The 121,896-nt window shown below is 41.3% G+C and overlaps 4 protein-coding genes across 5 annotated transcripts; 2 read left to right on the top strand and 2 right to left on the bottom strand.

Annotated features, from left to right (window-relative positions):
• Positions 1-506: 506 nt before the first annotated feature.
• LOC117484206 (charged multivesicular body protein 4b-like) lies at positions 507-2,630 on the top strand. The gene is made up of 5 exons (XM_034132665.1): positions 507-687; positions 1,559-1,655; positions 2,151-2,268; positions 2,357-2,468; positions 2,560-2,630. The coding sequence occupies exons 1-5, from the start codon at positions 507-509 to the stop codon at positions 2,628-2,630; spliced, it is 579 nt and encodes a 192-aa protein (XP_033988556.1).
• A 6,596-nt stretch (positions 2,631-9,226) lies between these two features.
• On the top strand, positions 9,227-25,072 carry cdk10 (cyclin-dependent kinase 10). Its single transcript, XM_034132669.1, has 13 exons — positions 9,227-9,430; positions 11,705-11,777; positions 11,863-11,934; positions 12,193-12,295; positions 13,252-13,333; positions 13,518-13,585; positions 15,567-15,619; positions 16,308-16,377; positions 17,797-17,856; positions 21,516-21,639; positions 21,737-21,876; positions 23,428-23,480; positions 23,567-25,072. Exons 1-13 carry the CDS (start codon positions 9,341-9,343, stop codon positions 23,659-23,661), a joined length of 1,083 nt encoding a protein of 360 aa, XP_033988560.1. The 5' UTR covers positions 9,227-9,340; the 3' UTR covers positions 23,662-25,072.
• On the bottom strand, positions 24,752-40,876 carry vps4a (vacuolar protein sorting 4 homolog A). 2 transcript variants are annotated; one of them, XM_034132667.1, is made up of 11 exons: positions 40,641-40,876; positions 40,002-40,113; positions 39,765-39,909; positions 39,625-39,686; positions 32,247-32,366; positions 31,870-32,026; positions 28,647-28,795; positions 28,431-28,512; positions 27,593-27,812; positions 26,543-26,683; positions 24,752-26,296 (listed from the first exon to the last, which is right to left on the bottom strand). In XM_034132667.1, the coding sequence occupies exons 1-11, from the start codon at positions 40,659-40,661 to the stop codon at positions 26,195-26,197; spliced, it is 1,311 nt and encodes a 436-aa protein (XP_033988558.1). In that variant the 5' UTR covers positions 40,662-40,876; the 3' UTR covers positions 24,752-26,194. The 2 variants fall into 2 exon arrangements, with proteins under 2 accessions (XP_033988558.1, XP_033988559.1); XM_034132668.1 differs by lacking the exons at positions 24,752-26,296; positions 26,543-26,683 and adding an exon at positions 27,222-27,423.
• Positions 40,877-45,835: 4,959 nt separating this feature from the next.
• Positions 45,836-98,340, bottom strand: sntb2 (syntrophin, beta 2). Its single transcript, XM_034132684.1, has 7 exons — positions 97,345-98,340; positions 63,392-63,608; positions 57,695-57,905; positions 53,073-53,215; positions 51,992-52,188; positions 48,317-48,507; positions 45,836-46,597 (listed from the first exon to the last, which is right to left on the bottom strand). The coding sequence occupies exons 1-7, from the start codon at positions 98,072-98,074 to the stop codon at positions 46,505-46,507; spliced, it is 1,782 nt and encodes a 593-aa protein (XP_033988575.1). The 5' UTR covers positions 98,075-98,340; the 3' UTR covers positions 45,836-46,504.
• Positions 98,341-121,896: the final 23,556 nt, after the last annotated feature.

Here is a 121,896-nt window from a genome sequence, read left to right as displayed (position 1 = left end):
GAAATACTCTGATCTACGCATACTTACTGTGAGATGTTTAATTAAAGTTAGTATAGAGAGAGATTAAAATCTTGACTGACAGACTTTTTCATTGGCCAATAAGAAATTAGGAAACTAAAAACCCTTTATAACGGCTTACTAACAATTCTAACAGACGTAATGACTTATTAGAAAGTGAGAGACACAGGATCAGATGGTTGCAGACATTAATCAATTGAGTCGTTACAGAAGTATACCTGACCGCCTTATCTCTGTAACGACTCAATTGATTAAACAAAGACTTAAGTTATAGTGTTTAATGTTATTTATTGTAGAGTAGCCTAAATGATTTGATAATTGCGCGGTCTGGTTGGAATGGTCACTGTCTGCAGAGCGTGCGCGTTTTCTTTTAAAAGTGGTTTCTTGGTAACTGACTGATGCTACTAGCTGCACCATTATTCAGTACAAGGCCAGCTCTGGACCCTGTCAGTTACCTCGGTATCTCAGTCACTACCAACCTCTCAGATATGTCTTTCATCGGGAAGCTGTTGAGTGGAGGAGAGAAGCTGACGAAGCCCTGCCGGCCGGAGGAGACGGAGCCTCTGCCGGACCGAGAGGAGCTGCTGGGGAAGAAAAGGGAGTTTCTGAAGAAGAAGATTGACCAGGAGTTTCTGTTTGCCAAGACCAACAGTAGGAAGAACAGAAGAGGTATCTTAAAATGTGTTGTATATTCTTTGTATATCATTTAATAAACTTTAAACCTAGTCAAGAGAGGTATTGTCAGTTTTTTTCAACATGTAGCTTCAATTATTAAGCTAGCACTCAAGCTAACGTTAACTCTTGCTAACAGAACAAGCTAAGCTAAGTTATTGTTCACAGATGTGTTACATTTTTTTTGGCTATTCAATGTAGCTTACATAAAGAGTTATTCAAATAAAATCACATTATTACATGAATGCAAGACATTTTGACATACACACTGTGGTAAAAAGCACATGGTGAACCATAATTTAACAATTGAGAAACTGTTAATGGGTTTAAAAAAACGACATCAAAGAAATAATCAGCATTTGTTAAATAACATAAGAGTATTGTCATTTAAAAAATGTTTTACGCATACCTAAATGGAACGTGTGAACCTTTAAATCAATGTACTCTAACACACTGATGGAAAAAAGACAAAAGATTTCCAATGGTCAGAAATAAAAGGAAAGTGCTCCATGATTTACATCATTGTGCAAAAAGGTCCAGTACAACAAGAGGGAGATACCACAGTGTAGATAATATGGAAAAAGTCTGACCATGACACAGTTAACTTTACTGTGTTTGTATCTCATCATATCACCCAACATTGAACATGAATTCTATTCCATTTAAATGCACCCGTTCAAGAACTCTGTTATCATGCAAGTGTATCTGTACTTGAGAAAATAATTTGCTCAGCTATCCTTCAAGAAACAGGAGGTCCTGTTTGTGTTTCGACACCTGATAGAAACTATATACATTATATACGTTTTTCGTTTTGCATGTTGAGAACATTCCTGCTCATTTACTGTATCTCTCCATGCGTTCCTTACAGGAGCTCTGCAGGCGCTGAAGAGAAAGAGGTGGTACGAGAAACATCTCAAGAACATCGACTGTGCTGTGAAGGCCATGAGGTCTGCTCATGAACACATGTAAGGCACCAGCACAGCAGCTCATCAGAGTTAAGAAGATCATCATTATGTAATCAGGATTGAATAGCAGGATTAGGTACAATGTTCAAATACATTTTAAAATCAAGAACACTATATAACAGCGAGCGATATTGCCTGAATTTTCTCTTTGGTTTCATTTAGACTAATTTTATTTTTCTAGATTTCAAAAAATTGGGGATTAACAGCAGGATTACAATGTTACAAAAAATGTAGGATATGTATGAATATAAATGTCATTATAGAATAAAAACATTGTTAAGAAGACCTTAAGTAGAAAAAGAAGGAGAACTCGCTAAAAATGTCAGCCTGTGGAGACAGGTTAAAATGTTGAATAATTCAAAGTGAAGTGAATGAACTGTATGTGGATGTTTTTATGACATACCATGAGATTGCATCCGTCTAACAGCAAATATATCATCCTCTTTTTCTTTCAAGCCTAATACAAAGTTAACGATAGAGTGCTGGCTTTTTTAGGGAGATTGTCAACAAGCTGAATGACGTGATGAAGGAAATCACAGAGGAGCACGATCTGACCCAGGACATGACCGAAACCCTCCTCAGTTCTGCCTGCTTTGAAGTGGAATTTGATGAGGTATCCTTTAGTTATTTCATTTTAGTGGGACTGAAGTTAAAACAAGTATTCTTTTATTTAACTGAGCCTATGTGTGTGTCTCCCTCAGGAAGAGCTGCTGGCAGAGCTGCAGAGGCTGGAGAACAGTTTGGATGAGAGTGTCTTTAATAAGGACGCAGCGGAGAGGAGGCTGCCATCCTCTGCATCACCTTCTCAACCTGGTAAAAACATCAATCACAATACACTTTTAGCTTAGATGGTAAAACAGGACGTGTCACACCACAGATCCAACGTGTTTTTTTCTCCCCAAAGCCATGACAGAGGAAGAAGACATTGAAGGAGATTTAGAGCGTCTGAGGTGCTGGGCGAGTGCTCCCTCATAGACACATCGGCCAAAAACACAGGCTGTAGGAGGAAAGGATGGAATAAATAAGCAGAAATGAAAGGATTGTTATGAGAGTTTTGTGAGAGCATTACATGTAAGGCGTAGGCTATTACAAACAATCTAAATCATTTATATTGTAGTGCTATGAGTTCTGTGATAGAGTTTTATAATACAATACTATACATAGTGGACTCGTCCTGTTAATTTGTGGGCCATGGGACATTTGTGACTTCCCTCCAAGTTATAATTTTGGTCCAATCCGTATGGAAATATCCACAGATATAATGTGCAGGTTACTATCCACACCAGAAGGGGGCGGTACATGACCACACACAGGCCGTTTTCACAATGACGTATGGGAACTATAGAGAGTGTGTGTGAAACTGCTCAATGAACTACATCTCTGGTCTCGCACAACAACACACATCACCAAGATGGCCGTCTTGCCAAAAAATCACTATCACCACAATGAAACACGTCCAGAAGAATGTCATGCAAAGCTCCCTGCCTGCCTGCCTTCCTTCGATTCTCCCTGAACGGCCTGATCTTTTTAATGTTCAATGTTAACCATTTGTGCAGATGGCATGAAGTAGAAAAAGATCGCCGATGCTAATGTAGCGTTAGCGTTAGCATGTCTCCCCCGGGGGCATCCGGGCTCAAACGGTGTATTATAGAATGATCACACCGGTGTGACAGTACTCTTCAAAGGGTTCACGAAATATGACTACACTTACTTACTTCATGTTAAGGCTAATACAAATGACAAGGCTAAGGCTGTAATGCTAACTAACGTGCTCACTTACGCGACTCTGGGATTTGTAGTCTTTCTAGTTGCGTATTTTGCATAGTCTTATATTTCAACAGTTTTACGACAAACTGTGACTTTTTTGACATGGAAATTATTTTTTAAGATTGACAAACATCATATGTGTAATTCATGGCACAATTCAAACGGGATCGAAAGATACGTTTTCTCTTCCCCGTACTTTTCGCGTTTAGTTCCGTTAGTACACCTTATGTCGCGTTCACACCAAAAAGAGTACTGAGTGCCTGGAACTTTTACCCCCATTTTTAGTGCCTGCTGAGAGATGGTACTTTCCTGGGGGAAAAAAGTGCCCCAGTTCTGATTGGCTGGGCGAATTGCAAACCACGCCCTGTACAACTCTGAAATGTTTTGTAGAGCCGCCATTTTATTATCCTCGCATTAGCATTATTAGCATTAGCATTCGCCCAGCGCACAAACGCAGAGAGACTACAGTAACTTATGGCAACACAAAAGAAAACATGGGAGCGGTGGAGATGAGGAGGTGTCGGCGTTCTGGCGATTTACTCGGAAGGCTTCAGTAGAAGCTGCTGGGAGTCCCAGCAGCTTCTACTGAAGCCAGTCCCCAACTCCGGGGACTTCCGGCCGGGGACTTCCGGCCGGGGACTCCGGGTGGCAGTATACGCCGTGAAGTTGTTTGCGGCCTGCCAGTAAACCCAAAGCAGAAGAAGACGAAGTGACGTCAGCGGCTCGTTTGCGTAATCTTCCCTCAGGGAACTTATTCCGGTGTGAACGCGATCTGTACTAAGTGCCCTGGGGTAATAAGTGCCGGGGCACTAAGTGCCAGCACTAAGTAGGGCAAAGTACTTGGTGTGAACGCGGCTATTGACTTCAATACATAATTTTTCCGAAATAAGGTCCCATGGGTCAGAAGTAGATGGGTGGGACTTCGCCTCTCTATTGACTTTTTTGCAAAGCAGCTCATCTTCAAATGCCATATGCAATAGTTGAAGTTGAAAAAGGAGCAATTAAATAGGGATTAAAAGTATCTGTAGCAAAAACACATGTAATCGGTTTCTCTTAAAGGCTTAAAGTCACACAAAGCTCCCTAAAGTTGTAGGAGCAACCTCTTGAGCAAAAAAGCTATTAGAGTTCTTGGGGTTTGGACTGAAGAGAAAACTCCATCTAAAGAGAGCAGACAACGATAAACACATACTTTAACAATTGCATCATAACAGTAGATGCAGTAAAGGACATCGCTGATTTTCTCAGATCATGAGAACGGAGCTGCCGTTAACCTGTGGCTGAGGCTGTTAACTGACTCCAGGGCCATTTGCTCAGCACCTGGATGTAGGCCAGGGGTGTCCAAAAATGTTTCACTGAGGGCCACATACAAAAAAATGTACGATGGGCTGGGCCCCTCACTAGAGGTGAGGTATATTGGTTCATAAGTTAGGTTCATAAGTTAGTTTATAAGGTAGCAAACTAAAGCAAATGTAGCTAATTTATGCTTGATACTTGAATATGCTCTAAGGAAAAAAACAGCCTACATCATTGCTCTCCAGAGGGTTTCATTCATTTTGTTAGAAAAAGTGTTCAGCTCATCGCTTATAACAGAAGCCTCAGATTGTTATAATAAGGGGAAATAGGAAGGGTATATTTCAAGCAAATATAGTTATTGGGTTTTTTTTTTTAACAACTAAGACTAACAACTTGTTAGAAAATGTTTTCAACTTTAATTGACAGAATTTATTTGAAAAGTGGACTTATTAACACATGAATACTACTGTGTAATATCTGTTTACTATACACATATATTTAAGAAGTACAATATAAGGTAAGTACAAGTTTCATGTGTGGGCCTTAGATGGCCCCCGGGCTGTAGTTTGGACACCCCTGATGTAGGCAGTTAGAAGCTGGGCGAATCTCTCCACCACCTTAAATCACCTTAAGGAACTTATCAAGGTAATACTGTGTAGGCGTAGGTTGTGACCCATTAAACAGAGAGCTGGTGCCAACACAGCCTGGTTTTATCAGCAGGATATCACACCTCAGGCAGCACTGTACCACTGTTATCACACCTTTAGCAGGGCTTTGACTTGATTAAGGGCATAACATTGTCATTGCAGCTCTTCCCTCATGATGTGTAGACAGAAGCTGTGGTACTATAAACACTCACTCCAAAAGCAGAATGAGCACTAGCTCTAGTCCTTACCATTTACACTTGTGATGCATCATGGCATCATGTAATTCACATTCAAACACTGTTTGTTAGATAGATGTTATACTTAAATCAGTCCCAGTATGGGAATCTTAGAGACATTAAAGCAAGCCTTGAGCTCCTGTTTTCCCCGGCCTTTTTAAATCATATTTTTGCATAGTCTTTGGGAAATATTAGATTTTGCTGCCTCCATCTAGAATGTTTATCCATAAATCTCCAAATGTTGCATGCAGCATCAACACTCAAGACTTATATGCATTTTTTTCAGTTTTTATATGTAGCATGTATTCAACAAATAAATTGTAAATGGTAAATCTAAGTTAAAAGTTTGAGAAATGTAAAATATGTAATGATTTTATCGTTTGCATATTAAAGGAAATAAGCAAATTGGTAAAACTATAATAATAAAATAATTCTCTTGACTCTAAACCTCTTTACCTTGCCAATATACATTATTTATTTTAGTCACAAATTAAATAGAAAATACCATGAACAAGGTCACAAGTTTGTTGGTTTAATTTTCATGTTTCCAATAATTCATACATACTATGCATACAAAATATGAAACCACATCAATTAAGAAGCTGTAGCGATAGGTTCAAGGTTTAATCCTGTATCACGTCTGTACTTAAATACAGGACAGGTCGCACTTTATTTTCTGGAGGTTCCAACAAGTTATCATTTTCACCTAAAATTAATTAATTAATTAATTAATTAATTAATTAAGATAATATTAATTTCAACAAACCCTCAAATTATTGAGTTTTTTCTAATATAGATTATTATAGTTTTTCTGTCAATACTGATACATTTAATATTTTTGGAACGCCTTTAATCTAATTACAATTTATTGTATATTTAGAGTATATATGCTACTGTAGCTCAAAGACAAATGGTTGAATCGAACAAAAGTATATCTAACAAATAAAAACATATTAAATAATATTAAAAAAAAACATTATACAATAATAGATACAAATATATTCATGAGAATTCATAGTAAACTCCTGGAATTGTATGCATTTATGTCCTATGCCATATGTTATATCATATGGTGACCCCTGAACTTCCATCTAGAAGCAACATGTACAGTCATTACATTTCTCATAGCAAGGAAAAAATAGTTTATACCAGTTGGAAAAATAATCTCATTTTCTTTAACCAGGAAATGCTTTTGTGTATTAGTCCGTCAAAAATGCAGTTAGAACATTTATTTTAATACAAATAATACCATAAGTTAATAATGTAAAAATATTCACTGACATAAATTAGCTCTACAGACTTTAGAAATTGTGTGTGCAGACATGAGCGAAACTGTGCAAAGGGTCAAAGTGTTACCTCTAGTGACCCTTTAAATCCAGTATCTCTGCCTGCTTTGAGCGAGCACTCAGGATTAATTAGTCTGTAAACCAGACAGAGCTGGTGACGCTCACAGCAGGGGGGGGGAGAGGCAGGGATGGCGTAGACACCAAGAGAAGATTGTCGAAGGTGTAGCCTCCGACATCGCACAGGCAACTCTGAATGTGCTGGGGAAAGGACATGTAAGGAGTGTAGGACAGTGGACTGAAGCCTGATGGGGTCTGGGACCAGCCAGCAGGAAGAGTCAGGTACGACTAACACACAGTACACACACAGCAGAACATTCTGAGAAAGGATAACAATGTTTTAAAAGGAATTAACATCCATACATTTGAATTTACCTATAATATTATTTTTGTCATTAAGTGCAGGGGACACACACAGGTGCATTTTGCAAGATTTATGTGTATAATGACCTAACACCTTGATAACTTGCGTATTTCTTTCTTCTACTAGCCATAGAGTAAATCAATTCATTATGATAGTTTGTACTATGTCTCAACACTCTCATCTACCAAGGTATAATGTGTTCAGCTGTGTCTGGTGTGGTTGAATATATCAAGATAGCAAGTAGTTGTTAGTTGTTGATCAATATATGCAGGCTTGGAGAGTAACAAATAACATGTAATGGGATTAGGTAATCAGGATACAAAAAATTGGTAACCTTATTCGCTTAAAGTTAGATAAAAAAAGTATAAGATTACTGTAACATTTAAAAAAAAGTGCCTGAATACGCTTAATGAAAGGCAGTTTTCCTACTGTATAGATAAATACTCCTAGCAGAGAACACAGTTTTGGAAACTAATCCTGGTTTCTTTTTTCTATGGTTTCATTGTTCTGTTGTCCTACATAAAACACTTAAAGAGGCCCTTTAATTATTTTAGGCGTTTTCCCTGTCTTGTAGTTTGCCATATAGGTTTTTGTGCATGTAAATGGTCTGCAAAGGCAAAAATCCTTGTGTTTGCACATTATTATTTCTTCCTGTTTTATTTATTTGCATTGCATTTGATATTGAGGTAATCAAAAAAGTAATGGGAAGTAATCGGCTTATATAACGTATGTTGTGATACTTGGATAAGTTAACTGATTCAAAAATGTTTTAAAGGTAACTAGTAATTCTAACGGAATACATTTTGTAAGGGTTCAAGTTCTTTTTATCATCATTTGCATAACAGTTACAGCGATCAGTCGTGGGAAATGACTGTTGTATTTCAGGCTTGCTGCAACAGTGGATTGAACTGAATGTGAACAGAAAGAGAGCAGTAATAAATATATAGTATTTTGTGATTCTTTCACCTGATACCTCTGATTCCACACCCAGTTACAGAGAGCCCCCCCACATCACAGTCCAACACTGAGTCAGAATCAGCTGACTCCTCTCCTCGTCCGCCCGCCATCCTCATCACAGCTCCTTCACGAGAAGACATCCACTGCTCTAAGTCCAATCTGACCATATCTGAAGCCTCCAAAGAGCAGCAGCCTTCTTCCAAGCCCTATGTAGTGGGGAAGAGACACTGAACACACATGAGCTGCCACAGAGGGTAGGATGGGATCAAAGCAAGCAAACACTATGAAACTGTAAGCTGTGGTGGAATCATGTGGTTAATTCATTAATGGACATAATAGCCTACAGCTAAATTAAATGAACAATCTCTCTTCAGTGTCATTTTATCAAGCACATACATATTTATTTTTACTGACTCATACTTTGTGTTTACCTCCTTAAATCTGCACCTTGTTGAGGTTTTTATGGCCATAATCTATGAAATCTATAATAATGCAACTTTATTGGTTATTTAGTTATTTCAGTAGTAATGCTCAGTCTGTGGATCAGTTGTATAAAATAAAATATGTTTTATTGGTTTTAAGAAATAGGAAGAAGCTTGAAAGTGAATGGACTTACAGTACTGCTTCAAGTTTGACTATTTGTTTTAATAAATATGTTTATTTATTTAAGTGAAATACAAAATTGCTTCATGCATTACTCCTATTACTGTTAATGTTTATGCTTTCTATGTGCTCACAGTAGGCTAATTCTAATAACGTAAATAGAAGCCATGGGCAATATATACCATGTTGTTTTGATGACTATGTTGATTACATGTGTGGTACAATCATAATACGTTTACATGTTTATTTGTTATTTTATTACAGTTCTCGAAGATGGAGTCAAAATGGACTTTACAAAAACCGACCATTTGCGGATGATGTGATCACAACACACTGAAACTCCGGGAAAGCACTTAGTTGTCCTGTTGGTAGCCAAAAGCATAACAATATGGCGGCGCCCAACTCGGTGTGCTGCGGACTGTCGAGTTAAAGCCATAAGGGTCTTCTGAGGTTGAAAACAACCTTAAATGAAAGGATGGATAACGTAGGAGAGGACGAACCGGAACCTATAAAGCTCAAGTCTATCAAGACTAATAAAACATTCACAGTGCCTCAAAGTGACAGGGTAAGAGAAGTAGCTCCGCCAGACTCTGTTCAGGACTCTCATAGCGTTATGATTTACTGTTAATTAGCAAGAATACATAACTCATAGATGCCTAATGTACACTTAGCACGATTCATTATGGCCTAGTCTGATAAACGGCTTATATTTGTCACAGGTATCACTACATTTAAACACGGTAATGTGTATTTGTGTGACGCTCAGTATAAATGAATCACAATCTGCATTCAAACTGTATGAAGCTAGTGCAGTAGAGCAGGGGTTCCCAAAGTGGGGGTCGCGAGATGATTACAATTACAAATGTATTATTCACGTGGCCAGTCTCTGGCACTGTTATTTTGGGGGTCGCGGGCTGAAAAGTTTAGGAACCCCTGCAGTAGAGAAACACTACCGTAGCCACCCTGTTACATTCATATTCATACTGTTAATTATAAACCCTGCTTTTATATATTCTTATTTTGATCATGCAGCACATCATGCACTTTTATTCTGGGACAGGATTTTTTTTTGTATTGTGTCATCTTATATTTTTTAATATTCTTATATAATAGTTTTTACCTTTATATGTTTGTTTGTAAATCTAGTTTCTTAATATTTAGGTGTGGAGAGCTGAGCGTAAGAATTGCATTGTACAGTGCAACTGCCTGTTGTATGACAGAACAAATATCTTTAATCTTTAATAAAAAAAAGCAGTGTTGTTGTACTGTACTTTATAATATATAAATATATATATTTATGTATAAGAATTATTTTTACATTATGATACTTTATACTTTTTCTTCTCTACAGTTTGAATGCAAATATTATACTTTTTATTACATGTATTTATTTACACGTTTAGTTACTAGTTACTTTGCAGATTTTGGTAAATAAATTCAACAATTAAAAAATATCTGTTGTTTAAAATGGCCATTTTGCATAAGACATAGTTTTACTTTTGGTACTTATCGTGTATTTATATGCTCATATATTTTCACTTTGACTTATGTACAGTTTTAATGCGGGACTTTTACTTGTAACTGAGTATTTTTAAAGTGCAGCATTGCTACTTTACTTAAAGGTGGGGTAGGTAAGTTTGAGAAACCGGCTCGAGATACACTTTTTGTTATATTCCATGGAATGCTCTTAACATCCCGATAGCAATGAATATCTTAAGTGCTTTGACAAAAAATCCATAAAAAAATGTAATCTGTGGAAGCCGTAGTACTGTAAAAAGCACGACCAATCATTTTAGCCGGCCCGGCTAAAATAACTGGATGGCCTACCTGCCTGTCAGCCTTCCATCTGTGCACAAACTTATCTCATGCCCTCATTGGTCATGTGCGCGTTCGTGTGTGTTGGAGGAGGGGCTCTGTAAGGAAGTGGCAGATTTTTTCCAGCTGTGTGTTTTCAAATTCTAGCGCACTCAAGCTGGTTTCTCCAAAATTACCTACCCCACCTTTAAGAAAATAAGAGTATTTATTCCACCTCACCTTAAAAGCAATAAACAACAGGAAATCTTTATTAGGTTAAGTGGCTGCAAGTGTTCACTCAGAGGAAATGTGACACTATGTAACAAATTAGCTGTTTTTAATGGTGTTTGGCATTATTTCCGTAAAGGTGTGTTGTGATAAACTACCTGCAGTTATGAGTGCACATTGTGGAAAAGGAATTGGTTAGTTGGCGCCTTTGCTATATGTGTCAGTTAACTTTTAAAGTAAAATGCAGGTCTGTGCCTCTGAGCAGCTTAGCTCATTACTGGCTTCAATCTACACATAAGCCTAAATGTTAAAGCTATCTATCTACGTCATTGGGTGATTCCTCCTAAGGTGAGATCTCTTGCTACAAAAAAATCTCTCTTCCTTAACGACCTAGTTCACTTTATTAGAGCAGCAATCACAGTCACTATCATATTTAATGTGCATTGGGCCAAAGTTCCATTAAGGTAATTGCAAATTCTGCTCATCATTTTGGTTCAACTATTATTCATATTCACTTCAGTATTTATGAATACATGAAACTGTCACATCCAGAGGAATAGAGACACTTTCCAGTTACTATCATAAACCACATTTATTCTCCAGGCTTTATCCTGTAGGTCAATCAAATGAATCAATCTAAATGTTGTTCATATAGCCCCATATCACAATTGCACCTATGTTGCAGAGGGCTTTACAGTCTGGTAATAATGTATTCAAAATGTAATGACTGTAAAATCTTTGATTATAGCATGATGCATGAAGTCCACTGATGTGCGGAGAGCCTCTTTACCATCTCTGTCTTTTCACTCTTTTTCAGTTTGGGAGCTGCAGGAGTGTCAGAGAGTTTGAGAAGTTCAATCGCATCGGAGAAGGAACTTACGGCATTGTGTGTAAGTGTTTAATGTTTGAAGAGGAATTAGAAATAGCACTTTATTTACACTTCTCAGTAAATATACTGTTTTCTTCCTTCTGTAGACCGAGCTCGAGACACCAAGTCAGATGAGATTGTGGCTTTGAAGAAGGTCCGTATGGACAAAGAGAAAGATGGTAAGATCAATGCTCTGATTCATATGTCTGTGTTTTAATGCAATAGTTTTGGTGTGTTTTTCTTTGTTCCACATCCTATGTGTTGTTATGCATAGAATGACCTTTTTGTACATGTGGGAACTTTGTCCAGACTTAAAGCATGTAAACAACCTGAACAGGAGCATAACAGGCCTGATTTATTCCTGGTTTCTGTTGTTTGCGTGTTAAAATGACCTGTACGAGTGTTTAAAGCCTCTGGTTTCCTCCTGGTTCTGTCAGGGGTCCCCATCAGCAGCCTCAGAGAGATCACCCTGCTGCTGAGGCTCAGACATCCCAACATAGTGGAGCTGAAAGAAGTGGTTGTTGGCAGTCAACTGGAGAGGTAGTACACATACTCACACCGCCATGGTAGATTTCAAGTTTTACAAGAGAATGTTATACAGCAACAATTAATGCTGATCGTCTCACTGGGCGAAATGTAACTATTCAGCATCTGTCCCAGCCAGTGGTTGCGTTAGACATTTTCGTTGTCCGTCATTTTGACGGACAGGATCGTAACATTTCCGTCATAATCCATTATTACCCGTCACTATATGTTCATGTTTTAATGATGAGACATATTTAATATTTATGTCTAGGTACTAAGCAGCAAATGTTCATTCATTCCTTTTTTTTCTGATTCATACAGAACTTTTAAGGGCATGGAGAAAAAAAAAATGAACAGAGACACCGACCGTGCGGTCACTTTTCATGTCAAAACGAATATGAATGACTTATTTTTCCTTGCCACTTGCTTGTCCCTCTGCTGCTGGCTGAACGTTGTCAGTTTTAGTCTTACTGGCTTGTCCTTCATCCTCCACTGCATCAATCCCTCTTTTTTCACCTCGTTTATCCACACCATCACAATTACTGGGCTTATTAAAAAAGCTTCGGACACTCAGCTGCCGTGACATTTTGCGATTGCTAAAGCCGGTTAAACAACGAGGTAATCGACGAGGTCAAATACAAGACTAGACAATAGCTACTTAATATGCACACACTCGCCACCAACTGGACAGGGGTGTGAATGACTAAATAATAGTTACAGTAGAGTACAGTAGATCGCCCTCAGTCGACCTGGCCACCGCTGGTGGACATTTTGGCGCTGTTCCGAGTTGTGTTCTAATCTGTCAAAATGACGGACTGCTTTCAGAGTTTTCCGTCATTCTTGGAAAAATTACGTCATAGACGGAAAATATTCGGTTAACGCGACCTCTGGTCCCAGCTGTCTTTACCACAGTCATCTCAACCTGTTTTACACACTTTATCCTCCATGTTGTGTAAATGTGTGTGTTTCAGCCTCTTTCTGGTGATGAGTTACTGTGAGCAGGATCTGGCCAGTCTGCTGGAAAACATGCAGACCCCATTCTCTGAGGCTCAGGTAGGACAGATCTAAGGATTTTCTCACATAAATTCAGCATTTTGTAGTTGGTTTGAATTTCTCACTTAGATGCAGATAAATGAATTACAGTGACATTGCCCCCTTTAACTCCTCTCAAGGACCCCTGATTGTATCCAAACATCCTCTTAGTTAGGTCTGTGTTACATCATGTTCTCTTCTCCAGGTGAAGTGTATCGTCCTGCAGCTGCTCAGAGGCTTGGAGTATCTCCACCACAACTTCATCATACACAGGTCAGTCACACGCATTGACTGGAAACACCAACGCTGAGGCTGCAGTTCTTTTTGTACTTTATAGACTTAGGAACAGAAGTAAAAAAACTCTGACCGTCATTTTCTAGAGAGGATTACATAAATCTATCCAACAATAGTATCTGGTCAGCTTGTTGACACACCAAGTTGATGCTAACATTACTTGTTAGTTGTTTTATGCTAGCAAGGGTTGTTCTGCTATAGTCTGACTAGTTAAATAACATTTGTTCAGGTTAACTCAATTGACTTCTTATCTGTGAAACAACTGAACAGTTAATAGCATATATCTATACTGACCTAGATGAAATGATTCAGACACATTTTGACTTCTGGGATAAATATGTTTTGGTGTATTGACAAAAAGATTGTTGAATGTACTTTAGACAGAATTACACATTCAAAGAGTAATGACATCATGTTGTCTGGACTCAGGTCATAGTCTGGTGTAGCAGCAGGATAGACGGATGTTTTAAAGCATTCTTCAGCCTATTATGTTTAAATGAAGTATATCAGGTTGGCCGGTTATCTTCGTACACATTTGGATGTGATACATTTAAAATATTCTTGCTTCAAAAGATCTAAGTCGATGAAGGAAGTGAATACACTGCTGTATCTTTTTACATATCAATTATATAAGAGGAGTCCTTAATGTAGGGGCATCTTTCATAACAAACAGCTAGGTACAGTATGAAGAGATTAATGCTGAGATGCACAAGAAAAGAATGGATGGTTTTAGAGTTCTCAATGACATACATATAAAACTATATATATATAGTGTTATATTTAGGTCTGATTCTCTAGACACTGGAAAAAAGGCTTATAGAAATGTAAAAGCAGATTTACAGTTGATGTTTCGGGTAGGGCTGTGGCAAAAATCATAATCACGATTATTTGGGTCAATAATTGATATCACGATTATTAAATACGATTATTCATTGACTTTGAAAAAATACATTTATTGAACTTTAAAACAAATACAAATAATAATTTGAACAGTATCTTTTTAACTGTTGATTACCCTGAACGTATAATTCAACTGAAAAACCAATACAAAAATAAATAAAATAAATGATACATTTAAATAAATAATATCAAAATAATAAATACCAATAAACAAGATCAACACATATTTTGGAGCGCACTTCCCCAAGCTACTAAACATATATAAATATGATAAATACAAATAAATGAGACCAAAATTAATTAGATCAAAATATGTTCTAGTGCACTGTCACAACCTAGCAAAGCTAAATAATAGTTTTTTTCGATTATGTTGTTTTCATAATTGTGGCAGGCCAAAATCGTAATTGCGATTAAAATACGATTAATTGCACAGCCCTAGTTTCGGGTATACTAATATAATTTTAGGCAAGGACCCATATCTATATTCTGATTTGCAAAGGCAAACCATGTAGACTTTTGACCAGGGAATGCCTTAAGGGCAGAATACCTCCAATTTGGAAAGAATCTAAATAGTGAAAATACATAAAAAAAATGTTACAGCTTTGTGAGTTCATGTGGATAAGCTTGAACAAATCTGACAAAGGTGTGTTTTAACCTGTTCAACCCTGAGCCTGTTTTTCAGGTCTCAGGCTCGAAAATGACATTCCCAGAACAAATGACCATATCTTCCCTTCTAAAAGGGTTAAATTAATAATCTTTGTTCTCAAAGTAATGATAAACCTGTGAGTTGGATGTAAAAAAGTCAGAAATCAATATAGATGTTTATATATATATATATATATATATATATATATATATATATATATATATATATATATATATATATATATATATATATATATATATATATAGATGCCCTGAGACACAGTCTCTGGGGGGACCCCAGTGCTTAAGATTAAACGTTTTTTGCTATATTATAATCTAAAAATGCATGACAAGTGTGGGAGGGGGGGTGAGTGCATTGAGGCGGGCGGATGATCCTCTCTAATCGTGTTTTCAGGGACCTGAAGGTGTCTAATCTGCTGATGACAGACAAAGGCTGCGTTAAGATCGGTGAGTCATCACAATCAGCAGCTGTCACTGTTATCCTGTTATTCCTGTTCTCACTGGCCGTTTCTCAATGTCGAGTATACCTGCTGCAGAGCCACTATTTCAAGTATACTACGTCATCGAGTTGCGCCGAATGCTGGGCATTTAAACATTTAAACAGTCCTTCGGTGCCACTCGATGACGTAGTATACTTGAAATAGTGGCTCTGCAGCAGGTTTACTCGACATTGAAAAACGGCCACTGTGTCCCTACTCCAGCATGACCTTTGACCCCCCATCTCTGTCCCTCTTTCTGTCAAGACTGCTAACTTCAATTTTTCCTGAAATGAATATAGATAAAGCATTATTTATATATCTGCTAATTAAAGAATATTCTCTATTTACAACCTCCTGCAACACAACAAATTAAAAAAATGTTACAAGTCTGCACAGTTGCATCTCGAATGTGAATGGTATTTTTGTAAAGTAAAATATATGAGCCAAAAGCGATTATATATTAGTTTTTTAAAGAATATATGCTGTTGTTCCGGCTCCTCCAATAATATTCATCATTGTTCAATGACTATCTTTGAGTGACAAAAGAAGCAATTTCAATATGTCACCTGGGCTCTGGGAGTTTTTGAGTTGACATTTTAATGGATGAAATTAATTTTCTGACATTTAATCATTGTCTGGATCTGTTTGTCCTGCAGCTGACTTTGGGTTGGCCCGGATGTACGGCATCCCCCAGCAGCCCATGACCCCTCGAGTGGTCACACTGTGGTGAGTCTCACACGTGCTCACCCTAAATAATGCTTTATTTGTAAATAGCAAAGGTAATAATACCACGTTGTAGAAATTCTCTGTTACAAGTTAAAGTCTTGCATTTAAAATGTGACTTAAAAGTACAAGTATTTCCATCAACCTATACTCAAAGTACCAAACTAGAAGTACTCATTGTGAAGACTGGATATTTTTAGAATAATAAATATTAGATCATTGGATTCTAATTAATGATCCATTCACGGAGACAGTTTAACTTTGCAGCTGCTCAAGGCGGAGATAACTTAAAGGGGACCTATCATGCAAAATGCACTTTTGTACGTCTTTTATACATGAATATGTGTCCCCGGTGTTCCAGGGAACTCACCAAGTGTCAGAAAACACAACCCTCTCTATTTTCCTCCATACCCAAATCTCTAAAAAAGGGGCTGCAACGGATCTGATAAAAATTGATCCAGATTTGAACACTTCTATGTCGTCAGTAAAGTGGCGCTACGGCTATTGGGCCAACTCTCCACCTATCAGGGGAATGTGGGGTTGGGCCACGGCCGGCCATTGCCGCTCGAAAGCGCTGGAGACGCTGTAGTACATATGCCAGGCCTGTAAGTGGCGCTGTAGTCTGCCACAAAAGCAGCGAAGAAGACTTCCCGCGTATAGTTACCATGGTTACCCTTCTGTTTATTCTCCGCTGTGGCTTTTTTTCTCCCTCCCCGAGGCAAGCGTTTGCTCCCGCTGCTTTAATTCAATGCAATCCCTCCCCGTCGAGGCAAGCACTGTAATTCTCTCCGGTTAGTCCACCAGCAGATGACAAACACCCACCTCTCCGCCTCTTCCAAGGAACGAAGGGACCGTGCGGCAGAGTTTCAGTTAGGTTTTCTTTCACCGGTCAAGATGTCCGTTAAAGTTGAAATCTTCCGGACAAAATTTGAAAAGTGCCGGTCAAAGGTCTTCTTTGTTATTTATTGAGCTTTAAAACAAATTAATAATGACTCTATATAATAATATAAGAAAAAAACACGGAGGACGGAGATCTCTTTTTCTCCCCCTCTGCCCAGCAGCTGATCTCAAAGCACGCTCCCCTCTCCTGCAGGGGGGCGTGGTCAGCTGCAGCTCATTTGCATTAAAGCTACGTCACAGAATCAGCCCCCTGCAAAAACAGGGCTGGAAAGAGCAAATAGAGCGAAATGAGGCATGGCTAAAATGCAGGATCTGTTTGGTATTTTGAAAAAAAAACAATATTTATATACCTTATATAGGTATGGCCCTACAATATATTGTTCAAATATAGCATGATAGGTCCACTTTAAATTGTGTGCGTGCGTGCGTGCGTGTCTTCTAATCTCCTCCTTTAGTTCCATCACCTTGGGCAATGGCTCAGTCACGGTATGTGTTAATCCCCCCCCCCAAATCTGTCTGCAGGTACAGAGCTCCAGAGCTCCTCCTAGGGACAAAGACCCAGACTACAGCTCTGGATATGTGGTGAGGCTACATTATGAGACACTCATACACACATTCACATCATGCATGACCTCCACATAAGAAGGAAACATTTTTTCAAGGGGGGGGCACTACAGGGGAATCTAGTAAAAAAGATGTAACCAAGACATTTTACCTTGAGACTTTCTTGTTTCATTTTGTTGACATATGTCACATTTTGTTGACATATGTCAAAGGCTTTTACAGAGGGAATTTAAAGGTCACCTATTATGCAAAATCCACTTTTTCATGTCTTTTATACATAAAAGCGGTGTGTGGCGCAGTAGTCTAGTGCGTTGGTGTTCGGATCAGGGGAGCACAGGTTCAAACCCCACTGCAGTCAGCATGTCGTTGTGTCCCTGAGACACTTCACCCCAAATTGCTCCTGTGGGGATTGCCCACAGTATTGAGTATGTAAGTCGCTTTGGATAAAAGCGTCTAACAAGTAATAAACATGTGTCCCCTCTGTGTAAAGAGACTCTGAAAGTTTCAGGAAAAAAGATTCTCTCTTTTTGTCCTGATCCATTTATATAAAAACCTGTCTGAAAATGAGCTGATCAGATTTTGGCCACTTTATGATGTGTGTAACCATTAGCCAATCACCAACCAAGGTAACCCCCCCCCCCCCACCTTATCACCTGAATCTCCTCCTAGAGCACCATAAGCCGCGTTCACACCGGAGTACTTTTCCCCGTACTTTTCGTGTTTAGTTCCGTTAGTACCCCTTATGTCGCGTTCACACCAAAAAGAGCACTTCATCTCGGGAACTTTTACCCCCATTTTTAGTGCCTGCTGAGAGATGGTACTTTCCTGGGGGAAAAAAGTGCCCCAGTTCTGATTGGCTGGGCGAATTGCAAACCATGCCCCGTACAACTCTGAAATGTTTTGTAGAGCCGCCATTTTATTATCCTCGCATTATTAGCATTAGCATTCGCCCAGCGCACAAACGCAGAGAGACTAACTTATGGCAACACAAAACAAAACATGGGAGCGGTGGAGATGAGGAGGTGTCGGCGTTCTGGCGATTTACTCAGAAGGCTTCAGTAGAAGCCAGTCCCCAACTCAGGGGACTTCCGGCCGGGGACTCCGGGTGGCAGTATACGCCGTGAAGTGGTTTGCGGCCTGCCAGTAAACCCAAAGCAGAAGAAGACGAAGTGACGTCAGCGGCTCATTTGCGTAATCTTCCCTCAGGGAACTTATTCCGGTGTGAACGCGATCTGTACTAAGTGCCCTGGGGTGATAAGTGCCGGCACTAAGTACGGCAAACAGGGTGCGTACGGGTGCTGGAAATCCTTGAAAATGCTTGATTTTTTTTTTTCAAGGTTTGAAAAGTGCTTGAATTTTGGGAATGGTGCTTGAATTTGGGATAAAGTGCTTGAAATTGTAAATGCTTTACTTTGCTTTTTAGATGAAAAGAAAATAAAGAAGTCGGAGCGCGCTTAATTGCTTCGCTTTTACATAAAACAGCTCCGCTCCGGCCTTCCCGCGCAATGCGCGTGACCGGCAAGTGTTACGTGTGTGACCTGGGCATTCTGATGAGAGTGATAGATGACAGTATGCCAGGAGGTTGCCGTTTCAACGAGCGTTGGCTAGCAGAAGACAAATACAAGCCATGGCTAAGACGAGGGTCAAGCGAAGCCCAAGAGGAGCCTCCTGCAAAGTGTGCAACAATAACGATGCGAGAGTCTGCGCTGACGAGCCACACACCACACGAAAGGTACGCTGTCGTAGAACATTTTAGATTAGGCTATCGTTGCATGTAAAATACATGACACTTTTCTCTGTGCGCGGCAAAATGGCTTCACTAGTCTGGCAGTATTTTAAGTGTCCGAAAATGACAATAAAATAGCGGTATGCAACGTGTGTGTGAAGCAGAAATCCTGCAGCTCCACCCGCTGTGACGGACCGGTGAGCGGAGCAGAACACACATTAAGAGTTAGACCTAACACACTTAGCTATTTGATCTACCTCTGGAACAAGCTAAACTAGTTATAAATATATTTATTCTTCACTGTCGGGTCACTCATTACTGGATCAGTGAGCTGCATGAGATACTGACAGGCTGTCAGGAGAGAGAGAGAGGGGGAGAGAGGAAAAGAGAGCGCTTCCGCTCATTTCTCCCGTGTTATTATCCAAAGTTAATGTAAACTTGAATAATGTACTTCATTTGAATGTAACAATTATGTTGGTTGTTGTTTGTGGAAGCGCCAGTGAATGAGCCCCATTAACTGAGTTTTAAACATCACTTTAAATGGAAGATCCCCATAGGCCCCGCCCACTCGATCGGATCGGCGATCGGTATCGGCCGATACTGATTCCGGCGATCAGCCCCAAAATTGGCGATCGGAGCATCCCTAATAATTGTATCTGATATGTTTTATAATGATTGATCATTAAAGTGTTATCAAAGCTGGTAAAGTTGCAGCTAGTTTGAATGACTTTGTATACTGCAGGGTAGCTTGTGAATTTACTCCAGGTGGAACTAAAGTCTGATTTAACACTTGATTATATTTCACATCATTCATCCACATCTGTGAAGTAACTAAAGGTATTAAATACATGTAGTGGAGTACACCATGTACCTCTGACTTGTGTTTACTGCCAACCTAAAAGTACCTCAAAAATAGTAATCAATAATGTATTGAAAAGTTATTTGGCTGATTGTTTTATATTGGCTCAGCCAGGTTATATGGGATGCCCAGTCTACGTACAGATGGGTCACTCATTTTGAAATTTTAAACTTAGTTTTGTTTTCTAACATTTTTAATTTTTCATCCTCATGTAGAATGCTATTATGAAACACACATTTGGTTGTTTATAGCATAAAGAAATAATCATTTGAGTGTAAGTATGTAATTTACAACAGCTGTAAGATGCTTGAAAAGTGCTTGAATTTGACTTTGGAAAAGGTGTAAGAACCCTGGGCAAAGTACTTGAGAGGGAGAGAGAGAGAGAGAGAGAGAGAGAGAGAGAGAGAGAGAGAGAGAGAGAGAGAGAGAGAGAGAGAGAGAGAGAGAGAGAGAGAGAGAGAGAGAGAGAGAGAGAGAGAGAGAGAGGAGAGAGAGAGAGAGAGAGAGAGACGAGCTCTCTCTCTCTCGTCTCTCTCTGCTCTACTCTCTCTCTCTCTCTCTCTCTCTCTCTCTCTCTCTCTCTCTCTCTCTTCTCTCTCTCTCTACTCTTCTCTCTCCTCTTCTCTCCTCTCTCTCTCTCTCTCTTCTCTCTCTGCTCGACTCTCTCGCTTCTCTCTCTCTCTCTCCTCTCTCTCTCTCTCTCTCCTCTCTTTACTCTCTAGCTGAGAGACTCTCAAGTACCTGAAAACTGTACTTAAGTATATATTTGATTACTTCACATCTGTACTTTGATCTGTTAGTGTGATAGACACTGAGAAATGTTTCAAATGTTCGTACCTGCCCACAGATTGCGGTGGAATGGGAAATTGAACATGCAAAATAAGTCATTGGCATAAAAACATAGTACTTCACCTCTAGTGTCCTTGTATGTGAGGGGAGAGTTATAATATCATCACCCCGCCACTCTCAGGTTCCTAAGCTTTATCACCAAAAGAGACTTGTCACACTATTCTTACACACAACACCGTAAGGAGCCAATAGGAACCCTCTGTTTGAAATACCTGCTGACACTGAACAGCTGATGTTCTGCAGGGCAGTGGGCTGCATCCTGGCTGAGCTGCTGGCCCACAAACCTCTGCTCCCAGGAGCCTCAGAGATCCAGCAGGTGGACCTGATCGTGCAGCTGCTGGGGACCCCCAACCAGAACATCTGGCCTGTGAGACCCCCGCTCTGAACATCTGCTCATATTGACATATCTGTCAGGTCTGAAGATGTCAAAGGAATATGCTAAATTGTTTGTGTGTGTGTCCCAGGGTTTCTCTCAGCTGCCCCTCATTGGTCAGTACAGTCTGAGGAAGCAGCCGTACAACAACCTGAAGAATAAATTCACCTGGCTGTCTGAAGCCGGACACAGACTGCTCAACCTGCTCTTCATGTACAACCCACAGCGCAGGTACACACACACACACACACACACACACACACACACACACACACACACACACACACTCTTACACATGTGGGGACAGGATAGTCTATTTTATATGTCAGAGTTAAAAATAGAACAGGTGTAAATATATAATCTCAACTAAAATCTGTTGTTAGGGAACATTAAAGAGCAAGAAGACTAGGGCAGGATCCTTATTTCACTTTTACAGCCAAATTGAAAACAAAGGCTAACTCATTTAGAACACTCGTGCGTGAGTTCAGTTCTCAAGCACGTATGTAAATGTACTTTGTACAGCTGCAAATAACCACATTAATGATGCAGTGTGATGCCACTGTTGGGTTTGACAGCAACATGTAGGTCTTCACTTATACAGATGAATGTGCTGGAGGAAACATTTTCACCAAGCCTGCCAACCAGTGAAGTGCACTCATATATACATAATACAATGAAATAAATACTTGCCATACATCAATACTGCCACATTTGCAGAGCTCAGCTGCAAACAATCTGTACATCTTGAACAAAGGGAGAGACAAGCTCAGCCTCCCCTCTGATTGCGCGACCCCTCAGAGACTGAATGCAGTGCGGGCGTAAAGTCGTTCCTGTCACCATCTCTGTCTTTAACCAATGTGATGTTAGTCGACCCCTCTTCACGTCCTGGGCTTCCTGATCCCAATTATTTCACGTATGTGTAAAATATATATAGGGTTGCTGGTTATAAAACTGCCACAGGGGAGGCAGTGACCACATCTGCCTCACTGGGGGGGGGGCTTCAGGGCACACGTAATTAACGCTTGCTCTGCCTGCTAGTGCTGTGGAGCAAACCCCACCTCTCCTTTTTTTTCTCTTTCTTATTTTCTCAAGCAGATTGCATTCCCACATTTTTCACTGGCCTGAAAAAACCCGTCAAAAGTTGTCTTTGGTTCAAACAAACTGTGGGGCTGATTTGAAACACTGTTGACACTCGATCAATAACTCAGCATTTCTCCGCTTCAGAGAGAACAGTTGAGCTCACTGAATACACACATGTTGTCTCTGTCTGCTGACTCATCCTTCCATTGGTGTCACAATGATGCTGAACACAGGTGGTCATTTCTTCTATAGAACTCATTAGAGGATGGCTTCTGTCTTTCCTAATCTGCCCCTGTGGCCCTTATCTACTGTGCTCTAAAGGGCCCATGCAGTATTTCCTGGATATCTGTAGGCTTCAACAATATTCTTATATATATCAGGAATTCAAAGTCAATGTTCATTTTTCTTTGTGTTTGTACAGACAGAGATCGAAATAACGTTTCCAACAATCCCGAATACAAAATACAATTATACAAATATGTATACAAATATGTCAATATCACTCAAAACTGACTAAAATACAAGCTGATTCTTCACAACTACTGTGGGTAGGGTGGGCGGTTCTCTGCAGGATTGTGTGTGTGTGTGTGTGTGTGTCGGTGTGTCTTTTAAAGAATGTAGTTGAATACAATTTTAACTAAGTTAAACAAATTGTGTGACTGAAACATCAATCATGTTTTTATATGTGTGCTCCTGATGCAGAGCTACTGCCAAAGACAGTCTGGAGAGTTCCTACTTCAAAGAGAAGCCTCTACGTGAGTGAAAGATTATGATATGCATCATCAGCTGTTTCCCTTGCCCTCTGACCCCCCCCAACTCATCTCTCTCTACCTCTCTGCAGCCTGTGAGCCCGACCTCATGCCCACCTTCCCCCACCATCGCAACAAGCGGGCCGCCCCCCCAGCAGAGAGCCGCTCCAAACGCAGCAAAGTATGATGGGAGATGGAGTTGATGAGACACTCAGAAATGACCTTGTGCAGGAGGAACATTCTCAGGAACGGATGTTGGTTTCTGTTCACAACGAGTGCATGGAACGTAGATCTGCTCATGGGGAGATGTTACTGCTAATGCAAACAAGTTCAACTATTGGTCATTCATTTTCATCCAGCTGAAGCTGATAAGTCACACTGGCTGCGCTGTGTTCAGTATGATGACACAGAGGTCATCTGAACATGTAAAAAGGCTATGAGGAGCATTATTTTTAGCTATACTTCCTAGTTCTCGCATTGCTGCCAAGGCCTTTGCACAAAAGAAGGGAAAGTAATGAAGACGGAGTTGCCTTGACAACAATGCTGAGGCATTTTGTACTTTGTTTCGAGCATTTGTCACATTTGAGATGTTCTGTTATAACGGTCTCTGCTGTTCTGTGATCAGTTTGGATCTTAACATGAGGATGAGACTGAAAGGCATGACCAGGAAGAAGAAGAGGCTTTAAAGTCTGACGGCCTGGCATTATACACTTTGAGTTAAAGGCAGATTCTTCCAACTCAAAGAAAATTAGTTTTTGGCAACAAAAATGGGATGGAATGAAATGGCAGCTTGGTCTCATGTTTGGTCCTCACAGCCATCTGTTTGTGTGATGACTGTCAAAGTGACCTTTGGGTGAGGGTCATCCCTGAATCTGCTCCCTCATCATAAGTTGTTATAGGGATAGTTTGCGTTAAAAAAAGCTTTTCTGCGAATTAAATGACAAAATGGATATCACTCTGTGTCTACATGCTAAGCTAACGGCCTGCTGGCTGTGGCTTCATATTTACTGAACAGAGGTTATCAATCTTATTTTCTTACTTTAGGCTAAATCAGGGATTTGTTTTCAAATGTCAAAGTAATCCTTTTGGAGCCTCAGCTCGGCTAAACGTACTGTAATAATTAAGCAGGGGCTTCCTTAGCAGAAATCACTGAGAAGCGGTTGACTCCTGGCTGTCTGCAGTCACATTTTTGAGTTTGGTATATTTACAGAGCCTCTAAATGTCTTTAAACTGTCATCTGTAAAACATAATAAAGATGTCGTAACAGCAACTGTGCCTTTTCCTTTGAAGTGTCAGTTTATTGAATGCAGGTTAATCAGTAGTAATGGTCAGCGGCAGGTTAGTTCCCTCACAGGGACGTCCTGACCTCACACTGAAGCAAACAGGAAGTCCCGTCAGTCCGCAGACAGGCCTGTGATCAGCAGAGGTCAGAGAGTACAGACTGACTGGTCCTGCTGTACAGCTAGCTTTCTTTGTCTGAAAGCTGACAACAGGACAAATACTAGCTAAGCTTGTGAAGGAAAGCCCTGAACAGACGGTACTGAAACAATATGGTGATGTCTTGAGTTGAAGCATATTCACCTCCCAAAATAACAGAAATCCTTCACAAGACATAAATAAATACTTAAAATGTAAACATACGGTATCCCTATTCATCAGTCAAGTTGTATAAACAGTGGTCTGTTGAATCATTTATGGTAGAGAAAACTAAATCAAAATGTTAACAGATGTGCTTGGTTGATTCTCTTTAACAGGAAGTGTTCAGCGTACTGAACAATCTGAAACTTAAATAGATGGAAGTCCAAGAGGGAAGTAGTTTGAGCTGCTTTAAAAGAAAAGTGAAGCCGAGGTTCAAACTTCAGTCTTAACCTTAGAAAATGGATTTAGAGAGCTTTCCATCACATCACATGATCTCCATCAGCAGCCCATTAAGCCCTGCTAAAGGCTGTTTAGCACTATCTGCTGAGAAGAACATGTGATACGACCAAATCAACTTCGTTGTGAGATTATTTTCTGAAGAGCTACTGGAGACTTAATAAAAACATATTTTTCAAGTTTTTGGATTGAGGAAATGTAGTGTTTGGCTCTTACTCAAGCACATCTCTACTGCTGTAGATATGAAATATGAACGCCTGCAGACAGCTGCAGAGGGACACTGAGGCAGCTTTTTGATTCACTTCATCAAAATACATTAAGACAAACAAGTTTCATAAAAACAATTAGATGCAGTCACACACTCGCATGCCTGGCAGGAGAACTCTTCTTCAAATGTCAGTCCTTCATTAAAACCCAAAGCAAAGTGCACACAGGCAGAAAAATGTACAGTCCTTCAGAGAGGGACAAACTATCATTCAGATCTGAAGCAGCCTTCCTCACGTCTAAGCACAAAGTTGTAGTGGATACATTGGTGCGGCTGCTTTGTAATGGAACAGTCTGAAATGGGGGGGAAAGAGCTCTATAGTCCAACTACCAAATCACAGCATGGTAAATAATGTAGCAATCTGTCAACTTCCTCCAGGGATTCAGACCTTCTGGAGGATCAACAGGAGGATCACATTTCTTGCCATGTCTTTGTTCCAGTCTTTTATTTTGAAATCCATGAGGAGGTGAACCGAGCGCTGAGTTAGAGGATGAAGCTTGTGGGACGGAACAGCTGATGGGGGGGGGATGAGAGTTGATGGGAGCAGTTTGACTTCTGGGGGGGGTTGGAGCCTTGTCTCTCAGCCCTCCATCCCAAAGTCCTCTGTGAACTTCTGGACCTTCAGCAGGTCTTCAGTGTTGACCGTGGGCCGGGTGGTGGCCAGGGAGCGCAGCATGTCCGACTGAAAGGAGAGGGGACGCAGGACAGTTAGCTTCACGTTGTTTTCCATCAAGCAAGATTATACGACATTAGACATCACACTGTGGAACATTTTGATGAGCGTTGTGTGCAGCTAAGGTAAAGTAGAAAAGAGACTGATCACACTAAAGTAATTGATGAATAACGGGATATTATTGTGCATTATCAAGCTGCTTAAGTGAATACTCGATTCTGATTGGTCAATTTGAACATTCAATATGTATCTCACCATGCAGACTATAGGCTCCAGCAGCTTATGACTAGGCACCTCCATCCAGGTCATCTCTATGGCTGCAGGGTCGCCAGGGGAACAAGGGGTCAAGAGGTCGTCCACCGTCAGCTGGTTGTTGCTTCTGGACGGCCCTCGAACCTGACGAGTCAGAACAGGAAACAGAGATCAGTGTTTAAGGATAATTAGTAACTATAACAGGAAATTGACTGAAATGGCCTCTTTAAAGTGGACGTATTATGCTATATTTGAAAAATATATTGCAGGGCCATACCTATACAAAACATGTCTGGTATTTTAAGCAAAAAACTTCACAAACAGATCACCCATTGTAGCCATGCCTCATACTGCTCATACCCCTCTATTCCAGTCCTGTTCCAAAAAGGCTGATTCTGCTTTAAATGGAACGGCTGCTGCTAGCCACGCCCCTTTGTAGCGTCACGCTCCTAACCACTTCAAGCTTTATTTCTGAAACAGTATGGAGCTCAAACCTTTCTCTCCCGCAGGGTTTACCGCAAGGAAATTACGTTACACATATTCTCTCCAGTACAGTGTTAGCTCTGAGGGTTAGCATGCTTACTAATGTAAACACAGACCATATTACTCCCAAAACACGCATTGTTTCTGATACAGCACATAGCTTGACATGTTCTTTCTTAAGTCTTTACCACTGTGCCATTATATGTATTATATATAACAACTTTACTCTAAGTGCCTCCTGCAGACATCCTGCTGAATACACAGACACACAGCTGCAAGAGGGGATTCAGCTAGACGACTGTATATGGAGACGATAGGTTGGGACGTGTCGCGTGTGCCGGATGTCCCCAATGACGTCATAGGAGCCAAAATTCTGGATCTGCTGGTTTGCACACCTGTTTCTTTTGTGGGTAAGGAGGAAAAGAGAGAGGGTTGTGTTTTCTGACACTTTGTGAGTTCCCTGACACACCGGGGACACATATTTTTGTGTGAAAGACATCAAAAAGTGCATTTTGCATAATAGGTCCCCTTTAAGATTTTTGTTTTCCACTGGCTTCCAGAAGATATCACCTTTTTGAAGTGGGTGGCAGACTGGACCTTCCTGACGGGCTGCATGAGAGCGTCCCTCACGATGATGCTGATGTCAGCGCCGGAGTACCCCTGGGTTTTGTGGGCGAGCTGCCGCAGGTCAGGCTCGCTCAGGCTGTGAGGCGTGTTCCCCAGGTGGAGGCGGAACATCTGAGCCCGAGCCGGCTTCTCCGGCAGGGGGATGTAGATCCGCTTTTCAAACCTGACCCCCCACAGAGGAAACCCCCCTCTCCATCAGTGAGCAGCTTCACACACATTTAAGCCTTGTGCCTCACTGGGAACATGCATTTTAGATTTGATCATTTTGACCTTGTGAATGCATATGGCTTACATTTTGGCAAGTTATTTTGTTTTTTGGAAGTTTAACCTAAACCCATATAATACGTTTATAACACTGTGTGTAGGCGACATGAAGTAAAACAAAGATGTCCCCATTAAACCACCATTTCTGATCCTATGGTGCTGGTACACTCTCTTCCTGGTTTCCACTAGGGGAAATACTTCTGCACAGTGTGTTGCATCAAAATCCATGTTACTTTTCATAGCTCGCTTAAAATGTAATTCTATTTTGTGAGTTTTTGTGTGGCACTCACAAACTACCAAGAGATGTAAAGACTAAAGAAGATGAATCTGTTATTATAATAACAGACTATGACCATGCTGCAGTTGCCCAGACTCACAGTGTTTAGAGTGGACACACAGCTGTTGTATAAGCATGGCATAAGTGTCTCTTCTGACTGACAGAGAATCATTTGCTTATCTGAATAATAATAACACTACAGAAGTCATGGTGAGGCAAACACACGGAGTGACCTCTGACCTTCTGCGGATGGCGGCGTCCAGCACCCAGGGGATGTTGGTGGCCCCGAGCACCAGGACCCCATCGTTGTTGTTTCCCACACCTGCACAACCACAGAGCTTCAGTCAGCTTTTCTGTATTCGCTTATTGGCATAACCTGACCTTGGTAAAGTACACACAACATTAGAATAGTCTAGACGGCACAGCGTTCCCTGTGCAGTGTCAGGTGTGTCTCACCCTGCATCTGGACCAGGAACTCCGTCTTGATGCGGCGGGCGGCCTCGCTCTCGTTCTCGTTCCTGGAGCCGCACAGCGAGTCCACCTCGTCGATGAAGATGATGGAGGGCTTGTGCTGCCGAGCTAGGTCAAACAAGTTCTTCACCAACCTGGGGGGGGGGGGCAGGGGCGGAGACAGATTGATTGCAATATTAGAGGAGGAACAGTCCTTCTAAGGCTGCAGCCACACGAGGACGATAACGGTCGTATCTGCTAGAGTTCTCTATCAGATAGACGGTTCGGCCACTCGAGGCCAACATGGCAACGCAGAAAACAATAACAATAACGATAACGGGTCCCAAGGTGGGTAGATCTGCGGACGAAACGCTCTGGGGGGCCAAACGGCTCTGTGATTACGCCCTATAACGGTCATTTCGAGCCAGGTCCCGGTATCTCACAGGACAGTGCACCCAGCAGGAGCTGAGCGGAACAAAACACACACTTCAAGTTAGATCATCACCCTTAGCTATTTTAATGACCTCTCAAACTACCTAAACTATGTTTATTTTGACTGTCGGGTCACTCATCACTGGATCAGCTGCTGCATGAGACCACGGATACTGACGGGCTGTCAGAAGAGGGGGAGGAAAAGAGAGGCTCCGTCCTCCGTGTATTATTCTTATATTATTATATAGAGACTCTGAGGGCCTAAGATATTCTAAAAAATAATATTTGAAAACATAAAAAAATAAACTTTCATTAGTTTTACCAAAATAACTTGATTTAATTGTATTTAAAATAACATTTCCAAATAAATAAATCCTTCGAATCTGCCTGTTCAGTTTCTGTTGGAATGTGAAGGGTTAAATGAAAGAAGCTCGTCTCTGCGAGTTATGTGAAGACGGGAGAGCTTGTTGGTCCCTCTGTACATTCACAGAGGGCCAGCTATAGTAACTCAATGAGAGAGTAATGTCAAATGACAGGACAATTGACCAATCATATCCTCCCTCTAAATGGGTGGGCTTTATTTTCGCGGACTTTATGACAAGATCCGCCCGCTGTGAAGTTTATGCATGTGTATAAAATGGTGCAGTGACGCGTCCTAAAACCCGGAAGTAAGCTGCGCATGAGTTCCCTCCACACAAAAACAATGGGATTTCTCCACAGGGTTTTGGAAAATAGCTGGAAATAAGGTCTGTGGAAAACGAACCTGTTAGATAAATGCACGTTTTGTTCAGCCGGATCATATCCACATGTCTACCCTACTTTTATTATTTTCGAATAAATCTAATCGATAGATTTATGATTAGTATAAGTTCGTTCATGATGGCTCATGTCAGTGATAGTGATGACATCGTTGTGAAATTATTAACCGAGTCATTTTCAAGATTGAGTTACAATGATAAACTGGAGTGGCAAAGGATCAGCTGCATGACCCCGCCATCAAGTGCTTCATCCAAAAGGACAGGAGGATGGACTTTGTGTTTAAGTGATTTGATCATCAAAGGTAGGCCTAAGTCATTTTCAATGTGGGCCGCCGTGCCGACGCAATTCATTTGTAATTGTTACTTGGCTGTGGGTGCCCTGTGATGATAGGTGTTTACATGGTGTTGTTTTGTGTGGTAGAGGGCCGCTGTCATTGATGCGTTTTGCACCCCGGGCCGTTGTTCTGATATTCCGCTGAAGTATACGCTGTGACGTAATAACTCTTCTTTTTCGAGGGAAGGGGGCCTAGGTATAAAAGTCACGGCTCGCCACTGTAGTTAACAGTCTACGATGATGGCTATGGTGCTAGGGTAATAAAGTGTATGTTAGGGCTGCACGATATATCGTGTCGTGACGATAATCGCGATATGCGCATGCGCGATATTCACATCGCGTGGACGTACGATTAAAAAAAAAAAAAAAGGATCTTTTAAGGATCTACCGCTAGTCTTGAGCACTGTAAAGATAACCTGTTAAATAGTATTTGCCAGGTGTCTTTAATTGTAGTATTCTCTAAAAACAAGTTGTAATGATAAAATCCCCTCAAATGTACTCGGTGCCAGGTAAGAAGATATGGTAGAACTGTATGAGGCACTGCTGCTCCTTCACTGCACAATGGCCTAATGTTGAGCTTTACATCTTCTGTTGCTCCACAGTGAAGTACATCCGCGAGGTCTCTCCGCTCTTCAAGAAGCCGTCCCTGGTGGCCGAACTGCCGTGGGATGGCGTCCGCCCGCAGTCGCCTAGCTACAGCGGCAGCGAGGACTCCGGCTCGCCCAAACACAGCTCCCCCCCCCCCCAAAGACAGGAAGGTCATCAGCCTGAAGATGTGCTTCATCAGCAGGAACCTCACCATGCCAGACCTGGAGAACAGGTACGCTGGGACCTCCTCTGTGTGTGTGTGTGTGTGTGTGTGTGTGTGTGTGTGTGTGTGTGTGTGTGTATATGTGTGTGTGTATGTGTGTGTGTGTGTATGTGTGTGTGTGTGTGTGTGGGTGTTTGTGTGTGTGCTTTTAAAAAAAAAACTCAAACACGTCATGTTACAATTCTTTTGCTGCTTGCTACAAAAGGAAAACTCGCGTGGCTCTCATGTCAGGGGTACTTGAGTGAGTGACATGCAGGCTCTGCATGCACAGCAAACCACCAATCACAATCAAATCTCCAAAGCAAACGGACTCGGTGATTAAAGGTAAAAACACTGAATAAAGTAGTTTCATGTGTTTCTCCAGGGCAGTTCGGCGCTGCTAACCGAGCTAGCTCAGCTTGTTGCTCTGATAACTTAAGATCCAGACGTCCGTGACTAAAATCCTTCATCCGGTTAAATATAGTTAAAAAAATACCAATTGTATAGCATTAAAGTTCAAGAAAGGATGGTTTGCGGAAAAGAAAACGGTCTTTTCTTCAATTCCTGTATGTTTTCATATCGCAGGGGAAAAAAAATCGCAATGTCAGTTTTTTTCCAATATCGTGCAGCGATGTGTAAACTTTGGATAAATCGTTAGCAAAGGGCTGGATATCGAACTGCTGACCCACCGATTGGTAGACCTTCATTCATCAATCTACATGCAGGGAGGTACGGGTGCTTTGTTATGTTAAGCACAGGGGCATTAGGGGTAGGGTCATTGGTTGTTGGGGTAGTTGTGTGTAACTGGTGTGAGAGCAGTGGGCTGAAAACACAACCCGTCTCTATAATAAAGGTGTCTTTCCCAGCTTAGAGTACAGCTTCAGACTACAGACCCCCGCCCAGGAAGAGACGTACTTCTCACTCTCTCCCAGCCACTTGGACATGAGGTCTGAGGAGGAGACGGAGAAGAAGGTGGAGTTGTTGGCCTCTGTGGCCACAGCCTTAGCCAGGTACGACTTCCCCGTGCCTGGGGGGCCAAACAACAGGATGCCTCTCCACGGGGTCCGCTTGCCTGAGATCAGAAGACATGTTGGTCATGAGAGGGAACTATCTAACAGAGGTAATGATAAAATACTATTTGACAGCCTTGAAGAACATCTAAAGTGAATTACATAATTCTATTACATCAAGCTGATATCCTGATATCCGCTCTGATATTAATGTTCATTTTTGAATGTAATAACTCTGCCATCCTTCTCACCTTTTGGATCATTGTATGTGTCAGTGTGTACCTGTGAAGAGGTGAGGGAACTTGATGGGCAGGATGACGGCTTCCTTCAGAGCCTCCTTGGCTCCCTCCAGTCCGGCCACGTCGCTCCACCTGACGTTGGGCTTCTCCATGACGATGGCCCCTGCACACAGCAGACAGAAACTCTTTAGAGGTGAACTTACACCAGCAGCTGTCTAACATGGACGCTTTTTGGTATCTATGGAGCTAAATACTGGCCAAAAGTTTTGATCATTTGAAAAAATTAAGATAATCTGAAAGTTTTGATCCTGAAATTTTAAAAATAAGATGATGGATCCAAACTAATAATAGGTGTATGAAAAGTTTTTCAGTTAGTAGTAATTATTTGGAATAAACTGTGTATTCTTTCACATTTCCCTTTTTTTTATAGATTCTGTTTCTTTAGTTCTTCTTATTTTCAGCTGCAGATTTTATACTTTCAGATTCAGAACTATTATTTCATATTTTCAAATGTAATTCTTCAGTTTCAGATGTCAGATCTTTAGATCGTATTTCTTAACTTTCAGACTTTTGGCCCAGATGTGGGAGGCGGGCCTTAACTGCAGGGTTAAGGGGTTTGAATCATGAGTGACAGCAAATTAAAGCTGAAGCCCTTTCTCAGCCATGTTGCCTTCAGGGATGGTAGGAACTAGTGAGCTCTTTTGGTTCGTAATAGGAAACAATCATATATGTCATCAACACTCAAGAAACACTGTTTGGTTATTAAATTAAACAAATAACCATATTGTATCAGTGTAATTGAAAGTAACTTCTATAAGAACCTCTCATAACTCATCTTATAGACTTCTCTTTAGACACTCAAAATGTCAAGTCACATGACAACAGATCACCAATAAAACCACTAGACCAGTGCTCAACTTTTTTTTTTTGGGGGAAAAAAGTCCAACTTTTATTTTGAAGGCCCGCTGTGCATGCAGTAGGCGTTGGACTGGAAGTACTGGAGACCATACACGGTTTTGAAAACTTCTGTCACGTAGTGATCATCTTCTCAATAAAACATCTTTGCTGATGTTTTTTCGAGTCTTCTGGCCAATCAGAATCAAGATTGTTGCCGGAAGTCCCCACGGAGAATAACTTTGCGGTAGAACTGTTCTTTATACATCCATGGGTACAACTTCAGATACAAATGAACACATAATGAAATATGACCCCCGGTTTGATGATTGACAGGTCACAGAACAATGGGAGCTACCTACCCTTACCCACAATTTAAAGTAATTCACACAGACTCTCTCCTCTTTGCTCTTCTCTCTGTGTGGAGCAGCAAGTTCAGCTGTCAGAACAAAGTGAAAAACAAACAATGGCATCAAATATTATTAATATGTCGGGTAGTAATACATTTATTTATTTTCTTCTCAGAGTGTACCAGAATGCGTAGTTTATATGTTAGTATTTCTAAAAATCTCCTGGGGTTGGGTTTTCAGCATGTGATACAGTTCAGCTTTGATTCCATCATCTCATTAGCATACTCTACAGGAGGGGTAACATGAGTGTTTCAAACTAAACGATGCAAGCTTGATACACGCTTCACTGGATTACTCGAACCACGCTCCAAGCCTCGGCGCAGTACGTAACATCACAACTAATCGTATCCCTGTCCTGTACATATTCGTGTTTTTAATGGTATGCTTATTCTTCCTAACTCATCACGGCTTCTCGTACGTATGCTTCAAGTTGCAATGCTTCTTTCAGAGGTTTCACTCCATGCAAGATCAGGGGTAGGGAGATCAGACCCTATAACACAAGCCCCAGCAGCTCATTCCAGCTAACAGGAGCCATACTCCATGCCAGTGGTTCCCAAACTTTTTGTGCCCAAGGCACACCAAAGGACAAGTACAAATCTCAAGGCACACCTATTGTGCAAAATAGCCCTTATAACACGTGTTATCACTCATATCATGTAAAATATCTGTAAATGTGCATAATTATTTACTAATGCCAAATAAAATGTGACAAAGACAACTATATTACTCATGAAATATTTATTAACGAAATATTTCAGAAATTAAATTTGAAACTTTATCAAATTAGGCTTCATCAAAGCAGCAACACACTCATTTAAACCAAACAGGTCACAAAATTAAAAATGAGGCAAAGACTCAGCAGAAATTCAGCACAGAGAACTGTCAATGCAAGGAAGCTGCACTGTCCATGGGCCTGAACTACAAATTATAAATGTAACATTTCAGCAATCAGCATTGAAACATGTGCTATTGTAAATATTTTGCCGATTTACAAATTAGTGAGATACATGTGCCTGTCGGGGCGCGCAGATTTTTTTAATCCTTGGTGGCACTGAGGAGAGGGCCACTCGCAAGTCCTGTTCAACAGAGAGCCGTGACCTCCTGTTGTTCTTCATGTAAACCAGAGTAGAGAACCGAATCTTGTCTGTGGATGATAAAATGTTTTCATTCCTGCCCTGAAGCTTGGCGTTTAACTCGTTGAGATGCCCAAATATGTCTGCGAGGTAAGCCAGCCTGGCGCACCTTTCATCCGCGAGCTTGTCTTTATGTGGGACAGCGTGTTCACGTGAAAACTCCAAAAGCTCTTCCCGAAGCTCATAAAGACGGGATAGGACTTTCCCCCGTGACAGCCAACGTACCTCTGTGTGGAGGATCAGGCTTTGGTGGTCGGCTCCCATCTCGGCGCACAGCTGGGAGAAGAGGCGAGATTTCAGGGGCCTTGATTTGATGTAATTCACCATCTTCTCCCGTAGTATGGCTTTCCATTTCTTTGCAGAAGAAAAACGTCTCTTTGATAGAGTCAGCATCAACATATCTGACGTTTGCCAGAAGTTGGGCAGCCAGTATGTCAGTAGATTCGTCTATTTGTAGGGAAAATCTGCCGCTCGCCTGCAGTGCCATAAGACCGGTAACTTTCATGATACAGTCTGCTGACAGTTTTTTTCCTCTTTTCTTTCGGTGGTGGGTTGTCGGCAGTCTCTGCACTGGTGGTTGGTGGTTTGCTCCACACAAGAAAGCGCTCCATTTTCCCTCTTGCGTGTTTCTCTGTTTTAATGTTGTCCTTCAGCCTTCGATGTGTCACGGTCTTATAATTCCCACCTGCAACTGCGTTAACAGCGAAATATGGGGTTCTGTGAGGATTTTTTTTTTAAAGAATTGTTTTTAGGTATAGAGTTTGCCTCTGTATTATGAAATGAGTGCATACAAAGTACTGATATAGTAAATTAAAAAATAATTATTTTTTGTGTAATTGTATATTGCAATAATAACGTATGGTTGTCACAAAATCCCACGGCACACCCGGACTTGCCTCACGGCACACCGTTTGGGAACCACTGCTCCATGCAACATAAGCAGCAGCTCAGCCGAGCTAACAGGAGTTCCACTCCATGCAAAACAAATATTGCTAATAAAATCAAGCACTAACGTTGGGGAGTATGCATCCCCAACGTGGCCCAAAGTTCTCTCGTTAATATCAGGTTAGTAGTATCCCATCAGTAAACACATGCGGGCCGGGAGAAGCTCTCCCTAAACACGGCTCAACTTCATTGTCAGTAAGACCAGGCCAGAGAACACTTAACAGATACGTCAGCAGCACCTCATACTGGCCGCAGCTCACTTCATTCTAACTGGTTTCCTTCTCTCTCACTGCATATTTTCTGTCTAACCCTCGTCATGTTTTCCATAGACTCGCCGCATCATACAAGGTAAGGTATATCACGTTCAGTGCAGCTCTACTATTGTAAACACCTCACGGATATTATCGTAATGATTCATTGCATCGATCATTCATCATTCATTGTTGGGGGTTTTTCTTTCCTAATAGGCTTCTCCTCCCCTAAATCATCACAGCATGATGGGGTCTAATCTCCAACATATATATTTCCCCTTGTTCACACGGCAATACATATGTTTTACACTAACAAACTAAGTTCTCTGATGAATGAAATCAGAGAACTCTTTCTTTCAATGTCTCCCCTGTCAGCGTTGTCAGACAATACAAGCGAACAGGAGTTCACTTCATGCATCATGATCATCATAGAAGTCAGGGAACTTCTTTCTCAGCTAATGTCCAGTAGAGTTGGGTGACTCCTGATTCATCCGGATCTTAACCTGGACCCTAGTATGACCTGGGAGTGACGAGTCTCCCCTCTCATTAACCAGAGTCTTGAGTCCTACACCCGGTGATGTACAAATTAAAACTATAATTGCGTCTCTCGCTACTCTCCCGATAACATGTAAATAACTTTACAGCGTACCCCAGTCCATCTGCCTAGCTTTAGCAGTAGGATAGCTGCAGACATTATTGTTTGATTCAGGGGATGCAGATCAGTGAACTCCGCGGACTCAGAACCGTAACCGTAGCAGATCCAGACTCATCATACAGTACACGAGTCAACAGCAGACTCAGATTCGCTAATCCTGACTGAATCAAGGTAACTTCCTTCACTAACAAAGCAGACTCTGAATTTGAGCGACGAGTGAGTCAGCGGAACTCAGACACAGATTCGGTGAGCGGACCGAATGAGCGGATTGCTCCACACAGCGCGAAACAGCAAACTCGTTGGTTGGTCTCGTTTGGATTTCAGACTCAGTGAGCGTCAGCTGTTCGTGATAACGCATTCTGTACACAGATCATTGACGATTTCACAGTCAAGTCTAAGAAGCCAAATCCAGCAATTAAGACACAAACATTGTCAGATCATGTTTGTGTAGCGGAGGTTAATGTAACGTTGGTTTAATATGCTTGTGAAATGCAAATATCAGTGGCAAATTACAATACACAAACAGTGGACTGCCGCCCTCACTAGTTGCTCTATATGTATGTTTGAAGTTGGAGACTATGAGCTCCTGTCTCACCGGTAGGATCCTACGCTCTTGGCGATGCTGACTCATATGACTCAAAGGACTCGTATGATCCGGATCTCTTCGATGACTAACTCAGAAGACCTCGAGTCAGTAAAAGGATCCGGATTAGCTATCTTCATGTCCAGCAGCCTTCATACACGGCTGTAGTTCAAGATCTTATCTATATTATTTATATACTTTCTGCCTCTCACTGCATAAGTCTCTGTCTAACTCTCGATGAATCATTTCATCAGATTTCTTGCCATCATGTAGGTAAGGTCCTACGTTCATTTACAAGGCTTGTTCCACTCTGGTAAACCACTGGCTCACCTCACTAATGTATTTTCTCGTATCATCATATGATCAACATTTACTATTTCGAGGGGTTCACCTTTCCTAGCCATCTCCTCCTCTCTTTTAATCATCGAGTCACATGGGGTCTAATCGCAAGTATTAAGATAGTTAATACTCCAGCAGAGAGAGCGAAGGATCGGCGGGCCGGAGCTTATTACTGTCATAATAGTCACCGACCGGTCAAGCTCTCAGCTTCTCCGTATCAAGCTCTATGCCGACTACTTTCTCTGCCTCACTTTGACGCATGTATTATTTGCTTGTTCGCATTGTCTCTATTCTCGTCTTATTCTCAATCATGTCTCAGCAGAATCCACGCTGTGCTGGACTATGGTGATCTGCTTTATACGAATGCACTGCCCTTTACCTGAACAAGTTAGATGCCGCCTATCACAGTGCACCGAGATTTGTTACTAATCGTAAAGCACTGACTCATCACTGTACCCCGTAATAAGCTATTGCCTGTTATCACATGATGTGGTTTTGTTACATGTGCCGAGTGCAAGGACTGTCTTCGGTACGAAAGCTTTTACTTGCGCAGCTCCCCTTGCTTGGAACAGTCTTCAAAAAGATTGAAACTGAGCAATTTGGTCCACTGCATGTTTTTAAAGCTTGGATAGGTGCAATGCTATTTGATACTGTTGGTACTTGTCATGTCGATAGGTATGTAAATGTGGCCCTGTAAATATGATGTATGATGTCCTTTATTGTTTTCTGTCGTTCATGTTTTCATGTCGTAACCTACTTGCTGCAGGTCTCCCTTGGAAAAGAGATCGAGGATCTCAATGGGACCACCTGGTTGAATAAAGGTTTGAAATTAAATGAAATGCCACCTGGTAAGTTAAGATCCTTCGTCAAGTGGCCCGATCTCCTTCTCTCATTCACTTTCCTCCTTTTTGGGGGTTCCCTATATGCTCACGGCTGCATTTCCCCTTTAGATATACGATTTCAGGATCGGGGTCTAATCCCCAAAGACTTAACATTTATCATATGACATGTGTCAATAAATGTTCTTTAAACTAAATGAAGTCTCTCCTGATTTAACTGGCTAGGAAACAGGCATAAGAAAGGACCTCTCGGTCGTTTACTGAAGGACATTCGGGTCATGTTTCCCTGATTGAACCACCAAGAGCTCACCGACTTCAGATATGAAGAAGATGGACGTTTCAAGATAGCCCCTGTTCATGCCTCACATCTATTATCATTACATATGAGTCAGGAGTTTTTTTCTGAAAGATAAATCCCTGATGATCTATACGCAAGTCATTTCAGTGCATTTGATCTGTTGTGGTCAAGTAAAAATCACAAATAATTCAACAATATAAACATGGTATGATTTACTATTAACTTACTATTGCCATGTATCTTGTGTCTTTGCCGAAAAATGTTATTGCTTTCTTATGTGACATATGTGAAAATGTGATCTTGTTGGCTTTGGATTATAAATTAAAGTTTGTTAATATTATGAATGAGTTATCTGAAATGGTTTGTGAGCTTTAAGATAATACTGTATGATACATAAAAAAAAGTCCTAACTAAATAATTGATAATTGAAATTAAGTCCAAAATGATGATCTAATTTGCATTTGTAATATTGCCAAATACATGATGCCTAAATAGACATAAGGGCAGACTTTATTTGAGGGATCACAAAGATGATTGATGCATGAGCACCAAATGGTTAATAAAGGTGATTTCACATAGGCCATTCATCATATGTTATTTATCAGTGTCAACGACGGAACAGGTCACCACTTTATTTGAAGGGGCACAAACATGATGAAGTATGCTTAGTCCATCATGATTACAACACTTGGAATTGCTGTGACTGGTCAGTTTTGGAAGAAGACATGAACATCATTAATAAATCAGAAGTCATGATGATTGAGAGACCTTAGTTGATGCATTCATTAAGGTATTGTTCCTGCATTAAGTCATGCATGAGATACTATTAATCCTTGTACATTACTGATAGTTCATGAAGTACTACATGAATGAATTCATGCTTTTTCATGCATTAAGTCATGCATGAATTCATGATGATTCATGTACCCTTACCATAAAGTGTTACCAAATATATATCCCAAAATCAAGTATATTTCAATTGTATCAGTGGACTACGCTGATACAATATGATATATGGTTGTCAAACATCTTATGAACCTGTGAGGAATATTTGCAGCCTTCACATTTACTCACCCATCAGTTGCTCTTGCAGCTTCTTCTTCTCTGGATTCTCCCCCTCGCTGTCACTATCACTCCTACAGACACACAGAGGTGAATCAAACACAGTGGATCACACAGATTTGAACATGTTTCAGGGCAGGAAGCGTACACACTTGTCATTGCTCTGAGCCTCCTTGACGGGCTTCTTGCCCTGCTTGTCTTTATTCCTCAGATAGTCTTTGAGTTTCTCCGCTCGGTCCAGGTACTGCATACACTTTGCTCGTAAGCTCTCCTTTGCCTTGTCACTGTGGGCCTCATCTGAGGAAATGACAACAATAATGTGAATGAAACATTGTAACAACAGAAGGGTATCAAGCCAATTCAAGTGTTCTTCCGGCTGCTTTACTCACATTTGATGGCATGTAGGAAATATTCCACAGCATGCTGGTACAGTCGCAAGGCCTCCTCATAATTCTTCGCCTTGTCTTCCTCTGTGGCTTTGGTCACAAGATCAATCGCTTTCTGGAACAGATGGACAGAAATACAGTCAGAGGACAGATGTAGGCCTCACATGGGTTGGGGTGGACACAGAAATAAAGGAAAGGAACACAGTGTCATTCTCACATTCAACACTGGAGCTTCAACTGAACAAAGCACAATATATACAACTGAAGTCTCTCTCTCAGTCTACAAAAATAACCCACTATTCCTCACCTGATCTGCGGTATGGCTTCTTTAGAACCCATAAACCACCAGTGGCTTTGACATAAGTTAGCAATCCACAATTTAAAACCCCTCCCTATGATTAATAATAGTATTATTGTATAGTAGTTAACTGGTACAGTAACGTTAACGTTTGAGGTTGTTAAGGCTCATGTTTTGGAACAATTTAATGGAGGAACTGTTGACTCAGTTAACTACACCCACAACATCAGCGGGCTTTAGCGTCAGCTGTTTTGCTAGAAGGTTAGCTTACATTGAAGTTACTGTATTGTATTGATGTCCAGTGCAAGATAACTGTACTGGCTAACGGTACTGGCTAACGGTACCTGTAATGTTGACGTTGTCATTTCATCTCCCTCTTGTGCTCGCCTCTGACGTTTCTATCCTCTTGCCCTACTCCAAAGGCGGATATGTGAATACATGAATTCGTTAACAGCCCTGTGTTGTGTCGGTACCGACTGTTCTTTACATGACAAACAGAGGCTAATACGTTAGCTTGCTAAGCTAATATGACAGCTCTGCATCGACCCGACACAACCACAAGCTAGCTGATGGAGACAACTTCCGGTTACACCTTATAAAATACAACTTTAAATGACTAGCTTATGTACTAAAATATCACACATTCACCAACCACATCAATATAACAATTGTATGGATAGGGTGTTGCTAATTGTAATTTCATTACATTTTTATATTTTGACATTCTTAATCATTTATATATTTTACTGCTAAATATAACAAATTGAGAAAATGGAAAATACATTATGCCATGTTACATGTACAGCCTACATATATATATTTACCTTACAAATACCTATAGGCCTATATATATATATATATATATATATATATATATATATATATATATATAGGGGAGAAGGGGGTAAGTTGAGCCAGTGGGTAAGTTGAACCACCTCCATGTAACCAGGCAACGCCTTATAGTTGTAATCACGTGACCAGAAATTATGCAAGCTCCTCCCATTTCTCATTGCCTGTGAAAGAGAGATGCTCATTGTGGTCTGGTAAGTAAAGTTTTTTACAAAAAAACGTTTTTTGCTTGTCAAAGTAAATTTTCTAGATGTCAGCTATATCGGCTGTCATGTCAAAAAAAATGTATCCAGGTTTAAACAAATATATTGTATATGTTGATGTGTTAGCAGCGTATTAAACCATGTGAGTCATTAAGCTAAAGATGACTCTGAATTTTAATGCTAGGCTATTTTTTCTAAAATGGTGGCTATGGGGTAAAGTGAACCGTGGGCCTTGGGGTAAGTTGAGCCAGTTTTTCAATGGAGAAATTAATGAAAGTAGGCCAAGTTGATAATTAGAGCTCATTGTAGGCTACATTTAAAGTTGAATTTACCCTGTGTTTGATTGGTAAGATGTATGAAATTGTATCACCATTTGTATGATTACTTTTCCTTTTAACATGTTAAAAAAAAATCAATCAATTCAATTGAAATTTATATAAAAAATATTTGAAAAACTAAACTTGTATTTGGTTTGTTATTTATTGTTTAAAGTTACCTTTAAGATTTTTTGTAGGTATGCCCAGGTTTGAACAGGTATGCCCAAGTTTGAACAGTGGTTCAATTTACCCCCTGACCTGGATCAACTTACCCCTAACCTGGGGCAAGTTGAGCCACAAAACTTTTTTTTTTTTAGAAGTAATATTTTCGCTGCCCTTGATCAAATATGAATTCTTATCATTGTCATTGATAGGAGACATCCTGAATTATAGTTGTGTGCTTTCATTTTTACTATGTGTCATTTCTCCTTGCTTAGAGGACAGCATAACTAAAAAATGGCTCAACTTACCCCACTCTCCCCTACATATACTCTATACATTATATAGTTGTTGAGCACATTTTTTCAATATTACATACACATTTACACGTAACAAAAAAAATGTGTGAAATATATCCGAAAATACTACACAATACTATGGGCTATATATCCCACAATCATGTAGATTTCTCTAGTTTCAGATGTTGATACATTCTCAGCTTCTTGTTAACGGTTCACAGCCTGTAGTCCACAAGATGGCAGGAGAGCTCCTAACAAAGGTGTAGTTCTGGTGGAAATGTTACGACCAGAATCATGCTAACACAATTTAAAAGCATAATGTTGAGATTTGTATACGTTTTATACTTTTTTTTTTTACAGCATTCAAAAACTTGCACTTGCAAGACCTTATGAAAACATAGAGCTAAAAGATAAGATATTAAAAATATGTGGTACATGTTGAGATGTCATTTCTTAATGAATATCACTTCTGGTCAGCTGTGAATTTGTCAGTGTTTATCTAACACTTTGGAGGATAATAACATGAAAACAGGAAAATGAAAGGTGAAATGCATACATCTGGTGCACTTTGAGGGCAAAATAAGAGACTAAATCTAGAGGACACAACCCTTGGTCATTGTTAGTTGTGACTTTGCTGGTGCTCTTCCACCTTTGTCTGGGCTTTAAAAAACATGTGCACCCAAACCCAGTAAAACAATCAATAAGTAAAATGACATGTTAATATTGAATAAATTATAAATGTAAAACCAATGTCCAAATCATAAAAACAAACCACACAGAAATGTCTGTAATTTGTAACAGTTTTATTGGTAGTTTTTTTTACATTTGTGATTATTACATTGCTTATTACATTATAGGCTATAAGTATCTTGGAAGGAAGTCTAAAATACTTTGCATATGACGGGTTGAGGCAGCAGCACTTTATTCTGCAGAGACCCCTCAGTTCAATGATTGTGTTGGACGCAAGCTGCCACAAAAACTACCTTTGGTTCAAAACCCTTTCTTTGAAGCGTTGCATTGCATAGACAGGAGCCACAATCACAGAAAGGAGGTGAACATCATCATGTGGAAGCAGAGGAGAGGTGTACATTCACAGATTTAAAGACAGGTTAGTGCACCGAGTTTAAAGAGGGACGGCCTGTCGCTTGTTGAAGGTTGACCAAGTTAAGACAATCAGATCTGTGCGGTGGGTTAGAGGACAGGACTAACATGGAGTAAAAGGTGTGGTGGGGAAGGATGGAGAGCAACACAGGAACAACACTTTCTGTCAGGCCGGATCTATATGGAACACATGAGGGGAAGTGAAGCCTGCCAGTCTTTATCACAGCCGACACTGAAGAAACCAAAACTTTGACTTTAATTAAATGTATTATGTCAACAGATTTACAAGGTTAAAAAGCCATAATATTAAGTTGAACTTATTTAAACTTAATATTATTGCCTTCACTAACTTAATACAGTTATGTGAAATCTGTTGACATAATAGATTTTATTAATGTCAATGTTTCAGTTTGTTTTATGCATTTACTATAGAATGAAAAAAGTGTCCAAACCATCACAAGGACACTGTCCCAAACAGAATGAAGGTCGTACAGACTGTGACTGTGTTCCTTATCCGAGGACAGACGGGATATCTGGTTCTGTGTTGCACGATGAGAGGAAACAATGGGACATTGTTAGAGGCCCAAAGAACAGAGGCTCTACTGAAGGGAAGGCTCGCTTCAGGAACACGCACCATGAACAGCTGAAGGTTATGGAAATGTCTACATTACAGTCACGTGGAGCTCATTGACGAGCCAACCTTCATTTGTAGAGACTGAAGTCATAATTGCTTGGGCATAGTAGATTAGCAAATAACATTAACCCTAGGTCCATTTAGTGGCTTTATCCAGAGCTTTCAACTGCATCTGATGCTCTTCATCAATCGATTGAGTTTGCTCAGTGCTCGTCACATGACTTCACTCACACTCCATCTAAACAACAGCACTAAATCGGTGCATGCCTAACATCACTTTCTCTCACACCAACTCTGCATTTTTCCAGGCAATAAAAATGCATACTAAAAAACAGCAAGACCTGAACGAACAGCACCAGGGCCTGAGTTGATCATGCCACTGAAAGTGACATTTTGGATTTAAGTGAAAGAAAAAAGTAAAACATTTTTCAGTTTTACTCCTACTAGCAAACAAGGCCGAACATTACTCTTCCACGTGAGAGAGCTAAGTGGTTCAAGGTGGATTTTTGACGGCTGCAGTACATACACAATAGATCTTTTGGAATAAGCAACATTAAAATATGTTATTAACACATATCATTCTGAATAGGGTTCTTCTAGAATATGCCGGGCATTTATTTCATATGATACAAAAGGTTCTACATGATCTGATGCAACTCAAACACCAGTATTTGTTCTGCTTCAGAAAGTTTGTTTTTCATTGTTTCGAATTCAACTTCCTACTATTTTAACCCTTTATTTGGATAATATGAAATATTATTATAGTAGTATTGTCATTATTAAAACATTACATATGTTTTTAAAGGATAAGATTCTGTATAGCTGCTTTAAATGTAATACGTTTAGTAAAAGACTAAACAATACAGAAGATTTAAGGTAAATCCTTGTCTTTGATCGGCTGCTCTTTGCAGGGGCGGTTCTAGGGGGGGGGGGGCTCACAGGGGCCAGTGCCCTTATAACACTGGGCTTGGACCACCCTGGGCCCCCCCTCTGAAAAAAGAGTCTATTATAAAACCAATGGTGATGGTGCAAAGACTGTGCTTTAACTTGAGCCGAAGTTACCATGGATGTGTTTTGTTTTCATAAATGCCATTTAATAACATTGTAACTAAGCTACTGAAACAAATATGATTCATAATAGTTGATGTTGTGTTCAATGTCATTATACTGAACCAAAATGTTGAAATCTTAAACACTCTCTTTGTGTTTTTGTCCTGCATTAAATGTGCTCTTTAAATGACCGGGCCCAGCATGGCCCCCCCCCCCCCCCCCCCCCCAGTACAATTGGTCTAGAACCGCCTCTTTGTATCATTGTGATGATTTCTGTGATCAGCTGATCTTAAAGGTTACTGCTACACTGGAAGCAGATGGATGACAGATGAGGCCATGAAAGCTCCAGAAGAAGGCAAGTCAGTGGACCAAGAGTAAAACATATATTTGTAAAAAACATTTCAGACAGCAAATGAAAAGGAATGTAAAACAAAGCGCGTGTATACTGACTGCAGTGATTCCTTGGTCAGAGAAACACTGCTTTAGGCAGGTAACAAGGGACCAGGAAACTCAAGAGAAATGGAATGAGATGACAGGGACATGACGTGGCAGCAAAGGTCAAAAAGGGGGGGGGGGACACATGTTCAGATGTCATCATCTGATACAGAGTTTAATGTCATGCTTATCATAAGACTTTAAAAACAACATCAAAAGTAACACGGTTACACTATAAGAGTAATACTATAGCTCGGCCATGTCCAAAGCTTCAAACTCTCTCACTGTGTGAATAAAAAATACTTTACAAAGAGTGTAACTACGTATAGGAAGGCACTGTTGGCACTTGATTACAACAGTAGGTTAGGATAATGTGCTAGAAGGTGCCGTCAGACACACACACACACACACACACACACACACACACACACACACACACACACACACACACACACACACACACACACACACACACACACACACACACACACACACACACACACACACACACACACACACACACACACACACACACACACACACACACACACACTCTCTGATCAGTTAACTGCATTCTGACTCTAAATCAGCGTCTCACACTCACAAAGACTAACAGATTAGAGCCCTGAACATTGGAAGGCTGTGGTGGAATGAAAGGCAGAGAGTAAAACAGGGAGCTTTCACCAGGCTGTGCTTGGTTCTGTGCTTATTGTCTAACAAAATGTCCATCCCTTCATATAAATAACACTTTGCTTGAAGTGCACTGGTAGTGGAATCTCATGAGCACATCACAGCGTCGTAGCTTGGAATAAAAGTGAATGCATCATCACGTGGAATGATTTTCAAAAGCCTGTTTTGTCTCTCATCACTTCAAGCAAAGTGCCACTTCCTTTTATCTGCAAAACAAATGATTCCAGAGGCCGAGGAGATGTTTGAACAGAAGGCACAATTCTGAGACAATCAACACTTGTGGTCTAATCTCCCTCACTCCAAAGCTTCAGCTCTGAATGGAGGAGTCGGAAAAAGAAACTAAAAGAAAAGTATCAGCATTTACGGAGCGTCTCCTCGCTGCTGCTGTCTCCTCGCTGCTGCTGTCTCCTCGCTGCTGCTGTCTCCTGTCTCCTCGCTGCTGCTGTCTCCTGTCTCCTCGCTGCTGCTGTCTCACGTCAGGAGGCCCATACGAGTGAGCTTCGCTGACAGGAAGGAGTGGAGGACAAATACCACCGGCTTGGGACCTGAGTGGAGGTCAAACACCTGGAGGAGAGGAGAGGGGGGGGGAGGAGGGGAGAGGAGGAGAGGAGGAGAGGGGGAGAGGAGAGGGGAGAGGAGGAGAGGAGGAGAGGAGAGAGGAGAGGAGGAAAGGAGGAGAGGGGAGAGGAGGAGAGGAGGAGAGGAGGGGAGAGAGGAGAGGAGGAAAGGAGAGGAGGGGAGAGGAGGAGAGGAGAGCAGAAGAGGAGAGGAGAGAGGGGAGGTGAGGAGAGGAGGGGAGAGAGGAGAGGAGGAAAGGAGAGGAGGGGAGGGAGGAGAGGAGAGGAAAGGAGAGGAGGGGAGGGAGGAGAGGAGAGGAGGGAGGAGAAGAAAAAAATCAGTTTCCATTTTCTATTCTGAGATATACAACATATTTTTTATTCCACGCTGTCGTCTTTTGAAACGTGGCCCCGACGTTACCCACAATGCAACAGTTCATTGAAGATGTGTTATGATGAGTCATTTTAGGTGTCAGGGTGCATCTCTCAGGACTGATGTTTGAAACTGTTGGAGTTCCCCTTCAACTGTAATTAACACACAGACTAAAGTTTTCACTAGAATCTTTCCATTAGAATCCATTCGCTAGAATAAGATTCTATTGCACACCATTTGACGCTAATGACATTAAAAGACTATTGATTTATACATTTCAAAATGTAGAAATTCATTAGCATTCTTTTTACATTTAAGTTCAAACCATGGTCAAGGTGAATATAAAAATGTTGAAAAGTTGAAAAAGCTTTGAAATGTGATTGTGACAGTTTAGCGCACAGTAAACATGTACTGTATAAAGCTCGCCACAAAGACAGAAGGAGCATGGTTTTCCATCAACTACTATAATAACGTTAGAAATAATAAATAAAGACATTGATTGGTGGAACAGATTAAATATTATTCTACATATTGAATCATTCTAATGTATTTCCCCTCATCCATGGTCACATCGTTAAGTCATTAATGTTACACCAAAGCGTTTGCACTGCAATGTGACGCGGATAAAACAGTAGACGCTACTTTTGCTAAAAGAAAGTTGGAATGAATGAAGTACAACACAGTAATTATAGTAAACGCAGTGGGGTCCGAGACACAACTCAGAGAAGTTCAGATGCTTTTCATAAAATAAAGCAGAAGATCCACACTCTCATTTGTTGACTGATCAGTGCAGACCTATTTACTGATGTTCCTGCTTTGCCATATTTTGAGTGGAATTTGTTAATGCTAAATTAGACTGGTTACATAACCTTGGAAATGCCCAAAACGTAACCGTGCGCTCTGGTACGTTAACAGATAGCACATTCCCTCGAGGAGCTGTATGTCTGGATCATTCAGACCGAGGTCTTACTGCCAGCTCCTGATGAGTGTGTCTAATGTCGGAGTAAGTGTGGATGATTCTTTATGGAAGAAAAAAACGAAATAAATGTAAATGGAGAGAATACCAGATTTGGAAGTTTCTGTCAGTAAGGGCAGATGCTAAAATTGTCAAACAAATTCAAGGCAAGAAATTATTTCAGTTGTTTTTGACCAAGTTTAGCAGCTGGCTGCGTGACAGCGGTATATTCTGGGAAATGCCGTGCCTCCTGAACAATCTACGTCTGTAGGCTCAATCAAATCTGAGTATTTCCAGTGAGACAGTTCTGACAGTTCTGTTTAAAGGAATGTTGTGCGGGCAGACATTACCCAGAGTTCCTATCAGGAAACAGCTAACATCTTATTCTTTTGTCTCACCATCTCTCCCTCTGGGCCTCCAAAGTCCAGGTAGAGGTTGCGTATTCCATCGTCTGCGGACATCCGGAGCTTCTCGTAGGGGTACCTGAAGAGCACGGCCCCCCCTGCTGGGTCCACCTGCTCCCTGGTCACAGTGAAGCCCTTCTCGTAGTGCAGCGTCAGACGCACATCCTGCCGGCTCAAGGTGCAGCCTGGAGAGAGAGATTTACAATTGTATTGTTGTAAAAACGTAGAAAAGCGCTTTATAAAGGAAAAGTATTATTATAAGAACAGCAGGTGTGAGTGCACGTTAAGGTGCAGCCTTCATGTACGCTGAGTAATATTACGGCGAGCATGAAGCGGTGGACGCGGCGCGAATCAAGCGATTGAGGCGATTGAGGCGATTGAACGGTGCCGAGAATTCAATTTTTTCAACTCGAGCGTCAAATTCACGTGGCGCGTTCTCTCGGAAGCCAATCAGCGGTGAGGATCTCCGCCGCCGTCACTGACGTTCAACCAGAAAACATCAGCCGTTAGCTGTTAGCAGTTAGCACTCAGAGCTCACAGCTCCTCATATCTGTTCAGAAACTGGACAAAAGTTAAACAAGTACAAACCACAGACTGCCTGTGTCATGGCGAATACAGTCGCTGGTTTATTTATGTCTGTAGGCCGTTGTTGTGAGTGTGGACGGAGCATATACAACGTTAGCTTAGCCTAGTCGACCCGATCTTCATTCAGAAAACAAGCATTTTAAAAGGTTTTTCGCCTGCCGTCTGTCTGCAGACTTGTCAAAGCATTAATTCATGGTTTTTACTAACCGGTATCAGTATGTTGTTACTTCGGCATAATTTAGAAACGTGTATTACAATTTAATCACGGTAAAATATGTTCATTTTGTTGTAGTTGTAGCCCCCTAGCCAGCGCGTCTTGTTTGAATGATGCGAGTAAACACAGCTGGCAGCCGCGGTGAAACTCAAGCATTTAGAGCGATGCGATAGGAGCGATTATGCTGCGTTCACACCGGACGCGATGCGATGTTTGGGGGCGGCGCGATTACATGTAAAGTCAATGCAGAGACGCGGACAGACGCGAATTCGCTCCGACGGCGAGCATGAAGCGGTGGACGCGGCGTGAATCACGCGATTGAGGCGATTGAACGGTGCCGCATTAAACGCGAGAGTTCAATTTTTTCAACTCGAGCGTCAAATTCACGTGACGCGTTCTCGCGGAAGCCAATCAGCGGTGAGGATCTCAGCCTGCCGTCACTGACGTTCAACCAGAAAACATCAGCCGTTAGCCGTTAGCAGTTAGCACACAGAGCTCACAGCTCCTCATATCTGTTCAGAAACTAGACAAAAGTTAAAGAAGTACAAACCACAGACTGTCTGTATCATGTCGAATACAGTCGCTGCTTTATTTATGTCTGTAGGCCGTTGTTATGAGTGTGGAATACAACGTTAGCTTAGCCTGGTCGACACGATCTTCATTCAGAAAACAAGCATTTTAAAAGGTGTTTCGCCTGCCGTCTGTCTGCAGACTTGTCAAAGCATTAATTCATGGTTTTTACTAACCGGTATCAGTATGTTGTTACTTCGGCATCATTTAGAAACGGGTATTACAATTAAATCACGGTAAAATATGTCATTCTTGTTGTAGTTGTAGCTCCCGAGCCAGCGCGTCTTGTTTGAATGATGCGAGTAAACACAGCTGGCAGCCGCGGTGAAACTCGAGCGTTTAGAGCGATGCGATAGGAGCGATTAGAGCGAAGCGAATATTCGCATCGCGTCCGGTGTGAACGCAGCATTAGTTATAAGAGGTATTTGATTGGATAATGGCAGCAGCCAGCAGCAAAAAGGAAACATGGGAAAGAAGTGAGTTGCAGCTGACCTGAAGTTTTCTGGGAGCTTGTTCCAAAAAATGTGGAGCATAATAACTGCCATGTGTTGACAGCAGACTAAATGTCTTCCTCTCAATCTCTGGAAGTATGCTATTAATATACAAGTGAATGTTGTCGCCTCAATAATCATACAAATAAATGAATCTACAGCATCTGAGTGGACTCTGGGTGGGTTGTTCCTCTTTGTTGCAGAAGTTTAAAGTATCTTGAATATAAAAGTCCTGCCTGGTGCAGATTCAACTGGGACGTTATTTGATCATAGAGCATTTCCATGTGTATCACTGTTACTTCTTCCTGTACAACTGTAGCAGGACAGAGAAGAAACAGACAAAGGGAGAAAGGCCAGCTGCTGGTTCAGCACAGAGGAAGCATTCCCCTCTGCTGGACCCACTTCTGCTTTCCACAGAGAAGCTCAGGAGCTTCCTCTCACTGAGCTTTAAAGGCATATATACATGAACACATTGTATCTGTGCTCCACATTTTCTCTAGAAAACTCTTTTCCACTTGACATTACTCATGGCCTGATGCTTTCATGCACAGAGATGAAGGTGGGTGAAGGTCTGTTTCACACTCTACACACACACACACACACACACACACACACACACACACACACACACACACACACACACACACACACACACACACACACACACACACACACACACACACACACACACACACACACACACACACACCTGTTTACTGGGGACGGAATGACCTTAAATCTGAATTAAAAATGATTTCAGATTTATCTTGAATCAGTTTTTGTATCCGCCTTGTTTTCAGATTTGATTCAAAGATCTTATTGCTTACTAAAGCCCTGACAGGCCTTGATCCAAACTATTTATCTGACCTTTTATTGACATATGCCCCCCCCCCCTGAACCCTGAGATTCTTAAGAGGCAGGTTGTTCTAAAATCTAGATAAAAAACAGAAAGCAGACAGTCTTTGCTGTCAGAGCTCCTGGACTTTGGACGACCTGTCTGGAGATCAGGGCTGCCTCTGTTCAATCTTTTTTTTAAAACTCGCTTTTTTTAAAGAATACATTTTATCTGATTTTATTTATGTTTTATTACTTCTGTTTGTTTTACTCTGTGTTTAGTGTTGTCATTCAGCAGCAGCTCACACTGAGCGGAGAGGACCAAGACACCAGCAGAGTGTTTATCTGAAGATAGTAGTTGCAGGGAAACAAATCTCATTGACATCCATTGTTCTTTTTCATCAAATACAACAATATACACCATCTCACAGTGGAATGTACAGTACATAAATAAATAAAGCTACAGTTTACCACAGCATGTCCTTAGTGTTAAAAGGTTGTTGTCTGTGATACAGCCTAATGTAAGTGAAACACTGTATAACTGTGTTATAACTGTAAAACTGCTCTTTTATATTTCAAAATTAAATATAATTTTGATATAGTCATTAAAAAAACATAACACAGTAGAAATTTGGAGAAAAGGACATTTGTGAATGAAATAATTTGCCATTTTTTGTTCTCCAATTGAAGGCCACACTTCATATTATCATATGTTAACATAGGAACATTTTGGTCATTATAAGTTAGCCAATACTGGAAGGTATCCCAAAATGTTTGAATTATACAACAACACAAAGGAGATGTTCCAATGTTCAGCCTGATATAAGTTATAAATATAAGAGCAACAGCCATGCACGTTTCAAACAACAACACGTTTCCATGGAAGCTGGTTCTGGCCTTAAGGCGACCAGGATCGATGTCCTCAGGGTATTTCACTGCTGACTCTAAACTGGAATCACTCATGCTCACACTCACCGATGGAGACTTCTTTGATGAGCTCAGCCGCGGCGTGCGCCCCCTGCACGAGGGCTCGCGTCCATGACGACAGGTCCCAGTGCGTCTCCACTCTGAAGATGTGGGACTCGATGCCCCGCCCTGTGCCCGTCCGGGTGGCAAACACCAGGTCTGACCCCTGAGCAGGAGACCCCCGAGCACTGCCAGAGTGAACCAGCCTGAGGGGAGACATGTGTGAGGGCACAGTAACATCTAGCACATGGATTATAGTCAGTGTTAAGCTCCTCTTGCTGTCCATGACACAACACTGACCCGTCTAGTTAGTGCTCTTTCTGAGGACGAGGGGGCATGCATATCATCGAGGTAAACACCAACAACCTTGTTCCTGTTTCTTTTAATTTTTGTTCATTATTTATTTTAAATCATGTTTATAGGTCAGTGAGTCTCTGTACTGTCCAGTATCTGGGATACATTGATGTGTGCTATGATTGTATATCGCAGAAGGCTAAAAGAGATTGTGTCGACCTGGAAATCATATAAAAACAGAATTACCCAAAAATAAATAGGTTTTTAACTTTCATTTGACAGTTTGTTGAATATAATGTCGACAGTACTGAACTGGAATCCTAAAACCATTTCTAATGATAGTCAGCTGATATGTGGTTGAATTTGTATTCATATAAGGGCTGCAAGATTTGGAAAAAATAACTCAATTTTGACCAATAGTGCAGTTGGGATATAATTATCAATGCTATGATGAAAGTATCATTTTAATATTATTCACAATATCAATTAATGTGAATAATTAATGTGATTTCTTTTAAAGATACTGTACCAAACAAGGTATGTTAGAAAGCCCACACCTCTCTGCATCTCAACAATACTTCATTTAGATATCTAGGATTAACTTCATATTATGCTTACTGCAATATGGCACATGTCCATATATTTTACAATGAATTATGCAGCCCTTATTGATACGTTGGAAAATTGTCATATAAAAAAAAAAAGCATTTTAACATAAATATTACTATCTGTACCATGAAGGAATGATTTGATTACAGTTTGAGGACGGTGAACTTTGGCTCTAGCTGCCCCTCACCTTGTGGCCAGCAGTGGGTGTGTGAGCAGAGGCGTGGACCAGGACTCTCTGCTCCACGGCACCGCCTGAAACAGCAGGATGTCCTTCTCCGTCAGCGCCATGACAACGGGCTTATACTGCTGCCGTCCACCTTCCAGCTGAACCTGAGGGAGAAAGTCAGGAGGAGACAGTCAGGAGGAGACAGTCAGGAGGAGACAGTCAGGAGGAGACAGTCAGGAGGAGACAGAGACAGTCAGGAGGAGACAGTCAGGAGGAGACAGAGACAGTCAGGAGGAGACAGTCAGGAGGAGACAGTCAGGAGGAGACAGAGACAGTCAGGAGGAGACAGTCAGGAGGAGAACGTCAGGAGGAGACAGTCAGGAGTAGACAGTCAGGAGGAGACAGTCAGGAGGAGACAGAGACAGTCAGGAGGAGACAGTCAGGAGGAGACAGTCAGGAGGAGACAGAGACAGTCAGGAGGAGACAGTCAGGAGGAGACAGTCAGGAAGAGACAGTCAGGAGGAGACAGTCAGGAGGAGAAAGTCAGGAGGAGACAGTCAGGAGGAGACAGTCAGGAGGAGACAGTCAGGAGGAGAAAGTCAGGAGGAGACAGTCAGGAGGAGACAGTCAGGAGGAGAAAGTCAGGAGGAGACAGTCAGGAGGAGACAGTCAGGAGGAGACAGTCAGGAGGAGACTTCAGTGCTATTGTTTTTAAATATGTTTTGGACCAGAAGGTGCCTTTATTGAGAGATACAGTGCTGGTGGTGGGAGACAAAGGGAAGCACATTGGGATGTTTGGAGAGCTGGATTCAAACCCTTGTACTAGGCAGCGGACACTGGATGTATGTTGGCCACCAGCTTTAACCACTGAGCTGTCTGTTAGCCCAATTGTGATTATTTTTTATAATATTATATTTAAAATGATCATGTTGTGATTATTTAAGAAGATCTAAACCAGACAAAGATGTTTTTTTTCTGTCTGTATTAATCTGATTTGTAGGCAGGGACATCTATAAAATGCCATAAACCTTAATTCAGAATAGTTTATATTTACACATACTGTATGTTGCCTGTAGCTGTCATACATAGGAAGCGCAGTATTTAGTAAACAGTATATTCAAAACTGTGCCTCCTGTGATTTTGACTACAATTTGAATATTGTGCAGCACTATTTAACAATGAACAGTTGAAGTGATGGAAGTTACAGTTGATGGGCATACTGATAGAGATTCCAGTGTACAGGGATATATTGGAGTAGCTCACTGTCACAGTTTGACTTTAATCATTGTTTGTAAAAATAGGGTGGTGTTGGAATGAGTCCTGGCGGAGTGAGTGCAGTGTTGGTGGAGTGGAAGTGAGAGGTGATGACATTAAAATGTATTTATGTGTTTGTTTTAGCACTGTGGTGAGTAGGTGGGCTTTACAGGAAGGAGTGCAATTCAACAGAAACTGGCTTTGGTACTTCCTGTTTGAGCCAAGTCGAGATAAGCATTCATCATGACTCTGAATGGACCCTTCATCAAAGTGAAAGGATAAAATACTCAGTCTTGTTCCTGGATGTGAAGTGAGAGCAGCCTTTTCAATGGACATGTTTACATGTAGGACTAAAGCTAATTCAAGAAAACACACACTTCCTTTGCTGCTGCTGCAGAGCAGAATGCCAGCGTATGTGTGTGAGATGACATATGTCCATTGACTTAGAGTAATGAAATAGATACTGTAGAAATCTCAACTGAAACCCTTTCCTTTTCAGAGCAACGTGTGTTTCTGCTCTTCATTTATATAACCTGAAAAATGCCCTGTATTCCCAAAGCAGTTACTGATAAAACAAGCCAGTCTCACGGCATTTCGTGTTATAGTCATGACATTTAATCTATTGATTCGTGTTCACCAACACGATTTTCCCCTTTTTTTTGTGTAACACAGAACGATTTTAAAAGCAATGTATTTCTATTGGTAGTGTGTTTCGTGCCTGCACCACATCTTTTTGTCCAGTCGGGTCTTGGAAGACCAGAAGCTGTGTGGTTTATAAAAACATGTTCTTACTCAATATCAAGCCACGATTATTGTTTTTATTTTAAATCGTATAATGTCTGACTTTTTTTGCCGTCCGCGAGGAAAAGAAATGGCTCAGAGCCTCAGAATACTGAAATCTGTATTTTTTAAATCTTTTTTTCCTTCTAATTTGTTATTCTTTTCTAAATAACACACTGTTATTTACACAACAATAACACACAATTATCCTTGTTTTTATTTATTTGTTTGATTCTATAATATCGGGCTTTTTTGCCGTTCCTCAGGAACTGAATTTCAAAATAAAGTCACCGGAAACAGACGTAGGCCTACTGTATAAGGGACATTTCGAGCATCATTGCGATACACACCCACTGAACTGATTACCCAAGATCCTCAGCTATGGTTTAACATATAAAGTATATTCAATGATTTGAATATACTTTATAGGGATCTGCAGATAAATGTTTAGTCTTCTCAAGCACCCACTATCAAATATCTCGCCTGATTGTTGGCACTTGACAATCACCTTCCCTCAATTTTACTCAGGTGTAACTAATGTCTGCTTTAAGGGTTGGACCCGTTCGAGTCCAGTTTTGGATAGTCTGCCGTGGTTTCATTCCATTTCAAAGAGCTGTCTGACGCTCGGCGTAACCTTGGCACACTGCCACTCCAACATCCAATCCCAGAGCTTGAAGATTAATCATGGGGTTTGTCAAGCAACTGGACTGTAGTCCCAAACGATAGCTGAGGATTATGGGTAGTGTAGTGTCTTCGGCCATCCTAAACTCCGAAATGTTTTTTGGATTTCATATTGCATAAACACCATATCCAAACGTTCATTGCGGCTAAAACATCCAATCACCGAACTTAAACCATAGCTGAGGATCTTGGGTAATCAGTTCAGTGGGTGTGTATCGCAATGATGCTCGAAATGTCCCTTATAGGCCTACGTCTGTTTCCGGTGACTTTATTTTGAAATTCAGTTCCTGAGGAACGGCAAAAAAGCCAGAGATTATAGAATTAAACAAATAAAAACAAGGATAATTGTGTGTTATTGTTGAGTAAATAACAGTGTGTTATTTAGAAAAGAATAAAAAATTAGAAGGAAAAAAAGATTTAAAAAATACAGATTTCAGTATTCTGAGGCTCTGAGCCATTTATTTTCCTCGCGGACGGCAAAAAAAGTCAGACATTATACGATTTAAAATAAAAACAATAATCGTGGCTTGATATTGAGTAAGAACAAGTTTTTATGAACCACACAGCTTCTGGTCTTCCAAGACCCGACCGGACAAAAAGATGTGGTGCAGACACGAAACATACTACCAATAGAAATACATTGCTTTTATAATCGTTCTGTGTGACACGAAAAAAAGGGGAAAATCGTGTTGGTGAACACGAATCAATAGATTAAATGTCGTGACTATAACACGAAATGCCGTGAGACTGGGTTGGATAAAATACTTTAGTGTGATTACTTTGACCGAATGTTCGAGGATATATGAATTACTTTGATATGTATTGAATCTTAACAATGCATGTCACAAAGCATCTATTTGAGTAGATATTAGAGAAAAAAGTAAAGGTGTGGTTTTAGTAACATCTATGTGTTGGATCTACAGTTTTTTTTATGTTCAGCATTTCAAACAGCTGTAGCACCATCATAGCACGAGAGGCTAGATGTTTAATACAGTAATCTCTGGTCAAGTGCAGACACCGGCTGCAAAGCTCATTTACCAGATATCAGCCACATTTGATCTGGCTGTGAAAGAGAACGTTATGTGTGGAATAGCATTAATAAGCAACAGATATGATCTTCTCGTGAAATGAGTCACTTTAAAGTTTCACATTTGAGTAAATATGCTTCATCGCTTTCTTGCTGAAAGGTACATTAGAAGATTAATATCACTTTCAGTTTATATGTTAGTTATAAAGCTAGTGTTAGCAGTTAGCATAGCTTAGCATTACGTCCGATGGAGGAGAAACAGCTAGCCTGGCTCTGTCCAAAGACCAGCTTTTGGACTCACTTTTCGTTAGATTTTTTTCCATTTTACCTTTGTGCAGAACCAGACAAAGTGTTTGCCCCTGCTTTATGTCTTTTAACTTAGCTTAGCATAGCTTCGTATCAGAAACCATGACCGTGTTTTTCATCTCATCATCTAATGTTCAGCGAGAAAGTCAATAAGTGGATTTCTAAATATGTTATTTCTTTAACAGGAGAACACCGAAGTCAATGCCAGCCAAAATGTGAAGCATGCTACCTGAAAGTTTAGTCATTTTGTCATTGATGGCAAAAAGAATAAAATAATGAATAGATAGAGGGACGGAGAAATATAATAGGAGTTATTAGGCAACCTCCAACCAGATTCAACGTGAAACCTAGCCCTAGTGTTGCCTGTTTCAGTTTTCAACTAACAAGATACGTACAATTCTCAGTTGGAAGCAGGACAGCATGATTATTCACTTTTAACATAGCTAATTTAGCTCTTTCACTCTATGCTAAGCTAGTCTGAGCACATGAATGTTGTGTAACACATAGAATATAATGTTTAAAATGGTTATCAGCCCTAAGCAACTGAAAATGATAACGACCTGTAAAATAGCATGCAGCTGTCATCCTGATATACCTGTTCAGCCAGCCAGCCGATGTGTTTGAGGTGGGGGTGTGTGGAGGCCGCAGACGTGGCCCCCAGGTAAGCGTTGATGTGAGCCAGGGTGTGAGGCAGCAGAGCGGCGATGTTGGTGTGGACCGCCGTGAACCAGGAGCTGGCCGAGGGTCCGTCCTTACAGCGCAGGACCACCGTGTGCTGCCCGTCTGGGGAGTGCAGCTCCAGCAGTCTGAGGGGACAACGTGTGATAATAATTTATTTTATCAGGCACTATAAGGTATACAGGTGCTCAAAGATCCTTTACAGAGAAACAAAAATAAATACAAATTGAGCTAATAAAACAACATTTAACACAAGGACTCAACTTGCTCGTATAAGCCATTTTCATGGACTGGACAAAATAAAGTAAACTTCAAACTAACTTTCATTGCCAATGTGAAACATCAAAGCAACTTTACAATGATATTTCTTACAGAATAGATTTTATTTGAAAAATAGCTTTAAATTAAATATCTAAATGTTTTATTAATTCATTTATTAATTTGACATCTCAAAAAAGGATAGGGATAGCAGGTATTCTTTTAAAGTGGACCTATCATGCTACATTTGAATAATATAGTGTAGGACCATACCTATATAAGGCATATTTATACTTTTTTTTTTTCAAAATACCAAACAGATCATGCATTTTAGCCATGCCTCATTTTGCTCAATTTGACATTTTTTAGCTCTGTTTTTGCAAGGGCAGATTCTGTGAGAACAGCACCATCTACAGGCCTGGCATATGTACTACAGTGTCTCCAGCGCTTTCGAACGGCAATGGCCGTGGCTGTCTCCTCCTGATTGGTGGAGTTGGCCCAATAGCCGTAGCGCCACTGTCCTGACGTCAGGACAGTGTTCAAATCTGGATCAGTTTTGATCAGATCCGTTGCAGCCCCTTTTTTAGAGATTTGGGTATGGAGGAAAATAGAGAGGGTTGTGTTTTCTGACACTTGGTGAGTTCCCTGGAACACCGGGGACACATATTCATGTATAAAAGACGTACAAAAGTGCATTTTGCATGATAGGTCCCCTTTAAGTTACTCAGAAATGCCATCATTTAGTACGTGAGTGGCACTTTACATATTCTTTGATTTAAGAACAGAAAGCAATAATATTGTAGGAAAAAGGTTAATTGTTTTAATTAATTTGTATGAATGTTATCACTGCTTTAGAGTGGTGCAGGAATGAGCTAATGCATTTGACCAATTCCCTTCCCCTGGTCCAAGTCAACAGTTTATCGATCATGTTTTTGGTAAGAAGCCTGAAGGTTGTATGTTAACGCAAGCTGAAGAGATTATTAGGTTTTGTTGGACGTCAGTAAATACCCCACTCATGAATGTCCAAAGCTTCTTTGTGTCTTATCAGCGGTCGTAACAAGTGACTAAATGAGACTACAAAACGTCATAACGCCAAACATAGCCACAGCTAGCATTTGCGATGCTAACTTCAAGGTCAGCCTCCAAAAATACGTCATCACTGCACCACACTATTGTTTTTCTTAACATAACAACAAACATTTTGGAAAATATTGACCGCAAAAAATTAACACACATTAACTGTATTTTCTACAGTTATGTCATTTAAAACTAACCAACAAGCATACGATGGACAAATGAACAATATGAATATCTTGGCATAATGCTGCTGGCCAATCAGTTTAATATCACCCACCTGTTGTAGGCAGTGGCGTTTTTATATGTACAAAAGTGGTGGGGCACGAAAAACTTAGATGTTTATATTATTTAGTGGGAATGCTGATACAGCATTCCCACTAAATGTTATGCTACGGACAAAAAGTTTATTATTATTATTCCGCCGACTTATTTTGGCCCTCTTCTCCTCCCACATTCAACATCGCAGAAACTCCGTTCAAACATCAAAACGTTCAGCTCGGTCGGGAATCGCAGGCTATTACTTTTCTCATTCATAACTTTCATAATTCCAGAGATACATCCCATAATACATCACATTTTTAACCATTGAAGTCAATGGAGATATTCTTCAGACTTCAACAAATCTTCATGCGACTTCAACTGCTAACTGTTCATTCATACTTTCACTCAGAAACCTCATTCCAACTTTAAAATGTTACACATCTTTCTGACATTATTCGTGTAACACAACTTTTAAATCTGATTCTTACTTTTAGAGATATTAAACATTGTTCAGACCTTGTTAAAGAGGTTTTCTTCAGATTTTAACATTAACTAGAGTGCGTGATGTCACAGCTAGAGTGTGGGAATTCTTGAAATGTGCCTTCATATTTTTTTTTTAAACTGCCATAATTCCCAAACCCTACATTCTTGAGACATAATTTTTCATGACAAACGTAGGAAAACATCTCGTAGCTTGAAAAATGACAAATAATTAACCAAAAAATAATTAAACAAAATGCCTCTTGAGGGCATGAAGTGACAAAAACGTTCAACATGTCTCCATTAAAGCCCATTGTAATTTCAGGCAGATATTTCCTCACAGCAGCAGCCGCACACCTTTAGTTAAACTGCCAAAAAGGCCACATTATTAACCCGAAAGTACACAAAAAGCACACTTCAGATACTCAAGGTCCTTGAGATGCTTCACGTTTTGAAATTTCACAGATATCTGTTATCATTCTTCCACAAAACGTTCACATGTAAGAGGTTTATCTCTCATTCAGAACAATGCAAGCCTTTGATCTCTACAGAGCTCGTTAGCTCAACTATAAACACCTGTGTAATGGAACACGATGATGTCATCACTCCAACTGACAGCAGTCAGTTCTAACTGTTCATTCACATGTAAGAGGTTCATCTCTCATTCAGAACAATGGAAACCTTTGATCTCTGCACACCTCGTTAGCTCAAATATAAACACCTGTGTCATGGAACACGATGATGTCATAACACACAGGTGTTCGTGTTTGAGCTAACGACGTGGTCACTGGAGTTTAACAGACTGTCTGAGCCTATTCTTTTCTGTCTGATGGAGACTTCATACTGACTTCAACATGTTCCACCTATTTTATACATTATTGGTGACACACAGCTGTCGTCGTTAGCTCAAATATAAACACCTGTGTCATGGAACACGATGTCGCTGTAAGTCCAATGGACACGGTCCAATCGTCCCCCAATCTTCACTTGTATATCACCGGTCCATGCCTCAACAGCTCTACGCCAAATCTGATATCTCACCATATGCCGTTTCCATGGAAACGGCATATGGAAAATCCTTCGCCATAAAACACGATGTCCCTTTAACTCCTATGAAAATGTTCAAAAAGTGCTCAAAATTCACATGTGTGCTAACAGTCCAGCCGTGAAGACATCTACGAGACAGTTTTGAGATTTCTTCAAATGCCGTTGCCATGGCAACACAATGCTCGCCATGAAACACGGTTTTCTCATAACTTCAGTGAAAATGCTTCAAATGGCCCAAAACTTCACAGGTTTGGTAACGATGCAGCCATCAACGCATCTACGCGTATTATGGGGTGTCATCAAATGCCGTTGCCATGGCGACAGACCACTCGCCATGAAGCACGATGTCGCTGTAAGTCCAATGGAAACGGTCCGATCGTCCCCCAAACTTCGCTTGTATATCAGCGGTTCAGCCCTCAACAGCTCTACGTCAATTATGGGGTTTCTTCAAATGCCGTTGCCATGGCAACACAATGCTCGCCATGAAACACGGTTTTCTCATAACTTCAGTGAAAATGTTCCAAACGGCCCAAAACTTCACAGGTTTGGTAACGATGTAGCCATCAACGCATCTAAGCATATTATGGGGTGTCATCAAATGCCGTTGCCATGGCGACAGATCATTCGCCATCAAGTTAGTTCAAAGGTTTGCAGTTCAAATATTCTGCTGCTTTTCCAAGCCTTTCTTTCTTTTGTACTCATCACACATTCAAGCCCCCAGTGTTCATGTGTCATTTCAATCTAAATTCTTCACTTTCTTCTTACACATTACATTTCAGCATAGCAGTTTAGCGTCAGCTTTTCAGCATAAAGCATTCCCACTAGTAATTTCTTCAGGAATTGCATTCTCTAGTTATATATAAGCTTCTGGTGCTTTTTTAAACACGTAAACAAATAGCTGGCTATCCATGGTTCCGATAGGATAGAGAGAGGGGGGAGGGGGTGTCGCTCTATGCAAGTCAATGGGACTCCCTGATAGTTGAACATCGACGCTAAAGGCCCCCCCACTGCGTTGATAGTATGTCAGGGATCCTGACATATAGGACGAGTTGGGAGTGAGAATGTGACGAGAATACTCATTTCCGGCAGCGAGAACCTAGCAACCACGTTACTATGAAAACGCCGACACGGGAAATACTGTTTTCATGCCGAGAGTCGATGACGATAACTTCACATGGACACTGGCCAATCTAAAACCTCTTTAGTAACATACGTAGTACATATACATTTGCTTGACAAGAACTGAAAAAATCTTCGTATTCTCCACAAAAATGTGTGTTATAGTGAACTAAAAGTCGTGATAGAGGCTTGCTTGTCAACATCCGGGTATTTATGCACTGGTGGGCCATGTTAACAATCCTGTGTCACAATATCAATCGATCCAGCAGAGCAATAGCCTATAGGCAAAACACAGAAGATCAACTAAATATATGACATAAAATGAACTTACCAAAGCTGAAGTAGATGGTCAACTTCATTCATTATCTTTCCGTTTTACTGATTGTAATCGCTATACGTTGCTCTCTCTCGTCTCCTCTTCACAACTACTATGTTCGCAGCACACGTACTTACAGCCAATCAGCTCTGAATTATGTGAGATGACGTTTGGTGGGGATGCCAGCACAGTGCCCCTATGGTGATTATTTTTTTGCCGCACACATTGAATAGAAAAAGACTGAGCATGCGCAGTGTAGTTTTTACAGCACCCATTCACTTTGACAGCAGAGAGAGGGGCTAGATCGGGGCTTGCCCCACATCGCTCAAAACGGCTCAATAGGCACACTGTGGACACTAATTAGAAGAACGCAGACTAAAACAGCAGTCTACAGAGTACAGAGGAATCAGATGATTAAACATGATCTTAAATGTATTTATTTTGCATTTTTTTTAATTATTATTTTAATTACTTTCTGCTGACACTAGGTGGGGCTGTGCCTAATGACCAGTTGCCACTGGTTGTAGAACTGGCATGGCCCTACAATATATTATTCAAATATAGCATGATAGGTCCACTTTAAGTTATCAGAGCAACAAGCTGAGCTAGCTCGGTTAGCAGCGCCGAACTGCCCTGGAGAAACACATGAAACTACTTTATTCAGTGTTTTTACCTTTAATCACCGAGTCCGTTTGCTTTGGAGATTTGATTGTGATTGGTGGTTTGCTGTGCATGCAGAGCCTGCATGTCACTCACTCAAGTACCCCTGACATGAGAGCCACGCGAGTTTTCCTTTTGTAGCAAGCAGCAAAAGAATTGTAACATGACGTGTTTGAGTTTTTTTTTTAAAAGCACACACACAAACACCCACACACACACACACACACACACACACACACACACACACACACACACACACACACACACACACACACACACACACACACACACACACACACACACACACACACACACACACACACACACACACACACACACACACACACACACACACACACACACACACACACACACACAGAGGAGGTCCCAGCGTACCTGTTCTCCAGGTCTGGCATGGTGAGGTTCCTGCTGATGAAGCACATCTTCAGGCTGATGACCTTCCTGTCTTTGGGGGGGGGGGAGCTGTGTTTGGGCGAGCCGGAGTCCTCGCTGCCGCTGTAGCTAGGCGACTGCGGGCGGACGCCATCCCACGGCAGTTCGGCCACCAGGGACGGCTTCTTGAAGAGCGGAGAGACCTCGCGGATGTACTTCACTGTGGAGCAACAGAAGATGTAAAGCTCAACATTAGGCCATTGTGCAGTGAAGGAGCAGCAGTGCCTCATACAGTTCTACCATATCTTCTTACCTGGCACCGAGTACATTTGAGGGGATTTTATCATTACAACTTGTTTTTAGAGAATACTACAATTAAAGACACCTGGCAAATACTATTTAACAGGTTATCTTTACAGTGCTCAAGACTAGCGGTAGATCCTTTTGTCTTTATTTTTGGGAAAGACACAGTTTCCACGGTTACCCTGATGCTGAACCCTACTGAATCAGTACTGCTAATGCTAACAGCAATATCACTAAAATTATATATTTGTAATCCATTGAAAGGAAACTATATAAACAGTTGAGCATTGTTTTCAAAGGAACCCTCCCTGTTTTGTATTTTGTAAATGTAATATATTTGTATTTGTTACTGTTGCTGGTATAAATCATTACATTTGCCTTTTGATACATAAAAAAATTGATTGCTTATGAGAATAATAACTTTTTCAAAACAATAAATTAGAATTCATTCTTTTTAAGACTGAGAGTGACAGTACAGCACGCTTCTAATAATCGTGCTGTACTGTAAGTTAATCACAACTTTAGTAAATGCTAGAGTATCGCTCCAAATAGAGAGAAAAGAAAAGAGCCAAAGTTTTTTAGGGACAGCTGTTAAATATCTACAGGGTTAGAGGAAATAGAGTGTTGATAGAACAATAGAAGATAGAATGGGAGGGATGAAACCCTCTTTAATGGTCACACATGCAGAGCACACAGCACACACAGTGAAATGTGTTCTCTGCTTTTAACCCATCCTAGTAAGGAGTCTAGTTCTAGGAGCAGTGGGCAGCTATTGTACAGCGCCCGGGGAGCAATGGGAGTGAGGGGGGACGGGGGATGTCCGGTGCCTTGCTCAAGGGCACCACGGCAGGGCAGGAGGTGAACTGGGACCTCTCCAAGTAGCAGTCCACACTCCATATTTAAGTCTGTTCGGGGACTTGAACCAGCGACCCTACGGCTCACAGTCCAAGCCCCCACTGACTGAGCCACTGCCGGACACCATAGTCGGACCATCTGTGGGATTCCTCCCAATAACACCCAGTCACTCAGGATATATGGTGCGGGCAGCCATAAAGCAGCCAGAAGGAAACACTGGGAAGTTTTCTGAAGAAAGTAACCATTTAATCTGCTTTAAAATACACTTTGGGGCCCAGTGAAGGCTAGACTTTTAAAACATTTTGGAGAAAGCTGTGGTTTGACTGTGGTTTGAATGTCAACAGTTGGCTAGTAAAAAAATGCATGTGGGATGGAAAATAGATTAGGCCTGTGTTTGTCAAGCAAATATTTGAATCATCCGTAATTATTCATACAGTAAGGTATTTAAATGGAAAGGACACCGGTGATCTTCTGGTCAAGAACTTGGAAAGTAAAGAGTTCTCTGCTATCTCTTAGAAGGACACAGTGGTCCCCTGTGTGAAATAAGAACTGACTTGGCTGTACAGCTATGTGCTGGCAGGTAGGCTGTTTGTGATGCATTCACTTTCCAAATGTGGTCCAGCCACCTCACTGGCACAGTCACATGCCCTCACTTACACTTGTATCCTCCCTCACACATGCCCATGTTATCTACTCCAATCCATGCCCTTATAGTATACTTATGTGCACAATAAGCAGAGGTGGAAGAAGTATGTAGATATTTGAAGAGACCATGTTCTGCTCAGTTTCAGGTTCAAAATTGTATTTTGTTCCTCTACTGTGACATCTCATGTTCAAAAAGCTCTTTCTTTTTTTCATACTGCCTGTGCTGCAGCACCTATGTTCACCCTCTGTCTGAAACCAGAGCCCAGTCTGCTCTGATTGGTTAGCTGGCCGGCTCCATTGTGATTGGTCAAACACAGTCCCACCCCTTAGCTTTTCACGTAGTTGGAGCGCTGGCCAATAGAAGCGCGAGTGTTACTGAGTGATGTCACTATATGTCATGGACGTAAACAAAGGAGTCCAATGGAGGGTTTCAGGCAGGGGGGGGGGGGGGGCTTGGCGTAAGCTGTTAAATACATGTAGTGGAGTAGAAAGAACAATATTTGCTATTAAATTGTTGTAGAGTAGAAGTATAAATTAGCATAAAATGGAAAAACTCAAAAAGTAAAGCACAAATTACTTAAGTACGTACTTGAGTTACTTGTACTTACTTACACCACTCACAATAAGTTTAAGCATGAGTATGAGAAATTAAAAAGAGAAAAACTGTGTGTGTGTGTGTGTGTGTGTGTGTCCATTGGCTCTCTCTTGTCTTTATGAAACATGAGACTCCAGAGAGGTGAGGTGATTCCTGAATGTAGACTCAGATATAAACCTTGAAGGTGTGTGTGTGAGTGTGTGCATATGTGAGCTACAGAAAGTCAAGTCTGCAGCTAAGTGCCTGTTAATGACACTAAGAGAGATAGAGTTTATGACTGAGCAGTATAAGCAGAGAGAGCTGCACACTGCATGAGTCCCTGCACGCTCGTGTGTACATTACTCTGTGTGTGAGTCAGAGTGGGGGGCGGGGCTGTTGTAATGCTGAGGCAACAAGCCACCAAACTGAAGCCTCACTCCACCGGCCCTCCTAACCACACTGCCCATATTAACAAGGTCTGGGGTTATTTCTGCAGAGTAAGTGGTTCTGAGAAAGTGAGTGATTGTGAGAGCATTCCTGAAACCCGTGTTTATGTCTGAGGGTCATATGGAAGAGGATGTCTTCGCTGCAGATCTCTACTTTCAGACTAATAATTAGATTGGTGGCAGAGATGTTCATCAGAGATATTTTCCGTCCACAGAGCAGACCCGGGCTCTCTGTGGTTCTACAGTTTATATTTTCAAATACTTAACCAATAGTATCACTGCAGTGGTTAGTGCACTCAAGTAATCTGCTAGCAGTTCAACAGTTATTAGCAAAAGTAGTTCAAATCAGTATTAGAATGTAACAAAGAACATGTACTCAAGTACTGTACTGAAGTACAATTTTAACATACTCTACTGGAGTATTTCAACGTTATGCTACTGAATACTTCTACTCCACTATATTTTAGAAGACAGTGAAGACATGATTAGCTAGTATAAAATATAAATAAACCAATAAATAAAATGTAACATTAAATATTGGGTTAAGATATCCAGCAGCAGTATATAAAGTAATTAAAAATTAGCTCCACCTTCACCGTGAACAACACATTTATGCATCAATAATCATGATCCATTAAATTAATATATATATGATTTGGAAATGGGCCATTATGCATAATAGGAGCTATTACTTTAAGGACAGTAAGATTATTTGATTACAATACTTTTGTACTGTTACTTGAGTAAGATTTTGAATGCAGGGCATTTGTAGCAGAGTATATTTGCAATTAAGTGTTTCTACTTTTACTGAACTAAAAGGTTCACATTTTCTTCCACCACTGGTTATAATCCTCCTATCAACAATAATATCAATACTTTCAAGACTATGATCACACAATGAAAAAACTGGATTGAAAAAAGTATCAAATCATAGCGAATGTTGAAGTTGTAATTAAATATTACTGACCTAAAACTTAATTGTGTACATAAAACAAGAGGGTAAAATAACTGCCTGCAGCACATATCATCACGGCGACACAATTACAGTAGTTTATTTTTAGAATTAAGTTTTGGAAATTTAGACATTGCTCTGAGGGAGATGTTAGATATACAGGAAAGAGTTGTGTCTGGACCAATGCTGACATTTTTGACAAGCGTAGTTCTTCAATATTCTCAACTGGTCAGGCCTCGGGACCCACTTTTTTCCTTTGTCAATAAATCGCGACCCGAAATTTTGAAACACTCAAATCTATTCAACAAAAAATCGCCCAGCTCCCACACCTCCATAGCTTTTTTATTCAAAGTATATTAATTATATTAATTTGCATTGCATGTCCAAATTGCACCAAATTAGGCACTGCATGTCCTTGCTTAAAGTTTCCACAGCAAAACACTCACAAAGTGTGAAGTACCTTGGATTGATCTGTGGCTACATTAACATCAGCTTGACTGATTTGAGGAACATCCATTAGGACTTGAAGCTGTATGTGCAGACGTGTTAATGTTTTGCGGGACAGGAAAGAGGATATGGGGACAATTCATTTCCCAGCACTGAGAGGGAGTTTCAGGGTGTTCTTAGAAAAGAGGAACATAACTACCTGGTTGTCGTCAATGCAGTAGGCACTGACAGGTCTGTTACATTTCAGAATTCCTGAGAACTAATCTTGTGGCTTTGAAGAATCTGATGGTTGGCAGCAGACACTCTAGGACAGTGGTTCTCAACTGGTGGGTCGCGACCCAAAAGTGGGTCGCGGACCCGTTTCGAGTGGGTCGCAGATGTGTGAGTGGAAAAAGTCAAACTTTTATTTTGAAGGCCCGATTTGGCCGTTGGCCGTTGGACTGGAAGTACCGGAGACCATACACGGTTTTGAAAACTTCTGTCACGTAGTGATCATCTTCTCAATAAAACATATTTGCTGATGTTTTTTCGAGTCTTCTGGCCAATCAGAATCAAGATTGTTGCCGGAGGTCCCCACGGAGAATAACTTTGTGGTAGAACTATTTTTATACATCCATGGGTACAACTTCAGATAACTTCAGATAAAAATGAACACATAATGAAATATGACCCCCGGTTTGATGATTGACAGGTCACAGAACAATGGGAGCTATCTACCCTTACCCACAATTGAAAGTAATTCACACAGACTCTCTCCTCTTTGCTCTTCTCTCTGTGTGGAGCAGCAAGTTCAGCTTCAGAACAAAGTGAAAAACAAACAATGGCATAAAATATTATTAAGATGTCGGGTAGTAATAGATTTATTTATTTTCTTCTCAGAGTGTACCAGAATTAGTATTTCTAAAAATCTCCTGGGGGTGCGGTTGGGTTGGGTTTTCAGCATGTGTGCCTTTTTATATAGTTCAGCTTTGATTCCATCATCTCATTAAACCTTTTTTTAAAGCATACTTTAGTTCTGTGAAGGGATATAAGGGATATATGCACTGTACTTTACTTTAATTCATATTGTATGCTGAAAAGCAAATATATATATATTACAGCACTATTTTTTATTGAATAGATTTGAGTGGTTCAAAATTTCAGGTCGCGATCTATTGACAAAGGAAAAAGTGGGTCCCGAGGCCAGACCAGTTGAGAACCACTGCACTAGGACATCCAGCTTATGATGTAGGCCTACCTCCAATCAATCTCTATTAACAACATACATCTACTGTGGGAAGTGTAGTGCATTGAGTTGGCTGATGCTTTGAAACATTTTAGGCTCAAGACAGGTCACCTCACTGCTGGTGTTGTATCGGATTGGCATTCAAATGTTTTCATACTGCCAGCACTAAACTTCAGATAGTTAAATTACATCTGACAAGATATTTTGTACTCTAACCACATGGCCAACATATTGGCATAATCCAAGCTAAAAACCCTCTGCTCTTCTGATTCCAAAAGGTTGCTAAAGTTAGAAAAGACTGCTGAATGGATTGGGGTAGTAACCTTAAATCATTTAAATGTAATTATGACATATCCTATCCTCTGTTTCTCTGGTACTGAGATTGAATTTCAACCTTGTTTCTTATCTTCAGATTGCATTCACTGAGCTCTGCTGCAGCGCAGCCTACACATGCTTGGTTGTATAATTTATTGGCACACTGGACCACTGCACATCTGCTCCTATTCAATGTTTGTGTTGATATAAATTAAAACCTGTTTCACGCCTTCCCCCCGGTACCGGGCGGATAAACGCGTCATTTGCAGGAAACAACGTCTAAGGAATCTTAATATTGAATAAAACTATGAATGTGTTATATCCATGTAACGGGAAGAAACTCAGCTAACTGATCTTTTTAATTTTTTTTTTCAAAAAAACCCCACAATGCTAGCACTCAGCCTCTGAATTAGCCTCGATCGAAAAAACGGGACCGACAAAGGCACATAAACTCACTCAGAACTCCCTTATTACTTATCCTAGATGCACAACCAAACACTATTTTTTGGTGTCCTGGAGACACTGAATCTAACGGTGCCCACCTCAACACTCAGTGATAAACATTCGCGACGCTATCAACGAAAGCGTACATCATCACATGTGGAGCCAAGAAGCTAAACATGTAAATATGGCTTACCTTGGTCAAAAGTGGTCTTCAATGGCATTAAAACGATAAAAAAAACGATGCTGCAGTTAATCCATAGGTTCATCCTATGTGTCTGTGCCTTCTTTGAAATTATTTCTGATAATCCATAAGCAATACAACTGCGTTTTAGTTTCCAAACTCCAGAAGGAGACATTCCTCCAGTTTAGTTTCGCTTTCCACACGCGAAGCGGCAACATTTTTTCTTTACAATGTGTGTCTATGTGAGTCTCCTCCTTCGATTCTATTGGCTCTAACGGTCACAAGGGTATGTCAACCAACCAGATCGAGCAAGGGGGGCCAGAGATAGGTCAAATCCACCCAAATGACCCCAGATGGCCCAGTTTTTGGCTAAATCTCTCTAAAAAGGTCAAATTTCACTTGTTTTGCATCAATCTTGATACAGGGTACTTATTATATGTTGTACTTTGGATTCCTAAAGCTTTTAGTCTACTAACCCATCATCCAAGGGTAGTTTTCACTATCTGTAAAAAATAATTTTTGGACGGACACTATAATTTACAGTTTTTTACTATGTAAAATCTGAATTTTCTTTAAAATAAAAAACATTTATATTGATTCTGACACTTCTACATCCAACTCACAGGTTTATCATTACTTTGAGAAAAGATTATTAATTTAACCCTTTTAGAAGGGAAGATATGGTCATTTGTTCTGGGAATGTCATTTTCGAGCCTGAGACCTGAAAAACAGGCTCAGAGTGGAACAGGTTAGGGATGTGGGCAGTCTTTAAAGTAGCCAAAGTAATCAAACATCAGCATTGGATGTAGCCTCTTTGTACAGCTTAGTCTACCTGCTATGGTACATTGTTACCCTAAGATTAGATTGTTCAGTCCTACCCAGCCCAATACAACAATTTGGGGAGTATATGATATTAGCAGATCATCATAGTATGTTTACAGGGGCATTGGGAATGTTGGTGTTACATATTTCCCCAGTTTTTCCTGCCAGTAATAATAACTATTCCTCTTCGCAGTAAATCTACCTCCTTTCCATCATCCTATTCTCTTTTCCTGCTGCAGAATGAAGTCATTAGTTCTGTCAGGCTTTCACTCAGCTCCACTTCTGCTTCTAATTAGGACAGTACACAGAGGACGACCATTCATTGTGTGTGTGCACCTACATTAATGTTTGTAAGGGAGATTCCCCAGCGATGCCTCCCAACATCCCCTGGGGCCGGCTCATCTGCCTGCAGCAGCAAAGGGAAGAGGATGGCCAGCTAAAAGCAGAACATGTATAAAAGGAGTTCAAGTGAGAAGAGTCTGACTCAACACATATTTGGTTGTGGAGTTAGTTGTGGTGAAAGCTATCCGTAAAACAAACTGCCTTCCACTCTTCTTTCTCACCACACAGACTCACACACATAAGTAATCATCCTATGGTATGGACAAAATAGCAAAAATAATAGCTAGCAGAGCAGCAAGGGAGGCGGTCAGACCCCAGCCTCTGTATTTTCCCCCCAAAACTGCCCAGAAATTCCCCTGTGGTTTGGCCTGCTACTCTCTCCTCCCTCCTTCTAACCCTCCTTCTCTGTCCTCCCTCTCTCACCTCCTTCTCACTGTTCCCCTCTCCTCCCTCCTTCTGACCCTCCTTCTGTCCTCCCTCTCTCACCTCCTTCTCATTGTTCCCCTCTCCTCCCTCCTTCTGACCCTCCTTCTGTCCTCCCTCTCTCACCTCCTTCTCACTGTCCCCCTCTCCTCCCTCCTTCTGTCCTCCCTCTCTCACCTCCTTCTCACTGTCCCCCTCTCCCTCCTGCTCTTCATCCCTCTCATTCCACCACTGCCTTTGTCTTCTTAAACATGTCCGCTCACTCTTTCTTTCCCTTTTCTTCCTTCCCCCCTCCCTAGAAATCCGTTTGTGCCAGAAACCTAATGAGAACAATGTGTCAGAATGTGTGTGTGTGTGTGTGTGTGTGTGTGTGTGTGTGTGTGTGTGTGTGTGTTTGGATAGATGTCCTCCTGGGGTCCCTCCTGTAGTATACACTAGGGCAGATGCATTCACAATACAATAGCATTATGAAGATGTATATGGCAGGTCAGTTAAAATACTTAACAGTTTATTTAACATTGCTTTCACTGTTCACTTCTCTGGTTCAAACTATTTTAAACTCACTTTATAATAGGGCTAAACTTATTAGTCGAGTAACTGATTAGTTGAATAACAGAAAAAGTTAATCTGCAATTGTGTCTGGGTCTGCAGGACCTTAACCCCCTTTTTTATATAAAAAAATGGTAACACTTTATATTAAGGTACACAAATTAACCATCAACTAGTTGTTAATTAACATGCATATTAGCAGTATATTGGCTCTTTATTAGTCATTATAAAACACTTATTAATGCCTTATTCTACATGACCATATTCTACAAGTAATAAGCCATTAGTTGAGAGTTTATCCTCAATAACCCTCTAATTAGTGCTTATTTATTGCAAGTAAGGAAGTTGTTGTACATGAGTTTTGGTCTTAATATGCGCTGCTCAATATGGGCCTAATAAGGCAGTAGTACCACAAGAATAGTAATTCTCCCATAATAACACTTAACAAATATGATCTAATCTTATGTAACAAGACATGAAACTATAAGTGTTAATTGTGTCTAAATAACTCAAAATTAGGTATTTATATCTAAGAATGTGTTTTGGGGTATTGACAGTTCAGCTACCAATAGCAAGGTGATATTGACCTGTATGTTTCATATTTGCACATTTATATTTTTGTAAAATGTGTACTGAAGGTTAGACAGGAAACCGGGTACAGGAAGTAGGAGAAAGTGAACTGAATAGCATGGCAGTAGACTACAACACATTTTCCCTATGCAACCTGAAGAGTAAAAGGGTCAAGTCTGTCAGAAAGCAATGACTGTAAGTGTAAGTGTGAGCCTTACACTTACACTGTAAGGATTAGTAACATGTATTGTGTTTATGAGATGACATTTGGAGATGTTTAAACTTAATGAGAACATGCGTTAGCATTCGCGCTAGCATTCACGCTAGCGTTAGCATACATGCTAGCGTTAGCCATACTAGCCTGTATACATGCTTATTGCACAGCTAGCATTAGCTATATTTACCTTGTTTACACTTAGCGGTCCTATGTGTTAATCTGTGTATGTTACACTTGCATGTATGAGATCATTAAGTGCCTTGTAACTTCTTTTTTTATAGTTTCACTCCGTTTGAATGTCAGTGGACTGCAAATAAGTCAATAAAAGAGCATGGCTGCTCTTACCCTGGCTCTCAAAAGAGTTTGGCTGGCTGTTTAATCTATGTTCACACTGAGACAGTACAACACAAAGAGAACAGTACACCTATTGTGTAAGTACATACAAGCAGGTCACACAGTATGATCACAAATACATACAATCTGTTAAAAATCTGTTTTTATTAAAAAGTACAGGCTGCATATGTATGTGTTCTCAGCCATGGAGAAACTTGACATGTTTTGGTATGTGTCTGAACCTCTCTTTAGTGGTTCATTAATAAAACAGATATTTCAACGTGAGCCTACTTTGTTCATGTACTGTTGTGGTTAACTTCAGTAGGTGTGTGCTATAATGTATTTACAAAGTGTGAAGAGGAGGCAACTTTAGAATAGGGAACCTGTTCAGGTCAATTAGAGTCAAACTACTAGCTTATTGGTTATGAACAAGACTTCACTTTAAAATAGGGAACATGTTCTTAGATATAAATACCTAATTTTGAGTTATTTAGACACAATTAACACTTATAGTTTCATGTCTTGTTACATAAGAATAGATCATATTTGTTAAGTGTTATTATGGGAGAATTACTATTCTTGTGGTACTACTGCCTTATTAGGCCCATATTGAGCAGAGCATATTAAGACCAAAACTCATGTACAACAACTTCCTTACTTGCAATAAATAAGCACTAATTAGAGGGTTATTGAGGAAAAACTCAACTAATGGCTTATTACTTGTAGAATATGGTCATGTAGAATAAGGCATTAATAAGTGTTTTATAATGACTAATAAAGAGCCAATATACTGCTAATATGCATGTTAATTAACAACTAGTTGATGGTTAATTTGTGTACCTTAAAGTGGACCTATCATGCTATATTTGAATAATATAGTGTAGGACCATACCTATATAAGGCATATTTATACTTTTTTTTTTCAAAATACCAAACAGATCATGCATTTTAGCCATGCCTCATTTTGCTCAATTTGACATTTTTTAGCTCTGTGTTTGTAAGGGCAGATTCTGTGAGAACAGCACCACCTACAGGCCTGGCATATGTACTACAGCGTCTCCAGCGCTTTCGAATGGCAATGGCCGTGGCTGTCTCCTCCTGATTGGTGGAGTTGGCCCAATAGCCGTAGCGTCACTGTCCTGACGTCAGGACAGTGTTCAAATCTGGATCAGTTTTTATCAGATCCGTTGCAGCCCCTTTTTTAGAGATTTGGGTATGGAGGAAAATAGAGAGGGTTGTGTTTTCTGACACTTGGTGAGTTCCCTGGACCACCGGGGACACATATTCATGTATAAAAGACGTACACAAGTGCATTTTGCATGATAGGTCCCCTTTAATATTAAGTTTTACCAAAAAAATATATCTTGTTTTGTCAAACTACTCAATGGATCAATGTTATATAAATAACATTGTCTAAAAAATCAAGTAAAAGATTCCTGATGTAAATGGGGGTGTATCTATAAGGATTATCAATCTGACCAAGCCTTTGATGGCAGCTTTCAATGTTGTTCAACACAACACTGAGGTTTAAAACCCAGCGGCACTAATTTCATTTAAACACAGTGCTGAGTAAACAGCTTCTCCCATTAATAATAATAATTAAAACTGTGGTCACAGATGTGCGCGCAGTGATGAGCGGGCCCTCGCGTCCGTGCGCCTGTCGGGGAGGGCGGCCGGTCGTCCCGGCGTCAAGCAGACGCGCGCGAGTCCTCCGAATTGAGCCGTTTGTGATTTATACCATTTTTGCGTCCCAGACTCCCAGGTCCTCCGGCAGCGACACGGAAACGGATGTCGGCGCGCCGTCTCGAAGGAAAACAAATGTCTCTAAAGGCTCGTCGAGGATCGATTATCGAGGAGGCTGTCTGGAGGAGCCGTAACCGAGGATATACTGATTTAGAGGAGAGAGGAGGGAGGAGTCTCTTTGGAGGAGCTATAACCGAGGGTACAAAGATGTAGAGGAGAGAGGAGAGAGGAGTCTCTCTGGAGGAGCTATAACCGAGGGTACACTGATGTATTCTCCGGAGTCGATATCAGCCAACAGTGATGTTTAAAAGAGGCGTGACGCATGGCTGGACTTATGTCAACGAAGCACAGCTCTGCAAACTGTTCCCGTTGTGATTATAAGTTATTTAAGAAGTGCATCAGACTTTCTGCCCTTTACCGTTTGTTTACTCACTAATCACATCTCCCCTGGATGTTAGGCTATTTTTTTTTAATACAACTGCTTTCATTGTGACGCGATGTTTACAGTGAGAACAGCTGCTGAGGTCAGTGCATAAAGCAGAACAGTGTGTATAATATATATCGCTCAATAATATATGTAACAGGCCTACATTTAACACTTTATTTGTAGGCTTTAGGAGATATCTACAAATAAACAGTAGGGTTACGCCGCCTACACACGGCGGCGTGCGTTGCCGCTTGGCGGTGGGCGTGTCTTGAGCTTGGGAAGTTTACGCGAGCAACGCGACCAACAACCAATCCCATGAATCTCTGCTGTCAATTGCATAAAAGGTTTTACATGTCACACTTTATATGATGAACATTTATGACATTAATGTCTATGGTGCTATTTTACGCAACATTCCATGCTGGCTAAATACTGTCTATGCCTGCTGTCCATTCAAACGAAGTACACTGGATATAAACTCCCCAAACAGGCGAAAACCTACCAGTTTCACCCACTGTCTCTGCCACCTCCCTCCATGCCTGGCTCCTCCGGTTTGTATCCCGGTAGGTGAACAGGGACTGAAAGCACCGGGTGATTCCCTACCGCTACGATTATTTTCTCCTCCATTTTTTGGCATATGAGGAAATGAACTGCGGTCTGGCTCTCTCAGCATACACGCGGTTTGATTGGCTAGCGCTTGTACTGGCAGATTTGCATACGCAGGATTTGATTGGCTGACGCCTCCGCCTCAGCTTCAAAAGTAGAACATTGCTCTACTTTTGCAGCGAGCACCGCGAGAAAAGCTACGCTTTGCTCCCACAATGCAGTTCAGCGAATCGTGACGTCACCCCATTCAAAGTGAATGGGCAGAAGCGTTGAAGCGTCAACGCACGCCGCCGTGTGTAGGGGCCGTAACCCTAACGTAAAAGTAGAGCAATGTTCTACTTTTGAAGCTGAGGCGGAGGCGTCAGCCAATCAAATCCCGCGTAAAGCAACATTTTTTTGCTTTGTACTACGTAAGCAACCTTCCCACGTCAATCCTACGCAAGGCGTTATAAATGAGGCCCCAGGTGTTTAACAGATTTTGCTTCAGTTTAACAGTCTTATTGCCTGTGGGATGAAACTGTCCCTGAGTCTGGTGGTTTTAGTCCTGATGCTGCAGTACCGCCTGCCAGATGGCAGCAGGCAGAACAGTTTGTGGCTGGGGTGATGGGGGTCTTTTATAATCCTGTGGGCATTCTTCCTGAGCCGCTGGGAGTAGAGGTCCTCCATGGATGGCAGCTCCGTCCTGGTGATGTGCTGTGCAGTTTTCACCACCTTCTGTAAAGCCTTGCGATTGAGGGCGGTGCAGTTGCCGTACCAGGCCGTGATGCAGCCAGCCAGGATACTCTCTATGGTGCACCTGTAGAAGGTCAGGATCCTCTCTATGATGCACCTGTAGAAGGTCAGGATCCTCTCAATGGTATCCTGGAGTCCATGTTGAACCTCCTCAGCCTGTATAACCACAAAATCATTCTCTGCTGTAGTGATTGTTAAAGATTAAAAGTTCTGGGAAAGCCTGGATGATGTGGTTAAGTTTTACAAACCAGGAGTCGTAACAATTTCACAAATAAACAGATTGACCGTCCTGACTGGACGCTGTGACTAACAGACCTTATATACAAATCAACAGGCCAATAGAGTGGTGCAGGAATGAGTCCTATCCCAGATATGAGTCAGCATGTTATCACTTTGCTTCCATCGTCAACGTGCCTAAATTAAACAAGCTGGAGAGATGTTCACGTTTTGTTCTACACAACGCATGAAGGAGATACAGGATGGCACCAATTCCTTCCTGGAGTTCAATGACTGCATTATTTGTCTAGTGGTGGTCTAATGGATAGTGAGGTGGGCTGAAGATCGGAAGGTTGTGAGTTCAAATCCCGCCAGGAGCACCACCACTAGTGTGCCCTTGAGTAAGGCACTTAGTCCTTAGTTACTCCAGGGAGAATGTCCCTGTAATTGGTAATTGCAAGTCGCTTTGGATAAAAGCGTCAGCTAAATGAAATGTAATGTAATTACGGCGATACGCAGGGTTGGCAGCATGTCCTTTAACGCCGCCCACAGAGACGCGCACCATCTCCCCCCCTTTGTTTACTTTGTTTCTATAGGTAAATACACATCTGAGTTGACATGTGGGGTTCCTCAAGGCTCCATCTTGGGGCCTCTTCTCTTTAACATCTACATCAGGGGTGCCCAACCAGTCGATCGCGATCGACCGATTCCCAGTCGATCGTGAGATGTGTTGTTCTAAAAATAGAACAACAATATTCTGTTTTATCGTTAATGTCCTATAACATAATCTTCCTGTGCCAGAATAATGCACTTGAACGCATCAAAGCTTTGTGATTGGCCGGCGTGACCCCATGTGTCGGGGCGTGGCTGGTGGGCAGTGGGCACTATTTCGCTGACGTTGTCCGTGTCAACAGGAGTGACAGTCCGCACACACACAAGACCGCAATGGCAGAAGCAAAAAGCCCAACATATATAATTTTCACTCCGAGTGGGAGGATGATTATTTTTGTATCTATTCCAATTCAAAGTCCATCTATCTCATCTGCAATGCGAGCGTGGCTTTATCGAAGAAGGGTAATTTAGGAGCGGCATTTCAAAAACAGTGCACAAACGCTACGAGACGGAATTCCCTCCTAATTCTGCCCTACGCTCCCAAAAGGTGAGGGACCTGAAAGGACAGCTAAATGCACAGCAGTCCATTTTGACCAGGCCCAACAACAAGAGCAAGGCTGCTACCATAGCATCTTATCGTGTCAGTCACGTTCTTGCGAAACACATGAAGTATTTCAAAGACGGCGAAGTTGTGAAAGAAGCATTTCTGGAGGCTGCCAACGCGCTTTTTGGGGACAGTACAAATAACAGTAGCATTTCAACAGGTTTTTGATATAATAAAAACTCAAGTTAGATATCGTTATTAATCAGCTGTAAGTTTTAGTTTGTTTGAACTTATTCATTATAATTATTGTACAAAATGGTATAAGAATGCAAACTTAAATTGATTATAGTCTATTATCAATTCAGGTTAAGAAACCAGTGTTGCTTGCATCCTATTTTAAAGGCATTTATTTTGATACTATATATATATATACTAAAATGCAACAAAAAAAGGGTTTGATTCTATTAATTTTGTCTTTTTTATTGCAGCAGATTCCTGTGTAGCTTCAGATCTGAGTTGTCTTATTAGTAAGCCTAATTTATACTTTTGTAGCAACTAGGGATGCTCCGATCGCCAATTTTGGGGCCGATCGCCGATCGCCGGAATCAGTATCGGCCGATACCGATCGCCGATCCGATCGAGTGGGCGGGGCCTAAATGGAGGATTTAAACATCACTTTAAATCTTCCATTTAAAGTGATGTTTAAAACTCAGTTAATGGGGCTCATTCACTGGAGCTTCCACAAACAACAATCAACTTAATTATTACATTCAAATTATGTATATTATTCAAGTTTACATTCACTTTGGATAATACCACGGGAGAAATGAGCGGAAGCGCTCTCTCCCTCTCTCTCTCCCTCTCTCTCTCCCCCTCTCTCTCCCCCTCTCTCCCTCTCCTGACAGCCCGTCAGTATCGTCTCATGCAGCTCGCTGATCCAGTAATGTGTGAGGCCGACAGTGAAGAATAAACATATTTATAACTAGTTTAGCTTGTTCCAGAGGTAGATAAAATAGCTAAGTGTGTTAGGTCTAACTCTTGTGTGTTTCGCTCCGCTCACCGGTCCGTCACAGCGGGTGGAGTTGCAGGATTTCTGCTTCACACACGTTGCATACCGCTATTTTACTGTCTTTTTCGGACACCTTAAAATAATGCCAGACCGGTTAAGCCATTTTGGCGAGCTTGTTTTGCCGCGTACAGAGAAAAGTGTCATGTATTTTACGTCATGCGATCGGCCCTCGCGATCGGCATGTTTAGAGAGCACCGATCGATCGGTAGAGAGTGAGTATCGGCAGATCTCGATCGATGACCGATCGATCGGAGCATCCCTAGTAGCAACACTATTTTTATATAATGGCAAAGAAAGGGTTCAGTGTCTTTTTCCTGTGTCATATGTGGCAGCACTGTTCAATGTTTCTTGAAAACATTACCCACTGTAGTATGTGACGTGTGAATAAACTCCAACTCTGTATCAACAACACTGTTGTGTAACTTCAGTTAAATACTTGTATGTGTGTAGATTAGAAAGAGGTAAGATAAAGGATCTGCAGTATTTTATGAAGTATTAATCGTACAAAGGTCAGTTTTATACAAGTAGAAGTGTGTATTTACCTGGTAGTAGGCTGTCAGTAATGGCTACGCCTCTCTATTTGGACTGGTAGATCTCGGCAGACTGGCAACTTTAAAAGTAGCTCTCGGTTCAAAAAAGGTTGGGCACCCCTGATCTACATGCTACCACTGGCTCAGATAATAAAAAAATAAGTTACCATAGCTATGCGGATGACACCCAAATGTACATAACCATTTCACCAGGAGACTATTCTCCAATTCAAACACTGAGTAAGTGCATTGAACAAATCAATGACTGGATTTTTCAGAACTTTCTCCAATTAAACAAAGATAAAACTGAGGTAATGGTTTTTGGAGCCAAGGCAGAACGTATAAAAGTTAGCGCTGAGCTTCAGTCTGCAATGTTCAAAACAACAGATAAAGCCAGAAATCTAGGTGTAGTCATGGACTCTGACCTGAGTTTCAACAGTCACATTAAAACAATTACTAAATCAGCCTACTATCACCTAAAGAATATATCTAGGATAAAAAGACTTATGTCACAGCAGGATTTGGAAAAACGTGTCCATGCTTTTATCTTCAGTAGACTGGACTACTGTAATGGTGTCTTTACAGGTCTCACTAAAAAATCTATTAGAAAGCTGCAGCTAATTTAGAACGCCGCTGCTCGAGTCCTCACTAACACTAAGAAAGTGGATCACATCACTCCTGTTCTGAAGTCCTTACACTGGCTTCCTGTCTGTCAAATAATTGATTTCAAAATATTGCTGCTGGTTTATAAAGCTTTGAATGGTTTAGGCCCAAAATACATTTCTGACCTAATGCTAAATTATGAACCATCCAGAACTCTGTGTTATAAGAAACATGGCTAAATAAAACTATTTTGGCCTCTGACATATCCTTAAATGGTTATAATGTGTATCGTACCGACCGGCCTAATAAAGGTGGTGGAGTTGCCATTTATGTTAAGAATAAGTTCAGTGTAACCACATTGGTTTCCAAATCTATCAGTAAGCAATTCAAATTGTTAGCCTTAAATATAGAAGTGGCAAAGGGTCAACAGGTCATGGTGGTGGGCTGTTACAGACCCCCCTCAGCTGTCAAGGACTCCTTGTCTTCACTAGCAAAACTCTCATTCTAACTAAGGTTCCCTATAAATACTCATCTGTGGGAGTATTTGCAAATGATGTGAGTGACCACTGTGCTGTAGCCACAATTAGGGACACTAAGGTCCAAAAGGTTAAACCTCGTATTATCATTAAGAGAGACATAAAACATTTTGTGGAGCAGGGTTTTGTACATGATCTGTTTGGGTTTGATTGGGGAAAAATCGATCTGTGTGCTGATGTAGAAACTGCATGGTCTTATTTTTATCTTGGTTTTATGGAGATCATTGATAGACATGCACCCCTACGTAAATTTAGAGTAAAGGGACGAGACAATCCTTGGTTTCCTGCTGAACTGTCCAGTCTCCTGCATGAGAGAAACAAGGCCTGGGCAAAGGCCAGGAAATCAGGCTCAGAGGTAGAATGGCTGCGTTTTAGGCAACTAAGGAATAGCTTCACTTCACATGTCAAAAGTGCTAAGTCAAAGTACTATTTGTCAGTTACCACAGAAAACCTAAATAATCCTAGGAAATTTTGGAAAGCCATAAAATCGATATCCACCGGTGAGATCCGAAATGAGCTACCTCCGTGCCTTACCACAGCATCTGGCACTATATCGGACAGGGCCACCATGTTAAATTGTTTTAATGAGCATTTTGTGTCCTGTGGCTCTCTGTTTGATTCTGTGACTAACTCTGCTTCTGTGAACACCACAGTCGGTGACTCTGAACAATGTGGTCTGGAAAACCCTTTCAGTTTTACTCCTTTTACTGTAAATGTTGTTCATGAAGCATTATCTAAGTTAGATCCTAAGAAACCGGCCGGCCCGGACAACGTAGAACCTTTCTTTTTAAAGATAGCTGCAGATTTTATTGCTCCACCTCTTACTTCTCTTTTTAACCTCTCCCTCAGCACAAATACAATTCCAAAAGTATGGAAGTCAGCTTATGTCTTGCCTTTACTAAAAGGAGGGGAGGCAACTATTTTAAATAACTATAGGCCAATCTCGAAATTGTCAGTTCTGGCTAAGGTTCTTGAACGCCTAGTGAGTGAACAAGTAAAGGAGTTTTTATGTAAACATGACATCCTGTCTAAACATCAGTCAGGCTTCAGAAAGAAACATAGCACCATCACTGCGACAATGAAAGTGGTGAATGACATTACAAGTATTTTAGATAAAAAGCAGAGTTGTGCAGCTCTATTTATTGACCTTTCCAAAGCGTTTGACACCGTCGATCATCGCATCTTAAAGCAGAGGCTACTCAGTATTGGCATATCCAGCCATGCAGTGGGGTGGTTTGTGAACTACGTCTCTGAAAGGTCCCAATGTGTTCACTTTGATGGGCTGTCTTCTGAGTGGTTGAACATTGCTAATGGTGTTCCTCAAAATTCTGTTTTAGGTCCACTTTTATTCTCCATCTACATCAATAGTTTAGGTGAAAATGTGGATGAAGCTATTTTACATTTTTATGCGGATGATACCGTGATGTACTGTGCAGGTCCCTCCATTAAGGAGGCGGTTGTTAAATTACAGGCTGTTTTTAACATTATTCAGACTCAGCTCGCTGAACTTAAGCTTCTTTTAAATGTTGAGAAAACCAAGGTAATGCTCTTTTCTAAAGCTAAAAAGACTCAAGAGACTGCTTTGGATATTGTTACTATGCAAGGACAAGTACTCAAAGTGGTTACCTGTTATAAATACCTTGGTATCTGGCTTGATGATTGTCTTACTTTTAAACTTCAGGTCATTAATCTGCTTAAAAAGCTGAGGGTTAGACTAGGTTTCTTTTTCAGAAACAAGTCCTGTTTCTCTTTTGAAGCCAGGAAAAGGCTAGTCACTGTGACCTTTTGACCTGTGCTGGACTATGGTGATTTGATCTATATGAATGCACCTGCCCATTGCCTGGAAAGGTTAGATGCCGCCTATCACAGTGCTCTGAGATTTGTTACTAACTGTAAAGCACTTACTCATCACTGTACCCTGTATGCCAAGGCAGGTCTGCCTTCACTAACTGTACGGAGGCTCAGTCATTGGTACATATTCATATATAAAGCCATGCTGGGGAAACTACCGACTTATATATGCTCTTTGATCTCACAGAGAGTGGCAAGTAGCTATTGCCTGAGATCCCAGGATGTGTTCTTATTACATGTGCCAAGTGCTAGGACTGTTTTAGGTACTAAAGCTTTTATGTGCGCTGCTCCTCTAGCTTGGAACACTATGCAAAAAACATTGAAACTGAGCATTTTGATTCCCTTGCATCATTTTAAAGCACGGCTGGATGAAATGTTATTAGATACCTGTCATTGTGAATAGGTTGCTAATTTATACCCCTGTAATTATGTTGTAATGTCCTTTTTGTTTTCTGTTGTTTTTATGTGTAACCAATGTACCGCAGGTCTCCCTTGAAAAAGAGATCGTTGATCTCAATGGGATTTTTTTAACCTGGTTAAATAAAGGCTACAAACAAACTCTCAGGTCATCAGGTCAGCTTTCTGTCCCCAGAGTCAGAACTAAACATGGTAAAGCAGCGTTCAGTTATTATGCTCCAAATATCTGGAATAAACTACCAGAAACATGCAGGTCCGCTGCAACTCTTACTACTTTTAAATCCAGGCTGAAGACTTTTCTTTTTGCCGCTGCTTTTAATTGATATATTCATATCTTAAACTGCACTGTAACTTTTATTATCTTTGCTTTTTAATGCCATTTTCTTAATGTCTTTCATTTTTGTAAAGCACTTTGAATTGCCTTGTCCCCCCAAAGGTAGTTAACGTCATTATTGGGGTTAAAGTCGCCTCGTAGGTGGTTAAAGTCCCCTACGTGTGCCGTTTTGGTTTCAAGACCCTGGTTCGCGGAGGACACCAAAAAAGTCCTAGAAAAGACAACTTAAACTTAACTAATATGCATTTAAAGAAAAGAGGAATAGTTTTGGCGAAAATCAAAAAGGTACCATGGGGCAGTGTTGTAGTCAAGTCACCAATTCACGAGTCCAAGTCACTCTCGAGTCACCACTCTTCGAGTCCGAGTCCAAGTCCGAGTCACCAAGGGAGAGTTGTAGTCGAGTCCGAGTCCAAGTCCGAGTCACCCAAGGAGTGTCCGAGTCGAGTCCGAGTCCGAGTCATCATTACCTGTGTTCGAGTCCGAGTCCAAGTCCGAGTCACCCAAGGAGTGTCCGAGTCGAGTCCGAGTCATCATTACCTGTGTTCGAGTCCGAGTCCAAGTCCGAGTCACCTAAGAAGAGTCCAAGTCAAGTCCGAGTCACAAGTCTTCATGTATTAATCTTCGTGGATATATGTGTTGAAATGTAGCTGCTCCTCTACATTGCTACATTGAGTGTCATGTTATATTAATATGTCTATTGAACTGCTGTGAAGCCAGTTTGGCTACAATTCTTGTAATAGGTGCTATACAAATATAAAGCTTATTACTAATATTAATATTATTATTATTATATATAAATAAACTATGTTTAAAATGAGTTACCTTTTAGAGAAGTGATTATATTTGTATGCCAATATTTTCCTATGGTAAAGTTTTCGTTTGGCACTTTTATTTTGATAGTAATAAGATCGGGACTCTTATTTTGAAGGAACTTTTACCGGTTAAATCGGTTTACTGATAAAGATTTAGCCCCAGAAAGCACATGCTACTTAGCATGCAAAATGACGTCATTCTGCATGTTAAGTAGCCATGTGCTTTCGTGTTATCGGCTGAATCTTTATTTATTGATTAGATCACGTTACTCTGATGATAGTGTTCAAGACAGCCTATATGTCTGAACTCGATGTTTAGAGTAATGTGTTACGGAGCCTTCTCTTCAATATTGTTTCCACATAGAGCATTTTGCGTTGCTCTTTTCCAATGTGGAAGCAGAATGTGTGAAAGCATACAGCACGATGCGGGGTGTGTCTCTAGACATCTTTAGACTGGAATAGCGGGGCCCAGTACGTGAACTCGCCTCGCAGGTGCACACGCCAGGATAGAGGACATCAGACTCCATAGAAAACTTGCTCGAGTCCGAGTCCGAGTCTAAGTCGGAGCGTCAATGTACAAGTCGAGTCCGAGTCATCGTGGGGGGAAAAATTCACGAGTCCGAGTTCAAGTCAGCGTACGCGATAATTCACGAGTCCGAGTCCGAGTCCAAGTCATCGTGTGCGAGAATTCACGAGTCCAAGTCTGAGTCGCGTCAATCAGTGCGCGAGTCCGAGTCGAGTCACGAGTCCCGAAAATCGGCACTCGAGTCCGAGTCCAGGACTCGAGTACTCCATCTCTGCCATGGGGTACAGGAATTCATTTTGGTTTCAAGACCCTGGTTCACGGAGGATATCAAAAAAGTCCTAGAAAGACAAGGTAAACTTAACTATGTGCATTTAAAAATAAAAAAGAGGAATAGTTTCGGCGAAAACTAAAAGGTACCATGGGGTCAGATTATAATTTTCCAAAGGGGGGTTTGTTCAGATGTGTGTATCTCACACTGCACTGTAACTGTGATTCATGTAGCTTTGCTTTTAAATGAGTGTTTTTAAATGCCATTTTATATCATTGCTTTTAAATGAGTGTTTTTAGATAATATTTCATGTTTCTTAAATGCTATTAATGTCTTTAATTTTTGTAAAGCACTTTGAATTGCCTTGTGTTGAAATGTGCTATATAAATAAACTTGCCTTGCCTTGCCTTGCCTTGCCTTGCCTTGCCTTGCCTTGCCTTGCCTTGCCTTGCCTTGCCTACGACATAAAGTACTTCAGTAAATACCCCACTGGTGAATGTCTGAAGCTTCTATGTGTCTTAACAGTTCTATGATGAAAATTGGCCTCCCTTAGCTTAACTGTGGTAACCAGAGGTCATGTGACTATAATGTAGACCATTTACTGTATAAGTTAGCTTTTAATTTCTGGTAATTGCATTTACGCTTCAAAAATCATAAATTTATGTTAAGATGTGATTATTTTGCTGAACAAATTTGTAGGTATCATCAAAGAGCCTTTTTTGTGCAATATTCTAAAATCCAACAGAAAGATCCCAGTGCTTTTTGTAGAGGGAGCCGTTGTGATGCTAACTTCTGGCTCAGCCTACAGAAATAGGTCATCACTGCACCGCTCTACAAGACGGTTGCATGGGAGTGATGGGAACAATGCAGAGAGCAGTGCAGGGTAATATAAATCAGGCTTTTTCTTCCCTTATTTTTTACGATTTATTTTTACTTGTGTAATGGCTGCAACTCAGTTCTTCTGATTATTCATAACTCAGTCGTTTTTTATTGATATGTCAATTAGCCAATGAAATAAGTAAAAAATGTTGGTGCAAATACCTATATTTTTGTAAAAAATTATAATTATACATTTCCACAAGAGAAGGTCTTTCCATTAATATCACTACCAGATGCCAATTAGCCTCCAATGACTCTTACTGTTTCACTCATTAGTCGCGTTCACACCGGAGTACTTTTCCCACAATAGTTCATCAGAACTCAGATATATTTGCGGTCACACCAAAAAGCCCCCTGAACTAAATTAGTTCATCAGAACCATTTTTACCCCCTTTTCAGTCCCTGCTAGACAGCAGGGACTTTCGTGGGAGAAAAAGGTTCCTATGTCTGATTGGCTGGGCGGAAAACGCCCCGTAAAACTCCCAAAACGTTTTGTGAAGCCGCCATTTTATTATCCTCGCATTAGCATTAGCATTCGCCCAGCGCACAAACGCAGAGAGACTAACTTATGGCAACACAAAAGAAAACATGGGAGCGGTGGAGATGAGGAGGTGTCGGCGTTCTGGCGATTTACTCGGAAGGCTTCAGTAGAAGCTGCTGGGAGTCCCAGCAGCTTCTACTGAAGCCAGTCCCCAATTCCGGGGACTCCGGGTGGCAGTATACGCCGTGAAGTTGTTTGCGGCCTGCCAGTAAACCCAAAGCAGAAGAAGAAGAAGTGACGTCAGCGGCTTCATTTGCCTAATCCACCCACAGGAACTCATTGCGGTGTGAACGCGATCTGCTTTAGTTCATCAGAACTAAAAGAGCTCTCATGAACTGAGTTCTCATGAACTATTGTGGGAAAAGAACTTGGTGTGAACGCCCCTAATGATACTTTCTGTTTTGATAAACATTTTAACATCTACATCTTATGAAAAGAAAAGTCACATAATAAAATTGATTAAATAATCTTCTTTTGCTAGCCCTAAACATGTATTAGATTCAGCTGAGCTACAGTTTTTCAGTGTTTATTAGCTCTTTCAGAAGCACTTGGTTATATTACATACAGTAACACATAAGTATTCATGTAGAATAATCCAAAGTGGCAACACCCAAAGTGACATCTGCTCTGAGGGACACCAGATGTTTCTCCACAATGGGAAATTAATCCACGTCAATAATACCGCACTGTGTGTGGCTATGGTAACAACAGGACAGCTCTCAGAGCATGACAAAGTAACAGGGGGTTACGTATTATAACCCTAGTTATATAAGCACAGGCGGGGCCCTCTACTGGACTCTATGGGTTCTACCTCTCAACCTCAATCATTCAGCCAATCTTCTTTTTCTTTTAAAGCTGCACAACAGTGGAACTCAATCCCAGTAAAGATTAGAGAACAAAACACCTGCAGTTTATTTAAATCTAACTTAAAAACATGGTTAGTGCAAAATCAGCTATGTCAACACTGACACAATCTGCACTTTACAACGCTCTGTTTGTACATGTGCCTTGACCTGTTGCTATCTGTCTGCTTTGTGAAGATGTATTTTAGTTTAGTTTTTATGTTTTATATATGCTTTTATCATAATATAAGCATCTATGTTGAATGTTGTTTTACTGATTGTATTTACCTGTCATTTGAAGTGAATTTTTTTTTTAGGATGACTTTCAACATCTGTCCAGGGACTGCAGATGAAAAATAGCCTGTTGGCTAACTCTGGCGCATTTACAGAAATGTCAATCAATGTGCACTGTCCCTGTCAAATAAAAAAAAAGAAATAAATAAAAAAATAAACCATACTATGCGAGCATTCACCTACTGAGATATCTATAAACGTAGCCGGCCCCTCTGGATGGGCCTACCTGAATGCGCGCGCAAGCCCACCGTATATAAGGTGGCCACGCCTCCTGACTGTCATCCTACACCCTCTTCAGCGAGCGGCATAGGACAGACAGGGCCCCAGGTAGAGGGCTCCGCCTGTGCTTATATAACTAGGGTTACAATACGTAACCCCCCGTTATATCTTACACAGGCTCCGCCCTCTACTGGATTCTATGGGTACAGTGGGTGGAGCCCTGATGGATAAACGCCCTGTCGTCCAACAACATCGACCCATCACACTGCCCCTGACCGGCTTTTGGTTAACAGCCACTGAGCCGCAACTTCTTCTCCTCCGGTTGTGACCGTGGAGAAGTCGGGGCCGCAGCTTACTTGGCTGGATAGAGCACACTCAGACACGCTTACCTCGTGAAGAGTGTGCATGGAAAATAGTGAGGAAGGCTCTTCACTATTACAGACTACGAGAGTCTGTTGTACTCGTAGGCTATCCCCTGGAAGGAAAAACGCAAATACTTTCTGTGCTCTGGAGGAATTTCGACATGAAAGTAAGCGTCCTTCAGGTCGATGGTTGTGAACCAATCGCCCGGCTGTTCCAATAACTGTTTTATAGTTAACATATGGAATTTTTTGCAGGCAATGTGCTGATTCAGGCTGCGGAGATCTAGAATGGGTCTGAATTCTCCTGTCTTCTTGGGAACCAGGAAGTACATGGAATAAAGCCCCTTCTCTCTGTGCTAAGGGTGCACAACAGACACCGCCTGTTTTTGCAACAGGGCCTGAATCTCTGCCGAAAGGAAACCTATCTCCTCCTGGGATGATAGATTTGCCTCTCTTATGCCGTTGAATGGAGGAGGGACGCTGCAAAACTGGAGTGAGTAAGCCTGTTTCAGTGTCCTGTCCATCCACTTTGTTAATACACAGCTGAGCTTCCATTCCGCATAACATTGTGTTAGGGGACAAGCAATCAGCTGTGGAGCTACTCCCTGGTGGCCCACTCCGCCGCCAAACTCTCCATGAAAGGAAGTTCGGCCCATGGGGGGCTGACACAGAAAGGGCCGATTTTCTACTGAGGTCCTTGAACGCACCGCGGCGCGCTCCGCCATAATGCAGCCTTCACCCAGACGGTAAAATGCATTAATATGAGTTTTTACGCTAGGCGCGGTGTGTCTCCTAACAATAACACGCCGGCCATAATGTCCCTGTACCCGCATAGCGCTTTGAAAGCATATCCTGCGGTTTATCACCCTCACGTGCGCATGCCCACTAGCTGCTTCCTTTACTGGAGTTACAACTGGGGCAGCGAGTGGGGAATCTGTACGGTTAACATTATGTGGAAGTGTGGAATTGTGGAGAGAAATTACACTTAGACTGGGATAAATGCAATCATTTTTATTGAAAGTGTGTGTCACAATCTTTGCATCGTAGAGGGAGGAGGCGGGATTTTTTTTTTTTTTCCCCTTGTGTGTCAGTCGTCCACACCAATCAGAAGTGCTGTGCTCCACATGTACCAGCCATTGTTAACTAATCAGAAGTGGCCCATGATAGAAGGTGATAGACAGATTGATCCAATCACCTGCCAAGTATTTTTGAAAGTGCCTGCCCTTTTCCAAATGGCTTCCAATGGAGCTTTCCTAGATGGTTTGGTGAAACAAAGCATCTGAGTCAGGTTAGTAATGCTCCATCACATGTTTTACATCTATTTCAGGGTGAATCTTAAACTGAAGCTTGACTTTAAAGCAACCCAACGGAAGTTTCATGTAAGTTTAGTTCTTTCACTCGTAGCTCGGGCTGCGGGGGTGCTAGAGACGGGAGCACGTTGATATGACCTTCCTAGCCAGAGATATGGCCGCATTTTACAATAAACTTAAAAACAAATATCGCAAATCGAATCGCAATCGCAATATCTGTCAGAAAAATCGCAATTAGATTATTTCCCCAAATCGTGCAGCCCTACCCTGCACCCTAAGGATTCCCGCCATACCTGCCACTGGAGCCTTCGTCTTCAGTGGCTGCCGCCACGTCGCCTCCACACACTGCCAGATATCTGGCAACGGGGGCGAAACGAAGGCCGGCTGCACCGGCCGGCTGCGCCGGACGAACCGGGCCGTAGAACCGGGCCTTAGAACCCCTGACGGAGGCGGCTCACCGGCTTCGGTGGCAGTGGTGGGGGGAGCGGTAGCCCTACACGCTCCGCCGCCATGGCCATCACCATCACCATCACCAAGGGGAAGTCTTGACGTGCAGACCTGTGCGGTGGACCCTCCTGGACGCCGGACCCGGAAGCACCAGACATCGAAGAGTCCTCGTCGTCTTCCTCCTCGACAAACGGGGCCGCCCGGCCCGCCGGAATGGCGAAAATGAATGGCACATCCCCGGCCACATCCTGTTCCTCCATTTCCACCAACTCGAGGTCCACCTGGTCCTCCGCCTCCTCCGGCGAGACATAATAAGCCTGGAAGTGCTCCAGACGGTGCCGGCGGCTGAGCCGTGGGAGCATTCGGCAGGCATTGCAGGACGGAGACTGGGTCAGGCTGTCCGCGTCGTGGTCAGGCCCCAGACACTCAAAACAGAAGCGGTGGGGATCGGCACCTGTAGGACAGGGCCGGGGCTCAAGGAGTGGTGAGTCCATGATTTAAGTTTCTTTCTCTTTCTTTCACGTTTACGTTGCTCAGTTGTTTTATCCTGCTCGCTGAAGAGAAAAGGATGACAGTCAGGAGGCGTGGCCGCCTTATATACGGTGGGCTTGCACGCGCATTCAGGTAGGCCCGCCCCGAGGGGTCGGCTACGTTTATAGATATCTCCGTAGGTGAATGCTCACATAGTATGGTTGAGAGTCCAGTAGAGGGCGGAGCCTGTGTAAGATATAACAGCGCCACAGAGACAGAGGAATACCATCCAAAGTTTTTACACTTCAGCCTAAACTCCTCAACAAGCTCACAATGAGACATTTGTTTCACATATATGTCTTAGCAAACAATACACAAATGAAGGGAACATTGGCATACATTTGGAATGGAGTTATGTTTCTGTCAACAAATGTATGTCCACTTTCCCTTTAAGATCGGATCTTTCAGCTTTTCCTAACTGCTAGCTGTTTGTTCGCTAGCTCTGCCTGTCAACCGTTTGGTGATGGAAAACTAGTGTACTAGTCTAGTTAGCTCATAGAGTCCTAATGTGAACCCGGAAAGGTTGAGTAAACCAACATTTTATGTTAGAAATGTATAGTAGGGGTCCCCAGCACATATAAACACATAGCACATTTTCAGTATCAAAAATTGCAGTTTTAACCAGAAAAAGCTAATATATGTAATTGTTAAAAATGTCAGTAATGGATTCAGCATCCTCAATAAACCCCAAAACCACTCCAAAATTGTCCAAATCGGCCAAGCCATTTTAAAACAATTTTTTACATATGCTACAATGCCATTGATTTAAATCACATATGTCAAACTCAAGGCTCGGGGGCCAAATCCGGCCCGTGGTAGATTTAATTTCGGCCCGCAGGATAATTTCTAATTACTATTAGATCTGGCCCGCGGGTATATTGCACGCACGCCTTCACTCAATCCTGAGGATTTCCTCAGCTCAGAGCCTGAGCCCAAACATTGATGAACTTGCACCCGAGATGAGATGCCAAGTATCTGGCTTAAACTAGCATCACAGTTTAAATGGATGTTTGGATGCAAACTGAGTTTAAATGGATGTTTCCTTTTGCACTTTTTTTCTGTCAAGCTGTTGTTGGCCTGTGGAAAAATGTAATCATAAGAAATGACTCCGGAAAAGCTGCAGATAGAGCAATAAGAAATGAATGCAACTGATTATTTAATGTTTAATGTTGTTTTTATATGCAATTATTTAAGCTTTGTTAGTTCCAGGTTTAATATGTGCAATAAGTTAATTTCAAAAAGTTTTGCAATAAACATTGAACCAGTCCGGCCCTCGACGAGTACCGATTTTTTTATTTTGGCCCACTGTGTATTTGAGTTTGACACCCCTGATTTAAATTAAACCAACTAATGCTTACTGTGCAAATTGCCCAACATATGCAAGTTAACATTCGGCAGTTTCTATGTGCTGGAGACCCATATTACATTTTTAACATAAAACTTTGGGGTACTCAACATTTCCGGCTTCACTACGCTGGCAGCTAGACTATACAATTTGTGACAGATTATTCCCCGAAACAGCTTGCTGTTGCATCTGGAAACAATGTTGATTTGAGTGAATTAAATTCGGGTTTGTGAAACCACTACAACAAGCAGAGAGAAACAGAAATGCTACGTAGACATGAGAGGAACTGCAGAGTTGAAGGAAATTCAATTGGCTTGCTACTACGAGTGTCTTTTCTTTTTTAAATTACAGTCATTTGAGCCATTGAGTCATATTAAAATAAAACTCTTTACGAGCTCAGTAAACCCAAATGAAAAAGAGACATAATTATCCAAAATGGTATCCAGCCATAAAATATTGTTGAGGGTTTTGGTGAGACAAAAATATTTAGATCAGCTTCTCCCACAATCCCTAATATAAGGTAAATGGAGATGAAATCATGAAAAATGTGGGAGAGAAACCCCCTCTGGAGGGAAAAGAGGGATTTTAGCCTTTGCAGAGCATTTACATGCACAGAAACCTATCGAACACATTAGAGGAGAGGGAACACCACAAAAGCTAAATAGGGCCTCTTTAAATGACAACTTGTTTGGGATAAAATTATATTTGAATGCTAGGAACTCATTTTCAAAAGGCTAATTGTTTACACGTTACACATGTAATTCAAATGTCACTTTCATTTCATTTAATCGTTTATTTGAACAGGGACAATGCACATTAATGAACACTTAAGACAAATAATGCTTCAAGTGTAAATATGCCGGATTTTAGCTTTGAGCTAATTTCCATCCGCAGTCCCTGACATACATATAACATATAACATATAAGAACATGACATTTATAAACATAGCAAAAATAAATACATGACATGCAAAAGAGCATGAGCAGCACACACAAGTATTTACCACATGGCAGTACAATATAGCAGAAACGACATATAAAGTACAAGAGATGATACAAGAGATGCATAAAGTGCAAGAGGAGATACCCCTGTGTTAAAGTGCAGCTAGCGGTGATTGCACGTCTGTGTTTCTCAACCATTCTTTGAGTTGTCCTTTAAAGCTATTGAGAGTGGGACAATCCCGTATCTCAGTAGGGAGGCTATTCCACAATGAGCTGCCTTTAACGGAGAGGACATTTTGTCCAAAAGTGGTCCGTCTACGGTGGACCTCACAGTCTCCTCTGGTTTCTGACCTAGTGCAGCGTCCAGTGTCTTTTTTGTGGATGAATTCCCCTCAGGGAGGGGGGGGGGCAGTCCATGTAAACATTTACACATTGCAGAAGACATATCTGCAGATATCAAAGGCAGTGGAGATTATGAGACTGACTCACACTAACATGGCCTCTTTCAGCTGTGCAGACTCACGCTCTGCGGCAGATCTGGCCCCATGAGGACAGAGAGCCACACAGTGAATGGACGCTCGGTTAACTTGGGCCCCGGAACAAAAGAAAGGATCTGTTCCTCGTCAGGCCTGTCCCCGTTTCATCAATGGCCTCTGTGCCTGGTATGTGCTGTTTTTATTCCTCCAATTACTCACACAAAGGCATCTCCTTCCACTGACCAGCAGGCTAACCCAATAAGACACAAGGGCGGCTGCAGCCAGCTCCAACTAATCATTTGGACATATGGGATGTCCATCAGTCAGCTGGTGAGGGAGGGGGATTAACCAGCGGCCTGTCAGGTCTGGGATAAATACATGTCATGAGTCAATGGGGCAAAGATTGTCTGTTTAAAAATAACTCAATCTTTCATACATCCTTGGAGAGTGACTGTCAGCAAACACAGAACCACCCTGAACAAATACACACTCACACAGCATGGCCTTTGAGACAGGCCCATACAAAAAATAATGGCTTCCAAAGAGCAGCGCTTCTGCCAGCTGTGCAGCGAAGACAAAGTGCACAAAACTCCCCAAATGTAAAAGCCAACTTCCTGAATTTGACCACATAACAAACATTCACAAATAGCCAATCCTGTTAGCAGAGCTCATAGAGAGCTGCAGTCTGCCTCAGGAGCAATGATATTCTTTGTATCATCAGAATTGTGATTTGGTTGATGATATCGATCAGTGATGTTTAGCTTCTTTCCTTGAATTTTTGTTACATGAAGTTGTTAACACGTTTGTTAAAAGTTTGTACGATGTGCTTTGGCAAAACTAAGTTTTTGTTATGGTGCCAATAAAGCTTTTTTGAATTTGAATTTGTAATGGTATTTATTTGGGGAATTGAAATGACAGCCTTCATGTCTACATTAAAACATTTAAAAAATAAAAACAAAGATCCATCATATAACAAGCGATAACGTTCCCAGTGTGTCTAATGTCTGCATCAGTACTTTACTTTTTTGTTAAAGTAAAGCAAAGGAAAAGCACATCATATACACAATGTGCAGATATGAGTTGCTTCCAAACTCCTGTAATTAGAATTGGGACTCTACAAAACACTGTCTGACCTTAGTTCAGAGCAGGAAAAGGTAGATCAACACATTGAGATAAAAGATTCAAATCAAGATAAGGCTTCTTGAAAAAACATTATAGTCATTCTTTTATTTAAGCTCTATTTAGGACTTAATAAGACGTGAAAAAAATACAAAAGTCAGTATTTTCTTTTTTCTTTTCACTGAAAACAGCTGTCTGCTGCTGCTGCTGGAAATACGGATTTCGGATCAAAACCAAAATGATGAGCTGAAAGACACTAACAAGTCCAGTAGAGCTGAAAAAGCTGCAGCTTATTCTCCAGGGCTTTGGCACTACTTTTTTTGGGCATATAATCATTGGATCAATTCTTATTACAACAATCTAGGCTTAAAAATGTGTCTGATCTGATATGTCGGTTTTCTTGGGTCTCAGCTGTTATTGTGAGACCAGTGATCTCAGCCCACTCACATACTTCAGTGCTTATGCTGGATATTTTGTGTGGATATATTTAGGCCATTAATTAGATGAACAACCTATTCAGGCAATGTGCTGCTTGATTTGAAATGGCTTGGTGGCCCACCTTGTTCCAAAAGAAGATATTTAGCATGCAAAACGTTTTTATACATACTTCTATTATCTGCATGAGGAAATGGTCTTTCATGCACTAATAAACCTGCAAAATCTGATCAATTGCACATATTTTCTTTCTTTTTGTTTTTCTTTACTGATTGTTTTTTGAAATACTTTCTGTAATGTTTGCTATTGCTATTTTACATCGTGATCATTGTGTTTTATGTATACACCAAAGCAAAGTCCTTGTATGTGTAAACTTACTTAGCATTTGACCTGACTCTGAGGTAACAGCAGCAATACAACGCACTGAAAGTGTGCTGCAAGGGAAGAGCAGAATGATCCAAGCCGGAGCCGAAAGTGTTGACCTTTGCCCTACAAGCGGAGGTCAGGAATGTGGGGCACCTAAGCTAATTGTGAGAATATCTAGGGGGTTATGTGTTGTGTACACGGCACAGAGGTCTGGAGCTGGTGCTCTGTCTGATGGATGTTTCTCTCTCAGAGCTGGGGGTCTGGGAGAGAGAGCCTTCCACAAACAACACAGCTCAGCGCCTGTCAAACTGACAAACAGTGACAGGCAGCTGACACATTCTTCACACAGAGGCCAGCGTCTGGGCTGCGGAACGAGGAGCACATCCTCCTGTCCACGCCTGAGGGATGCGGCAAATGCTTTTCATACTGATTTCAATTGCAAACGGCCAAATTCCTGCAGCAGTTTGAACGAATACACTTCAACATTCTGTGCAACATCTGCATGTGTTACTATCAAGCCATCTCCATCAACCAGCTGAAGAAACTGTAAAGTATTTTGGATCATTTCTGGTTGGTAAAATTCTTATGTTGATAGTTTTTTATGGTTTAAAAAAAAGAAGACATTTTACCTGTTGTATTTTAGGTTGTTTCCACTGGAGAGGAAAGGTTTCACACATTAGTCCCTACAGTTCCGCTCATCGGTATTCATCCGGCGTTCATTCCAAACCATTAAACAGCATTTAGCTGTTCCTGGCCTGAAGTTTCCGAACCTCAAGGGCTCTGTGGCCTCTCCCTTCGAGTCACTCTTTTTCCACTATCCTGAACAGTTCTGTATCAGCACATTTTAGGATCTTAAATCATCTCCATGGAGCCAGTACGGATCTCCTTACGAACACAATTCTCTTCATATGGCTACCTCCATCTACACTAGGAATTCCTTATGATGTATAAAGTTTGAAGTTGAGTAGATTTCTAAGGCCTTTTGATATTACAGCGATGTTGATAAAAGCTTATTAAAAAAAACTTCAAAAGTTTTGGCAATTAGACAAATGTAAGATAATTATCACTATTTTTTGGCCTCCACCAACTTCTGAAAAAAATATCTCACTCTTCATCTGCTAGTTGCTCGACACCACAGTCATTTTATCCAATGCTGTTTCAATTAATTTAATAGGCCACATGGTTTCATTATATTGTTTTTCAGTTGTATTGCACAACAAACTAGGACAAGATGGAAAAACCAAAAAGAAAGATCACAAGAATGCTAATTCAAGCATGCCTCATCTCAGCAGTAATTACAGGCACACACAGATCATTTACATGATCCCCCTCTCCCTGTCTGTCTCTCTCCTGGACAGTACAGTGTAGTCACAGCAAGAAAGAACATCTCATCTGCATCTGTCAACAGTGGCCTCTTATCTTTAGCAACCCACAGCCATTCAAATATAGAGTACAATGTATCTAACTTGGACTGTGACCACAACTGTGGTTACTTTCCTGTTTACACCAATCAAAGGCTTTCTGTTCTGATGATGTGATTTGAGCCTGCTCCTGGTCACAGAACAACTGTGAATGTGTACCTGCTGTTATCTCATAATATCCTAAAGAAATGCATACATGTTGATACAAATTTAAAATTACAAAAGTTCACCAAGTGTTAGTGATGGTAGTATTCTTTCTAAACTCATATTTAAAGACCAGGTGTGGTTCTGATTAATACATTATTATAACAAAATCATCCAATTATTTAGAAAGCAGCCTTTAGCTATTGTTTTATTTAATGCATGTCTAAAGTAATGGAATGTAATTATAACACATACATGTTTTATATATATATAAAATATATTAATATACTTTATATTGCATATTGCATTTTTGTCATCTCGCTAAACTATGTTAGTCTGTCTGAAATGATGCTGTATGTTCAGGTTAGACCAACACTGATATGTGATTATGTTTCTGACTCCAGTGTTATTAATGTTATTAACTGGAAATATGAAAAAGTAATGCAGAGGTGAGAAGTACTTTTACTGAAGTACAGTACCAAAGTACAATTTTGAGGTACTTATATTTTACTTGAATATTTCCATTTATACTACGTTATAGTTGTACTCAACTACATTTAAAAGGGAAACAATGTAATTTTACTCCACAACATTTATAACAGCTTTAGCTACTTTTAACAAAACTTGTACTTAAGTAAGATTAAGAATACAGGACTTTTACTTGTAATTAGGGTAGTTTGACAATAATGTATTGGTACTTTAACTTCAGTAAAGCATCTGAATAGTTCTCGCACCGCTGCAGAGGTGAACAGCCTGAGCACAGGAGTCTCATCTCGGCCTCTGCAACTCCTCGCTCTCGCGTTGGCCAACTTACCCTCCAGCGTAACTTCTTTCCCCGCCTTCTTAAGCGCCTGGACCGCGAGGTCGTGTGTAGCCTCCCGGAGGTCGTTCCCATTAACGGACAGAATCGCGTCTCCCACCCGGAGAGCCCTGCTCTGGTCAGCGGCGAGCCCCGGGAAGATCTTGGAGATGAGGATGGGCATCCGGTTCTCGCGCCCCCCCTTAATACTGATCCCCAGCCCGCCAGACTCCTGTTTGACAACCCGAACTTTCCGCACAGCTTCCGAAGGGCCGTCCGCACTGACGGGCATGTCTCCTTGTCTCGACCCGAAACTGGACCCGGGACTGCCGTAGCTGGATCCGGGGCTTCCAAAGTCAGAGTTTGTGCCGTTATTCGGGTATTTCCCGGGGCTATTTACACCGTAGTTGCCGTCGTATTGACCCCGACTGACACCCCCGAGCGCCGGGCTGCCGCTACGCCCCCTACCCCCATGGTTCTGGTTCTGGTGTTGGTCTTGACCCGAGGACGGACCGCAACCATGGTTCCCCGGACTCTGTCCCGAGTCGTTTCCGTTCGACATGCCATTTCGCAGGCCCACCGAAGAGTTGTTGTAGTCCCAGTGGTTGCCCCCCTGTCCGCCTGCCTCCGCTTCGGCCGTTAAAGTCAGCGTTTCTCGGGTGAGTTCGGCGGTCACTCTGATCCAGCGGTCCCGGAGGAGAAGGTCCAGCTGACCGTTTTTGTCTGCTCTGGTCCAAACTGCCATTCCTGGTCGGGTAGCCTGCTCCGAGGCGGGCCGCTCTCACACTGAACTCATCATCAACTTTTTCCTCTTTTCAGAGTGCGCACAAGCAGCGACTAGGCTGCACTGGCCCGCAGACACACCCACTCACACACACTGTCTGCAGGCAGGGCAGAAAAAACAGAAAGACTCCCAAAAAAAGAGGGAGAGGAAAAGGAAAAGAACAACTGGCTGTGATGGGCCAGCCTCAGAGGGCTTGTTTTGGAGTTCAAGCTCTAAAGCTGTCCGACTTCCACTGCAAAGTTAGCAAGACACGACAGAATATCCGTTCAAACCTTTCAAAACAAAATAAATGCGCGCGAAATGTGTTTTGTGTCAAATTATGGAATAATAAACGGATCAGAAAATAATTGCGTTACAGCAGCGGAAGCACACAGAGAGAAAGGAAAGAAGATAAGAACGACTTCAGCTTTCCTAGGATATTGCAAATAAAATGGTATCTCACTCAGTTTTATCTAGTTAAATAAGGGTTAAATAAAATGCTATATCAACAAAAGATTAAATAAATAACATTTAAAATATTTTATATCACAAAAATATACTGTTAGTTAGTTGCTAGTCGACACTTTTTTATTTTAATATTTTTTAAATATTTTTCTTTCTTTAATAAGGAGTTTATACTTACGATTTGTTATTTTGTTGTTATTTACACAATGTTAAGTGTCTTTAATAACCTTTAAAAGAGCCATTTAAACCGGTGTTACATATTACGCTTTATTTTGAAATTAATAAAAACTAACTTCCGGTGTCATTCTCATTCATGCTGTGTTCACGCAGCCTGTCAAACTGCAGTGGGAGCCGGATGACAGACAGCCAATAGACATGTTGACCTGAAGATTATTTACTCATGATGATGGAAGAGGCCGTGCATCGCCGCATTGCAGATCCACTGACAGCCTGCTTTAATCCAGCACTGTGTTCACTATATCCATCTCTATTGGGAAGGGTTATTTTTCATATGTAATCCTTTACAATTACTAGTTACCACTTACCAGGGGAAAAAAAGAATCAGTAACATTTTCAAAGTATAACATGATAAAAGCAATGCAACCCGATTACTTATGGGATTAGTTTTGTTTCATAAAGATAAAGGAACACTTTATCAGAATCAAGCAAAACTAAAGAGTTTAAGAGAAAAAAAAACTGAGTCAAGCAAAATACATTTAATTTCAAAAATAAAACTATAAATTGCAAACAAATCATTTGTGTAATCATGTAAACTATAAGTATTTTTTCTTTGTTTTAACAAGTCTATTTGTTTGCAGTTCTCTTTGCTTCTTTGTCAATGATCAGACTTTTGCTCTCGCTGCAGCTCTTCTCGTTTGCGCTCCCTCATTTTTTGTTTTCGATTCTGACACAAACGTCACAGGTAGGCGGGACTTTCAGGGGTGCGTCCCCATTGGCTACTCAGTTTTTGAGTGACAGCCCACTACACCACAGATCATACAGTGCAACTCGTGCAGCAAACTCCGGAGTCCACTCGGCCACGTTTGTGTTGGTGCCTCCTGGGGAGTTTTCATGAAAATATCGGACTTATTTTATGGATTGCTGTGCATTATACTTGTGTTGTGTAGTTTATACTTTATTCCAACTTTAAATATTTTAATACCTGAACACACTGCTGCTGTAAAATAATTTTACATTTATTTATTTTATAGATAAAAAAAACACATCTATGTATTTTCAAGCTAAAGGTGATACACAATATAAACTGTATACTGTTATTTATTCAACTTATTATTACATTTCAAAAGCATATATGGCTATGTTTAGGACAAACAATTAAAGACTGCTTTAATTTAACAAATTCTACAATATAAAAGTGGCAGATTTGCTTTATTAAACAGACCAGGGACCTCATTTATAAAGCCTTAGCAAGGCACAAGGCTACTTCACTCATTTAGCTAGCTAATGTAAGATACAAATGCTATCGAGCCCTCACTGCTTGTAAAATAAACAGCACAAACTGACTACTTACCCCCGGATTGTTTTGATCACATGACTGACAAAGCCGTGCTCTGATAGGCCAGAAGTCGGTTCGATTGCATTCAGGCTCGATTGCTTATCCTGTCTGGGTAGCCCGGATGACGCTGCATTTTTGACGTCGAATTTTAAACACCGAAATTGTGCATTCAAATTTTTTTAACTTTAATTTTTGGGATCTGAATTTGACTATTCAAATTTTTTTTACTTGAATTGTTACATTTTTATTTCATATAGGTAAATTCAGGGCAAAAAATTCAGATACATGATTTTCAAAGTAATTATTTTCAATGCTATAAATTCGGTGTCTGATCAAATTCAAATACTTCTGTCTCTTGTTTGCTTCCATAAAGGTTGCTTACGTAGGACAAAGCAAATGCTGGGTCTACTAATTTTTGGATATAAACTCATACTGTACATTGTGTTGATAAATTGGATTTAGAAGGTCAATATTGAAGTCACCACAAATGAAAACTGTTTTTTGAATCACTTTTGAGAATATTTCCTCCATCCAGTCCTTGAAAATCTCAATACTAGAGCCGGGTGCTCTATATATACAACTGATGATTACATTTTTCGTTTTTTCTTTGCAGATTTCAATCGTGATATATTCCAATACATTATCAATCACTGTTGACATATAATTAATCACCTTAAATTGTAAAGTATTGTCCACATACAAGGCTACTCCTCCTCCATCCTTGTTTTGTCTATTTATGTATCTGAGTTCATAACCCTCCAGCTCAAAGTCTATGCCTTTGTCCTCCGTGATCCAAGTTTCAGATATGGCAATGATGCTAAATGTTTGTTGAAACTGATTTAAATATTCCTTGATGAGATTAAAGTTTGCATACATGCTTCTGCTGTTGAAGTGAATTATAGATGGCTTGCCCTCTGATGATATGGGTTAGGGTTAGCTATGCTCTGGTTGTACTGTTGATCATGTAATAACAGCAGTTGTTGATGATAGAAGAGAAGAAATTATTTTCCGGGTCTATTTCATAATCCAGATCAAAAGATCTGGATTATGAAATAGACCCGTTTTATAGTCAGTTTATTCAAATGTTTTTAGCAACAGTTGGTCTTATTCCTTGATCATCTGAGACATATTAATATTTTCCCCTATTGTAGATGATTGCCTCCATTCAGTGTGAGTCATGGTTGTGTGTAGGTGCTTGTTACCTTATGTGTGGTCCAGAACATGATGATTATTGGTATTTATCCAGATCCTCCGTGTTTCTGATGAGCAGTAATGTTCTTTATCAATATACATAAATGGGACATTTCAGGCATAAAAAAAATGAATTGATTTTAAATAGTGGGCAAATTAACACATGAAAACTAGGTGTGGGCCGTATTCCTTCATCCATTTAGAATTTGCTGAGGGCCGATTCAAAATAGTCAACGGGCCGCAGTTGGCCCCCGGGCCGTAGTTTGGACACCCCTGATGTAGATGATCACATGGTCCCCAGGTGTCAGTAGCAGTAAGGTTCGGAGTTAAAAGCACACTGTACAACAAGCTGCAATGCACTGCTGCGCACTGCACACACTCCTGCACAATCACAGTGGCTCTGAAGGAGTCCCAACAAGAGCTTCTGCTCCATGAGCCTTTTTTCAACACCGTCCTTTTATTCTCATTGGAAGAGCTCAGCTGCAGCAGTCCTCCTGTCCCTGAAGAGACAAGGTCTGCCCAATCATCAGCACCAGACTGCAGCCTGCCAGCCTCCACAATGAACAAACATGAATCAACATCCCTCTGAAACATTTAGTCTGAAGCTGAACATGTGGTGTGATCTCCGTTTGTTTTAATGTTATATTACACCACATTAGTTTTAGCCAAATGTGAAATGTAACAAAGTACATATACCTAAGTACTACACCTTTTACTGCGAGTACAATTTTGAGGTACTAGGTTGTAGCTTGAGTATTTTTTATTAAATTATAATTAAATAAAATACTATAAAAGAATGACAATACTTCCCATTCGATTATAAAGAGTCTAGTGTCCTATGTGTCCACTCCACTCACTACATACATCTTCTATGGAGATTCAAATTAAGATTTCAAAATATAATATACAGATATTCTCTTATCTATAATTATAAACTAAGATAACACTTGATTGATTCCTTGGTGATAATCAAACTACATGGCATCTTATAAAGTAAAAAAAAAAAAGAGTGCATACGTAAAGTACGTATACTTTGATACTGATACTTTTGTACTAGTACCTTTACTTGAGTATTTTTACACTGTGATTTATACTTTAAAGGGGACCTATTATGCAAAATCCACTTTTTCATGCCTCTTCTACATCAACATGTGTCCCCTCTGTGTAAAGGGATTCTGAAAGTTTCAGGAACAAAGATTCTCTCTCTTTTTGTCCTGATCCATTTATATAAAAACCTGTCTGAAAATGAGCTGATCAGATTTTGGCCACTTTATGATGTCATAACGATTTTTTGGCTTATGTAACCATTAGCCAATCACCAACCAAGGTAACACCCCCCCCACCTTATCACCTGAATCTCCTCCTAGAGCACCATTGTGTTCTTTTTAACCAAATATCCAGTGGCGTTTTTATATATAAGAAATTACTAATAATTTTCTTTTACTCAAAATCTCTCCTTTTATTTAATGTGTTACTTGAATTTGCAAGTAATTTTGTGCCCCACCTGCCCCTAATGACCAGTCGCCACTGAATATAAGACTATGAAAAATACGCAACTAGAAAGACTACAAATCCCAGAGTCGCGTAAGTGATGTCATAATTGTTTTCCTCCTCTAAATATAAGAGATAGCTAAGATAAGATAACTTTAACAAGATGCCTGTGTGCTTTGTACCAGGCTGTAATCATACCAGCAATGGGTCTTGCTCGTTCTTTCGCTTCCCGTCTGATGAAAGTGGCTGGATCAAGTTAGCTAACTAGCTAGTAGCAAGCACGTTAGTTAGCATTACAGCCTTAGCCTTGTCATTTTTATTAGCCTTAACATGAAGTAACATTAAGTAACCCAAAATGTTAAACAGTAAGAATAGTAGTCATATTTCGTGAACCCTTTGAACACCGGTGTGATCATTCTATAGGTGCGTTCACACCGGAGTACTTTGGTGTACTTTTCCCACAATAGTTCATCAGAACTACGATATATTTGCGTTCACACCAAAAAGCCCCAGGAACTAAAGTAGCTCAACTTAGTTCGCGAGACTCGCTTTTCAGTCCCTGCTACAGAGCAGGGTCTCTCGTGGGAGAAAGTAGTTCCTACGTCTGATTGGCTGTGCGGAATGCAAACCACGCCCGTTTGACTCAGAATTTTTTGTTGTAAGCGGCCACTGTATTTCCTCGCTTCGCAGCACACACGAAGAGATTCCTTTTGTGAAAGCAGTTATTATAGCAACACTAAATAAATCAATTGGAGCGGTGGAGTGATGAGGATGAGGATGTGTCTGCGCTTCTGGCGATTGACTCGGAGGACGTGAAGCGCCACATTCCGAAGCTTCTACTGAATGCAGTTTCTGTGGCTCTGCAAAGTTAGCAGACCTGGCAAAGTCATGTCGGGACGACTACCAAGGTAAAATAAAATACATGCACTGCACTGTTTTAATCTGCACAATACTGGTTTTAGATGTACTTTTATTTGCTCAGTAGATCGAGCTAGCCATGGTAGAACTAGCTAACGTTAGGTCCAAGCTGGCTAATAACATCTAGCTAGCTAGCTATTCTCATCCATGCCCGCTATGAACACGTTTTGACTTGTGAATAAGTGCAATGTTCTGTAATTTGCTTCACTAACTCATGGCACTAATCGTGTGTTTCAGGCGAGGTGTTTCTCTCAGGATTAGAAACTAGTTTTCCCCTCCGGGATAAAACGAGAATATATCGTTAGCAATTAGCATGCTAGCTGGACATAATGCTACCTCTGTGGCTAATGCATAGAGGTAAACAATAGATTGTAGTTGAAGTAATTTCAAGTAATTTGCAACATTCATTCTACATGTTAATGGTAAAAGCTTAAACAGTTGATTACCTGCATGCCACAAAGACTGATGTTCTAATATTTTTGCACATTTAAGTAGAAATGTAATTGAAATTCTATTTACTGGCTTAACATTGTTCCTTCTCATAGTATTATCCTAAATAGTTTGACCTTGTTTCCTCAGAAGGCTTCTCAGACTACATGGAGGATCCCTCAGAGAAACACAGTTTCCACGTTCAGTTCCCCCCCGCTGAGAGTAGGCAGCCTGCGCCCGGTCAGCGGACACCATCAGGACCACTATCTGATCACAGAGGATCCCATCCTGACCGCTGCTGCCATACTGCAGCAAACAGGAGGGAACGGAGGTGAAAACACACTTTATACATTTAGATATGTGGAGCACAAAGAAAAGTGTTGAGTTTAACTATAAAAATATTAGTTTCAACTAACCTAATACCGTTATATGAACTTTGCTGTGTTTTCAGCGTAGCTTTGTAAAGGTAACATTTAGCAGCTAAACTGTGGATAACAAGTAAACCACATTGGTTTGTTATTCAATATGGCCACCAAAAGCTTTTTGAATCATTACATGTCACTTGTTAGACGCTTTTATCCAAAGCTTACCTACTCAATACTGTGGGCAATCCCCACAGGAGCACTTTGGGGTGAAGTGTCTCGGGGACACAACGACATGCTACACCCTACCCCTACACACTACCCCTCCGTTTGCGCGTTCGCGCGGAGGGTCCGCCACATTAAGTGCTGTTCCAAACCAACGAGTGTGGAGGGGGAGTGGGCTATCAAGCCCTCAAACAGCGAGTCTGCATCGGTGCTGACTTGAGACCGGTCTCTACCTGACCGGAGTCACGCTGTGTGTGTCCGTCAGGAAACACGCTGTTAAAAAGTAGTTCCAGCAAACATCCACTGATAAATTGCGATGTTAACAACCTCATGATAACCTCATATTTTTTTAACTTAGGATCATACCTGTGTTTAGTCTAGAAAAAGGTAAATGTGTGCATTTTATTATAAAGTTGTGTATATTTACAGACTGTTGCAAAAACTAAGAAGCTTATAAACATCAGGTTTAAAACTAAAAGAGCTTTACAAAAAAGTAACACAATGAAAGATGTTTGGAGTTTTATTTGAGTTATTAATTTACATTTTTTGTCTAAGAGAAGCTGATTTGAAACCGTTGTTACATACAGTTACGGCATTTCCTGTTTCTGCCGGAGAGAGGGGAGTTTGTCCCAAAGCTTGCCGCTGTATTTACTCCCTCCATCTGACAGGAGGGAGCCTCGTTGAGCTGCGAGTGTGGCTACAGACGGAGTTCACTCCGTCACGGAGGGGTAGGGTCGAGGGAGTGGTTTGGGATTGGGCCTCAGAGGTGGAGATCGCCCACAGTGATGACTCTGACGTGGGGGGCTCTCTGTTATGGGCTGCTCCCTTTCTGGTATTTGGACAATGTTGTGTCGTTGTTGCGATTAAACTGATCTTGTATCTTGCATATTTCACCTTAGGAAAGTGGGCACGCGATGACAGCTTCCTTGACACCATGGACTGCCGTGCCATGGTCAGCAAGGAGAATGAGGACCTGCGTGCCAAGGAGATGCACGACGAACGGCTGCTGCATTCACACAAGGCCCAGGAATCGGACGACCAGCTGCTCATGTTGATGCAGCGCCATGCTGACTCGGCGGCGCCAGGTGGAGGTGTCGGCGTGCCAGGTGGAGCAACAAAATACCTTTCAGGCTGGGCTTCTGGCAGTGCTAAGCGAGCTGATTAAATCCAACAGGCCTTCAATACAAAAATTAAGAAAAACTTGTCGTCGTTGATAAACTGTACAATGACTTGTTGGGAGGCGTGTGGTGCAGTGGTCTGGTGCGTTGGTGTTCGGATCAGGGGAGCACAGGTTCAAGCCCCACTGCAGTCAGGATGTCGTTGTGTCCCTGTTATTATATTGTTTTGATACTACTGACACTTATTGATCTGCTGCTGATAAATAAAAGAGAACCTACATTGCGATTAAACAGAAAATGTATCTTGCTTATTTCTCCTGACACTTTATGGTGACCTGTGTAGCATCCTATACATCACATGTAAGTGATTATTCTGATACCATCATGACACCATGAAACTGGCGAAGCTTTATTTATTGTGTCCCACCCCATATGTGTCTTTGAAAAAGATCATTCAATTGTATTTCAAAATGGCGTCCATCAACACAAACACTATTTATAGAAAGAGAAATGGTTAAGTTTGTAATTAACAGTGTTGTGAGTTCAATATTTTAATTAATTATAGTAAGGGAACATAGGAGGATATATAATAAAGGTGTTAACTGCTGAGCCTATTTACTGTGCAATACTACAGACATGTTAGTGGTATTATTTCTTATCTAACTCTTTCCTATGGTCAGACAAATCAGAAGTCATTTAAACAATTTCAGATTGTTCTTTTTGTTTCTCAATTAATTTTCCAGAATATGCACCACAGTAGTGTTACCAATCCCGCTTCAATCTCATTAGTATGCATAAAAAAGTCCCGCCCCCTAATTATGTTAATGACCCCCCTTTGATATGCTAATGAGCCCCTTTGTTCGAGGTGTTATCGCGTACAGGTGTTACATCCCCTCCCCGGTAGCCCCCACCCCCCTCAGCCCACCCCCCTCCCCCTCACATACAGGTGTTACATCCTCCCCGTAGCCCCCACCCTTCTCAGCCCCCACCCTGCTCAGCCCCCACCCTCTCAACCCACCCCTCCTCCCCCCCCCCCCCCCCCCCTTACAGCAGGTTTCACATCCGCCCTCCCAGCCCCCACCCCCCTCAGCCCCCACCTCCCTCAACCCACCCCCCTCCTCATCCCCCTCCTGTCCGGTCAGCAGGGCCGTTACAGTTTAAATCTTACGGACAAAATTAGATATGATTCGATATTAAACAAACTAATTATAGTAGATTAATTAACTATTCAAACGTGTACAGTAATTTACAATAACACGGGAATAATAAAACGGGGGCGCTCTCCCTCCTCTCATGACAACACGCCAGTATCATGCAGCTCGCGGGTCCAATAATGAGTGACTCGACAGTAAAACTAAAACATATCTATAACTAGTTTAGGCAGTTTGAGAGATAATTAAAATAGCTACGTGTGATATCTACGAGTGTGTTTTGTTCCGCTCAACGCATGCAGAGATGCATGTCGAATAGTCCGCAGCACCGGATCTCCCCCCCCGTCAGCAGCAGCACAGGGTCTCCCCCGTCAGATTAGACGTTACTAACGTTTATGTCCATGCACAATCAGCCCCTACAGGACATCTTTTGTCTGTCACACACTATTCTTGTATGTCACATAAGAGGTGCAACTGATGCGGTATTGCGCTAAAGGGGATATCATTCTGGCCGGAGAGATTTCCCTCCACACACACACACACACACACACACACACACACACACACACACACACACACACACACACACACACACACATACCCGTATTCCCCTCCTACCCAGCCTTTAAAAAAAAAATAAGAGTTGGGTTAATAACTAAGGAGGCTCTCTTGAAGTGTACGGATGGTGAACTAATGTTTAATTACTATACTAACTATAAGGGCCTCTCTTATTGAAAGGAGGGGTAATCTGGTAATAAATGCAACAAAGTCTCTCTGAAGAGGTTAACAATAGTTTAAAGATCTTAATGACCCTGGGGTATTTTGGTTTTTTCTTTATGTTTAATTACATCACCCATTAATAAAATAATCCTTATATGAAGTTATATGAGATTAGAAGTAGCTGTAGGTTTGGAGGAAAGAGAAGATTTTTTAATTTTTTTTAAATGTGCTCACCACAGATGTTAGCTGTAAAAAACACTTAAGAATGCACAGACCTGAAGGTGTGACCCAGGATGGCTCCATCCATTTCCTCCCCCACACACACACACACACACACACACACACACACACACACACACACACACACACACACACACACACACACACACACACACAGACCGTCTTTTTTAAATATGAGTGGGGTTAATAACTAAGGATGTTCTTTTGAATTGTATGGATGGTGAACTAATGTTTAATTACTATACTAACTTTAGGGGCCTCTCTTATTGAAAGGAGGGGTAATCTGGTATTAAATGTAACAAAGTCTCTCTGAAGAGGTTGGCAATAAATTAAAGATCTTAATGACCCTGGGGTATTTTGGTTTTTTCTTTATGTTTAATTACATCACCCATTAATAAAATAATCCTTATATGAAGTTATATGAGATTAGAAGTAGCTGCAGGTATGGAGGAAAGAGAAGATTTTTTAAAAAGGTCCTGCTATTTCATTATGAAGCGGCTCCTTAAGGTCTGATCAACACAGAGGTTAGCTGTAAAAAAAACACTTAAGAATGCACAGACTTGAGAGTTTTTAAGAAATCACTGACAGACAACACATGTTAAATTAATAATACCATTCCGATTGGTTCCCCACTTTTTCTGGGGCCTATTGACATGCTTATTTGCAATACAGCTATTTAAGGTGAGCACATTTTCACAAGAACAGACCGCATGACCTTCTGGAGAGAATGAGACCTGATTCGGATCTGATCTGGAAAAAGCACTGGTAAGTACTTTTATATTTTTATAATATCATGTAATTATCCAATCATTAATTTTGGGGTGAAGACATGGCCTGGTTTTAGGTTTTAAGGGTTAGGCATGTGTTTTGGTTTTTGACTAAGGTTATAATAAGTCTCCAGGAAATGCATGTAAGTCAATGTAATGTGTGTGTGTGTGTGTGTGTGTGTGTGTGTGTGTGTGTGTGTGTGTGTGTGTTTTGGCTTATTTAAATAAAATCAAAATATGTTTTTTATTTATTTTTTACCTGATGTATAAATTGTCCATAGTAACGTTTTATATACCTGCTCTTTTGCTACAAGGTAATGGAATCTACAGCATAAGCCATTCATCGGTAAACCATCGGGGGGAGAGATCTCTGACGTGTGAAATCGGGGGTGTCCCCCGTCCCAGTTAGGAGCATCCCTCTACCTCTGTCACGCCACGTTCGGGGCGACCCCCAACACCACTGCAGTCTGAGAGCCAGGCATATTTTTGAGCTTCTCAGTGTGGCCGTAGAACAGCTCTGGATGACCCCATCCCAAACACACTCCAAACGAGGTGCCATACCGGTAAATTATTTTTGTGGTTATTTTTATAAGATGATCGCTAAATGATTTGTTGTTAAATATAATATTTCAGTGTTTCAAATACTTACCCCCTCTTTTTTTACCTCTCTGTCTCTTTTCTGTACAGATCTGCCTCGCGAGCACAGCGCTGCGACCGTCAACTTTATGGTTACACCAACTGAATAAGCTGGAGGCGTTTGATAGCGGTGTGGTTTTCTTCAGCAGTGAGAAATGTATTTTTGATTTCCTTTCTATTTTCTTGTGATGGGATGATTTCATAAACGGTCAAACATGGGTGATTTAGCAGCTGCAGAAACGTCGTTTCTGCATTGTCTGAATGGTATAATCCCCCTAAGCGAGAATGAATACATATATAGTGAAATGTCATTTCCTCAGTGTTCAAACAATATTGGCGAGTTGAGTGACGATGAACTAGATGTAAACGACCATTCCTCCCCCTCAGAAACAAACTCAAGCTATCCACCAACATTAGATAGCGCACTGGAAGTAGTTTTAGACAGCCATCAAAACTATGAAGCAGACCTTGTGGTTTTAAATCAGCACGCAGACAAAGTACCTCTGTCTTCAGTTCTAACTCCTCCTAACGATGAAGCAGACGTTATATATGATTCAACAGATAGAGAAACGTCATTTAATCAATGTTTGAATGATATAAGTGGCCTAAGCGATGATGATTATACGTATGATGAAATGTCATTTCCTCAGTGTTCAGACAATATTAACGATCTAAGTTATGACGAGCTAGTTGTAAACGAACCTACCAACCCCTCAGAAACAAACTCAAGCTATCCAATAACATTTGATGGCATTCTGGAATGGGTGTTAGATTGCTACCAAAACTCTGACGCATATCCTAGTCTGGTGCGTTTAAATCAGCTCGCAGACGAAGTCCGTGTGTCAAATAATGTTAGCGAGGCCCCCGTCAATGCTGAATCAGCAGCTTCCTCTGTGGAAGATGGCGGGTACATTGACGACAGTATGGATGGTTCAGAAGCACTAGCTTCCTCAGTGGAATACGGTGGTTACATCGGCGACGACGATAGCATAGATGGTTCAGAAGCACTAGTTTCCTCAGTGGAATACGGCGGATACATTGATGACGATAGCATGGATGTTTCAGAAGCATCAGTTTCCTCTGTGCAAACCGGTGGATACATTATCGATGATGACAGTATGGATGCTTCAGAAGCAGCAGTTTCCCCCGTGCAAAACGGTGTACACATTGATCAAAACATCATCCCGAATGCTCCCGAGGTAGCAGGCCCGTCGTTACAAAATGGTGGAAATGCTAATGACAGTCGGAATGCTTCAACACGTGTTGTGTCTCGACCTGTATTCAATAACACAGAACTGAGTCAGTCTTTAGTCCTACCCCGTCCTAGCGCCGAGGCAGATTACACATCGTATCACGGTAGCATGATGGTCAGTGTACATGATATGCTGGATGAGGCTTTTTTGCTAGCAGAGAGGGAAGATCTTATACAGATTGAGTTAAGGGGGGAGCAACTGCAAGGTAACGTGTCAGCCATTTTGAATGCCAACCACGACAGTAATCTGAATGATTTTGATGAAGCGCTCTTCAACGCAGTGCAGTCAAATTGGGCTGTAATGGCAGATAGCGATCTTGAATTAGTGGTGCAAATTGTTCAATCCCCTCGGGGTGGTGGGGAGAAACGATTGGCTGGTAAAATGTTGGACAATGAAATTGTTAAAAAGAAGAAGCGTTTTCTTTACATTGTTCACAACCCCGTCAACCAGCTGTGTTTTGCTATTAATTTAGCACTGTTGCTGCATGACAACCTCACTGATAACGAAGGTTTTGAACGCGGTAGAGAGATTCAGAGGGGGGTGGGTTTGACAGACCAGACAGCGGTGACATTCACTGACATTGAGAAATTCGAAGAGAGTTTAAAATGCAAGATTGTGGTTTTTTACAGAGGCGATGGAGATCGGACCCTCTGTAAATTCCAGACAGACGGTCCCAAAAGAGATAAAACGGTATTTTTGTTTCTCCTCGAAAACCATTACTATGGGATTAAGAACTTGAAGGGTTTTCTAGGCGCCTCCTTTGTCTGTGAACACTGCTACACCGGCTACAACTCGCGATGGTTTCATTCATGTAAAGGCCATTGTTTTGTCTGTCTTGACCCCTCATGTACTCTGGATGAGTTTAAACCCATCTTTTGTAAAGACTGTAACAAAACTTGCCGTACGGTCGGTTGTCATGCTCGACATAAAAAACAGACACAGAGAGCATCAGCCATTGCCAGTAACTGCGATTTACACAAAAAGTGTGTAGATTGTCAACTTTCTTACTACATTCCCAAGAGTAGTGCAGATAAAACACACAAGTGTATGGTGAAAAAATGTAAGACATGTAATGAAAAGCTGCCCTCTGCTTCAACAGGCGAGTGTGTAGAACATCTGTGTTACATTGGTGTGTTACCCAAAGAGACAGAGCACAACGACCACATCGTGTTTTATGATTTTGAAACAATGGCGGGGGCAGACGGTGTACATGTCCCCTTCCTGGTGTGTACAAAAACCCTGGCAGGCGAAACTTGGGTCGCTGAGGGCACCGACTGTGCACTGCAGTTTCTGGCCCACTTTAGACGCCCCAAATTCAAGAATGCAACCTTCATTGCTCACAATGCCAAGGGTTTTGACAGCTATCTCATTATCAATGCAATGATTGAACAAGGGTTAAAACCATCTTTGGTAATGCAGGGAAGTAAAGTGATTTATTTTACTGACCAAGATTTCAGACAAAAGTACATAGATTCTCTGTCTTACCTCTCTATGCGGCTAGCTGCAATGCCCAAAGCTTTGGGGTTCGAAGATAAAACCAAGGGGTATTTCCCTCATGGTTTCAGCTCTAAGGCCAATCTGAGTTATATCGGACCTTACCCACCAGCACACTGTTATGGGATTGAACGCATGACAACTGATGAAAAGAGTGACTTTTTCGCATGGTATGAGACGGTACGCACGGGTACTTTTGATTTTCGAAAGCAGGCATTGCTTTACTGTAAAAACGATGTCGACATTCTTGCACAGGGCTGCACTTTATTCCGAAAAGGATTCCTTGAAGAGACTGGTGTAGATCCTTTTAGTCGTGCGACCATTGCTTCGGCCTGTATGAAAGTTTTCACCACAAACTTTCTGCCTCCAAAAACCCTAGCCATCCCCCCGCCCGATGATTACCGTCGTGAAAACAAGACATACTCCAGCGCGGGTATCCAGTGGTTAGATTGGGTGGCTCATACTGAGGGGGTATTTATTCAACATGCGTTGAATGAAGGTGAGAAACGAGTGGGATGTTTCGTCGTAGATGGTTTTGCTGAAGTTGAGGGAGTAAAGATTGTCTGGGAATTTCTTGGGTGCTTTTATCACGGGTGTCTGTCGTGTTATAAGGGGCATGAGAAAAAACCCCTTGACCGGTGGCACATTTGAGCGGCTCCATGCTGCTAGTGAGGAAAAGCTGCATGAGCTACAGTCTGTTCACGGGGCCAAAGTGATCATTATGCGAGAGCATACATGGGGTGAGATGAAAAAATCCAATCAAGATTTGCAGGCTTTCCTCAGGGAATACAAAGCTCCAGAACCGTTGACCCCTAGGGCTGCTTTATATGGGGGAAGAACGTGTGCAGTGAAGTTGAGGTACACGGCAGCGGCAGATGAATTGATTCATTATTGTGATTTCACCTCCCTGTACCCCTGTAAACTGCACAGGCCTATATCCGCTAGGCCACCCTCAGATCATCTTCCGAGATTTCAAAGATCCTCAGAGTTATTTCGGGTTAATCAGAGCCACCGTAGACCCTCCTAGGGGTCTTTACTTTCCAGTTCTGCCTTACAAAACTGCAGCGGGTAAGCTTGTGTTCACCCTCTGTCGTACATGCGCTGAGCTCAACAACCAACAGGGGCCCTGCACGCACAGCAAAGAGGAAAGAGCATTAACAGGAGTTTGGGTGACAACAGAATTCAACAAGGCTCTGGACATGGGTTACAAGCTGACTCAGATCACAGAGGTGTGGCATTTTGAGAACAAAAGTGACAGCATTTTTGTAGATTATATACACACGTTTTTGAAGGGTAAACAAGAAGCATCTGGTTATCCTTCAGAAGCAACAGATGATGAGAGCAGACAAAAGTATGTGACAGACTACCATGCTAATCAAGGCATACAGCTCGACGCAGCTAAAATCACATCAAACCCAGCCAAAAGACAAGTGTCAAAGCTATGTCTCAACAGTTTCTGGGGTAAATTTGCTCAGAGAAGCAATCTGACACAGACTAAGATTGTGACCAAACCAGAAGAATTTCTTAACCTCTTGTTTTCAGCTAAACATAAGGTTAAGTATTTCTCATTCACCAATGACAGGACAGCTCTGGTCCAATGGTGTTATGACGACGATGGTCACTCCCCTTCCAACAAGGTGGATAACATATTCATTGCAGCATTCACCACTGCCTATGCCAGGCTAAAACTGTACAGCGAATTGGAGAAATTGCAGCACAGAGTCTTCTACTACGACACAGATAGTATCATATATGTAACAAGACCTGGAGAGACTCCACTTCCGATGGGGGTTTATCTGGGTGATCTTACAGACGAGTTGGGCGGTGATACAATCAAAGAGTTTGTTTCTGCAGGTCCTAAAAGTTATGCATACCAAACCAAAAATCAGAAAAAGGTTGTGATGCGAGTGAAAGGGATTACACAGACGCATGAGTGCTGTGAACGGGTGAACTTTGACAGTCTTACAGATCTGGTGGAAGGCTACGTTCAAAACACTGAGAGGGGGCGGGTTCTCGAGGTCCCACAACACAACATTGTACGAAATAAAGAGGGTTTCGTTTTGAGAAATGTGTCATTCACCAAAAAGTTCAGAGTGGTGTTTGATAAAAGACGTCTGCTAGACGGAGGAGATACTTTGCCTTTTGGGTATTGAGAAATAATAAGAAGAGACAAAATGTTTTTACCTAGCCAAATTGATTTTGAACCCAGACTGCGTGTCCCTTTTTCATGTATAATAGTAGGACCCAGCGGGTGTGGAAAAACTTTTTTTGTCAAGAATGTATTGCAAAATTGTATTCATGTAATGGATGTACAGCCTCAAAATATTGTATGGATTTATACTTCATTCCAGCCCATGTACGCAGAACTGCAGGAGCAGAATAAAAATATGAAATTCATCAAAGGTCTGCCTGAATCATTTGAAGATTAATCTCTATTTCCTCCTGATCAAAGTCATTTGATTATATTGGACGATGTTATATTTCAAGCCTCGGAGCATCCGGAAGTAGTCCGACTTTTCACCCAATACCGCCATCACAGAAATATGAGTGTTATGATGCTCACCCAAAATGTGTTCCATCAGGGGAGGAATAGTCGAACAATTAGTCTGAATACTAATTACATGGTCTTGTTTAAAAACCCCAGAGACAGATTACAGATGAATATACTTGCTCAGCAAATATACCCTGGTAATAAATCATTTTTCCTACAAAGTTTTGAGGATGCCACCAAGGACCCCCATGGATATTTAGTCCTGGACATGACCCCCAGCTGTCCAGACATCTATAGACTTCGGTCAGGAGTACTACGTACACAGTGGCTAGTTGTTTACGTACCAAAACCGAAAACTTGAAAACAGTATGTCTGCTCGTTTAAAAAGAAACATGCCACTGCTAAAGGCATTATGTCAGGCCAGGCCTTCGAAGCGTAAGGATATTCTCAACAACTGCTCCACGGATTTTCTTCAATCACTCTGTGAACTGTCTTTAAATCTCTTAAAGGGGAACATACCGCTATCTGGTGCTCAGTATAAGAAACTCAAAAAACAAAAGAAAATTATCAAACTATTGGCCAGTAAAAAGACCAACATAAAAACTAAACACAAGGCCTTAAGAAAACAATCTGGGGGTTTTCTTCTGCCTCTGCTAGGTGCTGTGATCCCCATTTTAGGGCAGCTTTTAGGAGGGCTTATTCGACCAAAGTAAACCATGAGTCAAAAGATGTTTTTATTAACACCTCACCAGTTTAATCAGCTCAATCCGACTGGTGTAACTACCCCTCACAGCAAGGAAACAATGAGACGTACAGCAGAAGATGTTCTGGATGAAAAAATGAGAGCCGTACTAAACGAAACAGGAATAACCCCATATGAAAAAATAAGAAAATACAACGCCTTGCTGCAGAGATACCTCAATTTACTCAAACAAGCAGGACAGGAGGAAATACATAATACTTTAACTCTACCTGAAGACACGGGACTGCAAAAAGGAGAAGAAAAGAAAGGCATTTCCAATGATGGAATAAAGAATGAGGTACTCCAAAATCTTCCAAAACGTTACCGTAAGAATGCAGTGTACATTATGAATAAACTAGTCCAAAGCAGCGGTGGATGGAATGAAACGGGTGAATTTATAGACAAGGGTAGAGCTGTGAAAGGATCCCATATGATGGATTTATTAAAAAATCTCTCCTGGTCGTATAAAAATACAGAAGAACCTAAAGGATGGACGGTTTTCCTGAATACTCTCAGAGGGCTAAATGTTCCGTCGACCGTTTTTCATAACCGCCTAGCTCGTGAACAATACAGTTTACTTAAATCAGGTGAACTTCGTGGAGAGCATAAGACTGTAGAGCGTAAGACAGAAAGAAGAAGAAGAAGAGGAGGGAAAGACCAGGCAGAAGAAGAAGAAGAAGAAGAAAGTAAATTAGGCCCTCCTTCGACTGTAGTAAAGAAGAGATCAAGGAGATCTGTACAGTTAAGCCCTCGTTGGTTAAATTATTCCATTTAATAAAGACAGAGTCATTTGAAATAATCTTGTCTCCAGACCTTTTTTTATTTTAAAATGTCATTGAATTACATTTTGTAACAATCTTTAAACATTTGTAGAGAACAAACACTGTGGTTAAAATGAGTGTCTTTATGACGTCTCTCACACCGTTGATATTTTTTCACAAAATTTGTTACAGTAGCATCATTTTTTATCACATCATCCTGATACAGAGATAACACATCTTCGTAAGACAACCCCGACGCTCTTTTACATAGGTAGAAAACACAATGCTGACCACAGGCTGTAGACAGGACATTTTGAAGCTGACGATTGTGATGTAAAATAGTTTTACATTGTTTTTCTAGAAATTGTAGAATGCTTTTAGGATAATGACTAAAATTGGGAGGAAATCCGAAAGAGTCGAAAAAAGTCCCCACATTGTCTCCTTCTAAAGTCATTGCTAGCCAGTGTTCCCCTGGCATGTGGGAGGGGTGGGTATTTACAATCATGTATACAGGGTATCTGAATAATTGTTTTACTTGGGGTAGCTGATCTGACGCCCATACACCCCCAAACGAGTCCCCCACCATATGTCGCAGGAGACTGTCCAATTGATGATTATTCATTTTGTAATATTTTTCTTAGTAATAGTCTACCAGCACTTGACGTTTTGAATTAATCTCCAGAATTGAATCAAAACAAGAATATACGATTAAAGTTGTAGTCTGGGGCAGCGGTACTCGGAATCTCATTTCCAGTCTTAAACTACCGCTGGTGATTGGTGATAATGCGTCAGCATCTTCCCCTGCAGTGAGATTAAATACGAATAAGGAGTATCCTTGTTCGAAGTCCTCTCGGTCAATACTCAGAGGGAGATCTTTCATGTGTCTCCCTGTAGCAGTGAACATATTGTAAAACTCTCGGACTGAAGACCCCCGGTTAAATTGAGGTTGGAATGCTTTGGCCGGTACTTGTCTGCCATCCTGACACAAAGCCAGATATTCCATATCATTATGAAGGAAATTAAAAGGTGAAAGCGTTCTCCTTCCTGTGAACGCTTCGTGATTTACCATACCCAAAACTATGTATTTAGGCATATTACCCAGAAAGAGATTTTCTTGATTGCATATTCTGGAATTCACAGGTATGCTGTATGTTTTGATATTTACACGAGATAGAGGGTAGAGAGCGTTGCCTCTCATCAGTGCAGCAGCATGACCTAAACGCACGGCTGGGGCAATGGTCGCTTTCTTGATAAAAAGCGAGGCCCCCAGTATTTTTAGACGGTATGTGGAGTCATTTGCACACATGAGAGTAAAGGCATCGTTAGATCTGGTGAGTTTGATTCTCAAATCTACAGAGTTCAGGAGAAGCCTCTCGCTGAAAAATATATCGGTATGCAAAGCCCCCATCAGATGCAGCTCTCTTGACTCGGATGTGAACACCGCTCTCTTTACGAGACCCTTGTTTGGCCCATTGGCGATCACTACAGAGTCCATAGCTCCTGCTGTGTCTTTATAAAATAAGCCAGCAGTGAATTGAGTTTTTAAAGTAGAATCAGAGTAATTCAATAAAGTTTCAATCATCGCTCTGTAAGGATGTGTCGAACTGGACTGAGAAATCAGCCTGTCCCCTAGAATAACGTCGCATTGACTAAAAATTGTGTTTAGAGGATAATTAACAAGTGCCACGGGAGCATCGACGGCCAGATTAGTCCCATCGGCGTTGGTTATTTTGACCCTGAGATGCATCAGTGTGTCGTTCATATCAAGGTATTTATCCCCGTCCCCTGGAATGAAAAATTCAATGGGTCCATCCTCGGTAATGGCAGACAACGGAAGGACCTCTGTGTAGTGTTTTTCATCTATAGAAAGCTGCGTCATGGGAGCCGAAAACAAATCCAACTCTGCCATGCTACATTCAGCAGATTTGTGATGTAAAAGAGCCATATTTAACACTCTAAAATATATCTCTCCCCAGTGTGTTCCTTCTTCGTGGGTGCTTTTTCCCTAATGATTTTCTCTTGGTTGAGCGCTTCCCCTTTTTAAAGCCTGCCGGAACCCGTTTTCCTGGAGGTCTCTTTCTGGCCCTTCTTGCTAAAACCATCAGACCTCCGGATCCTTCTTGAGACCCGTGATCCGATTGGCCGCCAAAATTATGAACCGCCTTACTGATTACATCAGATGCAATATTTTTAGCTGCCGATTTGAGATGAGGTTTAGCTATGGCAAACCCCCTTCTCACCAATGGTGCTACAAAACAAAATAATCTTGAGAATATAGAACCAATGCCTCGACCGTACATAACTGGTGCTCCATAAAAACCAGGCAATGACCCTCCAGCCTGATTTTCATAGTAGCTAACAAAACGCTGCGGATCCTGATTAATCATCGTTTTGCAAATGATTGCCCCGCTTTTGAAGGTCGGAAATGAAGTTTCACTACACTCTTGCCGTAGGTAAACTTTACTGGTTCGTTCTGATCGTTTTTTATCTCTATCTGTATATTTTCGATATGCGTTTTTGTTACCGGCAGATAATATGCAGGACTAAAATACTGGGTGATGGTATCACCGAATGTCCCTTTTATATCTACGGTTCTCAGGAGAGGAGCAAACGCGTCACCTACTCTCTGATGACTGACAATGTTACTATAACAGTAGAGATGAGTTGCGCCTGCATTTATATCCGCGGGGTAGGTTGCTGATTTGTCATCAAATTTGATCCACTGGTCTGGTTTTATTCCAAGCATATAGGCGAGGGGCTTTGGAAAGCGAAAACGATGTTGTCCACCACCCTGAAATTCGATTTTCCGATGAATCGGACTATAGTAAAAATGGACATCAGAATCAATTTTTCTGAAGCAGGACTCCAGTTCCGCCTTGAGCTGACTTATGGTGCTGTAGTAACCCCCACTGAACATTTGAAGCTTTACCTTGCTCACTATCTCGGGGGATTTTGATTTCTTTATCCATTCAAAATATGCTACATCTAGAGGTAAGTTATACCAAGTGTGTGGGTACGACATTTCTGTCATGGCTACCTGCCACGAACCGTCTAAATGCAAAGGTTGTGCTAAGTTTACCTGGTAGCTAGAGCTTGTATTGTTTTGAAATACATCAAGACTGGCATTGGAAGGCAGCGTAATATAAAACCCTTCGTTTATCTCCATGGCTGTAATGAAGGACTGAGCGTTAAGTCTGTTGTTTTTATACATCTTTGATCTCCCCAGCATCAACCCAGCTGTTGAATTTCTCGGGCCAGTTCTTCCAGCATACATACATCTGTTTTTTCCCTCTCACCACACGTCTTTTCAGAATTTTCTCAACTTGAAAAGCCTTGTCATTAGATACCTTCACTTTTTGTAACTCTTTCTCATAAAAAGTCCCCTTGATCTCCTCTCCATCATAATCTTTGAGTTTGTAAACAGGGGGCTGACGAGGTATGCCTTCAGACACCGTAAATAATTCGTCGGTATAACTCTGTTCATATTTTTTATCAAAGACCCCTCTCAGCTTAGATATTCTTACAAGTTCCCCCTCCTTAAAGTTCATTTTCGTAGCAGCTTTTTTACGATGGATGGATGGGGTATACAGGTTACGATACACTTGAGCCGCATTTTCCTTTGTCACCTGCAGAGGCGTCATTTTAATACTTCGGTGATAACTATTATTGTAGCTTTCAATTAGTTCAGGCAAGACGTCTATGTATCTATGCGTGTTTTTAGCTGTAAAATACCTCCACATTTTAGTTTTCAGCGTACGGTTAAATCTCTCTACCACACACGCCTTCATATCACTGGCTGTTGCATAATGTGCAATACCTCGTTTCTTCAATAAGGCTTGAAAAACTTTGTTAAAGAATTCTTTCCCCGCGTCTGTTTGCATCTTTTTAGGAATTTGACTGTGTGTTAAAATTCTATCAAAGGCTTTCGCCACTTCTACACCAGTCTTCTTCTTTATTGCCTGTGCATAGGCTTTTTTCGAAAATACATCTATGACTGTTAACAAATAATTAAAACCGTCATTATGCTTGGATAACGACTGCATATCGCAAAGGTCAGCTTGAAATTGCTGTAGCGGTCTGAGTACGAAAACTCTGTTTCTTACAAAATGTACCCTTGCCGGCTTGTGTAAAGTATAAGCATCTTGTTCAGATAAAAAATCTCTGACTTTCTCTACATTTATTTGTTTACCCGTCTCATTCTGTACAGCCCTATGGAGTTTATCAACGCCCCCTAAACTCCCTGGATTAGAGGGAGTGTAATACACTCTTTGCATGACACGTTTCTCAGACATGTTCCCTGTTACCGTCCCAATGAGGTAATGAATACATCAGTTTTGTTACAACACATTTTTATTGATTTGATGCATATACCAACAACAGATTTTAAAAAACATTTTTCTCCAGACAGAAAATCAAAAACAATTTAAATCAAAAAACATGATTACAAAGAAGGACACACTAGATCAAGTAAAATAAAAATAAAAAAAGTAAAATAAAAAAACATGGTGTTACTTTTTACAAATAAGTTTCAAACTCTTCCTTTCGTTGCCAAAAGTCCCATGCGTCTGCTATATTCTTCAGCTGTGACTCGTCGTTTTCAATAAGCTTTTCGTAAAGCTTGTTGATTTTAACCTCAAAGCGTCTTGTGCTTCTGAGATTGTGAAGAATCGCCTCGGCAGCTCCCAAGATCCTTCTCTCCGACACATAAAGCTTGCTCGAATCTAGAGAAGCCCGAATGGCTGGAATGAAACGGTCGGTCCACAGTCTCTTTACCACTTCACTATAGTTTCGCTCCAGAAAATATTCTGGCATCTCAAACAAACACTCATGTTGCACTTGACTGGGATGATCGACTTGACAGCCATAACATTGTTCCTTTCTGTACAGATGCACGACCTTATCCAACAGATGAACCACCACAGCTTTTACCATATTCAGGAATGAAACGGTCCTTGCCCCGTCTACAGCATCATACTCTGTAGTAAGACCATAGCTACAAGCATAGCATGTATCGCCATCGGGGAGGTCGTCTTCTGTGTCTGAAGAAGCTGCTGTTCCTCGGGGGTCCTGGTGGAGTAGATGGAGGTTGATACATAAGCCCCCAGCCAGTAACATCAACGCCATCGACATCACTGTTGAGCCCGGGTGTCCAGATTGTTGGAGATGATGGCGGTCTGTAGATTAGGTGACTTGTTGAGTGGAAATGACTGGCTTTTATATAGTTTTGCATAGATTTCTTTTTTATGCCTGACTCCACCCCCTCACTATCTTCTGGCGGGAATATGGAGGGAGGGGTGGGGGCGACAGGGCGGATGTGACACCTGCTGTAAGGTGGGAGGAGGGGTGGGTTGAGAGGGGTGGGGGCTGAGAGGGGTGGGGGCTACGGGGAGGATGTAACACCTGTATGTGAGGGGGAGGGGGGTGGGCTGAGGGGGGTGGGGGCTACCGGTGAGGATGTAACACCTGTACGCGATAACACCTCGAACAAAGGGGCTCATTAGCATATCAAAGGGGGAGGATGTAACACCTGTACGCGATAACACCTCGAACAAAGGGGCTCATTAGCATATCAAAGGGGGCTCATTAGCATAATTAGGGGGCGGGACTTAGAAGGTGTGACCTGTCACTTTTTTATGCATACTAATGAGATTGAAGCGGGATTGTTAACACTACTCACCACCTAGGCACAGACTTTATATCACAAATAAATGAATGACATGTACTACAGTAATTGATTATATTGATATTGCCTACTCAGATATAAATGTGTATAAAATGAAATCAATTCAAAGTTTCTTGCTGCTTTTAATGCAATTCATGGCTGCAGGGCAAAC

The sequence above is a fragment of the Trematomus bernacchii genome, unplaced genomic scaffold, assembly GCF_902827165.1.
Source record: "Trematomus bernacchii unplaced genomic scaffold, fTreBer1.1, whole genome shotgun sequence".
NCBI classification, from domain to species: domain Eukaryota; kingdom Metazoa; phylum Chordata; class Actinopteri; order Perciformes; family Nototheniidae; genus Trematomus; species Trematomus bernacchii.
This window is presented reverse-complemented; position numbering and strand designations above follow the sequence as displayed.

Excerpts from the sequence above, each read along its gene's own strand:
- LOC117484206 (XM_034132665.1), top strand. The coding sequence starts at position 507 with ATGTCTTTCATCGGGAAGCTGTTGAGTGGAGGAGAGAAGCTGACGAAG. Across the intron at positions 688-1,558 it reads CAGTAGGAAGAACAGAAGAG|GAGCTCTGCAGGCGCTGAAG; the intron begins GTATCTTAAAAT and ends CGTTCCTTACAG. Across the intron at positions 1,656-2,150 it reads AGGTCTGCTCATGAACACAT|GGAGATTGTCAACAAGCTGA; the intron begins GTAAGGCACCAG and ends TGGCTTTTTTAG.
- cdk10 (XM_034132669.1), top strand. The coding sequence starts at position 9,341 with ATGGATAACGTAGGAGAGGACGAACCGGAACCTATAAAGCTCAAGTCT. Across the intron at positions 11,935-12,192 it reads TATGGACAAAGAGAAAGATG|GGGTCCCCATCAGCAGCCTC; the intron begins GTAAGATCAATG and ends TGGTTCTGTCAG. Across the intron at positions 23,481-23,566 it reads CTTCAAAGAGAAGCCTCTAC|CCTGTGAGCCCGACCTCATG; the intron begins GTGAGTGAAAGA and ends ACCTCTCTGCAG.
- vps4a (XM_034132667.1), bottom strand. The coding sequence starts at position 40,661 with ATGACAACGTCAACATTACAG. Across the intron at positions 27,813-28,430 it reads GACGCCGCCATCCGCAGAAG|GTTTGAAAAGCGGATCTACA; the intron begins GTCAGAGGTCAC and ends GTGGGGGGTCAG. Across the intron at positions 26,684-27,592 it reads CTGCCACCCACTTCAAAAAG|GTTCGAGGGCCGTCCAGAAG; the intron begins GTGATATCTTCT and ends CTGACTCGTCAG.
- sntb2 (XM_034132684.1), bottom strand. The coding sequence starts at position 98,074 with ATGGCAGTTTGGACCAGAGCAGACAAAAACGGTCAGCTGGACCTTCTC. Across the intron at positions 63,609-97,344 it reads GAAAGAAGTTACGCTGGAGG|TGAAGTACATCCGCGAGGTC; the intron begins GTAAGTTGGCCA and ends GTTGCTCCACAG. Across the intron at positions 53,216-57,694 it reads TCGGCTGGCTGGCTGAACAG|GTTCAGCTGGAAGGTGGACG; the intron begins GTATATCAGGAT and ends TTTCTCCCTCAG.